Source organism: Styela clava, chromosome 7 (genome assembly GCF_964204865.1).
Source record: "Styela clava chromosome 7, kaStyClav1.hap1.2, whole genome shotgun sequence".
Classification (NCBI taxonomy): Eukaryota; Metazoa; Chordata; class Ascidiacea; order Stolidobranchia; family Styelidae; genus Styela; species Styela clava.
Genome location: NC_135256.1, coordinates 6984475 through 7102887, shown reverse-complemented (window position 1 = coordinate 7102887; position 118413 = coordinate 6984475). Strand labels below are relative to the sequence as shown.

Genomic DNA, 118413 nt, shown 5'->3' with positions numbered 1-118413 from the left:
GAAAAGTTTTGCGACGCCCAGTTTGAGAACCATTGTGTTACGTAATCAGGCGCGCAGCCAGGACTTTCAAAAGGGAGGGTTTTCAAAATCGGAAATTCCAATTACCGTGTGTAGCAGTCACGGCGATTACGTGCTCTTTAAAAGAGCCGCCTTTTCAGCGTATAAGGATTTTTCTGTTGCTTAAATTATTCAATCCATGACAACTACGAAATTCTAAAATGTCCTTGTATATTAATTTAATTGTGTCCAACGTAACTAGCGGTTGCGACTTCTTACGTCAAAATAAAAACATCTAAAATGCCACGGCGATCTGTCGACATAAAAATATGAGATAAGCTGCCTGATGTATTTAATTTTGATACGTATTTTTGCAATCTTGCGAACTCGTTATAGCCGATAGAAAAATCTCAATATCTGTTATAAAATCCGTATAGTACAATTTTACTTTATACAGTGAAAATACATATAAAGAAGTTTATTTCAGTAAATCAAAAATACATATTCACCCGCCTTCACCGCCTCGAAATCCACGTCAAACAGTCGCCGCGGTTGAAAGAGCCGACTTTTTTAACGAAAAATGAATTTTCTGTTGTGCAAAGTAATCAATCCATGACCGGTACGGGCATATTTAAAATGTCTTGCTTTATTAATTTAATTGTCATCAATTTAAACTGTGGTTGCGTCGACAAAACAAGAGCCACTCTAAAACACCGCGGCATTCCGCGGACATAAAAATGTGGGGTAAACTGCCCGATTATATATTGTTTTGATCCTATTTTTGCTTTTTTTTGCAAATTCCACAAATTTGAGATGTACTTGTAACACTGACTCCTTTCAATTGCAATGCTGCAACTACGATTATTTTTAAGGATAAAACGTTCCGAAAAATCCGTAATTCTGCTTTAAAATCTCACGGATAAATTTTATTTTAGTACAATAAATTTTGTTCGAATGTACTTTATAGATTAATTATCTTATACATCATCACAAACCGGGAAAAGTCGCGTTCTCAACCTTGTTTAATGTTAACACGAACATTTTCGACGGCAATTTTAGTAAAAGTAATGGATAACAAGGTAAATCCCGCTCACAATTCACCGTCTTTCGATTCTAGTGACGATAAGTTCTAAACGCGGAGCGAACATAATGTGTGCCGTAGGCAGACGAAATTTTGCGATTTTCAATGCCTAGAAAAGCGTTTTTAGACTGTCGCGGGCCTCGGTTTTATGTTCAGTATTTTATATTGCCGCTTTTCAATCAAACAATTTAGGTCGTGGATTTATTCAATAATTTGTCTTTAGAATCTCGCCGCCGATGAACGTATAATAAGTCTCACCGGATGCACAATTCCGTGCGAGTAACAAAATAAAATAATTGTCATCGTTACCGGGTACAAATTTGTGATTTAGAGACAATAAACGTCAACGTAAAGGCATTTACGGCCTAAATCAGTGATTTCCAAAGTGGGCGATATCGCCCCCCGGTGGGCGAAAACGATACAGAGGTAGGCGGAAAAGTCGAAGGGGGCGATTTCGCAAAACCTGTTTTTGTTGCACTTGATTACTGTACTCTGCGTGCTTTCGTAGGTTTGAAACAGGTGGGCGATTATCACACGCTAAAGGATTGCTGGACTCGTCTTCGCAGTAAGGTACGGCAGTTTGCGTATCCCAGTGGTCGGCAAAATACGGCCGGAGTAAAATAACCTGACCCGGGACGCTTCACTGAATGGATCTTTCCCCGACCTTTGACCCCGGAACATTCTTCCTATACTTCACCATTTTAAAATTTTCGGGGCTTATTCTAAGAGTGGTTTCGCGACTTGTTGGCTGTAAAATGGGGTATTTGTTTCAAACTATCATTCCAATTCATACCATTCAACAATGTGTTTTTCAAAAGTACCGGTAAAGAATTTTAGCATAGTCTATCACAGCTATTTCTATACTCATTTTTGATTACTGTAATTAAACTGAAGATCCTAGAAATACAAAGTGATCATTGACTTATTTGATTTATATTTAAATTCCCGAAAAAACAACTAAAACTAACGAATATAATTCAAAAACGCAAAAAATGAGGTAAGGTTCACGACCGCGCCTGAAAATCTGTCTGAGTGAGAAATGTATCTGAGCGGATGCGAAAGGGGGGCATTGTTACGTTTATTTTTGCATCTTGCTGATTGGCCAATGTCACGAAGTAAACAAATATTCGAATATATTGCAATGCAATAAGGAAATTAAATTCATGTTATATTCGAGAGATTCGTTCACTGCTTAATTTTTGTAAGAATGTATCTTCTTAAAAAAAATCTTTATCAAAATTTCAAAAAATATATGCGACCCGCAAAAGACTAGCAACCCTAAATTTTATCCCACGAGCGACATAAAATTTGCCGACCCCTGGGCCGTAGCCGATAGTTGGTCACGACTTCTTCCACATCCGAGTGCACGAATCCAAAACAAATGGCTGATTAATTTTATGGACTGGTAATCGGACTGGGGGACGTGGTAGGGTGAGGAATCGGGGATGAATTTTACCGAAGACTGTTATATGTTATATATCATGTATTTTGGTGCAGGTCATCCGGCTGTAGGGACGAACGAGATGTACGAAAATAATTAATATGAGTTTAGAAAAATTAACTTTGTTTTCATTATTTTGATGTGAAATGGGGTGTATTTAAGGAGTTAAATGCTATGAGGCAAGAGTACACGGCAGTTTTTGAAAAGGTAAAACCCTGGATTGTTTCATTTCCGACCTCTTATATCGTGAAAAGGGATTTTCTATTATTGCTATCAAAACAACGAAATCGCCTTTCCATCAGTAAACGGGGTAATTTTGGATATATTAATAAACTCGCTGACGAACACAAAGCTCATCCATCTAATTAAAAAACACTATAAACTATGAGTTGTCTTCTTATTTGCTCTGTAATATATTCGTTTCTGGCTTTACATTTCTTTTGTAGTGCTGGGGGGGGGGGGGGGGGGGGGGGCGATGAAGTTGTATAAACTACTTTAGGGGGGCGATGGTACAAAAAAGTTTGGGAACCACTGGCCTAAATAACACGTCACAACGATTAAAAACATTCGGCGATTTTAGCAAAAGGCAATCGTACGTGTTATCGGCGACTTTTTCAATTTTCAAAAAAAAATTAAAAATTCAACAGCGTCGTGACAAAAGCGCTTCTTATTTCCTATTGTTTTCTACCACTGAAAAATCAGCTTTTACATCGGGCGGGTATTCAAGCTTTTCGTTATTTTTATATTCTGATCACACGGGGGGCTATTCAAACGGGCTCTTAATCAAGATCGGGCGGTAAAACGAGCATTTACGGTATCTCTTATTTGTTTGATGAAGATGTTTTTTTTTTATGGCTGAAACACAATCATTAAAAAGGGAATGAATAATTATAGAGCGCAGAAAATTATTAAATATTGTTGTATTTAATTGAACTAAACAAATTGATTTATTCAGACAAATCTTTCACAGCACACAGCTGCAAAACCTAGACTGAGAACCAATGGCATGTGTCATTTCAAGGCACCAGATTGAATTTTCTTAAAAAAAAGCCTCCGAGATTAAGTGTTGGTTGGATTTTGATAAAATGATCACTTTGCAGGCCCTTGCTCTGATATTCCACCTTTCATACCAATTCTACAACACATGCATCACTGGATAAAGTCACAATGTTTACGCTGGCAGAGACCAAAGAATTCACAACTAAACCTTAAGTTATAGGTTCAAACAGTCTGAAAATACTCCAGGAAAATAATGTTCAATAGGCTACCAGCATTTTTAGTCATAAATCAATACTGCATCAGATAAAACAAGTAAATGTACTATAGCTTTATTTCTCCCAAGAATATGTTTTTCAGTTTCTTTGAATAATTTCACTTTCTTACATTTGCATAGTACAAACAAGGAGTCGAAACTTTCAGAGGTCCACAACCAAAAAAGTGATAATTGGTTATGTGTGGTTAATATTGGCACCAAGAATTTTTCAAGCACTCAAATTACTAGGACACCCCCCCTATGGCATAGGTTCTCAAAGTGCTCCGTACGGAGCCCCAGGGCTCCGCGAGAGAAACCCAGGGGCTCCGCGAGCTATTCGATTACTCTTCAAAATACTGACTCAAAATTTTGTAACTGTTCAAAGAAGCAATAACAGCTTTGATAACATCTGACAACAATATAGCCTCGAAATATGGTAAAGGGCCGGAATTAAAAAATGACATTATTTATGAGCAGTAGCGCAGCCAGGATTCTTAAGAGGGAGGTGGTTCAAAATTGGAATCGGAAATTTCCGCGCAACATTTTTCGCGATTAAAATAACGGATAACGAGATTTCTGTTGCGTAAAATATTCAATCCAAGACCGATGGAGCATTTGACGTGTCTCGTCGGTATAATGTAGTTGTGCTCATCGTTACTCACGTTTGATTCGAGATTACTATTAGGATTACTAAAATGAAAGAATACTATTCTAAAATAACATAAAATATGTGATAAACTGCCAACTATAAATAAATTGGTGTCGTATTTTTGCGATCTTGGGATTTGTCAAACTTGATTTGTTCTTTCGCACTTGAGATTATTTTTAAGCAAGATATCGCTGTTTAAAAAATCACAATGTCTGGGGAAAATACGAACAATTGAAAATTATTTTATTGCATTCAGCTCCGTCGGTAGTTTCAGAATGAAAAAAGGTACATCGCGGATCGCGCGCACCATTGATTTCGTGCGGCTGCGTCGGTAGTTTCGAAATGAAAAAAAAGGTAAATCGCGCGCACAATTGACTGTGTTTCGATTTCGCAGCTACTACGATGAAAACTTAACATAACACCAAATTTTGCGATTTACAATGTCTATAGAAGCGTTTTCAATCTGAGGTGAGTCTGCTGAAACCAAAGTGTGATCTTCCATTTCAAGTTTCAGTTTAAATATTTTAGAATGCCGCTTTTCAATCAAGAAATTTGAGTTGTGGATTTACCTTTTCATTGATTATTATTTTTAGCATTTCGTCGCCGATGACTATAATATGGTAACATGTTTTTCACATTGAACTCATAATTCCCCACGAGAACAAAAAAGCAATTAACGTCGTCATTGTGTAACAATACATGTATGCCGAGGGAAATTTTTGATTTAGGGAGAATAAACAGCGACGTAAAGATGTTTAAAACACGCCATGCTGACGGAAAAAATCGGCGATTGTAACAAAATGAAATAGCGCACGTTACTAACGGCCCTTTAATTAAGTCTTCCAAAAATGTCAAAAAAGAAAAGATTCGATCCCTAATTTATTAAAATGTTCGTCAAGTGTCAAATTTACAGCTTTAGTATAAAATTTAGATTTATTTATGACTTGTGTTAACCCTATTAAAAAAGGTTCAGCATTTAGAATAAATAAAGTACTTTTAACTTGCTCGGGAATAATAATCTGAAAGTAACAATTTTAAAATTTATTTTGGGGGTCCGCGACACCAAAGGTTTGAGAACCCCTGCCCTATGGTACCAAGTACTCTGATGAAGTTTGACGCAAAATATATCGTAAACAGGGAATATTCTTTTTGTTGACTATCACAGTTGGATGGACTTGATCAAGTACTTCATAATTTCAAGCAGAACAGTCACGCTAAAATTGCCATTCACACTACCAGTCTACCAATATGAAAAAAGACATAGAAAAACCAGCTGAGACATCTTAGGCAATGACACTAAGCAGCAGATAGATATATTAGTACCAATGGACACATTTCAAAGAGATAAATAAAGTCATCTTGAACTTTTGTAACTGACTTCGTTTTCCTATCAGAAAATAATTAACTAATATCTACATACCGGTATCATTTGTAAGAATGTAAAAATTCAAGATCTATCTTGATACGAAAGTATATATATCCGAGGGATTACTGCCTGATAATTTGTTTCAAAGTAAAGAACAGTAAAACTAACCAGTAACTAATTGCTAAACAGTATGGAGGATCAAGGGGCTATCTTGACTTTAAATTGTAAAAAACAGTTAAAGGATTGAAGCAGAAAACCAATTATTTATCAGCTAAAATTGTGTTAAAGGAGGCAAATAAACTACCCATACATATCACGTCTACTAATTTCATTACAGCATGATCCTATATTCATTTAATTCACACTTTTTTCCAATGGGAAGGATTTGGCACTGAACAGACGATGCACAAAACTGCTGCAAACGAACCGCAAAGTAGCTTATTTCATATTACTGAGAAATGAACTCCTTTTGATCTTCTGTCATTATGGGTTTCGATTTCAGATTGTGCCGTAAGAACCAAACTAACTTCTGTCACATTTTTCAATAATAGACGTTTTTCTAGATTTGATAGTTTGGCATGTAATGGGTGGGAAATTGTGATACTATCGGACATTCTGAGGTGGATATCTAAGTATTATGTCCCGTATTGTTTCAGTATTGTAACCTATGAATATTTTGAAACTGAAGTAGTTATGTCCAAAATGAGGGTTGCTTTAGCCATCTCAGGTTTCATACTTGTAAAATGTTTTGTGAGGAATATCAGATATTACTCTGAAGGGTTTAGAGCACTCACTAATTACGCATCAGGAATGTGATATAGGCTAAATTGGTTCTACTGGGGCGAAATATAAAAATCTATCAAAGATAGAAATATAAATTTTCCCTGTTTCCAACAACAATGGAATGTAATGAAAACTAATTTCATTAGTTTTCGAATTTGACAAAGAGCATCAACATCTTTTAATGAAACATTATATCAGGCTAAAATATAAAAATTCTGGGTGGAACATGATCAGTAAAATATTTTTGAGAGAGTGTGATGGAGTTATTGCACTCTGAATAAGTAGAAGTTCGAAGGGATCCACTGTTCAATTTAGTTGAATTTCCTAATGCAAACATTTTCTAGTTGATACCAAGTTCTCATCATAATTCACCATGAACTTCTGTAAAAAGAATTTGAATGGTTATAAGAGACAACTATGCTACTACATCTATACTTGTAAAATATAAATTAAAATTTCATGTAGTGTTTTGATGCATTATAATTTATACTTCAAATATTTCTTTTTATCATGAAGTCAAATATTTTTTAACTGTGAGCCAAACAAAAAGGAGGTATATTTTCGCAGCAACACAGTATTAAATGGCATTAACCATAATTAACTGCACATGTATATGATTTATATGCTTCGAATTGAAGAATGTTTGTAATGTCGGGGTTAGTTTGGTAGTGTAAATATAAATGACAAAAATATTGTTCAGATAATAAGGAAATTTTTTTCCCCAAGTTTTGGGGTCAAGATCACTCACCTTTAGATGGCTGCTTTTTATCATTTTTATCAATATGTTTATTTCCTGCGCTGCTATGAGTTTCCGATGTTTGATTACTTGTATCTTCAAGTTCTTTTTGTAAAGTTTTTATCTCATTATCATATTCTGTCCACTCGGGAACTATTCGAACAGCTGCAGTCAGTTTCGACTCCTTTGTTTTGGGATTATTACACTTGAAAAGAAATAACGAAAAAATTTGTTTTCACTAAAATGTGACAGTATTGTGGCAGTACAAGATCTCAGTCGAAGTACTAACTGGTTGAATGACTATAAAAGTCCACATCCACACTATAAAACATAGTTCAGGTGACATGATTATATTCAAATAGGTTTCTTTTTAATTATTTAAAATGCTTCAAACTGAAGCCTGACCTTAATGGTGGTATATCACAATCACAAAACATAATGATAACATTAGATTAGAAGACAAATATCACATAAAATATAGGAAATTAGGTTCACCAAAAATTACAAAAAGCATTTCACACAAATTCACTTAATAATAATATTTTTAGGTTTTTCTTTCTTGATTACATTCAATTTAAAACCTTTTGACTGGTATATTTGTCTCTGAATTTGCAAACTTTGTTAATAGAGACAAGTGAAATGAAGTCAATGCAACTTGTGGGAGTCACAGAAATAAACTTACCAAATCAATAGTTTTTGCAGCTGGTTTTGAAGCATCACTACACCATGTTTCACACCAGAGCCATTCTTGTGGTAGAGATTTTATTCCAACCTTAATGAAAGGAAGTTGAAATTAAATAAAGTCAGTAAGATGGTTTTAGATCCAAAGAGATACTTGTATGTTTAAAGGGAGATTAGAAAATACCTGATGAATCATATTATTAGGAAGATCTTGATCTAAATTGGAAAGACTGTTTGGATCTTGACTTAGACCTTGGTATTGTCCTCTCAACCTATCACCTGCTGCTATTCTACGGAACTTCTTCAAGTCGACAACATAAATTGCACTAAAAAAAATAAACAAAGTTAGATTTCAAGCTGTATACATACCGTATATTCCAACTAATAAGCCAAGGTACTCCTGTAGTATGTGTACCAGGTAAGGATCGGGCCATAATTTTATTCCGATTTTTCTTATTTTAGTTCTATTACGAGTTTGATGAATGTCTGTCTTACCCAAGTGAATTCAACCCCCTGTCCATAGGTTTCAGTCCCTTTACACACTTACGTATGAAGTAGGCGAACAAAATTAGTTACCTCCATATTGCTACACATACTTCAGGAGCGCCCAATTTTTAGCTCTATAAATGAGTTTTTTATATTACCACTCAATAAGCAGAGGTAAAACAAATTGCTAACTTTTTTCACTGTTCGTCAGCTAAGCACCAATGCAGTTAAGCCACAATGGGGGGCTCTATTTTTATTGATTCTCATTCACTATTATTATTTATTATAATAAATATTTATCCCAACCTAATATGATATTTTCTACCAGCAAGATGTTGCCGCCAATATCCCTGTTTCCAAAACCTGAAACCATCCATTTCCTTACGGTCATCACAAAATGGTGTATATCCATATGGATTTCCTTCTAAATCAAGGTCACGGAGTTCTCTGAGATCAGCTCTAACAATTTGGTCGGCATCAACGAATATTATTTTGTCAACATCAAGAGGGAACAACACATCAAGAAAGAGGATCTTGTATCTAAAAGCAAAAATCCAGTAAAACTATTAAGCAATCATAGCTTTAAGCACAGCTAGACTTATGGCTAACCACAAATATTGCCTGGAGTTTAACAATTCATTATCTGCAAAAATGGCATTTCTGGGAACTGCACTATACAACCAAATAATAAAGAATAGATTTTATGTAATTGTATTTTGATCGAAACATCAAAAGCTTCTCTATCTTTACAAACATTTTATCATCAGCACTCATAGTTATAAGCAGAAGTGTAAAACGATTCAAACAGTGCATTATTGACCATTATTATTCATAATAACAAACAAACTTACCCCCACATCGTTCTTTGTTTTTCTTTTTGTTGATTCAACCAGTTTGGCCATTTATATTGAACAAGCTCATACTCGAACCCATATTTTTCTGCCATTTTGGGAATGAAGTTCTAGAAATATAATCATCCATAATTACTTTAATTTAAGCAGGGAAAAATGAAGACTTAAGTTTATAAATATACTGCAATTTACATACCACAGATGGGTGATTAGGAGGTGATGGCAACGGTACAGAACTGCAGATGGAGATTTTAGAAAAAACTATTAATATCAACAGGAAAGCGAACTATGTCAAATTCTATTCATTCCGGCTTATTAATTACTTCATTTCTGACTTGAACGTAACTAAAGCCCAGATATATTCTATGTATCAACATTCTTACCTTGAAATGGGGTGATAGATAATTCTTCAACATCCAGAATTTGACTTTTGCTTTCGTGGTTCTTAACACACTGACAATCATAATCCTCATCAACCTTTCATATAAATGTCCTGATGCAAGTGAAAATATATTCAAAACATCTTCTGATCCTTGGGAAGCAGTTCCGCCTCCTGTTGTGCCACCTGTTAGCGTGCTGTTGCAAAAATACAATATATTTCATAAATTAAAGATAATGAAATAATTGTAATTGCAACATAGTCCAAATCAGTGGTTTTCAACCTTCTTGATCGAGCAGAACCCCAATGAAACATGCCTGAGGCTCAAAGAACCCCTGTGCAATAGTTTAATTGTGTTTTATTTTCTGAATTGTACAAACTATAAATATGTAAAGACTAATAATACTTAAAAATCCTAACAATTATAATTCTAAAAATCCTGAATATTGTATTATATACTGCCAAAACAGGAATAGGTAACAATAGTAATAGGATAGGATTTCCATATTTATCCCTGGGTGAGAAATAGTCGAAAAAATGGATAACATAATCATTTGGTCTAGCAATCCTCAAGTACATAATTATCCCCCATAGGATAGTAATCATTCCGAAACAACTAAGAAAGCTCTTAATTAAACAAACTTTGCTATTGAATCCCATATTCCAGGTGATCCTTCTTTTTTACTATCTTTGTCGTCATCAAGCAGGTCTTCATCAAGTTTTTCAGGTTTCTTTGATACCTGCAGGTAAAAATCAGGGAGGGAACGTTACTCTATATTTGGCTAGTTTTATTAATATTGTTTAATATTTAGCATTATGTTATACATATTTATGGGCAAATATAAACTATTCAAACTACACAATAGCTAGAGTGCTACCAGCGCGAAACAAAGGATAAGGACCCATGAAGATTGAACAAACAACGGAAACAAAGTTTGGACCTCCTGAAGTATGCGCACGAAGATGGCGCACTAACTGAACTCAGGTTGTGTATCAGGTTAGGTTTCAGGTTGTGCGACATCTGGGTGCGCATACTTCAGGAGATTCCAAAAGTTTTTTTAAATTAAGAGGGAGAAATAAAACGATCCAAAAGGGAGGAATTTATTGGGAAAAGGTTGAAATCCACTGGCCTAGCGGTCGAATTAGGCTTAACTTTGTTGCCATCGTAGATTATACAACCCGGGTCCAAGCCATATGTGGCCTTTCTTACCCAGGGTGTAATAAATTGAGCAGGCAATGTCGAACCAGAAAGATTCCGGTCCTTACAAATGATACTTCTTATATATTTTGAGATATCAGTGGGTGATTGTGAAGGCCCTTGTTCAAAGCGAAAGGTGCATGTAAGCGACCTTCAAAAAATATCAGATGAACATCATAATCACTTTCCATAATTGAGTTTCTTAAGTGCAACTCAGTATTATAGTTGAATAATTGGGTATGGAAGCTATACACATGTACATTATAAATGCGTTTGCAAGTTCGTATAGCGAAAAAAAACTTCAGACTGGAGGATTTTTTTAAGAACATTTGCTCAATCCAAGGTCAAAAGAACTCGCTCAGAAATTAATAAGAACGATCCCTGTGTAAAGCTAAGAGCAACTACTGAAATAACAAAAAGCAACTGACACTATGGGGATGCGCGTTAACATGAGATTTGAAGCAATTCATTTGCTGCCTTGAAAATATCAGGAAGATTTGATGGCAACTCTGAAATGTCTATTGGTGAATACTAACCTTAACCATAATAACTCTACTTTTGAAACTGTCCATTAGAACTGTTATGTTATTATTTCCTGGTGGTGAATCTGTTCTTGAATGCCTGAAAAAAATTATCGATCACATATTATTGGCTCTTCAATGAATCAATGATTTGAAAAACAGGGTTTAGAGATCTAATTTTACCTTGTAATTATATGAAACAAGGCTTTGGGCTACACAAAGCAAGTACATTTGAGGTTCAAATTTTTCTGGTTGAAAATATTATACCCTGTATTAAGTGGCATGCAGTAGTATTAGGATTTGAACAGAAAGTTTTGAATTATGCTCCGTGGAACGATATAGTGAATTGAAGAAATGAACTTACCCAGTAATATCATAAATATCTTGTGATTTTCCTTCTCTCAATCTCAAGAACCAGGCACCAGGATTTGCTTTAAGTTGAAAGTATCCGAGATTAGCCATCACAATTGTATCAACCAGTAGTGGATTTGATTTTGTACCAAGTGTGAACTGGAGACCACCTGGTCGACTTCCTATTAAACAAAACATCCGGATAAGAACTCTGCCTACTTGTAATTAAAATTCGGATGTGATTACCAGTAAAAAAATTCTGTGTATTCGTGCATTTCTGCCATGAAGTTACAATATAATAAATACATTTTCAGAAGACTGAACTGGACAAATTGGAACTCCCGTAGTATGTGTACCAGCTACCAGGTTAGGGTTAGGCCATAATTTTATTCCGATTTTCCTTATTTTAGTTCTATTACGAGTTCAGGGATTGTCTGTGTTACCAAAGTGAATATCCCCCTGCCCATAGGCTTCAGTCTCTTCACACAACTTGATGTAAAATAGGTGAACAAAATCAGTTACCTCCATATTGGTATACATACTTCTGGAGGGAATGTAATTTCAGCCATAAAATAACACAAAGCCTCCTACCTGTCATAACATCTGAGCAATGTCCTTCCAGTAACAAATGTTCCAATTCATATTCAGCAGTAACTGACGCTGAAGACACTTCTTCTAGTTTGATATTATCTAAATCATATACAGCTTTTACTGCAGCTACCATCCATCCTTCTGGTGGAAAGATCGTCATTGTCAATAATGTTTTTCGAGGCATATCTGAGAATTTCGCAAGAGGTCCATCGTACAGATAGTTGGACATCTGAAAATATTAGAAGGATTTTGGATAAATGATTACTATAAGTCAAGGAATAAATTTGAAGTGAAAATTTTGTAATCCAAATAAAACAGTTGGAGCTGATTTCACATGGTCGAGTGTAAATAACTAATTATTGCATGGGTCAGAATTGGATGTAATTTTTACACATTAGACTTCAAACTTTCACAGCTTTGTTGCAAATACCGGTAGTTAAATTGCAAAGTAGAACAGCTATGCGAGTTGGATCATTTAACTACCCTAAATATTTCAATAGAAAGAAAGCAGAACAAACCTTAAATTTAGGTTCTGTATCCAGAACATATCTATAAAATCTCTTAACTGGCATATCTGATAATTTTTCCTGGCAATTCATGTAGATTTTCACTTGAGTGTTTATAACATCGTATAAGACCTGAAAAAAAAAAAGAGAAAATATTGTTAAAATATTAGAGTAGTGAGTATGTGATTTTCACGTTCCGCGGCACCCTAGCGCTCTGCCATTACAGTTCAGAGGTTCCGCAGGTTTCTGTTAAAATCTGAGAGACTATATTAATACATGCATATTGGTTAAAACGATTATTAAACTCAAAGATCATTTTGTTTTGTCATTACTAGGTTTTCTTTTATATATACTTATAGTTTATACAATTCAGACAATAAAAAACAATTAAACTATTGTGCGGGAGTTCCTCGAGCCTCTGGAATGTCTCATTGGTGGTGTTCTGCTTCACCAAAAGGGTTGAAAACCACAGTATCAAAGTGATGTGAAAATTAGAGAATAGAAGAAAAATCAATTAACCAGTCAATATAGACAGCAACCAACCGTATATCATCGCTATTAGTCATTCAATACAAACTGAAAAATGCTGATGACCCATTTAACATTGTTCATGAAAAATTAATCCTCACCGATATGAGAGCTGAGATTTGTTGAGCAGACTCAGAAGCTGGGTCCAACACAGCTACAATTGAGAACGCTGGAATAGATTCATCTCTCGATTCCATTTGTATAACACTATGCTGAGATCCTGCAACTTGCAATGATCGACGTTCTGATTCAAGAGGAGGTTGTGTTGACAATAACGATGTCAGCTTCATTATGAGATCACTATCTGTATAAATAAAACGAATGCAATGTAAATTTTCAGAACATAATACAATAATAGGCGCTTCAGAAGTATGTGTACCTATATGGAGGTAACTAATTTTTTCCACCTACTTTACATCGAGTTGTGTAAAGGGACTGAAACCTATGGGCAGGTGGTATATTCACTTGATAAACACAGACAGTCCCCGACTCGTAATAGTACTAACCTAAAGAAAATCGGAATAAAATAATGGCCTAACCCTAACCTGGTACACATACTACACTACGGGAATACCCAGCAATATAATGTGATCTTGGTTATATTCACAGTCTACAGTGGGATTAAAACATTGAATTTACCAATTTCAACAAACATACTTTGATTCAAATGCAAACAAATATTTTCAGTATTCTAACGATGAATATGCTTGCTATTGGCAATTAATTCTTGGTAGTATCCAAGTATAGTTTGTTCAGGGTAATTCCAGATCAATTAGGCAAGTTAAATGAAAAGGAAGGAAAAGGGAAAATCAGAATAAAATTATGGCCTAACCCTAACCTGGTACACATATTACGAAAGAACCCCTAAGGGTGTGGAAGACTCGCTTTAAACAAAAACACATGATAAATAAAACAACTTCATTCGAACCAACCTTCAGCAGTGTCACTCGTAGTCAAACCCTCCTTTTCTAAATTCTCTTTAATCATTTGAGTTGCTGATGATAATAATACTGTTTCTAAAAGCTTGAAATCTGCTGTCACAAATTCCACCTCGGGATCAGGGAGACTAATAATCTGAAAGAATATAATAAACAATCTGAATGAACGATCAAAAAATTCCCGAATTTTAAAATGAAGCTCCTCCAGGCACATTGATCCTTCAGAAGAAAACTCAATAACATTGTGTGCAAAATAGAAAATAGTTTGTTGTAAGTAAAAAATTTGACGGTCCAGAAGTATGTGTACCAATATGAGGAAACTAATTTTGTTATTTGTTCGCCTACTTTACATCAAGTTGTGTAAAGAGACTGAAACCTATGGGCAGGGGGTATATTCACTTGGCTAACACAGACAGTCCTTGAACTCATAATAGAACTAAAATAGGAAAAATCGCAATGAAATTATGGCCTAACCCTAACCTGGTACACACACTACTGGAGTACCAAAAATCCATCACGTGCTTCTGTCATTTAAAAAAAATCAGGCGTATCTGGAAGTGTTTCACATGTAGCCAAATTTCAAAACCACTTTTTTGTTGCTAATTGAAATGAAAAGTCTCAACTTAAGTTTGGAAACCTCTGGTGTATGTTTTTTTACTTACTCTTCCATTTGCAACAACAGCCGATTCACCTTTCTTCAAATTCAACACATTTTTACAGAATATGGATTGTGAAGCAATATGTGGCAGAAGTACTTTAGGTGATTGTTGGAACAATTTATCAAATCTATCTTCATCCATGCCACCAACATAAAAATCAGGCAACTTCTTGGTTCCCGATGCCAAAGCCTCTGCATTCTCTTCTTTTGTCTGCATAAGGAAATAGTACAGTTAAATTGGTGTTACTTGCAAGTCAGAACTGAAATCAAAGAAATGGAAAAAAACAGGATTCAACTGACTGGCTTTGCATGTAGCTTTAAAACTAATGTATATAAGTGCTTTGGTATTCATTCGATATCGTTGATATGTCAAAAAGTTGATAACATTCATATATGGTGGTCAATCATGACTCCACAATAGCTAAATCTTATCTGAAGTTTACGCCCCTCATGCATACATATTGTTATAAGTAACTTATATTTAATGATCAATAAAATCATCTTAATAATCGAACCAATAGCATTAATATTGTTAAATACTTACAATTTTTAGAATAAAATTTCTCGCATTATTATTCTGTTGAGTGGCAAGTGTTGCTTCTATTGCTCTTACAAAAAATCCATCTCCATTTTCTTTGTTTGATGGATTATAAATGATTCCAACACGAGACAAGCCACTAGATTTCTGAAGATGAATTAAAAAAAAAACTCAAATTTATTAACATGTTCCACTAGCAAATTACATGGCTGCTAACCCAGAAAATTCGCCAAAACAACCCAACTATAATCAAGTTAAATTTACTGTCATGAAAGGCACCACACATGCTGTGATACGGACTCCATTTCTATACAAGTAAATGATAAAGACTGAATAAAAGCAATAAAATTGCAATTTTGAGATTTCGAATATCAGAAACAGAAGATGAGGTGCATTCCCACTTGCATAATATGTTTTTAAAAGTATTACATGAAGTTCATCTTTACAAAACATCTTGAAAAAAGTATATTATTCCTGCTATTTTTCTGTGTTTGTCTTAATACTTGGAATCACAAGGTTAACTTACAATATGTTTCAAAGCATTCTGCACAAGCAGTCTTCCATGTTTAGTCTCCACATCAGTTACAATCCACATCGTCACAGGTCGAATAATCGAAGTGCTATCTGATTTAGCTAAATATCTGAAAATTAAATTAATGGAGTGGCTGAAAAAAGCACTATTGTGAAGATGGAAATCACGAAAAAAATTAAAAAATTTACAAAAAGATTGATATGTAAACTTTATTTGGATTTTTTGATTTAACACAGACACTGCACTCACAAAATAGTAGTTAGGCGCAAGGTTTACAGACTTCTGAATAAATATTGCATCTGAATTATATTTCGTGGATTCCAAGACAAGGGTGATATCTAAATTTTAAAAAAATTAAAATTGAATAAATTCTTCCAAGCTGGTTTTCTGATTGAAGTTTGAAGCGATACTCATCCAAAGTAAAAAGCTGCAATTTGAAAATCAAAAATATATGCTTTCCTCATATCTCAAAACAGTTTTTCAAGGTTCACCCTTTTGGGCTGAAGCCCTTGTTTTAATGAATTAAAGTATCAAGTAATTACGAACAAATTAACTTAATTCTGATATTGTCATAGTTAATCGATCCATAATACTTACGATTTCTTTAAATATTTTGTAACTGTTGCTGTTTGCTCTGTATTAGATAGATCTCGGAATTTCTTCTTATCCCAGTATTCTGGTTCTGTAAAGAAAAGTTATTCAGATGAGTTAATGACAATAATCTCTAATATTTTTATTTTTCTGGCACTTATCAATAATATATACATAAAATACATGCATCGTAGGACAGCTATGTTAGTATATAGAATACAATTAAATGAAATTGAAATGATTCAAATCAACAATGTAAATGAATCATCTACATTAACAGGATTCCGAAAAGCTAGAGTACTCTACATAAATTTGAGAAATACTGTTGATATGTGGCGGCCACTATAATATGTGGATGAGGCAATGATACTTAGCCATCTTGAAGCTTGATTAGAAAATTTCTTTGAAATGATAAGAAGAGAAGGCTCAATGAGACAGTATATACGGTATTTAGAGACAGTATTTCTATTTTCTACTTACCTGCAACTGCTTTTCCTTGAAAATTAATAAACTTAGGCTCATCTTTAAGAATAATATCATTGAATCTGGGAACAACTTCTGGGCGTTGCATGAAAAAATCCAACAAATTTGCTGTACCGCTGACTTCACCCATGTATATTGCACGTTGTAAGTAACGAGTTGCTTCAAAAACTTTCTCTATAACGATCTATCAATAAATATGAAAGTGCAATCAATTTGGAGAGTGAAAAGAAATTGAGGTTTCGCAATATGTTCTTTTTTGCAAAATATGGTGAGAACACAAACCAACGTCAATGAAAAAGATTTGTGAAATTTATAGAAAAATTAATTCTCTCTTACTAATGCTGCGAGATTTGATTCAATGTCAATTAACGAAAATTTTAACGACAACTTACATCTTCAAAATTTTCTTCATTTAATTCAGAACTTAAAAGTAATTCACCATTCATTAACACATTAACATCCCCAGTTAATCCAGAACTTTTATAAAACGACTTTCCTGATCTTCTATCTTCATCATAATCAGATCTATACATACAGAGATAATAAGTAACCTCCTCAAGTCAAGTTATTATGGTGAGCATCCCTATCTTTGACTAAGGTCTTCGATTAAAATATTTGATTGGCCCATTGATAATAAAGTCACACACAAAAGTGAATTAGTACTGACAATTCTTAGCTCATTCAGAATTGATAATAATTATCACCAAATTGGACATTCTGATGTCACGGCTACTGTTGTGAATAAAATTTAGCACACTCCTAATAGACAAAATAATGCGCTTCACCAGGCATGCAATAATGTGCTTCACCAGTCCGTCCAGTCCTGACCCCAGATATAGCGTCTTCTGGGCATGTAAAATATTGTATTCATCCCTTATAGAACACGAAAGAAAAAACTAGTTGGGGAAATTTTTTTTAGCTTGTTGTTCGCTATAAATCAAGCGCGACCACTCCAGACTTGGCGTTTGGCGCGTTGGCCACGCTTGATGTATAACAAGGCTGTGAGAAAAATAATCAATACCGTAAATAGAAAGGCTTACTTCACTCCAAGTATTAATTCTAAATCTTCTCCTGGAAATTTCTTCTTCATTTTCTCAACAATATGATCTGATGTCAATTTTTTATCATCTTTCAATGATTTGTAGATCTGATAAGAGTAAAAAAACATAAAAAAGCAAAAACTTAATATTTACTGTTTATATCCATTTGATTTTTCACATCAAACATATTTATAAGAGTATAAAATGCATGGTAAATTAAAAAAATGGAAATGTAGCTTGCTTAGGCTACAATGAGAGCATGCTATCCACACAATTTCATCTGTATTGTCTGATCTGTTTAATACAAATAGGAAGTGCAGTGAACGACAATTTGATTAACATATGCAAAGTGATGACCATAGCCAAAGCACATCGTGTACTAAATGTGTGAGTGAAAAATATTCCATACTCTTGGAAAAATTTATAAATTTTCAAAGTTTCGAAGTTAATTTTAGTTTTGCATCTTTAAACAGCTGAGAATGTCTACATTTCGTATCAACAATCTGAATATGGGCTTCATTGCAGTTAAAGTGAGTCACGGAAATAATCAGTCACAAATGAGTACTATGCAATTCCTGCAGCACACTAACACAAATGTATTACTGTAATGTTTTGTCTGACCAAAATCAGACTTCCTCAGACAAGCAGTTTACAGAAATGACAAGTAAAGAACAATCATGCGGTTTAAATACTGTTTACTCCTGCTACAGCATCCTTGCATTATACACATACGGAACCACCAGCGCTAAGGCATTGAGGAAGGATTGAGAGTTAGTCTCGCGTAACCTCTACTGACAAATGAGTACATTGTCATTATTTTCAAAAAGTGATTGTCGCTTTAACTACATTCTGCAGCCAGTTCATAAGGTTGAATTTTCACTTTTAACATTTTTTATGTATCCTGATAAAAACTCACTCCGGCTAAGAATGTGAAAGCTTCATCTCCAGAAAGTTCACTCTTAGCAAAATTATAAGCTCTTATGAGACCAACTCCAGCATCTGTTAGGCCATCCACTTCTTTTTCATCATTCACAATGAAAACAAAACCTTAATTCAAAAATAAAAATACCTAATTATATACTTATTTCATATTGCTGAACAAAGTTCTGTATTGTTAATCTTTTAATGATGTTTTCTGCCCTCAATATGAGATGCCAATGGCAGATATATGTATATGAAGTCCATGAAAAATGAATGCTACAAATTTTGTTATGACAAGTGTTCAAGCTATTGCAATAACTGACATTTGGTTAATTCATGTTTTTAAACGGGAATAAATGTAGCAAATTGCCTCTTGTAAGAGAACAGTTTTAGTAAGTACTTCATCTTCTGAAGGATGGGACAAAATATTGAGTAATAGATATCATTCAATAATAGTATGCGAGTTGGGATAATTGTGAAACTTAAAACAAATAATTGCGATGAGGATTTGAAGTGCAAAATGAATGGTTCAGGCAAGGATTTTCCAGTAGAAGACACAAACTAGTGAAGGAATAAAGATCAAAAATGAAATCAAACCATATCTATAGATTACTATCTATCTACACTATCTATCTTGATGCCTGTCAATGTTAAAGTCAAAAAATGAATTACTGATTACAGGATATAAAATAAAAACTCTTACCAAATTTTATGGGAATATCATTTGCCCACAAAGCTTCGGCTGTTGTTATAAGATGCTCCATTTGTGGATTCAATGGGTCAACAACAAACACTAGATGGCACCAATTCTTCTTCAATCGGCGTAGAGTACCAGGGAACGCTGGACGTAATAATTCATGAAGATTCGTTGGCCAATGTTTGTATTTCTTATCTTTTTCAATGTCGTTCAGCCACTGTAAATGTTATTATACCGTATTAATGACTGACATTCTCTCTAACTTTTAATATAATATGGCCACATATACCTCATGAAATATCTTATAGAATTCAACAACAATATTATTGGACTTGCAAAATCATGACGTTGACAAAAAAATTGTATAAGTCTCCTCATCATAAAAATAGACAAATAATTTAAATTATCAGGATTTCGGAGCTGAATTTCAGTCTCAGATTAAAATCTGATAGCTTTGCAACAAATAATGAATAGTCCAGAATTCAGATAATAATATTTATGATAGCAGCGAAAAACTATGGTAAGTTATTTTGGTCTCAAAAAAACGATAACGCTCATATGCACTGTTACAAATCTTACCCTTTTAGGATGGAAATTCAACCACAATGAGCCTTAGAAATATTTTGTACTTAAATTTATAAATAAAAAAAAACTATAGCACAGAATCAATAATATACGGTACATAGTGACATTCAAGAACAATATATGTTGCATTTACTCACAATAACAGCTGGATCTCTGATGTCTAAATAATGCGAATCTGTCTTTGATTTTATGTCAAGATAAAGGAACGATTTCATGTGTTGTTCTTTGATATTAAAATATGTCAATCCATCCATGATTTTGCTTTCTGATCGAAGAATGTCAAAAAGTCTAGAAAAAATAGTTAGAAACCAAAGTCAATATTTAAAACAAAAATTACAAATGACTTAATTTATGCAAGTAGATCCAAGTTATAAGATGAGGCATAAAATTTACCTCAAAAATATGAGAAATTATGTACAAAATTGGATTTAGATATAACATCAGCAATGGATTGTTTGGCATAGACAAGCTAGAATTATCACCAAAGCAAAAAAACATGCAAATCTAGCAGCAGGCCATGCAAGAAATATGAAGTAAAAATAGGACTACAAACTACTTTATAAGGAAAAATAAAACAAACTAATATTCTAACAACGACATTAGTATTGTAAAACCACAACTTATGGTTTCTAAACACAGTAATAATCCACAATCTATGCGACATCGTCATTTCTAAATACATTCTGCACTTGCACTAGATCTAAACAACGACCTACATTCTTACGAAAATACGTCAAGATTATCAGTTGATACAACTCTCTCATTAATGGAAAGATAAGCTCTACCAGGTCGTAAACCATAGTGCATCCACCATTTCTGAAATATCAATCCACGAGGATGTTTTAGATATGATTTACATATTCATCCCAAGGGAGAGGAAAGCCGATAAGGCAGCATAATCATAAGGCGAACCATGGCATGGCCTCTTGTCCGGTTACCAGATCATGTCGGGTATGGTATTAGTTAGCCAGTTATTTGTTTTCGGAAGCATGGACTTAATGGTGGAGGAAGCCGTAACTGACCAGCGGTTACGTGAACCACCCTATGGCGGAGAGGCGTCCAGCAATCCTCTCGCACATAACCATCCCACATGGGATTCGAACCTGCAAACTGACGCAGGGTAATCAGAGGTGCGGTGGCGAGCGTATTCCTAACGCTTATAGTTTATAAACTCATGAACATTGGAAAAGTTCAATTCATAAAAGAAATCGTGAGAGAAGTTGAGGATTAAAGCAAATCAACAGATTCAGAAAAAATTGTTATCGTCATGCATGAAATGAAATTTACTGGCAAAATCAAAAACAGTAATTAATGATAGAAAAGAGTGTATGAAGGTTTTTTCAGAATCTAAATAGGCACATGAAAAACATTTAAGTATATTTCAAATCATTCGAGAAGATCTCAATAACAGGACAAAATTTTCTTTTTATAAGGCAACTTAATGAATTGACGAATAAGTTTAGTAATGATTGGTTTTGTTGTGGTTTTGTCACTGATTTTAGAGTAATACTTGATTATTTACGCACTCACATACTCGAAGCAAAAAATTACACAAATCGATAACATTGTTTCATTGCCTGAAGCAGGGAATGGAATCCGATAGATTTAGCTTGTTTACCAAAATACAATGTAGTGAGACAATAAATAAAGCAAGTGAATAAATAAATTTAAAATTAATGCAAGCGAATTAGTGAAAATGACCAAAGCAAAATCAAAAGTGCTCAAGGGTATGACTGTATTGAGCAAACACTCTTACGTGTATATATCTGTAGTTTCCAAATCAAAAGGAATTCCATTAATGAGTAAAATATGACCACTTTCCATTAACTCTCCATTTGAAAAACTATGCTGCAAAAATATTTGATATTAGCAACCCAATACAAATTTCAAAGGCAGTATTATCAAATCAATTTCCGTGACAAAATAAATGATTAATTCTATGACATAGCATGTTTCTTATATGACTTTGATAAAAAATCAAAAACGAATATGAAGTTTTGTTTAAGCTTGCATATTTGAAAAGTCAGTAAACTATAAATTACCTTCTGGTTCTTCTGTATTTCCTGTCGGAGTTCATCTGGCACTTTCTGCTTAGTAAGGGATCTGAAAAAAGAAACAGAACAACAGTGGCTGTTAGTTAAAAATCCTATTCTGAATGATATACTGCAAAACTACAGAAGATATAGATATATAGGCGCTCCAGAAGTATGTGTACCAATATGGAGGTAACTAATTTTGTTCGCTTACTTCACATAAAGTTGTGTAAAGGGACGGAAGCCTATGGGCAGGGAGTATATTCACTTGGCTAACACAAACAGTCCCAAACTCGTAAATTCGTAATAGAACTAAAATAAGGAAAATCAGAATAAAACTAGAGCTGCGTGCAGCTTTAACAGGCTTCCCGCGTAAAAAAAACTGAAGACGCGTTTTGTTCACTGGAGCGTGAAAGCGTGGTCAGTCATGCATAAAATTTGCAATTTATGATGAGGGACTTATAATTATCTGCATGTGATGTAAATTTCAAGTCTCTAAGTAGTGTCGTTCTCGAGAAGAAGATGAAAATGTAAAATCCTATATTGCTCACTGGAGCGTATCGCCGAGGTCACTCATGCGTATCTTTGACATATCGTATCCGGAACATGTCCATTAATCATTGTTATGAATTTCAACCCAATAGCATGTATCAATTTTGAGAAAAAAAGAAAAAAAACCGAAGACGCGTTTTGCTCAATGGAGCGTGAAAGCGTAGTCAGTCATGCATAAAATTTGCAATATATGATTGGGGACTTATTATCTGCATGTGATGTAAATTTCAAGTCTCTAAGTAGTGTCGTTCTCGAGAAGAAGATGAAAATGTAAAATCCTATATTGCTCACTGGAGCGTATCGCCGAGGTCACTCATGCGTATCCTTGACATATCGCATCCGGAACATGTCCATTAATCATTGTTATAAATTTCAACCCAATACCATGTATCAATTTTGAGAAATCGCAAAAAAACTGAAAACGCGTTTTGCTCACTGGAGCGTGAAATCGTGGTCACTCATGCATAAAATTTGCATTTTATTGCTAGCTGAAAACTTCTGCACATTTGAGGTGAATTTCAAGTTTGTAGGACCAATTTGAAAAAAAAATAATAAAAATAAATAAATAAATAATAATAATAATAATAAAACACAGGAATACAATAGGTTCCCTGCTGACAAGCAGCGGGAAGCCTAATTATGGCCTAACCCTAACTTGGTACACATACTACTGGAGTACCGATATATGCACAAATTTCAAATACAGTTGGTTTCAAGCATGATACCGAAGTATCTATAAACGGTAATTTATTGCAAATAAAACGAAACGTTTATCTCATTGATGTCATTATTGTAGCTAAAACAGGATATCAACATAGGAAAACAAATCATAATAAAAGGAAATCAATGACAAACTACTGTGCTAGCATACAGAAGCCAATATATGCTTAGAACTCTTATTCCCACCAACCGAATTATTAAATTCTCTGATAACTTTTTTCATTTTCGAACAGATTGAGATGTAAGGCCATTACTGAGTAATAAACCAACCTGGCTCTCAATGGAAAATTCTGACTGATGTCTTTCAACACATGAAGTTGTTCTTGAGGGGGTGATGACAAGACACGAGCAGCAGCCTGGGATAAAACAAAACTATAAAACATGCGAAAAAAGTATTCCAATGTCATTAAATGGTTAAAATCAATGCAGTGAAGTGGTTTTCAACTAGAGTTATATCAGCACAGCCCAGAGGTTACGCAACTATACATTCAAATCCAAGATTCTATATCATTATATGCAAATTGTTTAAAAATAATCACATACACGAATATAATATAATTATATATTAAGAGTTTTCACTAGTGCTTCGTGGCATATTTTATTATAATAAATGTAATCAAATCCAAATAAAATCAATTGCACAGAGGTTCCTTGAGCCTTTGCAATGTTTCCTTGAGTTTCCGCCACACAAAAAGGTTGAAAACCATTGGCATGGAGAATAACCAAAAAAAAAGACGTCCAAGTACCAGAAGCATTTGAAACGCCAGTACAATCTTACAATTCAATTTCCATACTTTCTGTTACATGTCTTGTAATAAGTGTTCAGCTAGCTTAAAATATCCAATTCCAGCCCAATCTGAGGTCAATAAAATAGTAACCTGAAAACTTAAATCCTGTAGTTGCCATGCTTTCATCGGCATCATTTCATTGGTCGATTCTTGGAGATGATTACGGAAGTCAGTCAGCTGAGGTGAAAGGTCAGGGTGAAGTTTTCGTAATTTCTTGAAATCGAAACCTTCAATTTCTTCATCTTGTTCCTCTTCATTAACTGGTTTGCCAGAATCATCTGTAAATATGTTAAATGTGAAAGGAGTAATGATAAAAAACAGAAAAATACTAAAATTTGTACGAATATTCCATCAAATATTGTGTAACTAAATAATTGAAAGAAGTAATTGAAGAGATCTTATTTCCTTTTATTTCACAGAATAAAATCATGAGTCTAGAGCTCGACCGATATATCGGGCCGATATTGCGTGTTCACTGATATATCATATCGGCCGTAAACCGCCGATATATATCGGCCATACTCGGCAAGCACCGGGCTGCGTGCTGCAACGGCTCTCGCCCCTGCGTATATTTCTCTCGCTTCCATTTTGCGGTATAACGGTGTCTCTCCTAATTCCCGGTGTCTTATGATTAGCCATTTCATGCATGGTCATAACTGAAAAGTTATCATCTGGAGTAACGATGACTTTTTATAAAGTGACGTTTTTGAGAGAGTACACAATGAGAAAAATGCAAATTTAGTAACAGCATTAAACGGTGGTTCTATAGATAGAATCGATTGGAAGCTGGTGAGTTAGTAATCATAGAAACATGGTGAAGGTAGCTCAAAGCAATAATGTCAGTTCTGAATTTGTGACCTCCCCAAATTCAATTTTGAATTTCTGGGGGAACGGTTTTGTCTATATTGATTGATGGTTGTTTATCATTTTGCTGAAAATTACAAAATAAAAACTTAATCCATTATTACTGACTAAATAAGGTATTGAGAGTCTCTGGAAACAAAGTTACTAAAAATTTCACATGTAACTGCACCAATGCTATCACAATATCAAAGGATCATTATCACGATTCACTTTAAAATATATTAATTTATAATTTTTTAATACCCTTAACATATGTCCTTAGTTATATTTAAAAAGGTCTGATTAACAATTCTTTTTCCTGGAAATAGCTAGACTAATATTGAAGTAGCAGGAAAAGTTGCAGAATAACATTTTTCGAGCATTAACTGAAGTTAGTTAAATAAAAGTCTTACTGCCATGATAACAAAAATCAAAATGAAACTACAGACTTACAAAGTGCATCACAAAAGCGTGGCTCAAAATATGATTCATATTAATATCGGCATTGCGATATCGGTTATCGGCCACCAGCTGGCCGATATATCGGTATCGGCGTCAAAAAGTGATATCGGTCGAGCTCTAATCATGACTACCCAAAACCATTATAATACTTCAAAGTGCATATAACCTAATTCTTGAGACATTTTTCAGCTTCTCTAGATAGGCCACCCATATATTTGATTTCATTTTTTTATCAATCATTTCTTCTAAATTCTGATAACCAACGCACTCCAATAAAATAAAACTACAGTAAAGTAAGAATCCAGTCAAGAAAGAAAATGATTCAACATGTTATAACACCCACTGTGTAAATTTTGTTGTAGGGTCACATAAAGCAAATATAAACAACAATAACTCTCTCACCCTTGACTTCACTATCATCCACAGCTTTATATTCAGTTTTTTTCAGAGCAAGTTCAACGCCATATCCTGAGAAGAAAAAAGTGAAAATGAAACAACAAAAAACTAACATATTGCAACAAATGTTATTTTACTATGGATACAAATTTTATTTCACAAATGAAAATTTAATATATACCGTATTCGAACAATTTTTAATGTTTCTTTTTTCCCTTTTCTACTGCTTACCTGAAAGTTTCACAGGGCCTTCTGGTCTTGCTCGGATCCAATGTCTAAGGACGTATTGTATCTGATGTTTTTCAGCCATTTTAGCAAGTCTATCATGGAGATCTGGCATTGTTAGCGACATGAAGTTCGCATACAAGATAACAGTATCATTGAAACTGGCTTGGGAACCTGGTATAAATACATCACTGACATAAAGAATTTCGCAGGATGGACTTTAACAACCAATCTGAATGGCATAATATCTATCATTACATGTCTACAGTCACAATAGTGGTTCACTCCATGAAGATTAGCACACTAAACAATAAATCCCAATTATGCACAAAATTAGGATCAGTGACTATTTAAAGTACATTCAGATATATATAAAGACTTTAAGATCATCAAGATTATCTACATCTAGATCAGTAATGATTTCATATTTCAATCCAATAACGTGATAAATAATTAAATCAGTAGCCTACATATCTCCATTTTAGTAGAACAACATGAGACAAACTGCTTGTCTGATTACAATAACACCTACCTGGATAAATATGATCTTGTTTATACAAAATAGGAGAATCTCCTTTTTTATTTTCTATTGCTTTTTTCATTTCTGTCCAAGAACATGTTACTTGACCTCTTACTTCAAAAAACTCATCGCAGGTAGGAGCAGGGGCATCGAGCGCAAGCTAGAAAAAGGTAGACAAAATTAATGTTTTTAGAAAAAGTAGAAAGCTGTTTTTATTTTGAAGACTTCATTCATCATGCAAATATTGTTTCATTGTTAGATAGATTTAGAAATTCGGTAATGTTAGGTAAAATTAGGCTTCTCTGGCCAATCAATTTCAATCAAAATAACAATTTTTGTCCAAACAAAAGTTTGGTGTATATGTAGATTTGAGTATCTTATGTAGGTTTAGTTTTGATACTCAACTGATGGCATTGGGTTCAAAACAGGATATTTTTTTGGTTGATATTTTTTTTTTTACATCAAAATCATCATTTTCACGGTGCCTAAACACATTATCAACTTTCAATTCATTTTTAAGCATTGCAAGGTGGCCTTGAATTCACCAATTTTCATACAAAATTGATATACCGGAAAGATTAACAAACTTGAACACAATTTATGCCGGATATTATCGATTTTTACTACGGGGATATAGGAATTGGTATAAACAAATCCAAAATATCATGTTATAAAATGATGACTTCAAATTTATACTAATTGCACTAAATTTAGAACTAGTTATACATCGCTATATGTTAATAAGTTATTAACGTTCAATAGAATGTAAACCTGATTAAACATTTCAATTTTTGGAGAATAGGTTCGCAACGAAAGTGCAAATTTCAATAATTTGATTCTTTGTGAATCTGCTGTAGTGCCAAGCACATTGTTTGCTCCTTCGATTGACCACTCATACAATTTTCTTTGAGTAAGTTCAGCTTGAATCTCTGAGTCAGTTGACACCATCTCATCAACAAACTTCCAAAAATAATGTTCTCCCTCCTCTGCCATAAACTCACTAAAATTGAAAAATCGCATATTTAGACAAGAAGATTAGGGTTTTCCTGAAGTAAGCGCCTACAAGTACTTCTAGTGGGCTTAGCGAAAAGATTTTTGCATATAATATTCCTAATAATACTCTGATGTCACAATCACGTCAGAAAGCTTGACAAAGTATAGCTACGATAGTCCGAAAAGCATCTGTGTCAACTACAATGAACTCACTAATGCCAGCGATGTCTCTCTTATCAGTAATGTTACGATGAGAAAACGAGAGAAATAGTTTGCTCGATTCCGGATGATCATCTGTGCGTTTTAGGCGATTTGATATGCTTAGCTCCATACAGCCATATGTAAAATATCGAGCTACATGCGGATATGATTAAAAAATAGACACAAATACCAATATGACTTTCAACTGGCGGTGAGATGTAGCAAAGTAGGCACAGCACAGCAATAACAAACAATCTAACAATATTGGAATACTGGAATATGTCACAAATAAACGAACCTGGCTTCCAAAGCAAGTGGTGTGAACTTCCATTTAGCATTCAAGCTGGCAATAATAGGCTTCGATTTTCCTTCAATGACTTGAAAAGTTGAAATCAAAGTAATACAGAACATAGGAATAATCTCCATTTCAGTTAAATCTCACTTTTCTTTTCCTCAACTCAGTCGTCTCATCAATACCGTATAATACGATAACAAAAAATCTAATCGAATACACCGATACAAACTGACCTAGACCAGTAGACGTTCCACCGAGCCCGAAACCACGAACATCTGAACATACAAGACAGCATCGAAAACCAAGAACTGTTTCAGCAAAAACACGAACTCATGTCGTGGAACCGCTTGAAATAACCTGGCTACGTCATCTTTTCACCTTGGTTCAGTTTTGCACAACCAGAGACAATGCATGATATTGTAAGATTTAAAATTGTGTTTTATTGTGTGCCAGATATTTTATATACAAATGTAAACTGCGTAAGGAAAGGCCTCAAGTTTGCCAATTTTTATATATGATAAAAAATAATATAAACTGTGAAAAGATTATTGCAGCTAAAAATGGTAAACTGTCAATCCATAAAAAGAAGTGGAAAACTATTATGTGCTCGTTTTTCTGAAATGCAATTGGTATTGTGTTTATATAAATGTATTATGTAATATTGTGTTTATATAATGTGATGTTCTTATTAATAATTAGAAAAAACCTCATGGAGTATGCGCACCAAGATGGCGCACAACCTGAGTTCAGGCCAGGGTTCAGGTTATGCGACATCTTAGTGCACATACTTCAGGAGCATTAAAAAACATTTATGGCCCAACGTTTCCCAACCGAGAGAGAGTTCTACCCCAGGTTAAAAATTTTCTCTTGAGATCTCCGTTCGGTTAAACTTTCTTTTCACCCAAACTTGAACGTAGAATCTATAGATTTGGAAACTATGTTGCGATTTATTTTCGAACATGTCGATGCCAGTGTCACAGACCCATAGTATTGGCACAGTCAATAATTTGACTAATATTGGACATGTCGGTGGACATAACGATCGTTTTAATATTATGTTGTTGTTCTTGTTCATCATCATTATAAAATCGCTTTTCTCTTCAAATACTGCGTTGTTGTGATTTTGGCGCAAATTCACAGCTTTGTAGGCAAACTGTCAAATGTCTAAAGACAGCTTGCTGCGAGCATTGGAGAAAGTGATTATGCTCTTAAAAACTTACCGGGGGTTCGCGTTGATTGTTTCGGGACTCAGGGGGTACTTGACAGAAAAAAGATTGAGAACACCCGCTATAGACGAATAGATCCTCGTTCAATTTTTAGTTTTCCATGAAGCCCATTGGGATATTGTTAGCGGATATTCCCGGTCAAAAAGATTAAAAGCTAGTTAACAGTTCAGGCTAGCCAGGCACACTATTCAACTTCGCTGCATGTCTCAATTCAATAGCATTTGTTATGTAACATGTCAAGAGATTTTCTATGACGAAACGACACCAAATGCCATTATTTATTACCCTCCAGTAAAGGCCACGAGGTCCCCAGATGATGATGATGAAGGCCTAGACTACCCTGTACTGTGGTTCACAGTTTGATAACCCCTCGTTTAGAGAGACTCAGGAGCACTGTTTGATGGTGACCGTGCATTTGTACCCATACATTCGCACCGGTATATCCGCGGGTTTAATCTATATGCGGGTGCTAAAATCCATGGGTTAGGGTTAGTATGGGTTCAAATATCCGTAAAAAAATCTATAGGTGGAATAGTATGCAGGTGCAATTCACCTCTCACATATTTATCATTCGCGGGATTCAAATCTGCAAACTCCACGATACGGCCAAATCAGTTTTACAATGACAAGCATTCTCAGCGCATATCATGATGCACGAAATAAACTTACTAGCCTTACGTTTAACTTTTTACTTCGAGATTTTGACTACGTTACTGAGAATTTTTAGACGCGGTAATTAACGTGCATAAATAATGAACTTAAAATTTTCCAATCTTGCGATATGTGTTTTCTTATGTCGTGTGGATTCTCTGGTTGGGCGACGACGGAAATTAACGTCAGTGACCGTCAGGTTCATACAGACAATTAGGCTATGTAATATTCTTCGTTTTACGAATTGTATGTCAATGAACGAGTGCGTTAAAATCTGTTACAATATAGATATTGAATGGGTATTGTGAGAGTTATGTTCGAACTTAAGAAATAATGATTTGACGACACCATCACTTCACTTCTAACTTTTCCCTATTACAGACCGAGCATCATGTAAAATCCTGTTTGCTTGTCTAGCCAGAATACAAATTGTCCAAACCCGTTTTCATTCGAAATACAAATTTTGTTGTCGCTGATCACGGTGCGGGTTTATTCACAACGCAATTTAATAAAGATCATTGTGGAGTCACAATCGGTTTTTGTTTGACGACACCGTGCGTGATCCCGCTTCCGTCAGAAAGGCTGCTTGAATTATTCATTAGGTTCTGTGAAACGAAAAAACTTAAGAAAGGACTCAGAGACATCGTCATCAGTGAGACGCTGTCTTGCGATTAACGAGTATCTATGAGGCGAGAGCTAGCAGAATTTACTAAAATTAGCTCCACATACGCAGTGAGACTAATACTGGGGTACTATAAGACAATATCGTATATAAAAGCTCGAGACAGATAAATCCCTCGCGACTGACAATTAACTTGGGCAGGTTTAGTTGACATGACCAATAATTTAAAGTGAAGAAACGCAGTCACTGCGGATCCAGATAAGCATTATTTTGGGTATATATCAGTGGTGGGATTAGGCTTGCACGTAATTGACAAAAATCAATTCCGTAATTACGGCAAAATCAATTACGTAATGACCCCGTAATTGCGATATTTTTCCACGCATTTAAACCTACCATAACAACCAATTGAATCCACTTCTTTTCCGAATGGGACATTGAAGTTGGGTTTTCATATTCTTGGCAGTACTACACGCCGTCGGCAGATGTTAAAGACAAATATCAAGGAGTGAATTCAAATTAATTTTATTCTGATTTTTATCTTTTGTGTTAGCTTTGGTTTTCCTTTATCACCTTATTAACCGTCCCATTTTTATGCGATCAATTTTATTTTATCATTACCGACACTGGTATACGGATATTTATGGAAACGATAGTTTTTTAAAACCACCTTAGTACTGAATAAAAATTACGGGTTTCTAATTTATTAACCAACGACGAGCGTATTCTCTCGTTTGATTATACTTGCGATTTCCTCGCGACGAAGACTTGTTTTTGCAGCGTCTCCTGCATTATCCGACATTACTGCCTTGTTAGCATTTTATAATAATAATTATTGATGTCGACTTATTGACGATATTCCGATTACCATGCTTCATTTTACATTTAATCATTTCGCGGACTGAATGCTTATAACATTATTTGCGATAAATTTAGATCAAATATTATTCATTTGCGTATAATTTAAATATCGAACTTATATGATATGCCTTCTCCGAAAATACAAAGGTATATCGCAAAACAATGCATTTTGTGACATTTATTTTACACTCACGACATTTATTTGCTAACTCAAGTCGGCGATCCTATCGGCCAAGATTGACACAAGTTTGGTCGAGTGCTGGTGGTATTCAAGTCGACGATAAATCAAAATAAGTTGCAGCATTTGGTAAGACAGTTAATCATATATGGCCGAAATATTGAGAGGAATTGTGAAAAACATCATGAGCAAGGCCAAGTCCGGACTGATATATAACGATAAAACCGTAAACAGAACATCAAGATTTTGTAATAGAAAATGGATCTCGCACAGAATAAACACACTGGCTCATATTTGATTATATATGATAGCAGTTAAATTTTCAGCGGTCCGCGAGGAATCCGTCGTTTCGCTGTTTCTCTGTCGTCTCAATCGCTTTACCGATGCCGAGAAGACGAAGTTGCTTTGGTTCATTACGCAATCTCTCTTTTTTCGCCATATTGCTATTTGATAAGCGCGACATTAATTATCACGGCGAGGTATTGGCGCGAGTGATCAATCGCTCTTTTCGCTTATTTGGTTCCAATTCGTCGCGAAAGCTCTTCGTTAAATTTCACAAGATCGTCGTGTTGAAAGGTTATGGATATTTTCCTGTTTATACCCCAAGTCTGAAATAAAACAGCCAAAAACAGTATGATATTCCATGTTCATATATCAAGTGTTGATATTAACAATAAAGAATGGTTAAGCATTGCTAATCCACACTTGGTGGGGAATTCCCACTATTTAAACGCGTGACTATAAAATAGAATAAAATAGAAACGGAACATATATACCATAAGTAACGGAAAACTGGAACAAGTAAATAATAAATAGAAGTAAAATGGATACAAATGTTTGATAGACCGTGTTTGATAGATTGATCTCCTGTGTTCATTAGTCATTTCACCCGAAGAAGTTGAGCGTCCATCGGTTTTAACACAATTCTTCCCCCTATCTACGGTTATTATGTACATTGGCCATGGCCATGCTAGATAAGATGCGAGAGAAGTTGAAACCAGGTGTGTTGGCGTCAATCGGTCTCAACACAATTCTTCCCCCTATCTACGGTTATTATGTACATTGGCCATGGCCATGCTAGATAAGATGCGAGAGAAGTTGAAACCAGGTGTGTTGGCGTCAACCGGTCTCAACGCAATTTATCCCCTATCTACGGTTAAGTTGCGGGAGAAGTTAAAACCAGGTGTGTTGGCGTCAAACGGCCCTACTCAGTTCTTACCCCTTAACTACGTTGATAATTTACATTGGCCATGCCAGAGAAGTTGATAATAGGTTACTAAATGGCAACGCGTCATGCCTTCCTTCACCTACGTAACAAGAGAGAGAAAAACGGCTGCGAATACCGGAACTCTAACTTCTTCTCCTTGTTGAGCTTTCATTTTTCGCAATAGACGAAATTGACTGCTTTGAAGAAAGCTCGTTTCAATGCAATAATTACGACTTTACGTAATTCGTAACTTCCCTTCCGTAACTCCAAATAATTACGTAATTCCGTAAATCCGTAAATTACGTGCAAGCCTAGGTGGGATTCAGCCGGTTTGCAACGGTTCTATGGAACCGTCTCACGGAATTTCATGAGATCAGCGAACCGGTTAGCATTACTAAAAAAACATGTAACAAAATCGGCCGAAAATTTGAATCCCACCACTGGTATATATATATATACTTCAGTTCCCCAACGATGAATAATTGCGTGGCAAGAATACTGATGCTTTCATTTGTTATTTTGCAGTAAATCGCGTTGAAGTATGAGTAAGACACAGTTAAGATATTAGACCAGTGGTTAGTCGAATGAGCAAAATAAATTAACACCCCCTCGAGTGTTCGGCGTAGATATCACTGTCTTTGGTCACTACTGATGTTTTGATATTAAGTAATAGAATAGAAAAATCTGTAAAAAATAGGTTTTTATCACTAATTGGAATCCTGTAGCCACAAATTAAGCAGGAAACATTCACTTTCTATAAGTTTTTTATTTGCACGTTGAACAAACACTGAAACTGAGCAACTAACTCACTTGAAATTAATAATTGAAAAAAAAAATAGAAATACGCGACACTTAAGCCGTGGGAGAAATATCTTTGTCACAACATCAATTGCAAATATTCAAATCCTCCGACACGAACCTAATCTTGACAAAATATCAAATAGACTTTGCTTGGTTACCTGTACGAAAGTAGTTTTGCTAATATTTATTTGATATATATATTTGCTGGATCCGTATCAAATCTTCTCGTATTCCTAGGGTAGCCTAATGCTAGCGAAAAGTATCGGTGGTATTTCGATTCCGCTAAACACATGTTAAAAAAATTCTGACAAACCCTCGAATAGATTCGTGGTTTTGTACTAACTTTGTCCCAATTTGTTGGGACACCACGGGGGAATTGTTCATGAGTAAGACGCGGGTTTCCTACCGTTAAAATGAACATGTATGTGTAGACTTTATACCTACCTCCCTAATCTACAAACTAGACAGCCAAAAAGATTAATTTATAGCATATTCAAAACCTGTCAGGTTTCAAAAAGTTTCCGTTCGATTGATGATATTTCGCTCAGTACGCCAAATTTGAATTAATATTGGTAAACGACTGGCATTTCGGTACTCCCGTAGTATGTGTACCAGGTTAGGGTTGGGCCATAATTTTAATCCGATTTTCCTTATTTTAGTTCTATTACGAGTTCGGGCACTGACTGTGTTAGGCAAGTGGATATACCTCCTGCCCATAGGTTTCAGTCCCTTTACATAATATGTAAAGTAGGTAGGCGAACAAAATTAGTTACCTCCATATTGGTACACACACTTCTGGAGCGCCAAAATAGGCATGCGTGAGCAGATTTTAAACCTACCTCCCTAATCCACAAACTAGTCAGTCAAAGAGATTAATTTATGGCATATTCAAAACTTGTCAGGTTTCAAAAAGCTCTGACAATATTTATCTCAGTACGCCAAAAAAATTCCCGGTACAAAAGAGGTGGTTGGCGTTCGAGAAAAGTTTTAATGAGTGAGACAAGTAGACAAAGTAAGCCAGTGGTGTTTACGTCTAGTTTTCTATCTGGAATGTCTTGTTATGAAATATTTTGTAACCTCATATTTAGCATGACCGAAAGGATCAGATCAGTCGGTATAGATTACTTTATTATTCAATCGATTTGAAGAAGACCCTGTGCAGCAAATCGCGTTTTCAAATTTTTTTTTTGGGCGCAGGCTGGAGACTCATCAATCGCCAGTTCTTATGAGGAAGATATCGAAATGGTTCGATAACGGCCATAAAACATATGAGCTTAAATTTATGAAATTGATATTTTTTATCATTCACAATTTTGTGCTTTTAAGATTAAATCATTTGAGCTTGAGGTTAAATTATTTTTCTTACATTGTTGACTGTAAGGTGAAGTTTAACATTAGTAACTATACGACCGAACTGACATTACGTAATCCAATTTTCTGCGAAACTAAACTGTTTTTGTCTTATTGGACACGTAGTGGACATAACCAGTGGTGGGATTCAGCTGGTTCGCACCTGTTCTATAAACTGTCTTAAGGAATTTTATGAGATCAGCGAACCGATTAGCATTATCGGTTACTGCCAATGTTCTGTTTGTAACAGAACCGGCTGAAAAATATGACTTTTGTGGAGGAACCGGCTGACAAAAAATTTGAATCCCACCACTGGTCATAACGATCGTTTTGTTGTTATGATGTTCTTGTTCCTTGTATCGTTTTGAAGAAATCGCTTTTCTCTTTGATTACTGAACCAACTGCTTTGAAATTTTCAGTGGTTAAAGATGGAAATTTTCTCCAGAAAGATATTACTTTTATTTTTTGCTATGACGTCATCAAAATTATTTGGCGCTACGTGTCCATATATTTGAGCATAGCTCTCTTGCTTTCGGTGTATTTTGAAAACTTACCGAAAATGCTCATGGCATGGTGTTTCCACTCTCTTTCAAATGAAGTGAAGGAAGTAGACAAAACTTTCGGAAATTTATTTCGGTTCAATTAATAAATATAGGCAAGAAGGCATAGGCTATCGATTCGTTCGCAAAGTAATAGAACTTTTCTCTTGGTAACTTATTTTCGGTGACATAAAAAACTTCTGACATTGACCTTTGTTACAATTTATTGATTATGTCATACCAATGTTGCATTAGCGATGAAACAGTATAATCGATTTTCATCGACGAATTACTCAACAATAACGAAGGGTTGTTACGACGAGTTCTTACGATTCAGGTTTCACTGGAACTAGTTTTGCGAATCAAGTAATAGCTTCAGATTGAAAAACGAACTGTTAAACAGTGTTGTTCTCTATATGTATATATAGATATGAGGCAATAATATTTCAGTTCAAGATATGAAAGTAAACTGCATTACTCGGTCGCTTCCTGCTTTTAAATTTCATCATTCCTTTGGTGACCACTAATGTGAATTATGCATAACAAATGGATTTAGTTTAAAAAGTTTTAATAGCAATTAGCGTATTAGACCAATGCTATTCCAGGAAAGCCATCCGTCTCACGTCGCGGAAGGATTAGTTCTAACAAATAATTTTCAAACAGGGCTTTGAATAAGAACACATGGGTACTCCGCGTTATGAATTAATTATGTAACGTTGTACATTATGTATGCAAGTTACTGATGGTTCAATGCTATTAAACGGAGAAGTAATATATTATTCGGGCGTCGCCGAAAGTATTTACACTACAAAGGATTCTTGAGACGACAGCATTTGAACTGTGCAGAAAAATGTGACGAAAATATTCGACAAATACCACATCGACTTACTCTTTCGACTTGCTCACTGTCGTAAGTCATACTGCAAGACCTTTAGTGGTATGACACAATAATACTGACATTTGCGCGAATTGCACAGCTGTGCAGCTGCAGCTGTGCGAGTTGCAACAAATAGATATCTTAAATGGAAAGAGGTGCTAATGACGTGTTTAGGATTGTGAGATAGGATTGCATAATCTAGCAAGTGTAACATTTTCAACTCTTTAAGTTTTTGTTAACTCGCGTCTTGTATAACTTTAATTAACTATTCAGGTATCAGAGGATTTCTGAGTTCTATCTGTCTTAGTAAAAGCTTCAGATCCCACAGGATGTCCGCGTAATATGAAAATTCTGTTCGATATTTCAGAAAATATATTACATTTTGAGTAAGTTTGTGTCATATACAGTACCTCAAAAGTGTCGAGAATAATAGTCTTGTATTGTCGAATTAACACATTTTGGGTATTAGCTTGTTTCCCTTGAAGATATTTAATTTGCTTTACTTTCAGCGTCTGCGCAATCTTGTTTCTTTTAAAGCACAATTCTAACAATTAATTTTATTGAGTCTACTTATCTCTCGTTTCCAAAGAGGACAAAACGTGCCAGCAAAAACACATTTTACCTTTATTACAAGTTTACGTTTTTTAAGACAAGATAATAGTTGAAGTGATAGACAGAAATCGATATTATCCAATCGCCTTAGTGGACCGCGACCGGCTTATGACTTGGGTGTCGATCGAACTATTATTGATTTCCCTAAACGTTGACTCGTGCTCAATGAAATGGTTGTCATGTTGATTACTGTGCACGTCTTCGGTCGAAAGTTGTATTTTTAAAGTTCCTATTTAAAGTGAATTAAGTTTATGGGGAAGAGGTTTCTATGACAAATGTTCCTTCCGATTTAGTAAATTTTTTGGGGGAAAATCGTTTGTAATATTTGTTCAGTTTTCATTGCAGTGAGCATATGTAAAGTTCGAAGAAAACAAAACGTATCAAAATGTTTTATTTCGAATTGCAAAAAAATGAACATATGAAAATTGAAACTAAACGATGATATACAATTGCTATAATAGATTAAGGCTGGATTTGGAATCTCATCATTTTATAGCAAAGCTGGAAATTGATTTTTATCATTTTTAATCTCATCAAACGCATTGAATGTAAAAAAGCTCTTGGACCTAATCTTCTTTTACATTTGGCACACGCGTAAAATTAGATAAGTGCTAACATATGTTGTTTTCGCAGCATTTCAGTTCCATTCGATCATCTATTACTGGCGTGACAAAATTTACGACTCTTTAGAATCATTTTTAATTCGCTACGGTAGTTTTACTGTTCCTATGTGGTTTCGTGTGCGTCAAATCGATTTCCGATTATGGTGGTATTCCAGAAAAGCTCATGAGAGTAACAAACTTTGGAAAAAGAAACTGAAAAAATTTGCGACGAATAATCGACTGGATCGCTACTTTGTTTTAGGTGAATTTCCTGTGTTTGACAGATTGTAATTTATGTTTAGACAGAACATTTTAGCTTTGAGTAAACAATGACGCAAGTTTAGCAAGAAACAGGCGAGGAATAAGAGAAACCATGTTTAGTTTTGTTTTGCATGAGAATGAGAAACAAGTGAGAGCAAGTGTTCTAGTGAAATTAAGACTATAAACTTAAAAAAGTTTCCTTTTAAATTATCTAGATGTCGCATATTGAATAGAATGTTTCTCAATTTTCCTTGTTTCAATGACGCGAACGAGTCTGTATATTGTATTTGACCTTAATACATTTTTTTCAAATCCACGAAAATAAATTGTGGGCCCATTTGGAATACGTTAAGTCCTACAGGGTGGTCCAAGGTTGTCGGCTCCAGGGGCCACAAAATTATTTTTGAATTGTTCGCGGGCTACAATAGCGCGATTGTAGCTAATTTTGTGACAAAATACCACGAAATGCGATTTTTTGATTCCTCTCCGAATGTCAAGCAGGCCACAGATAATGAAGCGGCGGGCCACATGGGGCCCGCGGGCCTGTGTTTGGACCACCCGGCGTTAGGACGTCAAAATCTGTTTTAATGTAACTTACCGAAGGTAGGATACAAATATTTAGTATTTCTTCCCAATTCCCCCTTTCTTTATATTAGATTTTTAGACTCAGATGTCCGTAAGTCAAGTATTGATATTTTACAGCGTAATGTATAAAAGGAAGAGCGACATATAACGTTTGTTCATTAGATTTATTTCAAACAATACGAAAAGTGCCAATTGGATTTATTTATACCAACATGAAAGGATATGGAATCGTATTCTGCCTCGGGTTGCATCTACAATTTGGATATTTTGAGCTCTCACTTGGACAAGTTACTCTCAACTTGAAAGGGTAAGTTGTAATTTACTGAAAATATAAAGATGTGTAATATAAAGATGTGATTTTTTTTCATTGAGTATTGATTTTTAGGTAGTACAGTATTCTAATATACGATGATCAAAATGTCAAACAATTCGCAATATTTCTAACGTATCGTTTTGAGATACTTTTGAACGACATGTTCGTAACATGTAACGCTCTCCATGTGCGAACTCCCATATAAATAATAATATTGTTTTGTTTTAATCCTGGTCATCGAAAAGTAATTGTGCTTTTTTATGATATACATGAATATTGCAAAGCAAACCGGCACCAATTCCAAAAGTAAGAGTGAGGCTATCTGCGTTGTGATAACGCTCTGGAAGATTGCGTTCCTGGTCAAATAGCTGTGATTATTTCACAATCCCTTTACATTATGCTTTTGAAGTTTTCTTCCAATTTTTCTGGAAAGTGATTGAAGGGAGCGAAGACCGTTCATTAATTATTCATGACTATTCAAAACAAGATTTATTCTCAATTACAATGAATTTGATCAACACACCCAAATACTCAATTGTTAGTAATGTAAGTTTTTCCCTTTGCGACTCTGTTCTGACTAGGGTCACCAATCCTCCATGGTGAGGGGAAATACTCGCTAGTATCTGAAGACCACTCATACATGATGTGTCGTAGCCGCAGAGATAATTTATATTGCATACTATGCTCTTTCAGCACTGCGTGTGATGCAGTTGGTTTCAAATTATCTGTGTATTTTGCTTAGTTTCATCAAATTTTTTTTACCTGTGCACGGATGTCAATTGTTTACAAAAATATTGAGCAAAGATGTACTTGATCATTTTTTAGAAATAATTAAAGGATTGCACTCGTCTAAATTACTATATATATGAAAGTCCGCAGTTTATGCGACCCCTAAAAATTAAAGACAGCTTCTTAAAGGGTTTAATTTGCCATATATTGATTTGTATGAGACACATTGTTCGATTTTCTATGAGATAAAAGCCGCATAATAGCAAGCAGACTGCTCTTAATATCAGCGTAACAGACAATAGATATACAAAATACATCAATGAAATACAAAACCATTATTGAAATACATTCTCTATTAGAAGAATTGGTAAATATGTTGCCTTTCTGTGTGTAATTTCGACTCAACTCATGTTATTAGACAGATGGTAATGATAACATACTGAAAATGACCTGGATGGCGCGCTTCATCTTTGTTTAGAATTTGATCTTACAGTTTTATTGTATTATATTCAATAAATGATAATCGATGAATATGCATGCCAATATGGAAAAAATCATCACAGTAAATTTTGGGTAATACTATGATAACACCACCAATCCACGCAAACTTCCCAACTCAATGCGAAGCTGGATTTCATAATATGTACTCACTGTGTTAACATTGGATAATCTTAATGATTTTAAGTGATGATTATTTGTAATATTACACTATAGCCGTCCCATTTATTTTAGGGTGACAATCTCATATTTTTGGAATGCTTTTATTGTTGAGCTATGTCGGATTGTTATCGTGCATATAAATTGACATTATCTGCTTCATTATTAATAAAATCCATATACTGTATATTATTGTCTCCATATTCTATGTCTTGTAATGCATTGTTAAATTTTGGTTCCACTTTATTTAAATACAACAATTCGGGTGCCAAAAGATCTCAAGGATATATATTCTTTAATAAGCGTACTTATTCATAAGCATGGCCGCGGTTTTTATTACTTTTCGAGAGCATGAGTTTTCGGAGATATGGGAAATATTAAAAATCAAGGATTTGAAACAATTACGTTATTAATAGGGTTTTCTGTGGGACTAGCTACTTATCCCTTCTTCTATGCATTTGTGCCCGTGAATCCATATAATCTATAGCAAGATTGATAAAGCTATTCTGAGTGATTCAAGAATCTTGCTGTACAGTGTACGTACACTAACAAATATATTTCTGTAACATTTCGCCTGACTAAGGTCAGACTTCCTCAGATATACATAATTCAACTATACCAAGAAACGCCTTCTTTTCGTGCAAAATCGAGAGTTATTTCAAATTTGTTTGCACCTGGCCTCTTGTGTTGAATATTCGACAATTGTCGTATTCTATACAAAAATCACAATATAAATTTATACGAATATTCCATTGTTAGTTGTTCATGCTTATTATTATTTGCGTTTGAGCAAATTTAAAATTACGAAGGCTTGAAGACAAAAAGGCATATGTTAAATTTTTGATCTTTTAAGCTGATTTCCTAATTTTGAAGAGATATCCACCAAAGTATTTCAATACAAAGTTAGAGAAGTTTAAAAATCAAAAAAATGTAGTCGTCATTTTCTCAAAATAGTTTTTTCTATGAAATGAAAGAGAAAAGTTTCTCTATTTTGAGCTGAAGCCCTCAATCTAGATATTCGTAAGATCTAAAGAACATTTCTATCTTTTCACAGCAATACGCAATTAGCAACAAATTTCGGAATTAAAATGGCTGGAAATGTTGAATTATTCAGTGGATATGAAGTTATGTTAGCGGTAAGTTTACTCGTTGACTTAGATTTTTTTAGTATTTCTAATTCTGGTCATTTGACAAGATAAATTAATTTTTTATTTTATTTAAGTGATTATCATCGATGGGCATCTTCTTGCTATAAAACCGTATGAGTCAACCATAAATTTTGTCACAAATCCGATTTTCCCAACTTAGTCCAACCGTTTGCAGATCGTTTCAATCCTATCCTAAACACATCAACAAACCAAAGTTGACTACAAGCTCTATGAATACGAACAGCTCTTCGCGTGAAACACTTTTTATTATTAATAGTTTCGCCATAAACAAACCCTCACTTAGACACTATATATACTATAAATATTATAGGTTATAGTCGGTGAATGAGCGGGCCTAAGTTGGCCAATGCAGTTGAAAACTAAGGTAATCGCGTATAGTCCATGTATAGGAAGGATAAAGAATTTGAAGTGAGATATTTCGAGATAGTTATATCATCCCTATGAATGACACGCAGAGAGGCGGTTCTATTGTTTTGCTATAGTCGAACAGAAAACTTTTGAAATACTCGTACTATGGAATATTCTGAAATATGTTCAATATTCTTGAATAAGCAATATAATTTAAACCTCTTTTTATTTACAATTTATTAATTTACGAAATTGTAATTTTTTATCCTTTTCATTAAGACGTACGAGGCTCGGGAACGAAGGGAGGAATTCGTTGTTACGAAAAAAAAGTCGATGGCTATGACAGAAAAAATGGCAGCTGATCTTGCAAAAATGTTGAGGAAAAAGCAGAGAGCTGTAAAAGTAATTTTTCCCCCTCAATTTGCTGTTGAGTTGGCACTCTGCCTGCGATGAGCGATTGGATAAATTGGAAAAAATCGTTTTTGTTTTCGTTTTATTGTATCAACGCTCCCTAACAGGAAACATTTCAAGTTTCACTGATTGATATATTCTTTTGAAAATAAATTTTTTAACAGACAGAATGAACTTTTCTTTGTCTTTGACATTTTTTCTCTTTTTGTTCATAGTAATTTTCATGATAGATTTCATGAGCGTTGCAATATTCATAACTCAACATATTCAAAATATGTTCGCTTATTCCGTGCCTGCGATTTGTTTTTAAAGACGTGAATGATTTTATCAAAAAATTTTCTTACTGTTTATTTATGGTACTTCAAATTATTTTACCTTACATTTCGTTGAGCCTCCCTTATTTATGTCAAAAAATTGTACTTTCTGAATACTCCGCTTAACATGACCAGTTTGGGTCTATACTCTTACTAATTTTCAAGCATATTAATTCTTATATTCATATAAAGCATATTACTTAATTTGCCTTTCAATTCAATTTATACTTCTTGTATGTTGAATGGTAGTAAGCACAAAACTTTTTTGCAGCGTCTTGTTGATGTTCTGGAGAATGAAAGTGAAACGTTCGATTGGGATTCTGACTCGGTAGAAGTTCCGTACAATAACGTTGAGTTTTTAAACAAAGATGAACAAGACTTGATTGACGATGATAAAAGTAAGTTTTGCGACGCACAAAACTATATTTAAATATTCTTTTATAGATTTTGTATTTTAAATATTATTTGTATTTTGTTTTAACGTGTTTGTTCTGTTTTCAATTTTTTTCTGAAAACAATGTAGCTCATTAAATTTATGACATATTAAATAAGAGTGTACAGCAGCAATTCTTTTGATGAAGGGGAACCCCAATGAATTATTTCCGAGGCTCGGGGAACCCCCGTGAATTACTTAACTTGTCTTTTTTGTCTGAATTGTGCAAACTTTAAATATATATAAAAGCAAAGCTAATACTGGCAAATCAGAATGAGCGAGTTTAATAATAGTGGTATTCGATTTTAATAAAAAAACATAGATGTGATAGTTATTATATTTGGATAAAAACTTGTGGAATCCCCTGAATTGTACTGTCGGAACCGCGGAACCGCGGTTACAAACCGGATTATCACATTATCTGCAGCTGCAAATGGACTCTCTCGTCTCCTATATAAGTCTTACGTTTTTCTATTGATTAGCCGAATACGAAGTTCAGAGAAGATATTTGAATCTTGTAAAAGATGCGAAATTCTCGAACCGACCAATCAATCTCAACGAGTCAGTCGTTCAAGTACCTTTTGATGTTTACAGCAAAGGTAAGTCAAATAACAGAATTTTTTGAAAGACAAACAGATCGATGACACTTGGACTGAAATCCAGCTAATACTTTTTTGAATTTGATTGATAATGCTGAGGATAGTTGAAGAAGAAGAAAATCTTACAGACTTTTGTGCAGTTGATGATAATTTTTATTTCATATTTTTCATAATGATAATCTCAGAGGTATACCTATAATTAATGAAATTGATCATTGATTACGGACTGATTTACTTAATGGATATTATTGAATATAAAACAGGATAATTTCATTTAATGAAATTAAATGTAAGTCTCCAGCCCTCAGCAGTCGCTCAAACGGAAAAAATTGTCAAGCGTCCAATTAAAAATATTCGCGATATAACCATGGCAGCGTGTTATAACATTTGAATATGTTTCTTTCCATGGTTTACATAAGGGACTTGAATACCAAACTTGAAAGCTATTTTTAGACAAGCTGACTAATTTGCCTTCCATTATTCTTATTTTATTGTGACATTATGGGATCTTGTTCGATATTTAATTAGTTGCTATCCCCTTATTAGTTGGTGCAATCCAAATAAGCTTCTGGGGAACTTTCTTGCTAATATAAAGTTCTTATTTGTTATACTTCCGAAAGCACAATTCACCGAACATTCTCTGTGGGGTAGGTAGCCATGTATAGGTAGATAGCCATGTATTTTTAATGACACGCAAGTGGGATGGCGTCATTTGATATAAAATGAATCCCGAAAACGCTCTGTAAGCATGCCAATTATTTTAAAAATTGATCTACAAATAGTAATTTCAGTAGATAGTAAATATATGCCTGTACATCGGCCGTGTCTTCATGCAAATGTAATATACAGTTAATGGATGAATATGTTGCGGGGGTGGCCAAAGTTTCAGCATGTTATGAAATTATTCGTCGATTAAACAAATTATTCCAATGCTCAATAATAATTTTGAAATGCTTCATGTGACATGTTTGTTGTGGTATGTTCTTCGAAGCAAATCTCATATATGACATGCTTAAGACATGTTTCAACGCGAATGTAATTAATTAAAATGTATTTCTGGATTTGTTGTTTTTGTTTAATACAAAGAGATTTTCTGAGAAAACGTGTAAAATCTATTAATTAATCAAACAAGATACTAACACGGAAAATAGAACATTTAAAAGTGCAACATTCGATGTAAAAAACATTTTTAATGAAAGACCGCATTTTATAAATTTATCCCAGAAAGTGTAATCATAATTAACACAACAAATTTTATACGATGACGTTTGGTGCATTTCTTTTCACAGAATTTCGAGGTTCCATCTGTTGGATTAATGTCTGCGTGTCACATCTCTTAATCCATTAAAAACCATTAGCTTAATCCATTAAAGTAATCTGTTCATTATGGGTTGATCCTTGGCTCAAGCATACAGATGAGAAATCGGTCAATACTCAAAGCTTATCGCCCTTTTTCTTTCCGCCTTTATCTATGTAAAAACACAAATTAATGTCTAAATTTCAATTTGAAATTCAGTTTCATTTGTTGAACGCAATGTACTTTATTTGCATTCTTACGTAAAGGAAAATCGATATTACGTTTTTGCGTGCCTATGTTGATCAATTGTAATTAAATTAAGTCGTCTTGTTGCTTGAAATAGTTGACTCGAATGTCAAAGGGTTAATAGTGTTCCATTGCAACTGTATGGCCATCGTACGACTATTTTACGCTAAGGGCCACATTTCAGAGGATCATAATCGGTGTGCTTCTCAATAATGATACTGAATGGTCTTCGAAATTGAAACAAATTTATTTTAATAATGACGTCACTCGTGACATGACGCAGGCAACATACACTGTGAATATTCGATTATGTATTATACGGAAAATGAGGTTCAGTTATTTTGAGGGTCTTCATGTCAATTATGTAATAATTAACAGTCCCACTGGGGAGAGTCAGTCAAGTAATTAAATGTGCGTAAACCAATTTAGCCTGAAAATGATTGAACACAGACTAGGAAATGAGATATTCCCGAGAATCGAGATTCACTGTGGTAAAAAAACCATTACTCGTGTTTCACTGCAAAAATGTTTATAAATGTAACGATTATCATTATTGTAGGAATCGACGTTGTTAGGGGAGTATCTTGGTCGAAAGCTCTCGATGAAAAGTTCCGTGCAAACGCAAAGCAAGACCCGACTTTGAAATGGCAATACTTTGGATCTACTGAAGGGTTTTTACGGGTTTATCCTGGTTATCAATGGAAGATGGAGACACAATTTGAACGACCAAATATATACGATTGCAGAAATCGAAACTGGTGCGATATATCTATTATATTTTATTTCCCTTCTATTTCTCACTTTGCAAAATAAATGATCAACGGTGATTCCCGACACCAAATGATCTTAATATCCATTGGGAGGCTACATAGATTTCTGGGCGCTCCCGTAGTATGTGAACCAAGATGGTGGACACCGGAACGTAGTATGTGTACCAGGTTAGGGTTAGGCCATAATTTTATTCCAGTTTTACTTATTTTAGTTCTATTACGAGTTCGAGGACTAGCCAAGTGACTCCTGTAGTATTTGGACCTGAAATTATGGCCTAACCCTGGTACACACACTACGTTCCGGTTTCCGCCATATTGGTTCACATACTACGGAAGTACCGATTTCTGTGTTCTATTTACTGAGATTTTAGAGCCTAATCTCATGCAATAACAGTTGATTGAAATGGCTTTGGAAACTATTGTCTTGAAACTTTATTTGTTTCATGCAAACACTATTAATTTGATATCACTCGAATTCTAATCGCAAATAATAACTTTTACTAACATGCGCAAAGAGTTCACGAAGATGGTCAAAGTTGCACGCCAGCATATCTCTATCAGAGTTTGGTGTTACGGTGTCTTTCTGAATCTTCCATAATTTTTCCAAAGAAACAAAAATTTCTTCAAATGGTTGGATGTAGGGCCCCCAATATTTGAATGGTATGTTCCGAAAAAGGATATTAGTATTTTCAGCTTGTTCTAACTGACCTACGATTGCTGAAATACTTGGTCCATGATAGGCAGCACCCGAAAACATATCAGTTAAACTTATATAGGGAGCCATGTACAATGCATCCGATTCCCAGTGTGATATACGAACATAGGCCTTAGGACTTCTCGAATTACGCTAGGTCGAAAGTACTGCTATGACTAGAGAAAGTCACACTGGCGCGTTTTAGTCCAGCATTATTTGTATGAAAATTTGATAATAATTTTGCCACCCACCCTATTGAAATAGCAACAACACGACTAGTGCACTCACTCCAGTTCACACTCAACTTGGGAAGCTAGTTTATTAGTCCATCTATTCAATCAGTGGCTGTAAATAGAATGACGTTTTTGAGCGTTTTTCATGACAGATTTCAGAATCTAACATGGGGACCGCCGTTACACCTCAAGGACCCTACACTGGCGCTGTCTAGCAACGTCTGCTCTCAAGCGATTTATTGTGCGTTCTGTTATTGACCCTTCCCAGGATAAAAACCTAAACAGTACAACCATACAAGATACAATAAAAACAACATCAGATCACCCGTCATGAATCGGTAATTTGACGCACAATCTTTCATGCAATTATTGACCATCGAACCACGGACACTGCAATGATCGTGCGTTTAAACGCTTAGCCCGCACCTGTAGTCTAGCAGATTCTTCTCAACGTGTAGCTTATTTTCTGTCTGGACAAACTGTACCCATGCAAATGTGTACGTATAATATTTACACTAACAAGGTAAAATTGGATTTTAGGTACACCGAAGCGGCAACGTATCCTAAAGACATGATAATCCTAGTCGATGGTAGTGGAAGTATGATGGGACTGAAAATGTCGATCGCCGCCCACGTCGTGAAAACACTTCTTGAAACCCTCGGTGACAATGATTTTTTCAATGTGCTAACTGTGAGTACTTTTATGATGTTAAATTGTTGGGAAAGGATTATGTGGTTGGTATTGAAGTGATGAGCTTTTCTTTTGACTAGTAGCGAGCAGAGTACTTACTCATTTCAGAACAGGCAGTGAGTTACCTTTTCAAAAACTGAAGTTGCAAAAAAAGTAATAGACTGTGTCCATACAGAAAATGGTACTTCCTTAGTGTGTGTACTAGGTTTGGGTTAGGCCAGAATTTTATTCCGATTTTCCTTATTTTAGTTCTATTACGAGTCCGGGGACTGTCTGTGGTGGCAATGTGAATATACCCCCTGCCCATAGGTTTCTGTCCCCTTACACAACTTGATGTAAAATAGGCGAACAAAATTAGTTTACCTCTATATTGGTACACACACTTCTGAAAAGCCCAGAAAACATCTTCAGAATAATATACTGCTGGTTACTGTTTATATGTTGTTTCAGTTGTATCTGTATAACAAAAGCTTATATACTTTTGTGCTTGAGATATCGCCTGTCGATAGCTATAAAGTCATATGTCAAATAGCGGCTTTCAGTTTAATATTGACAAAATAAAGATATTCAATGCACCACTTAAGCGACATTGTAGACTATATAAAAAATGCTGTAATATATATTGTCCGATTTTCACTACAGTTGTAATTCAGCAATCTTGTCATGTCACCGTTCTTTTCAAATACGGATAAATTGTGTTAATAAGATTTGATTTATTCAGAACACACTGCTGAGATAGGACTAAACTACTATTTTATTTAGATGTTTGAAGAAGCTTAAATTATGCTTTTCTAACATTAGCATTACTTCACGTTTTTAACAGTTTCTTTAAATGGGCTTTGGCTGCTTTGACAGCGAGTAATTGTTGGATAGGAATGAACAGAAAGGTGATGAATAATTTAGTAGACACGCTTTTTATCTTAAGTGTCACGTGATGTTTATGACCAGTGTTATCATTGCGTTTATCCTAAAGTATTTCCTGTTCCATTACTGCATTCAATGTAGACTTACAATTTGGCTCCTGTTAGGTTTATTATATTTCTAGTCGAAAACGAAATGAGAAATTTGCTGTTTATATGAAAACAAAGTTTATGAAACAATATCTATCGCGGTTGTTGTTTTCCGTAAACCTTTTCAAATATATAATGTGTCAATTCTTCCTGTATCAATGTTAGACTTTATCACGCGTGTCACTGCTCGATAACCAGCGATGGTTTTTCACGTCTCCCTTCGCGCTGGAATGCCATTTTATGTTTTTTTCCCTATTTAATGTTCGTCCCAAGTGTATTTTCATTTTTTTTTTTGAAAAATAAACTACTGACTGATTATCATGACAAGTTGCTTATGCCAAATTGTACTTTCGCTGGGATCTTCACATTGTCTGCATCGAAAACACAGCTCATTTTCACACGAATAAAATATTCACGATTTCTTTTTCACGACTTATCATGTTAGGCAGAGTTTAGTACAGTTTCGAGAAGAACATGTTTATTTTTGAATATGTCATATAGTTTATCAGTTGCTTCTGCTATTGTATTTGGTTTTCGTCGTTTGTATCTGATCTAAATGTTTCCTAATGTCAAGGGGTGAATTTATTTCAAAAATAAATAGCGATTGGAAACCACCATACATTTGCAACATGACTGACACTTGGTCGCTTGCGATTGGATCATTGGTTTTTGTGCAGATGCAGGTGCTCTCCATCGATGCATAATATTCTGTGGTATTTATAGCAGTGGGAACCGCAGGTAATAAATGATTCAAATTTGGAACGGTTTGTAGTCAGAGTAAAGTATGAATGGAATTGACAAGGAGAAACACTTTATAACCCATTTTATTAATTAAATTTGACACGGTATATTGCCGGCTCTCGTGCGTGCTTGAGATGTGGTGTAGTAATATTTTCACGACTAAAATGGCTTTCCAGTGTTACATTATTTTCTTTTATGTTCCGCGATTAACTCTGAAATGTATAAGTATATTATTCTTTGTCGTTTGTACCAATTAAACTTAGGAAGAAGACAGTCTGAGATGAAGCGCTATGCATCAACTTTTCTGTATCACTTTTGCAGTGTTAGGTTATATAGTTCTAAAAACACAATTGTGCATAGATATGACAAGTCCTAATTGTTGAGCTTTGATCTAACGTGTATTGACGCCGAATATTTTGTGATATTGTTAACGTTAAAAGAAGGTCGTCATATTTCATAGTACCCGAGAAAAATAGGATGCAATACTAGTTTTCAATATTTTATTGATACTAAAAGATCTAAGGAACATGAGAACAAAGTGATATGTGGAAATATACATAATTTGAAGCAGTAATGGGGACATTTGAACAGAAAATACAAAAATAAATACACAATTAATATAAAATTATAGAGCCACCGTCTGGTCACATCAAAACATCGAGCTAATTTTTATGAAGACTTTGATCAGAATTTGATCATTTCTGTAAATTTGTAATATTGAATGCTGAGCAATACAACAGTTTTGGTACGCGTTTAATCTTAAGTTATAATATTTAGGAAGAATAAATTCATAAACATTATAAGCGATTTTCAATATGACGTGAAGTTTAATGATCTAAGCGAACCATGACACTTTTATAAACGAAAACAATATTGTTAGAGAACGTCACTTTCTAGGAAGATACAATACATTTCCTGCGACATCGATGGTCGTAAGAGAACAAAAGCAATTGCCAAAACAGATAACAAACGTGATAACACGGACTTATTATTTTTCAACTCACTGATTATTCAACTGGTAAAAATATATTGAAGACAAGAGATATTCAACTAGTGTATTTTGCTCATTGATTATTCCGTGTATACCTGTTTTCGTCGTTTTCTTTCCAATTATACCTACGCCTTTTTCGACCGGCAATTTCGGTTCTTTGTTGAATCAAATACAAGCAGCATGAGACCAGGCCATTTTCAATCTCCTCAGCTATATGGCACGCCAATCGCCTCGAAGTATGCTCTCGTTTCATTTGGTTCGAGAATTGGATTTTTTGACATAAAAACAGATACAAGTTTCTTCTGTTTCGAAAACAGACGCCTTGGTACTAGTTTTATACTGTTGAAGTTAAAATTGACGAATTTCAAATCCAAGTTGTTATCAAATGCATCCCTTGGAATTGCCTTTAGTCTATTACTGGAAAAGTCAACCAATGATAATTTTGGACTCTCCTTGAAGATGAACTTTGTTATTTTTTGTATTATATTATGCTCTGCCCACAATTCCTTTAGAGTTCTTTGGTGTTTAAACAGTTTTTGCACTATAAACGAAATATTGTTATTTCCTATGTAAATTTTTTCAAGTTGAGTGCTCCGAAGGAAAAATCTGGGGGAAATGAAATTGATTTTATTGTTCTCCAAGCTGATATATTGCAGAATCTTGGCACGATGCAGAAGCACGGGGGGAAGCATTTTTATTCTGTTGTACGCGAGGTTTAAATGCCGTAGATTTTTGTTGTGCCGGAAGAGGTCGCCATGGATCTTTGAAATCTTGTTGTGCTTGAGCGATAGCATTCGCAGTTGGGTATTATTCTCAAACAATGGAGGCTTTAGAACCTTGAGTAAAGATACGTATTATTGCAGTTATTAGAACTAAAATCCAAATTTGAGAAAACAAACATTAACACATCATATGGTTTTAGATTCTGTTGAGTAATATTTGTGAAATTAAAATAAAAGTGTCGATAGATTTGACATTTGCCAGGGCTCATCTACTCGTCGCTGGTTCCGATTTTTTTGAATCAACTTAACAATCAAAATTGTCAACTTTTTAGTGAAATCGACATACCGACGAACCGAATCTCGCCTTACCTGTATATCATTATAGTCCAAGATTAAATCTTGAATTATTGTCAATCGACTCAATACGGAGTTCAGTTCAATCATATTCGAAATCTTATGTCCTCGAAGTTCTAGCTGTCTGACGTCTCCTGAAACGGGAGTTTGAACGCGTTAAAACAAAATTAATGCTAATAAAATTAATTACTAACACTCATTTTGTGGTTGATTTAAGCGTCCTCCTGTATACACTAATACAAATGTATTTCTGTAACGTTTCGTCTGACCCAGGTCAGACTTCTTCAGACAAGAGGAAGAAGACAGAAAGACCTCGGTCAGACGAAACGATACAATAATACATTTGTGTAAGTGTGCAACAAGATCTTTTGAATCAAATAGAATGTTCATCTTTATTCTTGCTACAACATCGTTACATTATACGCATACGGTTCCATTTGCGCAAAGGCATAGACAAGAAAAGGTAGTTAGTCTTGCTTCACTCCATCTGATAAATACACATTTTTTATTTATCATACTGTATAATATTGGCCGAGTTGGTTCAAATTTGTCCTACTAACCTGGAATAACAATTTCCTGGAATATTGACGATGTTTGTTGATTGTTTCTAAAGGCACTGCTGCGCATGCGCGGTGAACATTTGTATTTTAATCCATCCCAAGTGCATCCGTGTGACAGCTTAAAATCGCCTTTGACGCAGAATGATCTGTCATGTGAAAAAATGTACAAATTCACTATTACTATATAGAGCAAGCTTTCAAAGAAAATATCGATAACGATCTACCCAAAAGATACAACTTTGGCATCAACAATATAGCGTATTTGTTAATATAGATAGAATGCATAGTAAACAGAATTGATCGGTAAATATCGTTATTTTCTGCCAGCAAATAAATTAATACTCTTACCCTTCTCCGATCCATCCGAGAGAGCATAAGAACAAGTGGTCATCTGCATTCAATGGAGCACCAATACTTGGAAAGTATTCTTGTCTTGGTGGATAAATTTGTGGGGCAGATCGCACTTCGTTAGGTACAGTAACATTCACTATGGTATTGTCGCATAATTTTTGCAAGAACGATACCATTTGTGGGGTTATTCGTACTGCTCCATTCTTAGAATATTTCATCGTTAAAAAAACGTTTTCTTCGACTGTTGGAAGTTTTAAACCATCGTCTGCCAGTTTTACTGTTGATAGGTTTTCTTCTACGATGTTGTACATTCCGGTGAATATTCCAATGCAGTGGTATTCCATTCTCCCCGCTTTATCTTGCTGGGTAATAAATAATGGACTTCCAGACAGAAAATTCTGCTCTTCTCTAGAATTTGGTAATATTGGGACATTGAAGCACATTTTCTGATTAGTAGCGTAGTTTATCGTACAAAATTGCGAATCTGCAGCTTTTCTCAGTAGTTTCGGGGAAAAGTTGTCCTTGACAGATACAAACTGAGTCACTTCCTCTCCTGTCCAATCCATAGGATCTTTTTCCGGAGATAAAATGAAGGGTTCATGACCCCGTAAAATTTCTTCCGCGTGCTGGTTCTCGATTCTTATAGCTGCAAAATCGTTTCGGCAATCCTGGCATTCCATATAATCACGTGGGACTATGACGTGCTTACTAGTGAGTGGAATCGTGAAGTTGCGTCCTGTAAAAACATAGTTTAAATTGGACACTTGTATTAGGATGCAAAATACCTTTTTGGGCAATGCTATATGGCCACGAAGGCCAAAACGAATTATTATCATATCTTTTGTAGTAGCTGGTAGCCTGACCATCAGATTGCAGAGGTGCAATCGTGGAACCGCCACACGGTGCGCGACTTTGAATGTTGATGACGTCATCACACAAAACAAAATGGAAATATCGTGTCCAATAGGATGAACACACAATCGCAATAACCTTGACTCGTTGTTCGTACGACATCATACTGGCGACTGTGTTGTTTCGTTTAAGTTTCGAATTGCGGTGATACAAAGTTAGAACCAATCACCGAAGTTGCATTATTCACATACAAATAGGCTCGGATCTGGGATAGATTATGATCATTTTAGTCAGAAATACCTCAATTTTCGTTTTTAATATTTTGTGTTAAATCATCAAATACTCAGAAAAACATATTGTGGTAACTTTTACGTGGAAGCCACAATAAACAGACCTGATGGTAAATCACGACTCCCATATTTATAGATGTAAAACCACGCGCTATTGTTTGAGGATTACTAATACATAAACAATATCACAGACACATCGAAAGTCTTCTGTATGCTGAGTAATCAATCTTTTATCGAGTTGTTATCTTATATGTTTTTGACTTTGTATTGACTTCTTAAGCTCAACTGTATATACAAATACCAGCTCCATTGTTTTGAACTAGCTAGGGGAAGGGGAATTACTGTAAATAATAAAATCATGTAGGGCATGAAACGTTTGATGACAGAATTTTAGGCCAATAAAAGAGCAATGTCCTTTTGGAAAATTTTCACAAAAAATCATCCTAGATTGTAATTTATGTAATCGTTCATTATACTTAAAGATTGTTGCTTTTTCATGATCGAACTCTGCGCGTAAAATATTTATCTCTTCCTATGCAAGATCGCAAATAAAACGGCAAATAATATGACATTCTCACCCATATATGATGTTACAACGACCACGTAGGAATGAAATCCCTTTTTAACTTTTGTGACGTCAGCATCATAGTCGCCAAAACACGGCGAGCTGTGGTTGAACGGATATGTCATGTAACCATTTTCCATTTTCCCGGAAGTCATATCCGCTTTATATTTATCTCCATATTGTTCAAATCCACTGAAGCATTCAACTTCAAAATTTATCAGACATTGGGCCGCTGTCATTATCAAGTACTTTCGGCCATCCCCAGTATCGACAGATGTTACAAAGCCAGCACAGTTTTTGGCTCCCGTTCGGAGATGTACAATCATGTCGCCCATGGTTTCAATCCGAGCTGCTTCTAGCGTCGGAACTGTTTCTACGACAGCTCTTACTTTCGACACAAGTCGGTGGATTTTTGACGTCAGTGATGACATATAGCCATCTATGACGTCAGCGTAGTTATCGTGTGACATCATACTTTCGTCTAGCGATCTTTTCGATCGTTTCACTTTAACAGGCTCACTGTAATCGATGCAGGGGCCTTTTTGCTCTCCACATACGCTGCAGTGTCGCGCGATCGCACCACAACGATACTTGTAACATTCTCCCAAGTTTTTGCAGGCATATCCAGAAGTTGGTTTGATATATTGGGAAGTACGAACGCATTCATCCGCTCCTTTAACTTTCAAAGTGATTCTTTTTATTAAGGACGGATTTTGAAATTTTCCGTCACTCGGAGAAAAATAGCATGTTACAATTAATATCCAGATAATTATCGACATTATCGACATTTTGGATTATAATTTTTATAAGTCCAATTCTGCAAAACAATACGAAGACAATTTAGATTAACCATAAATCTTTTTTCCTTGAAGGCGATATTTTCATAAAACTAAATTCGCTTGCACTAAACTAGCAGCAATCTAATCGTTATCTCAGAAATTCCCGTGAAAAATAAAATTACGATTTATTGAAAAAATTTTGTATTTTAAGTCCATGTAAAACAGTATCTTCAGCTAAATATATTTAAAGAATATTTAAAATGCTTTTCTAATTATTCTAAATTCCGCACTCTATCTAGCCTACTTTTATTGGACGTCCATAGTCAACACTGCATATAAAAAGCTCGTACTCTATTCACGGTTTTATGCCAAGTTTTTTGTAAAGTTCATCTCAGTCTGGTAGATTTTTTATGGGAAATACCAAAATTCAAAAATAAACAAAATACAGATGATATACTGCCATTTTAAAATTTTAAATCTACGTTTTGCTTCATCGTGATACAATATATACAAATTTGTTTAGTCAAAAAATGAGAAGCTCTTCGAAAATGCTAAAATTGAATTGCAGTGAAATGTATCGATTTTTTGCATGTTTTTCACATCACAAAATTTTTCCACTTTCCGCACGTGAACAGTCACGACCCGAAATTTGCTAATTATTGTGCCATTAAAAATGTCTCAAAATCGCAATTTATGCAATATTTGTATCAGTCGATTGAGATAATCGATAAAACGTGTACATCATCATGGACACATGCCGCATTCTGGTACATATCGAACTGGAACTTCTAATTCTCCAATAGATTTTTACCTTTTATCTTTAATTCTTAATTTCGCTGTATGCAATGCATATTTCTATAACATTCCGAAAAATCGAAGCCGACAAACAGCAATACGATTTAATAATTTCCTGATTTTAGTAACTATCGACCCAATAATAGGTTGTTCGTATTTTCCTAAAAACTGATACGGAAAAGCACTTGGAAGTCGTTCAACTAGATTGAAAATGCCCTCGAACTTACTACAAATATGCTATGATACAGCAGGTTGAGATTTGCCATAAATTGGTCGAACGTTATTTAAAGATCAGATTCCTTATCGCATAGGCATAAGATATCTATAAATAGAAATATAGTTACGATATAGATTGTTTGTTCTTTCGAATAGATAAAACCAAATAACAATAACCTGACTTCGCATTACATAAAAGTTTTTTTGATAGAAATTTTAAATGAATCTATTGTAATATATACCATGATTAACATACCAGAAATTTGGGTAGATAATAATATTGTCCCAGAATGTTTGTTTGGTAAGTCATGATCAACGACATTACTTTGTAAAAGATAGAATTTTGACTTTTATTATGTATTTATGAGATTTGCGCAATTGTCATTCAAAATGACTTCTACTGACAGCGAATACCGATTGAAATACTCAGCTCACAAAAATTGCTTTATTGATAAAGAGTTCAAATTTTATTTTTACTGTTTTAAGACGCTGTAGCTATAAAGTTATATATAGTTGCAATAAAAACTTACATAACTTGTTTTTCTCCTATTCTTTCAAAGAAAGATATTCCGTTTGAAATTCCCAAAGGCCTGTCGGTTCGACTTAGCATACAGAATTGAATGGAACTCAAACAATAATAGAAAGTTCACACATAATGACGTAATTCTCTTCGTTGCTATAACGCATCATATGTTTTTTATCGTGGAATATAAATATTCACTGTAATGTGAAATCGATGGTCGGGCTCCACAAAAACAACATAAAAATCTAGCAATTTCTCTTCCACGGTTCTCGGAAACGTCGCAATTTGCGTCACATCTTTTTTTTTTGATGGATGAAGTGCAAATAGTATTGGCTTTAACAAATGTTTGAATTTTATGAAATGTTTGGATTAAAAAACTAAAAACTTTTTACTAAAAACCACAAATTTCAATAATACGAAACATATTTTAAACTCTGTTGTCATAAATAAAACCGGAATAAACAATGCCCACGCAGGTTCGCAAATTCACGAGTTCACAAAACTCTTATTCAAAATTTCAAACAGAGGATATTTAAACATTTCACATCTGCTTTACTGATTTCTTCTGTTCCTGGAAATCTCATTATTCAAATTTAAATCGACTCATCGTTACATAATCTTCTTATAATTGTGGTGGAAATATACAAAGTTATTGTAAAGAAAGACAAGTTACGGCAATTACAGCATTTGCTTCGCCTGACTCAATTTGGAAAAATCGCGCCACCAAACTGAATAACACGGCAGTATCCTAAGTATGCTGACACAACGACTTGCAAAGCTATCCAACTAAAAATCACAAAATATCAGCGGAAAACTATCTTAATACTCTTTGTATAGTGTGATAACAGAGTGTACAGTTTAGGGCGCTCTAGAAGTATGTGCACCAAGATGGCGCACTACCTGAGCCCTAACCTGGTACACATACTGTGTATACTACTACTACATAACTACTACTAGCACAATTCTTCTTATGTAAACTCACTTTAGCCATCTTGCAACGATTATCGCCATTTGACACGATATGTGACAAAGATATTCTCTGATTCTTTATGTAAATATTACTCCATGAGTCTTATTATCAACCAATATCTAAAGCCATTTCAAAAGATTTTCTCCGCTTTAATGCGCTTACACACAAGCGCAATATATCATGTTTCGGAGACTCGATACCTCTTCGCTATAAAAAACTTACATACAAATATTATGAACTTACCTGAAAATCTATAAAACGAAGCAATCTTATCGTCAAATATCAAAATTAGAAATATTATTGAAATCTACACCACAGGTTACAGGATTCCGATGGAAAATAGGCCAAAATTTTGCCCGAGACTTATATATTGCGAACGACGCCTTTTGCCCAATATTTTCATGTCAAATGAATTATTCATCTCCGTGCAGAAAGTGTGGAAGTAGATTAGTATTGGAATTAGTGCAAGCCATAACGTGTTGCAATATATATCTGCCAGAAATTGACGACAATGCTGCTCCATTAGTGTATATACGAAAACCATGTAAACTTTTCAAGAAACTTGAACACGTTCTATCGTTGAACTATATTTACGATTGACGGGACGATAAAATATTTCTATCGCGTTGTCGGAATAAACTTAACACGTATTAGTAGAATATTCCGAGAACAATTCGAATATCTTGCATTAACTTTGTTTATATACAAACCAGTTAAACTGTGTTGTTTTAGGTATATTAAAGGCTACACAATATTGGCTCTATGACTAAAATTAAACAGGAGAAAAGTGTTCGTGAAATGATTATATACCCGTGATAATTTCCGGGCGGGCAGATTTTGCTTAACTTGTATATTTTAAGTCGCTACTCTAAAGAATGACATAAAGGGGTTTTTCCTCCTAACCCGGGATGTAGTAAGTGGAGTGGGTCAACCCTGGAAAACTTCTGGTCTCTACAAAAGAAGTAGTAAATGTAGGTTACTTCAGCCTTTTTCGGAGTAAAATTGTTCATACGCCTCATGGAAAAGTACCATTGTTCATAAGTCTATCAAGAAGTGTCAGACAATGCTCTCTAATTTTTGGTTTCATTATCCGTTGGAATACTGGGAACCAGATGAGCAAACTTTGGAGATTAAAAGATAAGATTCCATGGTAAACAAATGACTTTACACGCACGTCAGCTAAGAAATATATGGTATAAAAATCGCATAGTGCAACAAAGGTTATGTTTATTGACGGTCTGCGGCTTTTAGGAATTTGCAAGCTGCAGGTAACTACCTACATATAAAAGATAAATTGACATGGAGGCGTGATCCATTTTGTAAACTCAATTTGATCCTTGTTTCAATTACTCCATTTTGTCGAAAGTCTCACATTTATGTTAACTGAGAAATGATGTATTCTATATTTAGATATGTAAGCCTCATTACTCAGCGATTTCAAATCTGCACAAAGAAGTAACTTTTTTTCATCAAATGCTGTTTAACAGCTTTCTCAAATTGTAAAATTTAATGATTTTATCTATAAGTCAATTTTTGAAAAGTCACAGTTGCTTCGAACATATTTATACCAAGAGATGAAAAATGGTAAAGTTTGACAAGATAGGAATCTATAAACTCTTGACTGACTCCATTGGTACAATAACCCATTCCTGAGAGATTAGTCATAAAAGATCGGATTTTTCTAATCTATTCGACTAAATATTCACGTTGTGGCAATTAAGCACGTTAACTAATAATTTTGAAAATATAAATTAATTTTACACGTTGAAGTTGTAGATGAATTAGACCAGTGGTTCTCGAACTTTTTAAGCCGCGCCCCCTTTTTCAGTCTCGCGGCCACTCCCAAAATAACTAGCTAACAATAAGCTACAACAGATAGTAAGGCGAAAGTATGTTTTATTGAGAAAAAAAAAGGTGAAATTACGAGGATGGAAGGTCCATAATAAAATAAATGAAAAGTTTTGAAATGTTAATATCCAAAGTAAGGCGGGCAAGATCAAATCTAGCAAATAACTTTATTTTTGACTTACTCCTCAAAAAATTGTTAACGCCCCCCTTGTGCGGCGCGCCCCACCGTTTAGGAACCGCTGAATTAGACAAAGTATATATAAATATAATATGTGTTAATTATGGCTTCATTGATTTTCAGCTTCTCATAAATGTACCAATTTTTGAGGTTAACTAATTTAAAAAACATTGCATTTGCAACACACTCATAAACGTAAGTTATATTTTTGTTTCATAAGAATTACAAGGGCCGGAAGCTGCAATTTTATCGCGGCTATATCGTGGAATTCGTGTTATATAAACTATCTGACTAATCGATTAGCTGTTGTGTAGTATGAAGCACGCAAGTTGGAAGAAAATGTTTTGCCTCACTGAATTTGGCAGGTGAGTTTCAAACTGTCAACAATTTCCAACAATTTATTGAATCCCTTATGGTTTAGGTTGTTTAAATTGTTTTGAAGTGCGCTTCAATTTTAAAAAGTTATTACGTTTATGATACGTATATATAAAAGTTTCCTTTTCTAAAAATATTCAAAATAGTCATCGTATATTTTATTTACCTCAACGATTTACTTCACATATGTGTTTAAGCGAGCCATATTGATTAGAGAAATAACCGTATTTCTGTTATTTTTACCAACATTAATAACAGGAAAATACAAAATTACACGAAATCCTTATCACGGTATTTATTTTTGGGTCTATATACGAACAGATAACTACCGAAAAACTAAATCGGGATAATTTATTGCTATCAAACAATACTTGTGACTCAGCCAACGGGCGCATTGCCAAAGGTAATTTGCGTTCCTTCCTGTGACGTGACGCTATTGCCGAAATAAACAAATTGCATTGTGTATGGATATTTTACAATACGTGTAACTTGGACAAATGATGCGCAAATTTCTGTCGATATTTTTTCTGACTAAAAATGAACTTATATGTATTTCGCTTAACATAACAAATTTCATTTTCCCGTTGTTCGACATTATTTCAAGAATCTATCCAGAAATACTACATATTCGAATTGAGTCTTACAACAGAACAAAACCATTTTTTTTCTCAGTGACAATATTAATATTTGCCCGTTAGTGCTGGTGAAGTGAGTTTGAGAACCAGTGGAATAATTGTATGCGATGGTGTTCAGTAGAACTTATCGCTTGCTCTGCCATATCGTAAAATACGAATCGTCATCTTATACCATTGGGCTACTTATACACAACAAAAATGTCTTACTAGACGATGCTGTCTAAACTTCCAAGTTTTCACTAACCTAATCTTTACTTACCTTTCGCATAGCAATGCATTCAATGCTACGCCGTGTTGAAGGTAAAATTCGCTCGTTGGACTTTAGGAAAAATATTGCATTTATTTCTCATTCCATGTTTATAGCAATCGGGATGCTTCTTACGTCTCACATGAATATATCATAGAAACTGCTTGCCTTTGCGGCTGTACTAATCACTGGAAACCACTGAACCAACAATACTTTTACGTCTTTGGTATCTGTCCTGCTGTAGAATGACTTAGAGAAGAGAATGCGTTAGAATCAATACCAATCAAATTAACGTCAGATTGAAGAATAAAAGTCGTAAAAGAAAACATGCATAACAATTCTTACCTATATCTGCTTAGATCAGATTTTATGTATTCAATATGACAACAGCAAAGGCACTAACAAAAAATTAGCATCTGCAGTACACGTTATTTATAAGATAAGATTATCTCTAAGAGAACTATTTATTTTTATAGCCGACATTTTTCACAATTACATATTAATATTTGTTGTTTCAACGCTTCTGAGGTTACGGGTCTATTGATGTATATTTTCTTTTAAATTTGAATGGAGATACTAAATGTATATTCAAATTTCTGCATTCTTATATGTAACTTATTTGATATAACTTGTTCAAATTTTTGAGATATGCGCGATATTTTTGCGATAGTTTTTTTTAGGAATACCAAGAAAATGCCGATTTTTTCGAATTGCCGGTGCTGGAGAAATGTTATATGTAACTGAGAGTCGACATAGTATTTTGTTTTAGAAGACGTAGTATTAATAGTTTCAAAAATCGTTTACTTATTCGTTTTTTTCTACCTTTCGACCCCAGTCTGATATCTTGGTCTCATATCTAGCAATTCTTTATTTAAGAGAAAATGATAAAGGATAACATCACAAAAGCAACATAATTTTGTTGCCAATTTTTACGATAATTGACTGAAAGTGAAAACACGAATTGATATCTTACTGACAAATTGCTGTTTCCAGGAACATCTGCTTCGCAAAATTTTTATCATTAGTGGCAAGGTTGTCGAAACTAGCTTTGCTAGTCGAGTTGATTTAAACTCCTTCAATGTTATTTTGCCAATCGATATCTAACAGCGACTATTCAACATGTACTGTGTATAATATGAAAAAGATCTGTTTTCCCGTATATTATTTGTCATTAGCGACTGTGGTATAGTGTTCTGGGGATTTATTTACAAACATATTTTAGAGTCTAGTTAGTACTACTAGTACACCAAAATCTCCAAATCGTGGTGTTTCACGACTAAATAGTATTTAAAAACACTAATCCGCGGGGATTTGCTTAATACTAGAACAAAGCGGATACTCGTCGTCTATCTAAACTTTATTGAATAAAGTTTGAATGAAGATAAAAATGAGAGCTTTGGAAAGTCAAGTACATTCAGTGATTTTACCATATTCACATTGTCAGGAACCGCGCATATCATATTAAACTAAGGTTCATGTCTGAACCGCACAAATCTCTATATAAGCAATTTTACATTATTGGCTGTTTAATACATCATGTAAGCGTAAGCTATCCACATGACACGCCGATCATTTTACTGTTGATGCGCAAATAGAACCTATTTATCTGAAACCCAGCCCGTGTGTTTTTATTTGTTATTTTCTCCTTGTATAACTAATAGGGTTTTTTTTAGTATTTTTCATTTCAGATTTCAACAACCTTCTATTACTACATGTGTAAATCACGGTCAATTTAATCCGCGTTTCCGGATAAAATTCGTCAAAAATGTGCGATGGAAAATATATTTTGAACTAATGTAATTTGAACTAAATGAAGTTAAAGCAGTTTATATAAAATTTATACTTTATAAATCCGATAGCTTTGAATAAAATGAAGTTGACTCTGACAGTATAAAATAGTCAAAACATCTGCAGTTATTTTATATAAAGGCCCATAGTCTAAAACTGAAAACTCTGCTAGGCGCGACTGTAATCGGTTGCTTATTATCTTTATAGTATCCAATACTTTTTTCTATAATTTTTAACCACGGATAGTAATATAAGCGGATAAGTAAATTTGTTTCTCATTACTGAGCTAAAGATTAAAACTATTATTTAAACCACAACAAAAGATTATGCTTAGACATTCCAATGCGATAATTATAGCCGGTTCGTGAAGTACTGGACTCTGACTATCGTTTCCTGTTGGAGTCGGCCGCTGATTGCTTCAATATGCCATATTGAAAGTTGAAACGCTTTCAAAATTGGTCTCCATGAATAGATGGTGAATTTCCACGGTCTGACAAGCTTATTTCAGTCATAATATGAATACGAAAACGTCAAATCACTTATAGTTTCGAAGAATGGCAGAAAATATAATGAATGATGGGAGTTATAAATCAATCTAAACTACATATCACATATGCCAATATGTTGTATGCAGTAAACTTTTGAAAGCGAATAAAATTCAATATTTTTCCGGAAGCCGAGGCGAATTACATAATCGACATAAATCATTCATTTGGCAGAATACAAATATACCAGTGGTTTGCCACTCAACTTTCAAACTTTTACATAAATTTTTAACCCCATTTCAATTCACCTTTCCGCTACACTCACACTCTTGTTCAACAAAACCATAATAGCTAATTTATCTATTGATTATAATTGCAAACTTTCGTAAAAACACGAGAGCTTGTGAATAACAAGGTTAAACAAAGTGCTACAATGTACATACAGTATTATTAACATATATACCCGATAAATATGTTCTAATCGAACATCTTTCTCTGTTATATATTTTAAGTATCTGGACGTACCAACTAACGATCACTTTTAATCTAATAACTACCCATAAAGCTAGGTATTAATCACGTGATTACAGCAATGCAAGATTGTTTTGATGATTCTATCTTATTTTCACAACGAATCTCATTACAGATATGCCTTATAGCTTATATAATAGGTGACGTTGACAGAAATACATGTTCCACATTCTGTCTACCATCTGATTAATTGAAAAAAAGATAAAATGACGTTTTTTATTATCGCTCGAACTACCCATATTGTTTCTGGTGGAACGTCCTAAAATAAAGTTATTTAGTTTGTTGAACATTGTCTGAACTTTGTGTGAACCAGAGCCGCTCATAAATGTTGGTAAACGTTCCTTTTTAGGCGATAGATTGCAATCTAATCGAGACATCGCGCACAATTAGTTGGCTTGTTTCCACAAGTTCATGTTTGCGCGTTCAAAAGTAATAGAATTGCATAGTAGTCGCCTGGTCGAATCTGTACCTAAACCCATGGTTCTAATACCTTGAATACTATGATATGTTTTTCACCTTAAAACTGGAGGTATCATGAACTTACCTAACAACTTTGCTGCTGCTAGTCTTCTTGAAACAAGTCTTATTGCTCGTATTCCAGAACGACTACATGATATTATTAACTTTGACTAGTACAAGTATACGGACAACCCTTTCAATCCAGTCTCGCCCATTTCAAACTTTCATTACGTCACATCGACAATTGTCACGATTTGAAAGATTTAAAATTCGATAAAATCTTGTAAATAGATTGCTCATATCCGGCAATACAATGACTTTATTCTCCACAAACAAAGTTGTTCCCAATTATCGGTTGCAATTTAAAAGACGGAAAATCCTAAAAAAACGTTGATGTTTTATTTGCCATCATTTACGTTTGCTAATTGTATCCTTTTACAATGCATACAGCATTTGAAAGCTGCGAGCCAATATATATTAACATCCAATATTACTTTTACCTTTATTATTATATTCTACATCCAAAATATTTTTGAGAATAATGTGGTTACAAATTGGTTGATAAGTAGTTTTAGAATATTTTAATAGTTTAGCACTTCGCGTTAACTCCGAAATACATTTATTTTATTTTAACTTATTCCAACGCCTTGAATGTATGTACTGTATTGAAATCGGTGGCAACGTAATATAAAATATCACCGGCTCACACTTCTTTTTTGCTAACTTCCACATTAAGTACAACATCTGAAACGTGTATCTCAATCTTCACTCGACATCAACTTTCAAAGTGCACTGCTTCAAATCATACAAGATCACGCATTGATCTATTTTCGCTTGAAAAATATCAAGCACTAGTTACGTCATTTCAAAATAATATTTCCACACAAAGTGACTTTGTAGCGGAAGAATAACAACATTTTATCTCTTTCAATATCAAAAAACATTGTCAATCGGTATCGCCGTAAATTTTCGCACCGGGCAATAGTCGCAAACTTCTATAACCAATATCTAAACGTTTACGTGTCAAAAGTCCCGAACTTCCAAATAATAGTCGATACGTTATGAAATTAAGCTATAACATAGGATTTCCTGTTTTTAAATAAATTTGATGACATTGGTTAAAACGCATCTCTGACAGACATAATTTACAATGGAAATCTACTTCCGCCATATGACAGTCAAAGTATTCATAGTAACAGTTTCAATTTTTGGTGCCTCGTTCTAATGTTCTAGTTGAAACACGAGACTAGATTATATGAAAAATATCTGAATTGAACATATTTATTTTTTGCCTATTTCTGCAAATAGCATTATGGAAATGGTGACGATCTCAAAAGTAACTTGTCATCTTGTGAGGTCTATAATTCGTTTTGTTTTTTGTTGAAGTAAATAACCATCTTACTTTAAATATTACTTTCTCATCACAATGAATCATTCTATTTTTCATTACTGTTTGTTTTTTGCCTGTGTTACTTCAATACTTATTGCGTACCGGTATTTCTCCTTCTCCTGATTAATATTTTTGGCTGGTTTATCTAGTACTTTTGACGTTCCACACTAATATTACTCAAAAATTCAAAACTACCATTATGTCGATGTTTCGGAATAAATTAGCAAAATGAGCATATTTAATGTAATAAATGATAACATAAGCTCCAGGATTTTATTCAGTGCCTGCCAGTTGTCTTTCGTTTTTTTTGGCAGTGACAATTTAAGATTGTTGAATGTGCGAAACTTTATCAGTTTATCGTTTCCGCTTACATGTGCTCCAAATATAATATAAAACGTCATAATATACTCGTATTAAAATAATTTGAAGTATATTAGCAACAATAAATGCTGCAAATGTATTTAAAGGTTTATTTATGTACACTTGAATAAACTAAAATTAGGTAGTTTTTACCATAAAGAACGTGATTCTTCCAAGTATATTAGTTTCTTACGTAATTTTTGGATCGGAAGTGCTGAAAACCGCGTGAATGTTAGAATTTTTTTTTTCTGAGTTCTTGGGCTAAAGCCTACAATCCATTACCATTCTGCATTGTAAGTACATTCTTTTCTCTGAGCCACTTGTGCTTTTTTTGTAAAGCTTCTGTTGGACCTCCTGAAGTATGCGCACCAAGATGGCGCACAACCTGAACTCTGATTGTGTACCAGATTAAGGTTCAGGTTATGCGACATCTTGGTGCGCATACTTCAGGAGTACCCTTCTGTTTTAAATAACTTCAGAGGCTTGTTTTTGTACAACTTCACCATCAACGTAATCTACGTATATATAACCACAAAACTTAATAAGCTGATATAAATTTATAATATAAAACAAACGTCACGTAATAAATTGCAGCAAACAATACACACCTCCACTCGTTTTTAACCATTGTATCTGTGTACAAGCCAACGCGAGTGTTTTATAACACCGACGCTGCCTTCCACAAAGCTCAGTTTCAATGATTGCGCGAATAATATTAACATTATGGAATATATCATGTACTTACCTAACGTGTGTAATTTATACGTAGCATTCGCCTCTGTCCCTTACTTGGCAGAGCGAAAATAAGAACCAGAAGTGGCCGTTTTGTTACATAATTTGTGTTAAATTTCATCCATCTTAGCATGGTCGCGGATTATTTGAAGAAATAAGTTTACAGTCTGTCTATTTTCGTACAGCCATAATTTTTTGTCAATATTTACTTGGCCATGTAACTCCCGATTATAAATATCGTTCCGGCTGCGAGTAAATTTATAACGGTTTCCTCGGGCGTCGATATGTATCGTATGCGGAGGGTCGTAGATTGTAATAATTTGTGTATTTTGATACTCCCTTGGAGTGCTTTATCGTCGCGTAAAATGCGGTCAATCAAGTAAAGTCTCGCGAAAGCATGGTATAGTTGTTTCCACATAGCTTTAGTGAAAAATATGTTTACTACTCAACAAAGCTTTTTGCTTAAAATTATATTTCACTCCAGTTTGTAAATACGCAGACTCATCGAACGATTTCCCAGACTTGTGGATTTGAAAGCATTTTGTGATTGATGCGTATATTGACAAACAAATTTCAATATTGACTTTTCTGAAACGTGTCATGTCATACGATTAGTTTACATTGCGGTGTAGACGATTTTCACCCACGACTGTTTTTGTTTTAAGTTAATCCGTATACGTATGTGTCAGAATTTATTGAATTGTCGCAAAAGTTTTGATAATAAACATTACACGTCTTGCTAAAACAAATCGCTCTATTTCAAGCACGTTTTGAACTATATGTTTACTGTTTGTAAAAGACAGAATGGAAGTTAGTTTTACAGTAGGATTTTACATAGACTAAATTAGGTCGGAGTTTTATTTATACATGGGCCATTCGCCAAAGATTTATTCGATAAATGTACTTCACTTGCTTGTATAAAAATGTCTATTCAGGAGTAACATGTTCATGTGGGTGTGTAAAACTTATAACTTGTTTGTGTACAAGCGAAGATATGATAAATATTCGAGAACATTCTAGCATATAATCATGACTAATTGTATAACCTCCGTATTTTAAAACACGTAAATACAAAATCTAATAACCTCATAAAAAGTATACAGAAACCATGCGGTTGATGGTGCAATGCACCTGACGGCATTATGGTTTTCGCCTGACGTGTTTACAATAACCATACAATGTAAAAATTAATTAATATTTTCGTTAATATTTCACGGTGGCTGGAAACTTGACGTCGAAATCAAAACGTTAGTATTATTAACGATTTTATTGTTTAAGCATTATGATTACGGCGCTTATAACATCAGTGGTCTTTTCCACCATTCACCAAATCAAATAAAAATTCTATAGCTATACGATAATTGCAAACAAATAGATATACGAATAAATCAATTACAAAAACTAATTAATCCTAAATATTTCTGCCTGAACAGTTCTAATCAAGTTCATGTTACCAAACACTCCCTTAGGTTCAATGGCTTTGCCAATGAATGAAATTCTCTGGTTATTGTATTGCTATTAATGTAGTAGGTAGTGTACTACGATCTGTCGTAAACTAATCGTTTCTTCGCTAGATTCGCAAATCAATAAGAATTAAGTGCCTTAGGATCTATTTTGAAAATTCATTATCTTTTATACCGTATTTTTGTGACATTTATTGAATATTTTAACTCATATATATATACAAAGCCTTTTGCCAAGTCTTGATATCGATAATTCAAACAAAAAGTGACAAAAGACATATTATTACTTTCGACACAAATCAAACATCTCCCTCGGCGTGAAATATAAATCAAATATTTGCAAAAACTGTCGATTAATATATCAATTCATTATAATTTTGGAAACATACAATTCTTCTGACAAAGTTTGGAAATGATCATAAAACCGAATGATATATTCTAAAGCTGCCTTACACAAAAATTTATGATGAATCGAAACATATCAACATCTCATGTGTTCAAACAATAATCCATAACAATAAACATTCAAACATTCAAGTATTATTTTGATATGAATTTTTATTCTGTTAGTATTAAACGTATGTTCAATCTTAAACAAACATAAACTTCAAAACTAGAGCGTTAGCACTTCTCTGATCTAACTCGTCGCATTGACGTTCTTCTGCGGACTGGTTTGCTTTGGTCTTTGATAAGCAAATGCTACGATCTGCGAAAGCTGTGATATTTACTAATTTTATTGAATCAACCCACTCCATGGTTAGAAATATACTCGTCAATATTGATTTTCTGACGGGCTAGCAGACGATCGTCCACAAAGGCGAAGACTTACGAATTGTCTGAGAATTTCACGAATCAGCCTATTTGCGTTTGAGAGGCAATTGATGCATAAATGAGAAATGTTTCCCCTTATTCTGACATTGCTGCATCGTCCTATTATGATAAAAATTTGGTCCTAGACTATACCGAAAAATACTAATATTCTGCATGCTGGAAATCGATTACATCCATATGGCTGATAATTACCTATAACCGAGATATCGCAAACATTATCTCTACCTAAACAGGACTCTCGACCGAATTTCACCGGAGTATCAGATATATTTATCTTTGTAATGGCCGCACCAATCCAATAATTGCATTTCATCTTATAGTTATGCAGCGAAGCTGAAAATTTTCGTTTCCGACGCTCTTTTGAATAGAACAAAGAGCTAGTTAGCGCGGTTTCCTTATGTTGGAATTGTATGTCTCGGAAAGCCTTAGATATACGTTAGAGTCAGCTTCTTACATGAGTTACCTTTTCTTGTTATACTCCCCTCAAAGATAAAATGCTACATAGAAATCAATCGTTGTAAGACATCATTGACTTTATTCTCTATGTGTCAGTTTCCAACTGTCATGAAAACGCCATAGACAAACATGCATATATGTTTTTCTGACACTTAATATTCTATTCTCTGACACTGTTATTATTTATTCATACATTTATTTCGCCAATATTTATCATATCTGTGTAGTAAATTTTACTAGCTGTAATCCGTGACATCTTGGGAGTATTGTCGTCATCTGCATACATTAGAACGATATAACTATTTTTTAATACCTTTTGTACGTGAGGATTGCCCAACTCAAATATCTAATGCTAAATGATATGTTTTCAAGTTAATATTGTCTTCTGCAATCATAGCCAACATCAGTCTCGATAAATGCCCTTATTTGTTCATTATAATTAATTATTGTATTATACATGTGATAATTCCGAAGTATTCTAGTCTTCAACACGCCATAAAATGATATGACATGTATCAACATTCAATTGTCAAGACTTTGCAGAAAGTCACGCGACAATTCCTATGTATTTATATGGAAAAGTTGCTTATAATAACCTTCTAGGGAACTTTATAACCACCATTTTCTACGCCTTACCATCTTTTTCAAGTTATCTATAACCATTTGGCTGAATCTTGCAATTTCAATGTTTTCCTACACGTATAGAAAAAATTATAATGTCATAGAAATAAATCAAATCGAAGCAAGTACGATATTTGTTTGTCTGTCTGATTTCCGTAGGCTGACGTAGCAACAACGCCCGATGAAACCAAGTTTTTTTTCCTAAAGTAGACAACACAATGGAATCAATTACGGTTATTATAAGCTTTGCACAATTTAGCTTTGACAATTCTTACCAAAAGTGCTCGATCAATAGGCGATGCTGATGATTTCAAGCTTGAACGAGCAGACAAAGAGGGGAAGCCACGAATCTCAGTATTTACGGGCAGTCATAAATAGGCTTTTTACGGTCTATTTTGAGAATAAACGCTTTCAATCATAGGGCAATGTGATGAAATTACAGACCTCCCATGAATAAAGATACAATACATTTTGTCTTCAAACTGCGCAAATCAGAAATAATACAATTAAACCATAGGAAACCGTTTTCTAACTAAAAAAAAATTTAAAAATTCCCAATTGCCTTTTGAATGGCTTATGATTATTTATAAATTATGTTAGTGCAATCGTAGCCGTGTCTCTACGGATAAACAGTATAAACAAATGCCGGTTAAATCATACTCAATTATATTTCCTCGTGTCGCGTTTGCGCGCATTGATGAAGCTCATTGTCCAGATATGTTTTATCTATGACGAACAAGTAACTTCACGCCCCCTTTCCCACTGGGGTTACTAAGGCATTATAAAGTATGAATATATATATATATATCGTTTGAACAAATTACATTTGTATAACGCGTGTTTGATAAAATCCCAGCGAAAGGTTTGTGCCAGCAAGCCTGCGAACCCGCGCAGAGGGTATCAGAGGTGCGGTGGCGAGCGTATTCTTAACACTTAGCACGATGCGCCACACGGCCAAGCAAAATAGTTCTGCTCAATTCGAAAAGTTCACTTTTTTCTTCTTCTAACATTTCCATCTCAAATCTAATTTAATCTGTTTCCCGCTGACATGTCTCTAATAACCAAACTGTCTACTTCTGAAAAAAAAAAATCGGAATGTTATTGTATGGTTAGGTAAACGTCATATTGCTTGACGTTATCACAGCATAATCAAATGTGAATTAGCATTTTAGAAGCGATATATCAATTTTTGCAGTACGTATATTTTGCAGATAACATCTGTGTTCAAAAGATACGGATTTCATACAAGAAAATTAATAGATAATCCATGACTCTTATCACGCTTTCTGGTAATTTGTCAAGGTTTTATAACTTACAATGATTTCAAATTAAACTAATCGAAAAAGACAAAAGAACCCCATACCCCAATCCATGATTGCCTACGGCATCACTATTTTACGTCAGGGAGTGTTTTTTGTTTCATATTCTTGTAGGAAAAGCACTGCTGTGTTACACATACACGTATCACATTTTGATTTAAAAGGTAGAAGTTTATTGCATTCAATTATCTACTTCAATTTGCTGTTTTTGCCAAATTGCTTTCAAAGCCCGATTGTAAATCGCGTTTTTCTGTGTTTGTTTCATTTTTTTGGTGGGCATTGTACGCTTTTTAACCTTTTTAAAGTAATGCCCGTCTCCCAGGCATCTCTGCATTTTATTTTATCTGTTTACTTTCTGTATTGTTTATGTCAGAGAACCGAAATAAATGATTGATTGATTGATTGAACTGGATGACATAAGTAGATTGTTACGGTGTAGTTGAAATCGCCACTGAAAATTTAAGAACTCAATCGATTTCAAACTATCAAAATAAATATCAGATCGATAACGTGTTTGCACAATTAAGCGTGAACTTTTAGGGTACAATCGAAATGTTGCTAAAATATAGTAGTTTGTGCAGAGAAGTATGTAAGGGCATTTGTTTGAATTTATTATGGTTCATAATTTTATTGTGTTGATATCATTGATTTATCTATTCGTCCAAAGCAGTGTTTCCCAACCTACAGGTCGCCTGAAAATTTTCGTGGGTCGCTTGTTTTTTTTAACAAAAACCTAACAGTTACTAATTTCATTTTCTAATAATTTTTATTGTTTATATTATATTTGATATTGAAGTGTTGCTCAATAGTAATTGTATACGTGGGAAGTATCACAGCATAAAAACTTTGCAGCATTTATTTTGTTTTGCTCAAGTAAAGCCACGCCAAGATTTTAAAACCTTGCTGAAGGCAAACTAACGCAGTTTTCTCACATTGTTTTATATTAGTCATTTAATTTTGCGACCCTAAAAGTTCTACATGCCATTTAGTATTCGAGCGCTTTTTTGGGGCGCCAGATTTTACAAAATTTATTTTCAGAAAATTTGGTTCGCTTGAAAAAAAGGTTGGAAACCATTTGTCTAAGGGACTAGATATAAATTATAAGTGCAACGTCATCGCCAGCGTTTCATGCTTTCTAGCGGTGTTAATAACAGGAACCGGCCTTAAATTATTTATATGGAATCACGAATAACATAACCCAATTCATATAATATCGTGAGCTTTAGTCTAATAAACTTCGTGATATAGAATTATGTTGTAAACAAAACCAAAGGCGATTGGTAAACCACAGACGGACTCGCAATTTTAACAATGGTATTACAATAGCGTTTTATTTTTGATCCGTTGGAGGAACAATATCTTTGCACGTAATTTCGCATAATTGTTATTGATCGTAAATTTATTTATTTAACAGTACAGTGACGAAGTCAGATATGTTGAATCCTGCTTCGAAGGGACACTGGTGAGAGCGGACTCCGGAAATAAAGCGGTAAGGTTAACCTATTTTAATCTATTTTTAGTTTGTTACATTGTGATCATATTTCCTCGTCAATAATTTACAAGTTGGTCCATTCATTAATATACAACGGTTAGATTATTCTCAATACCATTGAATATTTGCCCATTTTACCAGTAATATCGAACTCCAACCGACTTTATCATTATTCCGATTTTCAAGGCGCTTCAGCACGGGGAAGAACGTTTAATTATCATCAGACATCTTTGTCTAGCAATTCATTGGTGTTTTGAAAATACTACCTAATACCTCCTTTTCAAGTGATTCTTCATAAGTGTTGACGAAAAATTCTATGTTAATTTTATAGTTATTCTTGCAATAACCTTATTATTGGTTTTATTTTATAAAACTTCCTAAATACGGTATTTGAAAGTACAATATAGCAAATATCCTTTTTATACTTTGTCAGAGAATGTTGGAGTCGTTAAGGCACAGTAACACATCAAATGTAGCGGATCTTAGCAAAGCACTCAATGAATCATTCAATCTGTTGCTGAATGTAAGTATAACGAAATGTAGTACAAGAAAGTAAATTTTTACGAATCTATTTCTCAAGCTAATTTGCAATTTGCGGGCTCGTAGAATGAGTGGGAAATTTATATTATGCGAATGAAGAGGTGTCACTATTCAGACTAAAGATATTTAATTTGACACTAATTTAATGAGACACTGCCCCATTAATAAAGTTATTTATTTATACCCAAAACAAAAATTTCCCTTTTTGTGTGTTTGTATTTATGATTGAGATTCGTTGACGGTTTTTATATGAAGATTTTACCTGACAAGATTCAAATCTTAATTGTGACATCACAAAAGTATCACGTTAATATCGGGTGGATTAGTGGTGCTTTCAGAGTATTGAATGACAATGTTAAACCGGATCGCGAATACAATATTACAAAGATAACTATTCACGCAATACTTTTCTGTTTATATTAATACTATGAGGATAAGGAGTTGTGACCACACAGCAGCGACTCAAAATTAGGTCATGCGAATGGAATGTTGTGCAGGGCATCTTGCAAAATCCATTAGTATATTAAATGTCTGGTTTGGTATAGTATTCAGTCTAATGCTTGTCTCTTAGGGAATAACATCAATAAATACTAAAAATAACACAATAAATCAATGCTTTATAGTAATCATTTCGGAAAGCCCAACTAATTTTGTTAACTAAATATTATTATCATTTTTCGCACTTCAATATGTACAATTATCCACGGAACAACGCTATACTTCTCGGAAGCTTTTATTAGTAGAGTATGAAAATGTATTTGCATTCCATGAAACAAATTACTATAAATAAACAACCTTTGTGGATATATTAAATATTCTTTTGGTCTACAGTTTCATTCGTCGGGATCTGGTAGCGATTGTTACTCGTCGATTATGATAATCACAGACGGTGCAACGGATAGCTACCAAGAAGTTATGGATACATACATGAATATGACAAAGAGACAGGTAGGCAACCATATAAAAATGCTGTTAATAAAATTAGTTTAAAAATTTATATACCTCAGTAAAAGCAATTAGTCTGAGTTAAGATAAAACTAAACTCGTTACTCCCTTAGTGTGTGTACCAGGTTAGGGTGAGGCCATAATTTTATTCCGATTTTACCTGTTTTTAGTTCTATTGCGAGTTCGGAGACTGTGTTAATCATTGCCAATCCACCTGACCGAATGTCCCAGTCCCTTTGCACAACTTGTAGGCGTAATTAAAGGTGGCCGAACAAGATTAGTTACCTTCCATATTTGGTACACATACTTCTGGAACGACCTAAACTCAATGCAGTTATATAACAGTGCACTACGAAATCTACGCTTTTTACAGATTCGAATATTTTCTTATTTGATCGGAGCCGACAAGGCGTACCTGAAGCCAGTACGAGATATTGCGTGCAATAATCATGGATATTTTCATCAAGTGGAAAGCAGGAATGACGTATCGGAAAAAGTTCTGGTAACAGTGTTAATTTATTTTTTCATTCATGGCAGCGTTTAAACCGTTTAAATGAGAAAACAAATTTGCGAGGAATGAAAATTGATTTCTTTAATGCAGACACGTAAGTTACATATAAAAAGATCAAATTGAACATACATTTGTTTTGTTCAAGAATACTTTTTATCTTTTACGCAGATTCATTAGCAACCAATATATATATTATTCGCTATTTGATTAAGTTATGATGATATAATCTCTGATTTGATAATTTAAATGCATATTTTGTGAATAACAATATTGAATTTGCAAGTTTTAACATTCCAGAAATAAGAGCTAAACCATAATATTCAAAATTTATGAATACAATCCTAATATATATCAATTTTATTCCAGAAATATTTAACAGTAATGAATCGTCCTCAAGCTATCAAAGGAGATCATCATACGATATGGACAAAACCATACTATGATACAACATATTTAGACAGGGTAGGTACCACACCTCTGCTATAAATTCTGATATTCAAAAACTGCTTATTTATTTTTTGTTTTTACAAACTTTTTCACGCATAATAGGTTCAATTCCTGTAGCATGCAAGTTCAAGTTCATGCATATGAAAAAAATATCTGACTAAACTAATAACCGACATGAACTGGTAACCGGACCAGAGGCCGTGGTTCGCCATATCATTGAGCCGCCTTATCGGCTTACCTTCCCCGGGATAAATAGTAAATTCTATACTATCCAACTCTATCAGTACTCACCAGTTTGTCGACCAACAGACACGATCGCCAATTCTTCAAATATGTACAATTCAAATTCACATCAACTAACCGCAATCCATTATCAACATAATAAATCAACAGTATATCTTGTATATCTGTAGTCTATCAATTAATTCCAGACTTAAAACAGCTGCTTGTCTTAAATAGTATTAACTACTTTATATTTGCGTTGAGTGAACCACATACACGCTTGACATAAGGCAGTCCCCGAGCGGCGAAACGCACTTTGTGTGCCCTTTATCGGATATTCTATGCCGCATCCGCTTTACATACTGCACAATTATATTTGACAGAGCAGAGTCTTCAGATAAGATTAAAAAAGAACATTGCAAATTCCGCGTTAAGTGGCCAACTTCTTGGTAAATTGCGTGCATGTTGCAAGTTGAGTTTTGTTTTACCTAATTTCCGCACCTCTTTTTCCAAATATGTCTAAACAAAAGAAAAAGTAGCCGATGCATAATTACGACTGTGGTACATATAAAGTAAGTAGTTTTTTCATTGCTAAGGTAGAGTGATTTCAGTCGGTGCCATTTGGCCAATATATCAAACAAGCTCATAACTAACCACAGTAATTCAATATGACTGAAGCTCGTGTTTGAAGATGAATATCATACCCGTTACGTTCTGCACTATATGTTCGTAACACGGCGTGCAATAAACATTTACCGAAATGACTGGGTTGCAATCTAAATATTACTAGTTCCAATAGACTAGGATCAAGATAGAGATGCAATAAAGTAGTGTGTAAATATTATTCCTACTAGCATATACCTGTAAAATATAACTCAACGGTTGTTTATTTATACGGCTCAATGGAAAACTTTGAAGCGTGATTTCCTTTCGACATATCTTTTTGTGTATACACATTAACCCTAACCAAAATATGAAGCATTTTATAGGGAGGATTTTTACTCACTTTTGCATGACTCTTTTATTTAATTTTCAAATTTATTTTCACATGTTACAACATTGTTATCTGTCGTAAGTTTTTCTGCAAAGTTGCAAAATGCAATTCAATTCGATGTGTACCCTACTGATGTACTCACAGCAGCCGGAACTCATTTCCCAAGAGACTTTCAAACCAATTATGTAATTCATACTTCTCCCATAGGTTGTTGATAGACATAATATTGCATGAAATCGCCGGTGTTGCCTTTTCATTTCATATATGGCGCTAACTTACATGTGGTATGCAATAGTTAGATGATGAAATAACATCCCTTACGTAAATCGGAGACTAAAATAAGGGCATGTTATTAAAGATATAAGCACAAACACCGACGTTGAGACGTCAGAAGCATAAATCAACACATGCTGTGGTGAATATATATATTAAGATTCCAAAACTTGTCATGTAATTTGTGAATAGGTTAAATTTTACCAATTTATCTGTTTTGGCCTATAGCTATATCCCACGCATCAGCTTGCTAATGGGGTTCGGGTCGTAATGCGATCAGTTGACTTCGATGTATTCATGAGTTCAGAGGTCATTTGAAAGAGGATATTGATAGACCTCTGAATGACTTTAACAGTTTTGAAAGTCATTAATCTGAGAGAAAATTTAATTATAAATTTTAAAATAACTGGATTATTGGTCAATATGTTTCAATGTTCACGTTTGAACATTCGAAAGATGACATCGGCGAATTATTGATAGAAATTAGCAATAAAAAATATCATTAAGAAATAACGGTGGTCTGACAGGCTAAACCCCAACCACTCCGGAATGACCTGCAAGAGGAAATTGACAAAGCACAAGGAAAGTCGATATACATATGGATTATAAAATATTATTTCGAATTTGAATGTAACTTGTGATGAACCAGTAATGAAGGCGTCTCAAATATCCATTTTAACGACCTTCCATTTAATATAGAAAGCCTCACAAAGACGTTATTGTTGAGCGAATATTATGACCTGGTACCGTTGTTTACACTCTACAAGTCGTTTCTTATGGTAATTTAATCATTATGTATATTCAATACATCACCCTTGACAGCGACAAAAAATCTAGTATTGAAGACGAAATTTCAAAGCTTAATTCCGATCCCTCACTTTCAAATAAAAGTCCAAAACGCACCAATACATTTTGGTTGGTTTATTATCTTTCGATGATAATTTTATTTGCGTTATTATTTACTTACGACAGGGATTTGGAATGGTTTCTACGGTGGCTACGCCAGTGTATTTGCACAGCTTTTGGAAGAAACCCAAGATGCTTGGCGTTGCAGCAACAGATGTTCCCGTGTCATTGATGCTGGATTCAATCACGATCCATAGGTGATTGCAATAAAATAAGTTAATGCTAGCTGTAGAAGTAGTTTTTTTTTATAATTTTTTCTTTTTTCTATATTCTACAATGTGCTTTAAATATGTAATATACGACATTGCATATCATCATTTTTATATTAATGTCGGGAGCAATAAAATAACGGGGTTGTTTAGCATATACCCAAAATGTTGCCCAGTAATAATTTGATTTCCATCCTATATTTTAGATTTCAAATTCGAGAGGTTATGTTGTATAGTTGAAATTGGTACTCTGTGTATGAGAATTGTAGTTTGACTGTTGCAGCAATTTTGAATATTCGAAATGAATACTAACGCCTCCATTCTTATATTATTCATTTTCTTCTATTGTTGTCGCATATGACCATTTCAAAGATTCGACAGTACTAATTAATTATAATATAATTTCATTATGTTTGCAAATTGCAATGTAAAAACGTCTACATGGAATGTTGCCCTGCAGATGTCGTCCCAGACAACTAACTATGATTGGGGAAATCCTAATTTCTATCACGAATATGATCATTTTTTGTAAATATGACAGAATATTTATTTGTGCTCCTATCAGATTTTAATTGATTCTACTTTGTTTAGGGCTGGAGTAAACTCGTACGTCTTCCTAATAACAAACAATGGATACGTAGTCGCCCATCCACGATTAAAAACATTTTACACAACTAAGCATTATGAGATTAAAGTGAAACCAAACTACAACAGGTAAAGTATTACAAGCATAGTTGATATGGTATCATTCACCGCGAATTTATCATAGGTTTCCCACTCTAAATGTAAGTACAATTCATTAGTTTGGTAATCTGGCACGCACGGTAAGTCAGACTGCGTCGCATAAAACTTAAAGAATTGTGCCCGTGAGAAGGATTATCATAACATTAAATATATTGCTAGAAGTGCGTATTACAATTTTGACACTTTTCCCGAATTGGATTTTGTCGTTTTTGGGTAGAAATTTTGTTTGGCATTATCCGAAGTAGGCCTACTACTAATATTTTTTAGTTCTTTATTATTAATATATATAACTTAGTTATGCAAACATTACAAACTACCTAAACTGTGTAAAAGCATGAGCGCGATACGAGCTAAGAATTCATTAAAAAATTGAATGAATAAAGTACTTTTGGGAATAGTGAGGAATGAATGAAGATTTCTAAAATAGGCAAAGTGGGTAATTTAATAAAAAAGGGTTGGGAACCACTGACTTATTGTGTTAGAGTGTGTAATATTGCCCAGTTTATAAATTGTCATTATTTCATTGCAGCATTGACATCGATGACTTGGAGGGTTCAGCAGTGAATGAAACAATTCGTAACCACTTACTTGCCAGATTAAAAGGTAGCACAGATGAAAAACCAGTGGTGGTGCCGATGGATAATTGGGTAAACACATACTACATATTTCAATTTGATTTTATCAGTCTCTATCGTTAAATTATCGTTTGGTCACATTATGTTTTACAGGTAAAGTTTGGGTTATCAAAATTTTTGTTTTTTGTTACTTGTATGCACAGCAGTAGTCAACATTCAATCTATTATTGTTGAAACCAGCCCTCTCTTATTATGGCTTTGGGACCCTAGACGGCCTTGTTTCATTGACAATTTATTGGCATCAGAAGCATATCGTTAATAATATGTGAAAATGTACATTTATTTTTCAGACCCGTGCTTCACAAATTACCGGTACATACTACTACGCACCTGTAGCAAACACTCCTTTTTCACTTGGCATGTTCGTGCCCATTGGATATGGTGAATTGACCATTGATTATCCCAGAAGTTTGAAGGCTAAAAGAAGTGGTCCTACATATTCTGAACTGGAATGTGATCAGGTATCGTATAAAATGATCTTATATCATCCTATAGCGTTTTTTCTTCGAAACTGAGGATACAGGTTTTGACATTAGTTAATTTTCCAAGATCAAAGCAATATTACTCTGCAGTCATCCCATCAAACATAACAAGTATTCAGGATTTTCAGGATAGGACGGGATTTTCATATTTATCCCGGGGGAAGAATAGCCGATAAGAAGCTTAATCATATTGCGTACCACGAGTCCACGACCTCTCGTCCGGTTACCAGTCTATGTCGGGTATAGGGGTATCGGGTATAGCAAGTTATTATGTGTTTTAGATGCAGTAATTTATTTTTCCATCATACTAAAGTACACATTGTGAATATACAATACACAAAAAAAGTAATATGGTACTTCAGGGTGAAGGGAGGCGCGGGACACCAAGACTGGTTATCGAGCAGCGACACCAATAGCATGAACTATGAACTATTCACTATGAATTCTACTTGTTTGAGCAAATAGTTGGGCACGTAAAACCGTGTGTCGCAACAGCCATTTTTAATTAATAAAGTTAAAACTTGCAATAGATCTATTATTGCTCAAGCAAATTCCTATGCAACATTCTTATTCAGGTAAACGGACATTTGATGGATAACTATAGATCGAGAGAAATGCCGAGCAAAAATTCAGCAATATGTTCGTTAAATTCCAGCGATGTCACAGTATCTGAACAGTGGAAATATTGTATAACAAAAGATGGATCCGTTATGATATCATCAAATGGACAAGAAATGACGCAACTGGATATGATTAAATTATTTTTTTCTGAAAAAGATGAGAATATTGATTGTGAGTGCTAAGTGAAAGACCTTAGAAAATATAAATAGTATAAATTTTGTGATGAGACCGTGCACAATTCATCAAAGAATGATGGATCTTTACAGTTTATTGGTGGTATATTCAACGAAGTTGAATTTTTTTTCAGGTTAGTTATACATAATTGTTCTTATTTGTTTATATTTGTATTTTCATCGTTCACTCCAGGTGACACTGAACTACTCACCAACGTGTTATTCGACGTTCTATCCACATCAGCTATGACGCCTATATGGAAAGAACATTCAGATTACAGGAATACTACGAGGTACTTTTCAAGTTTGTGTTGTAAAACTCTTTTAAATGTCCCAAAATATACATCAGTCATAGTGGGATTAAATCCTTTAACAAGTCAAGTCAAGTTTATTTTTTCCAACTAGTAAAACTAGTAAAATCAACAACAATCGAGCACACACGAGAACATGATAATTACACATTTTTACTGGGGAAGAGAAGTCGCGGGGAACCAAAGCTGGTTATCATGCAGCGGCACCCGAGGTTCAAATATGTAATTTAAAAAAAATTGAAATTTTAGAGTTTGGAATCTGCTATCTTTTACGCTGGCTTTCAACATTATCAGTAAACGGAAACAGTTACTTATGTTATCGGCTACGTTTATACAGGTACCGGTACGGTTTACAAAGTACCTTATACATATGTATATACTCAGTCCAGATTGCTTATCAGTCATTAAAAATGAAAAAAATTATCAATTGCAATAAAAAAATAAATAAATAAAAATAAATATTATACAGTTTCACTAGAGACAGATAATTAATAGAAATTGTAATAAAAATTTACCTTTCACGAAAGCCACAAGACCAACAAATGGACGGGGAATCCCCGATTTTACCTGGATTACTTGAAGCATGACTGCTGCTTTAAAGGATACTGGTACCCAGATTGGGGAATTTTGAAGATGACCTAGCCCTAGCCACGTGGTTACACGCATTGAATACCTTAAGATGGGGTGTAGCAACTATACTATAAAGTTACATTAAAATAGAATTTGAAAAACTTTTTGTACCATCTAACATTTACTAGATTTCTCACTAGACGCCAAGTTAACACTGACTATTTAAGGCTGAAAGATCTTCGTAAATCTCCTGACATTCAGACGTCAGGTTAACTTTAAAAAAGAAGTTGGTTCAAGTGAAATACAATCCTGTCCGACAGAAGATTTAAGCGCAGAACTTCTGTTTAAAATAAGGCACTATTACAGTGACAAGATGCTAACAAGCTAACATTATTTGAAACTAGTTCAATACATGGGGTATCAGTCAGATATTGTTCAACGTGACAAATAGTTTGATACTGTATGAAGTCAGTCGTGATACAACGATTAAAATTTCTCTGGTCGATCAGACAATATTTTCACTCAAACAGCTTTTGAAGTGTACTTGTGAACATAACCTCGTTTACTATAGTTTTCATTTTCATTTTTTTTTCCATAATTTGGGTACGAATAAAATAAATCAGCTGTACAAAATTGGTGTTTCTTACTAACTTTTGCAACCAAATCACAAATCAAAATACGCTCCAAATAATAGGAGAAAGAAATATCAAAAGATATTTTATACAAGAAAAAAAACGCACTTCAGTGAATTACATTAATATAATCATATATTTATAGGGCGTTGTTCTGGGCAAAAGGCGTGAGTAAGCGTCGTATAGAAATAATACTACAATTCCTAAATTAAATTTATTGCCAAAAATTATTAGTATTATCATTTATTGATGCTTATAATTGGCGTAGTTTTGTGCAACAGGACTATAATATTTCTCGTCAGAAATTCTAAATCTTCTCTCCTTTAATTGTTAACAAATTGGTAATATCTTGGGAAGTTATCGTGGTAAAAGTTTACGACGGTTTAGTTTTTCAAGCAAGTTGCGCAAAGTTCATTGCCGTGACAGCAAATTTTGTGCAGATGATAGTTTAAAGTTTAAACGACAGTACTGTAGCCTGTAGGTTGAACATATCAGAATTCGTTTATTTCACATAGTGCTCCATTATAATCTGACGCAGGAATAGAGGTGGAAAGCCCGTGCATATTTCCATTCACAATAATTCCGATTCTAGTCTTATCTTTGTCAGATGTGGGCTCTCCTATGTACCACAGGTTTTGAGGTAGATTCGCAATGTTACCAGATGATAAATATGTACGCTGATTCTGTAAAGATCACAATAAAGAGTTACTAGGTTTGTGTGTAGAAGCACCTCCGGTGTTGACGTGCTTTTCGAAAATACCACTTGATTGTGGTGAATGACGCAGACAGAACGTAAATTGCAAATTATATATATGAGTAATTAGGATATACGCAGCTGTGGATTCAGGGAGTTCGCGCAGGTTCTCACGAACCTGTTCTTGGAATGTCGTGGTGATCAGCGAACCCGTCCTTGCTTTTTTTTTGTTTTAGGAGGTAAACGACCGCAGAAAATAGTTAACGTGCACCGCAGATGACGGCAAGTGGTATGCTTGTCATTTCAAAAGTTATGTACAGTATTAGATTTATGTAAAGCGTCATGATAACCAAGTGAATTACTCAGTAAACGTAGTCACATATGAATACGACGTCTTGTTACAATATTCAGAATCGTATGTCGTACTGTGGAATGCCAGTTTTACCTATTACCTTGTATGTCATTCCTGTCCATAACATCATTTGTGTTGTTCCTGCAAATGTTTTTCTTTGAATGACATAGACAAATAGATCAAAGTGGTCGTTACTGCGTATGTCAGCAAGCTTTCCTGCGGCCATTTCGCAAATGATTTTAGCACCCGTGTAGGTGACGTTATCAATTGAATACCAGATTGCTCGGAAGCATATTGATGTGTACATGAAGTCACACTTTTCTGTTTAACACGAAATAATGCACCATTACCACAATAAATCAGGGGTAATCAAGCTATCTAATTGATCTGAAATGCGACATCTTATGACTGAACGGATTATGAAATGATAATTTTTGTCGTTAGTTTCGTTCTAAAAACTTTTCTTTAAAATATTTTGAATTGGTGCTATGCAAGGTTCTTTTAAGCTTCCGTGCATTTACTGTGAGCGCGACTCGCACCCTGAAGTTGTTCATTAAATGACTACATGGGTTGTTAATGGACTCACTCGGGCAATTTTAACACAAAAATATTCGAAAATGGTTTGTACTTAATACAGATTGTTTATTACTTATTTCTCTACTTTCAAAATACGTACGACAGATTACCTGAAATCTGTGAAACTGCAGTCGTGAGCAACTCAGTCATCGTGGAGTTACCGTAATCTGAGGTAGTATTACTGGTGGTATCGTTGATTACAGTAGTTGGCATACTGGAAAATGCTAGTACAAAAATAAAACATGAATAGTTTGGGAGTTTGTATTTTATTAATTAAGACTAGTTTGATATATAACATTTTTAAATAATCTTGTTAAAATTTGAACGCATCTTTGCCTTTTTAAAAATGAAATATATTATTACAGATTTTTGAAATTGTTAATTGTGGACCTAAGATATCGGTTCATTCAAATTGTCGCGGGATTCATGATTCGTTACATTTATTCCATAATGAAAAAAAAGATTAACTAGTAATTTATAATTTTCGATTCCAATTCAAATTTTCTAATTTATTACTCGACATGATAGTCATGATAGATTACATAGTATTGATGGAATAATTAGTACCTGAATCCTGTATTTTCTTAGTAGTTCGCTGTTTTACTGTTTTGGTTACGCTATCTCTCGTCGTTAAATAACTGATTTCAGTGGTTGTGAGGAAATGGCTTGATATCGTTGTATCAGTAATTAACGAACTGGAAACGTCATAATTTGTTATTGTGCTATAGTCAAATTCTACTGCAAAAGAGGAAAAAACAAACTTAGCGTTAACAGAATTATTTATTAAGTCCAGTATAATTTTCAATGTACAAGTTTTCGTATTATTTTTTTTATATTATTTTTATTTCAAGTTACCAAATTAAGTGATTTGTAGATTTATTTGACTACTTAATATAATAATTATGGCGAGTTTTAGTGAGATTTTAAACTTGTGTGTTTATTTATATAGTGATAGTGTTATGTCAGTTTCTGGCGTTAAATGGATGCAAATTTAAATAATTTGTGCTGTTGGTTACTCATGGTCTTTGCAAAGAGGCAATATTTTGTACTCGAAAGTCAGTACCTGCAGGCCAAGTTTCGTCGTAATCCTCGGCAGCTTGGGTTGTAGCCACGTTTTCAATACTGGGAATGATATCATCGTCAGACGTTGGTGTCATGTGTGTTGGGTAGTAACCACCATCTTGATAAAACTCAGTAGATATAATGACATCATGTACGGGATTTTCGATAAAAATAGATGTTAGTCTTTGTCTCAGTTGTTTTACGAATTCTGTTACGTAATTGAAAAATTATTAAACTAATTTATAACTTCAACGAATTAATTCATTGCTCGTCTAATAATTGTAACCATGGGACGTATAGATAGTTATGATAGTCCATAGTTCTCAATACAAAATTAGGGAGATTAATTAATAAGAATTAAAAGATACTATAATGCCACACACTAGTTTATAACTTAATTTTCACACTAGTTTAGTTATATGTATGCCCCAACTAGCTAGGAAGATTGATGATAGAATGTTCATCTACATAAGTTATAACTGAAAATGTTCATAACATTTACCTCATTAAATAATATTTTATTGTAAGCATTTCGAATTCTTCAAAAATTCATTTTTGGATAAATAAGTTTTTCATTCCATTCATCAAGATATTGCGCAGGAAGGTGAATAGGTGGAGATGTCAAAAATATTTTAGATCTAATGTTACAGACTTATATTACTCACCATCTTTACTCGCTGCCTGCAAAAAATAAAATATCGATCAAAGCCTCTAATATGTAATTAGTAAGCAGAGTCTAACAGATTAAAGCGCAGTCGAGATTGGTCTCCAACTGGTGGCCAAAAACGTAGAATATCAATACACTCAGGCTCTTTTAGAAAATTACCACACATTTAAATTCTATGTTGTTTTCAATTCATTTTTCTGCAAAGTTTTTTTTAAATTGGAACAAACCCTCTCGTTCGGGTTCTTTAATTTTATAAAGTAGCACAACATTTGCAGTGTAAATATTCAAATGGTCAGTGTGTGGGACAGCTTTTATTCTCTCGTAGGCTTCAAATTTTAATATATTTACTTACTGTAATTATTTCTTGGTGATGACATGATGAATCCGTCGTTTCACCTCCCAATTGTATGTTTAAGGACATTTGTCCTGTAAGTATATCATACAACATAGTTAACCGATAATTGAATAAATTTTTTATTTAAGCAAGAATTTTGTTTTATCGTTTGATAATCGAAAAACCGAATTCATTTGTAACATTCCTCAACTAATGTTGGAACTCCAACCTGCATTCATGATACATTTTTCTTGGGCACAAATAATCCCAATTATTTTTTTTACACGCTATACCAGTTATTACTTATTCCTATTTAGTTTCAATACATGTCTCTACGGCTACGTGATATAAATCGTTCACGTCTGAAAAAACTTCGCAATTACACCGAGAAATCTTATAAATGTTACCTGATACACATAATATCTTCATGTACACCAACAAAGCAAGTGGCATGTACTTCATTTTGGATACTTCAACTACTTCAACGATTATTCTGCGTCTGAGGCAGTGTTCCAACTTTAATTGCGTCAATTATGATTAACATTTGATGTGTTTATTTATGTCGCGGAAGTTACCCTATTTGACTTTTCTGACACATATATTACTTTCGAAATAAACCTATTTGATTGCATGATGTATGATGCGGCAGAATGGTCATAAAATCATTTTTATTTCATAGTAATGTAAAACGAGCAACCAGTCAATTGTTGCAATATGTTTACTCATTCCATGAAACACCGTAATTGATTAGTTTATGTTTTAGCTTTATGGCAAAGTTTCGATTAAATCACAAATTTTTGTTGCAATAATTTGCAAAATTATTCGTTGACCCTCCAACAATCAGCAAGCATGTCACATCGCGAAAATAATGCACTCAAAGAATCAAACCATATTTATATATAATTGAAATCTGTCCTAAATATATCATTCATTTCATGCTAAAAACTATTCTACGTTTGATGAAAATTAAAACGATTGCGATGTGACAATCAGAACAATTGGACAAGACGTTTAATTTGTCAAATATTGAACATGTATTACGTCACCAATTCATTGTATATATTTGACTTGCAAGTGAACAACTTGGGATGTAAATCTCGACGTGTTTATACAAAATATATTAGGCATTCAAAGCCTTGCTTGCTTTGCTGATTTGAAAAAGTCGACTGGATAAACTGGCGATGATGATATGACATCGTGGCGATATTTGCTTTAAGCGTTCAGCGGATTTTATGCCAGTAAAAATAGTAAAATTATAGCATTTTAAAGTCCGGAACTGTCCTAAAAATACAACCCTAAAATGATTAAATAGCATTTGTTATCTTGTTAAAACTCATCATATCAACTGCAATACAACAGGGTAAAATCTATAAACACTACGCAGGGGACATATTCGAAATCCACGAAAATCAGTGCAATCAAGTCCATGCATCTGAAAGCAAAATAACTGGCTAACTAGTCCAATACCCGACATGGATTGGTAACCGGACGAAAGTCCGCGGTTCGCCATATGATTTAGCCATCTTATCGGCTCCCCCCCCCCCCCCCCCCCTTACCCGGGATAAATCCAATTTATCGTTTTATCACCATGTTCAGTATCTACTTTGAATTCAAACGTTTTCTTTTTAGTGAAGGGATTGTATTGGCTTTTATCATGACGAAGAGTGGAATATCCCGAAAATATTGGCATAGAGATTCTAGTCTTGGATATGATGATCTCAAAGAAACATTAAATGGGTGAGTTATTGGTTCCAGCAACATCATTTTACTTATCACGCATTTTTTGGTTACTTTTTTTCCATTAAGCATAAATGTCAATTATTTTCCAATCTCTTCTGCCACAAAACATATTTTAATAAGAAGCAATAAACTTTATTCTACTTGCTTTGTAAGGTATTGAAATATATATATTTTTATATAATTTTTGATACCTTAGTCAAACGTGTTATTATAAAAAAGATGGGTAATAAAGCAAGTTAGGTCTAATTCAGGGCTACTCAACTGGCGGACAGCGGTCCGAATCCGGACCTTTCGGGTATTCGATTCGGACCGCGCACAATTCCCTATTTTGGATCATTAGCCCCACGTTTGAAGCTTCCTTTTATAAAATCACTTTTATGGATTTAAAAATATATGTGAAAAGAACTATAGCACACAATCTTGATTAGCTAATAATCATCAGTCGGCCGAGGAATTACGTGTTTAAGGATGCAGAAATATAATTTCTGGGAAGTCCGGAACCAAATATCTTTGAAGTTTTGTATGCGGAAAATAGTTGGGTAAAAATAGTTGAGTAGCTCTGCTCTAATTGAATATTTCTATGGTTTTATTTATACCAGATTTGATCGTCAAACCTTCCCATCGTTTTACCGTCGAGCAGCTGCTTATCCGGAGAGAGATGTTTGGATATATTCATTTATCAATAGTGAGCCAAAAAAGCGACCTAGGCTTTTGCTAGTGACGCAAGCATTAAGAAGAAGTGGGTTTGTGCATGGCGGTAAGTCTGTCAATAATAAGACATTCTATTTTTTGCATCTATTCCAATGAACATGAAAGACAAGACATTGTTATCCCGTTATTTCTGAGTTCACAATTGCAAATTTTAAGTGATCAATTCGATAATCAACAGTCGAAATAAATGAATTCTTCATCATAATATCTACCTATTTAAAAAAATATAAACGGCGATAATTGTAAAAATATTGTTCATATTTTCAGTTATCGGCGTTATTCTGGAGAGTAGACGATTCACTGAGAAATTCTGGACTGAGGTACCATCATCTACTGGAAGTGATTGCTCTCAGGTATATCTTGTTTACTTTGAACCAATAAATAAAATGAATCAAACGACTACAATTAATTCTTTGCGTACAGTCTCTTTGGATAGGCGTTTTTACCATGCCTTTGGATTGTCTGGTTATAAATTGTATGGACCATATAATGAAATACCGTGTTTCAATCTTTTAATAAGGATATGAACTACCATTCAATATACCAATTGTAATTTTCAAATATTTTTTGTGAAATATTTTATAATAGAAATGCTGGTTTATCACAATACTAGAAGAGTGATTTTTGGTATAATCACTCTCAATCTTTCATCAATGGGCCAAAAATCGCATCTAGATATGGGAATATTTTTGAAAAATTATTTGCTCTCGGTTTCTGCAATTTATACTTTTTCTTTAGAATCCAGAAAGCAAATTTTCCTGTTATGTGATAGATGAAAACGGAGTCGTTGTTTTATCAAGTTTGGATCCTGTGAATGACGTAAGTGTATCTATTACTGAAGACTTTTAGCAATTTATTTCAATCTTCTTTACTGTATATTTGGTACCTTTGTTCCGATTTTCGTTGGCATCATTATTTTAGTGAAGTTGCATGGAAGCATTTAAGTTATTCTCATATGCATTTCCCATATTAGATCATTGAATGGATCGCCATATATACTACGATTCGTAGGATGCTTTTTGGTGCATAATTTTCTTTCATTAGTATCAAACTGTTTGATTAAATTAGATTTTCTATAACGTTGGTGAAAATCCCATTTCCACTTTACGTCTTGATAAACTTTTGTAAACAGATCCTGCTAAGATTGTCGGCCTCGCGGGCCACGCTATAATTTTTGTATTGTTCGCGGGCCACAATAATGCCAAGAATAGGCAAACAGTGCCTTAAGGAGAAAATGCCGTTTTTGTTTGTCACCGACACAACTTGCAGACATATTACTGTACTAAGCAAGCATTGTGGTATTTTTTCGCCCATATTCAGTCAAAAATCTGTCTGAATTGGTCAGATTTCAAACTCATGTTTACAAAATAACTGAAGATTTATTGATTACCGACTTTTACCAAATTTGAGATACACAAGGGCAATTACTAAATTTTCTGACCTATAGGCAGCATTTTTTTTGTTGTAATACTGTTTTGGCTGGTTGCAAAAAAAAAAACACCCGACCGGAAATATATTGGTCGGCCGTTACATTAACTTCGCTAGTTGTCTCAGATAGCCATAACACTAGTCAATTCAGTAACAGCGACGCGGGGCACAAAATATGAAGCGTCGGGTCACGTGTGGCCCGCGGGCCTGGGTTTGGACCACCCTGCACTATGATATCGTTTGTATCCCATTAACTTGTCTTCAAGCGTTTGACAGTATTTAGTCATTTTTGTTGGGGAATTTGGCTTCATTGTGAAGCCCTTTTTATTTCGCTAGTGTACTATATAAATAAATATTATTAAACGACGTCATAAATGACATAATGCATTAGTATTTCAATTAATTTTTAAACTTAATGAATTATGTTATCAGGTCGGAAAGCAAATTGGTCTATTAGATGGCCAAGTCACAAGGCATCTTTTAGAAAACAATGTGTTTGCGATCACGAATTTGTATGATCACGGGACAATTTGTCAAGTAACAGAACCTTCTGAAAGTTTGGGAGGAAGTGCCGTCTCTTCTTATCTAACAAATGTGAGTTTAATTTCGAAAATGTTCATTTTTGTAAAGAGAAAAACATTACTATATAGTAATTCATAATTTTTTGATATTCTTGTTTGATCTACAGCCTTTCAGATCAGTTGCTTCTTATGCTACATTTTGGACAAAAGAAGTATCACTGTAAGTAATATTTTGTTTCTAACTAACCAACCTCGTACGTGTTACCTAAATCTCTGGGTATGCAGTCATGCATGGCTGTCTTTGTGATTTTTTCATCCATTATCAAATATTCTATTCTATATATATCGATAAATCTATTGATTTAATAACCGTCATTTAATCATGCTTTTCGATTCGAGAAAGCAATGTACGTTGCGTCCTAGGTCAGGTCACTCGCATCAAACCGATCGGGTTATTACAATTGTTATGACATGGGTTTATATTAATGATATCGAAAGTCAATATCTTGTGAATAGTATTCAAATATCGTTTGAAATTCGCATTCTCAACCCGAGTGAGAAAGTGCTGGTACGTAAATCTCACACGTTGAAAACTATGACAAGCATTTTCGCAATCAGCTTAAAAAATAACTGAAATGTTTTCAAATCACAGACTCCTGGCAAAACTTGTTGTTTGGAACCTCTGGAATCTGATTTTTAACTCAGCAACAACCGAAGCAACGTTCTCCACATTTGTCGAAAATAAAGATCATTACAAGTAAAATCAATCCTCAATTGTTTTTGAAAATGTTAACTTTTGTATTATAGGCAATGATGGAATTTGAGATAAAAATAGCGAGCCGCAGTCAGTCATCTTTTTGACGTCAGATTACCCTTTTTATTTATAAACAGACTGTAATGAGAAAAAATCTATATTACTTACCTTCAATGCAATACCTAAATAGGGAATATTTATGATATTTGATATATTCACATACGTATATATAAGTCAGCCATAATAATACAATGAATCTTTATTGTAACAGAGTGTGCGATATGAAATACGAACTTCTTGCCGTGAACAACAATGCGATGCCTTACAATAATGTTACGTACTGTGCTGATGACTGTCAAAGGTTAGTATGATTGTAATATAGCACATTGTTAAAATAGTGCATCAGTTTACGTTATGGGGTTGAAGAGTGGGATGGTACAGAAGTTTTTTTTTTGGTATTAATTATTTCGATCAGTGCTTTACAATACAATCGTAGCAAATATGATGTCCTTTATCTGTCACCTTTACTTGTTTGTTGTCACGCTTCAAACAAAATTCAACAATTATTAAGACGTTCTATTGACAAAACTCCTTAGGTCTAACTCCACTTACTACTTACAAAATAATTGTATTTTCACATATGTTTCAGGCAAATCGGAATTCAGAGAATCAATCAGAGCAATTTATATCTTCTAGTTGTTGAAAAAGGTCTACGTTGCGATTGTTCAAATCAAACTTATACTTTTAAATTGAAGAAAGAAGACATATATTATATCCTTTGCTATAGCTAATGTTACTGAGCTTATTGTCACTAATGTAATAAGTCACTAATTAGTGTTCTCCACTCACTCATTGCGCTTTCAATAAGAAACGGTCAGGTTTCTTGAAGAATTCATGATCAATAACGAAAGATCCAATGAGGGTAAATGCTCTGGTAACAAAATAGAAACCAGTGAAAGAAAGTATATGCAAGTTTGAAATAACAAAGTAATCCGCGCTAGTATCGCATTTGTGTAGGTTTGCGGGTATATTCATGTTTATGTTTTTTGAAGTCTTGAGAGTTTATTTTCTTAACCTTTACCGATACATCCCGGAGGTGAAATATGTCAGAGATTACGGACACATAAATTAGGAAGAAAGGTTGACGGATGTGATGTTCATCATAAAAATAAAGTAAGCCAATAAAGTTTTGAATTTTAAACATTTATACAACCATATCATATTTTTCGTTTGACTCGTTTTCTATCCCTGACTTCGAATTGTTTTTGAAGGTAGAAGCACATGTAACCATTATTGAGCGTTGGCCATATTTGTTTTATGAATTTTTATCCTAAAATTTTTCCACATTATGCAATTTCGATGTCTGAGGAGTTTGTATATGCCCAGTCATGCATGATACAAGTTAGATGTTGCACTCACTTTGAAGCGTAGTTTTTTAGTATCCCAATTCTAGATAACATATGCTGTAAACACAAGGGGCGGGCCTGGAGGAGGGTCATAGGGACAGCCGCCTCGGGCAGCACGCTATTGGGGGCTATACATGAGAGTTTGTTACTTCATGATTTAATTGTTAATATAAACATTTCTCTCCAACTTGCTCTTTAATTTATTCCTTCTCATGTACAACAACATCTATAATTTGTGCATCCTCCGAAATATTTGAAGTTTGGGTATAAGGGGCATCAATGCATCATTATCAGGAACTCGCCCTGGGCAGCAGAAAAGTTTGGCACCCCCCCGTGTTCACTTTTAATCATTTATATTTAATTGAAACATGCATCTTATTTCTTTTTTTAGAGACTCGGTGATTTCAGTTCCTTGGAATGCGAGCGTAGTGCCGGATCCTCATTGCACCGAACAAGATGGACAAAGTTTGAAAAACGCAAAAATAAACAACCTTCTACGATATCATATTCGTACTTGACTTTGAGCATTTCATGGTTTATACCCTACATATTGTTTAGTATTTTAAATTTATCAGATTCTATTCATTTGTCGCCCTTTGTGTGACTTTGTCATATAGGCTATACCGGTTTTATGAAAGAACGTCTATGAAGCAAACCAGCCAAAAGATATTGTTGAATGGTATGGATTTTGATATGGTATGAAGCACATGGGAACAGTGCTATCGAAAGTCCACAATCCTCCAACAACAAATAATATGTTTATTTATTCGAGAAAATAATTTATCATTTTTCAGCACGAAGTGTAAACTTCCGATAACCAAACACCATGTCATTTAAAGATGAGAGTTAATCAAAAATTCATCAAAATATTTTCTATGCAATTTTATTTTTCGTGCTTAATTTATTGTATGTTAAATGTTTATTATAACATAATAAGATCGTATTTTTACGTTTGACAATGAGACGATAATTTGTTAGTTGTGCATTGATTTATTGTAAAACTCTATGGCCCAAATATGCTTTGCTTTCGGCGCGAATGCTGATTGCACAGAAAAAAGAATTAGTTTTCTGTTAACAAACACTATTAATATTAAAATGTACACATTATTCCGAGATGCTTCCAAAACTACCAGAAGCCACTCAATGATTTTACTCGGGAAAGATAGTAGCACCATCAGATTAAAACAAATTGATTCATATAGTAAGACTATTGGGGCTTTCTACATTTTCCCCGCTATTATGATCGCTCATTGTTTTAGTATTGCGTGGCTTTGACATAAGTTTAAACAAAACACTAGGGACAAAATATTAGATTTCATTTTGAAATTGTCAAAAATCGGTTTTGGAGAAGTGATTGTTGCGAAACTATCATGGAATTATCGGGTTCGTCGCAATTGGTTGCATGTTAAATGTTTCTACATTTCTGAGGACTTCACTCGATTTGTTTTTATTAAATAACAGGGACTCGGCAAAATCTTGGATCGACTTATCTTCAGATTTGGGGTTTGTTCTATATATCTGAATTGTAACAATAATCTCTGAATGTCCCTGAAATTCATGAAAGATATAAATGCGACGAAAATACGGCTCAAATACATTCCGCGACTAATCATACTCGTGAAGTTAGAAACACCCTCTTTGCTATCTTGGTGTAGAAATGTACAGACAGAATCGATAAATTAGAGAGAACGACCAACCCCAACAGCAGTCAACAAAGAATGAGATGCTGTTATCTTAAATTGGGGTCACCTAAACATAGGGTTGCCATATTTTTTTGCCTTCAAAGCGGGACGCCTCCAAAGACACGACCCGTTAGCTGTGATCCTGTAACTTTACAGTTTCCGATTTTACTATACATAGGCCTACATTTAAAGCCATATCGGCTGTCTTCATTGACCATATTGTCATCGAGAGTTCATGCGCATATTCTCTGTCGAAATATCGGGTTCAGTTCGAAAAATAAAAAGGAATAGACGCTAATTATACAAATGATCCGAGTCAACAAAATAACGCATTCACCTTCAGTAAGTAGGTTAGCGTTGCGCTACACAGCAACAACAGTAACGAGTACATGTTCATGTATTATGCTGAATGGCTGAACGCAAAAGCGGGACTTTTGGCTGACTTGTCGGGACGCCGGGACAAGACGCTAAAAAGCGGGACTGTCCCGTCTAAAGCGGGACGTATGGTAAGCCTACCTAAACAGCAAGTCAACTCAGTTCAATTTAATCTAATGAAGAGCACATCAATCAATGATACCATGCCTCCGACTCCGCATAAACCTGTACACGACTCTAATATAGTATAAACAAATAAAACAATAAAAAAGAGCAAAACCCAGGCCTGTGAAATATTCCTTATCATAAAATCAGTTTTACCCACGAGATTGAGAAGAGAAGCTCAATAGCGCAAACAATTCACGTTCTCTTCCGTTGTGCCGGGTAATCCTAAATAAATAATATATCCAAACATTTTGATGTTAGACTTTTTCAGTTGGACGGTATTAGCACAGAAATACAATGGAAAAAGTAGTTTACATATATTAACTTGACATATATTAACACTTTTCTGAGAATTCCGTGTAAACTCCGCAGATATTTGTGCTTCTATGACTGCTTCTTGGTTTTGATTTGCCTTGTGGTGATAGCGAGACAGTCATCTAAAAAAAAATTGTTTGCCACTCAAAATTCTTCGCTCCAGGAGTATGGAGGTAACTAATTTTGTTCGCCTACTTTACATCAAGTTGTGTAAAGGGACGGAAGCCTATGGGCAGGGGGTATATTCACTTGGCTAACACGGACAGTCCCCGTACTCGTAATACAACTAAGATAGGGAAAATCGGCATAAAATTATGGCCTAACCCTAACCTGGTACACATACTACGGGAGTACCCAAAATATCTACATGCTACTTAGTATCGTTTGCGTTGTTGCCGGGGTACAAGCTAGCTATGGGCAGTGGTGGGATTCAAAATCATTAGAATCGGCTCTCTTTTGTACCGAACTCACTAACAACAGGTTCCGTCATTTCAGGAAATGTATGTATGTTACTAGTAACTACGTAAGCTTCATCGGCAGAAAACGCTTCACATAAATCATATAAATAGTTATCTGCTACGATTTATGCAACTCCTTATTTGCTTCGGTCGTCTAAAATCAAAAACAAGTTTGCTGTTTACACGACATTATAAGATCGGAATAGCGCACCTCGTGCGAACCTCCTGAATCGCATCACTGGTTATGAGACCTGTAAGCATTGCAGAACACGGGGTCATAGGAATAACAACTTACATTGAAATTCAACTTTTTCATACGTGTTCTATACAGATGGATTATTAAATTTTCTTAGCTTTGAAATTAAATAGATTAGTAGATAGTAACCTGCCATTTCCCGAACAAACTGCAATGAAAAATTGAGAAATATCAGCAGAGCATATATTCCTTTATCCAAAACAGCATGCAATATTTCCATGACCACAATGCAAGTTATGCACATTGATAACTGGATCATTCGCACAAACATCACGGTTTTATATTCTTGAGAATAAGGCTACATGTTTCAGCTTTTAAAAATTTAATTTTCTCCTAAGCGCTTCAAACTTGAATAAATAAATAATGAAAATTGAAAATTATTGAATGTATCTATAATAGTGTTACGTCATAATAATGATATTCAACAGTGTTTTATAAGTTTGTGACTTCGATTTTCAATCACATCGCATTGAAGGGATTGTGTCAACTGTGAGTTGTGAGCAAATTTGTAGAACTCTTTGGCGCAATCAAAAATCTGTGTTATAGGAGTAGGAGTATCTAATGTACAATATGTCTCCGTCGTTGGCATAGCACTCAGCAACCGAGAAACATCCATTGGTGTGAAATTTGTTGATAGTATTTCTATTTATCGGAATCAATTCTGATCTGACAGTCGGTAAAAATCTTGTTTTAGTCGTCATATGCGATATATATTAGATTCGCACAATTCGAGCAACTTTTCGGATAATTTGCCACAAAAATTATATTCATTTATATATGCTTGAACACTTAACCCAAAGACAATTTGAACATATTGTGAGGTAGCAGTACACGATTGTCAGCCGGTCGCTCTCTCAACATCACAGTTTTCAGGTAGTAAACGATTACGTAATTTCTCGTCTGCAACTTTTGTTTACCACTCCAGACAAAACGTAATAATCGTGTTAGTAATTAAAACGTCGTCTCTGTTTTGTTTGGTGGACGCGACCTCGTCGATATCGCCGGCAATGTTGTTTTGGTTTTGCTGTTAAAGGGAGGTCGTCAGTGGAAGCGATGAATGAGCTTCGTTTTACAAGAGTGCGTTTAGCCAATGCAATCGGAAGATGTGAGGCGTTACAGCGAAATTTAATGTGTATGACAGAACGTTGTGGGCATTTGGAATTTCTATTAAAGGCTGCGAGAAACGAAATCTCATTCCTGAAGTGTATGAAAATGCGAACAGACGTAGAAAAGGAATCGTTGAAAAACGCGATAAATAAAAACACTGAAATGCTGGAACGGATGATAAACGAGTGCGTAAAAGCTACGGGAGATTTGGAGGTGGTTTCCTCAGGAAAAAGACGGATTGAATCGAGATTGAAAAATGCAAGGAAGAGAAATAGATTGTGTTTAGCGCGTACAACTACCAAAACGGAGATTATTGATTTGACAACAACGGAATATGATTCGACGGACACAACCGAAACCACGCCAATCGTGCAATCAGTGAACCAAGAAAGCACGACAGGATGCGAAGACCCACAACCCAACACCGCTACAAGTGATAGTTGCAAATATTTGTACCAATCTTGTGCTGGAGATTATAAGATATCTGTACAGAGCAATATTGTAAAAGTAGAGTGAGTGCCAAAAAAGTAATCAAGAATTTTTTCTGGCAGCTGCTGCATCTCGAATGAAAACATTTGTTTTGGTGTACATTTTGTAACATGGGTGATGCTTTGGAATAAATCTTCAGTTATTTGTAAGTGACTCGCTTCAAAAGGCAGCGTGTATGTTAGTTTTCTTTTGATGGTGAGATGTGATAGACCCTCAATATTAAAATGTTTGTTCCATTTTTGAGGTTTTTACGATTAAAAATACTCGCAGTCAGTGTTTTAATTCTAAACAGGTCCACATTCATATTGAAGCTCTTGTGACTACTGGGATGAGGTCGTCATCAGATCTTAATGTTCGGAGCTGTTACCGAATGAGCTGAAATCTGACATTCAACTCGTAATCTGACCATGCTCATCAGATTTATATTTAATGCTATTCTAGGAGAGAGCATCCAAAGCCATTCACATACAAGTAATATTCTTCAGATCAGTAAGAGTATACTGCCACCATAAAGCCTACACACGTGTGCGTGAATAGTGCACTGTGCTTAAATTAAAGATAGAATTACCACGCCCTCATGATGCGCATGTAAGAGTCTAACTTTCATTTGTGCTACAAAAGTCAAATAATTAGATTTGTGGCGTAGCATGTTTTAAGTAATATACAGTCTAACTAACCCATTAAACATGTGTAGAAGGTCCGGTTAGATCGATCCTTCATTATAATTGTTGTATCGTCAAGTAGATAACTAAATGCCAAAACTAACGCGGTAGGATTTTTGTAATTACAGTCTTTACTTCAGTGTATTGATGCAACGTCTCTTCGCCTTTGTCGCGCCCGAGTCCAGATTCCTTGAAGCCACCGAATGGAGCTCCCGGCCCTCCCACATCATAACAGTTGACCCTGTAGGAAATATAAGAATCCGGGCTGTTACAATGATCATATTGTTGGATAACTGATTTGTATATGAACTTGTGTATTAAGCTGCGTATGCGAACTTCTGTGCATCGCTGTACAACACGATGGTTAAACTTTGCAATTTTACGCCACACAATGGTGCCAATCATCATTTGCACGTCGCACTGGCCACAATATTTATATTTTTTCAAATGAAAACTTTGATATTAAATAACATGGTCGCCATCGTTTGTCCACAATAAAACCACTTATTGCGGAAAACAATAGACTGTTCAGCAGTTCATTTAAAAACATTGAAAGTTATGGGAAATGTGGTCCCCGTAACGCAACTTTGCATTTCCGCATTTGTATTGGGTCTATGGGTACCTTTCTTGTGCATATATCTTACAACATTTCTAAGTATATAGTCGGATATTATAAAAAATGATTCCTGGATCTTATTAGGAGCTTTCTCTGCATTTATTAACGTAAAAAAGTCACGCTTTTTTGAGTCCGAATTCCAGTGAATTAATTAACTCCTGCTTTCTGAAATAAAGTGAAATCTTCTAGATTCTAGAAGATACTTTTGCATTATCGCCCGACAACAATGACGTAAGTATACTTGTATACAAGTAGTACAAATTTCCTCGCAAAACTAAAGTCGTTGTTGAAGTGCAGGGAATTTTGGCTTCGGTCGATCTCTGATCTCAAAGTGTAATGAGAATATGCATTACTAAAAACTGGATTCTGTCATGGTTATATTTCAAAGTGTCAAAATACATATTGCTATCCGACTCTTTGATTCCATGCACACTACTAAATTCCTAAGAATTATATTATTACCTATGATGCACATTATGGAGAAATCCTATAGAAAACTATGGCCGTTGGGAATAGTCAGAATTAGAATCAAAGTTCGCATAAATTTGGCTTAAAATGGCTTTTCAGCACGTGGCGTGTACACAGAAATTTGGAGGCCACTCTTTCACTTGCCAACTTAATCTTCGTTTACCGGGCGGTGAATGCTGCCCCAGTGCTTCTGGTCATGAATAGAATCAGATGATTGTAAATTCCGCCCCACTTCCTTTAGCCCAGGCCATAACTATAATGGGACACTCATACAGTACGGTATTCAGTTACTATTTAAAACATATTGACATTCTCTCATGCTTCATTTATTTACACAGCTGAAATTTGCTACACTCTTCATTGTGGAATTTTAGTTATGACGGTCTTCACTTCAGTATATTGTTCAAGTGCGTTTTCACCCTTGTCTCGCCCATATCCAGACTCTTTATATCCGCCGAACGGAGCTCCAGGACTTGCACTCCAGTAACAGTTAACCCTGCATTATTCAGATAAAATATTCACGATTGCCTGAAGTTATGTTGTTGTGTATTTTCTGTTAGTATCCGCGCAGCAAATGTTAGTTTATATATAACTTTGTTATTCATTCATTCAGGTCAGCATACATGAATTGTAATCGTTGAGAGTGTTGTTACATCGGTTTAATCTTATAATTTTGATAAAATGCACACATGCAGATATAATTTACAATAAGCACAGACTGCGACGAGCGAATTAAAAATGAAGAATTGGGAAACTTCTGGCATGAACGATGATTTGTGTTAAACGAGTTGATATAAGTTGTTTTGATTGTTTCCACCTCAGATTCATGCAACGCTCACCAAATTCTACCCCGTATTTTAGTGGTTCCTATTTTAGTTTTAGCTTTATATATAGCTATGATTTATATGTTAGCGGTAGAGAATCAGATAAACAAGTTTATATAAATATACAGCATTAAAACACTTTAGCCGGAAAAACATGAAATGGTTCTCTTTCAACCAGAGACATTAACTTCTTAATTGTAACGTTTTGTGTATTTTGGTGATGCAAGCGTAATTTCCACTTTTGAAGTATTTATCAAAAGTAATGGATAAAATTATTTTCATTTTATGCGCAGAAGTAACTATTTTACTTGGCCATTCTTTGCCGAGGGTTACTGTCGTTTTCAGATGTGATTGTCGAAATACATGCAACATGGCACATGCTAGATTTATTTTTTGCATAAGTACTCTAATTACTCAAATATCTGCCTTAACACACCATTTGATATACATGGGTTCTTTGTTATCTGATCGATCAAAATATTCTAGTGGGGTCTTCACTCATCTACTTCAGAATAAAAAATGAAGTCCCACTAACATTATCAGCTCTTTTATCAATGTATAAACTACAATGTCTTACCATATCATTCCAGCTTTAATCTGATTGGTTATCGCCATTACTTTGTTAATATCATTCGTGATAACTGCGGCAGCAAGTCCATACTTGGTATTATTTGCTCGTTGAATGACTTCACTAACGTCTTTAAATTTGTAGATTTGCTGAATTGGACCGAAAACCTGAAACCATAAAGAATCTTGTCTCGGAGAGTAATTCGAATCATTATAGTTTGTATCAAGTTATATATTAAAATATTAGTCTTGTAAAGCGAGTGGTGCGATGCGTGTTATCTCGCATCTGAGAATATGATCCCTGAAATTAGGTCAATGACAAAAAAAAAGTGCTCGATGCAAACAGCTTTCTGCAATTAGTAAACTAATGAAGCATGTCTGCCCTAAAATATGTTTTTAAAGTTTCTAGTTCAAAAGTACGGAAAGAATGTTTAATGCGTCATGGTTATCTGTTTTCAATAATAGAATCAAAATTTTTTTTCTATATATGGTACTATCTCTAAATGTCTCCTCAATCTCGTTTATCTTTGGTAATTCTGTGTTTGCAAATTGTATAACGGTAAAAAAAAATTTTCAACTGCCGTTCGTTTGTCACCTCTTCCTGTGTAATCTGCATATCATCCTTTACATTCGTAAGAACCGTCGGTTCGATGAAATATCCATTACTACCGTCCCATTTCTTCCCGCCACATTCCAGTTTACATCCATCTTGTATACCTTTGTTCAAAAATTTGAGTACACGCTCTTCTTGTTCTTTACTCACCTATGTTAAAATGAAGTTTAATGAAATTTACATGCCTGAATACATTTTCATCACTAGTATGTATATGCTCGTTAATACCCATATGATAATTCAGTATACAAATTCATTTTCTATTATCTATTGGACAACACATGAACATGAATTTGAAAGTACTTTCGTAGAGCGCTCCAGCAGTGTGTGTACCAATATGGAGTCAACCTAATTTTGGCTACTAAGTTAACCTACTTTACATCAATTTGTGTAAAGGGACTGAAACCTATGGGCAGGGGGTATATTCACTTGGCTAACACAGACAGTCCCCGAACTCGTAATATAACTAAAATTAGAATAAAATTATGGCCTAAACCTAACCTATTACACACACTACGGGAGTACCCTTACGTAGTTGTGTATCTTACCACAGGTCCGTGTTCAGTACCATAATCGAGTGGACTTCCAATTTTCAGCTTCTTCGCTCTTTCAATACTTTTTTGCACAAATTCATCATAAATATCAGCATGAACGTATGTTCTCGATCCTGCGTTACATACTTGGCCACTATGACAGAAGATTGCTCCGTGTGAGGTTTCGACTGCATAATCCACTAAAAATATAATGTCCTTTTGGAATCGTTATAGAACCGTTATACTTCATAAATATTTTTGAATAGAACTGAGTTAAATATGGGTTGAAAATATAAGTACAATAGTAATAGAGAGAGAAACAACGCGTTCGTATATATTTTTTTACATCAGCGGGGTTCATTGCAAAGCTTTTTCTACTGGCGTAAACGTATGTAGTGTACATTGTTGAAATTAACGGGCAGACTGAATTCTCCTTCTAAGTTGTTAGCACACAAAGTACTGTTTTTCGTACCACATGTACCTCTAGTTCGCCTGAAACAACAATCTTTGCATATGTATTTCCTAACCCCCACCTGAAAATCAGCCGAACGCCAGCCGAAAATCACAATGACGTAATAGGGCCCTCCAGAGTATACGAATGGACGTCCAAAACGCGCAGACGATTACCCAAGATTAAGCAAGCCATTTTTCTCGTTTCTCGTCGCAACGATCCCGATAAGAGAGAGAGCTGGCGTTAGTGAGCTCGTTATCGTCGGGCCGAATGCCATTTCGGAGGATCGTAATACTTTGTCAAGCTCTATGACCTGACTGTGACGTCGTAGTCACGTAATTTTTGGATGGCATAGTCAGGTGGGGGTTAGGAGAAACCTACGCAAAATTTGTTGAGCCAGGTCAACTAGACGTACATGTGCTTCGAAACTACACTAGACACCAAAGTACAAAGAAAGATACATATATATATACATGTGTTATTACCATCAACATCTGCAAACACGATCGCCGGGGACTTTCCGCCTAATTCTAAGGAAACTCGTTTCAAGTTGGAATCTGCAGCAGCTTTCTGAATCAGTCTCCCAGTTGCTCCCGATCCAGTAAACGCAATTTTATCTACGTGCATGTGGTGGGCGAGCGCACTTCCCGTTGTTTTCCCAAAGCCTTGTTGAAAAATGTAAATCAATTAGTTTAATTAATGATTGTGAAAATGTGAATGCTAAATTTCATCACTCTCACGGAAGCCAATACCGTGTATCTTGGTTTTTAATAAATATTAAAAGAATATTTAGTGTACAATGTTAGTATAACATTTCTTGCCTGTGACGACGTTAAACACTCCTGGTGGAAATCCTGCTTCTTTGACTAGAGAAGCCAAATAAAGTGCTGTTAGAGAACTCTGTTCAGCTGGCTTCAACACTAGTACATTTCCCATCGCCAGACAAGGTCCCATTTTCCACGTGGCAAGAGATATCGGGAAATTCCACTGAAATCAAAACGTATAAAAGTTTAACATGATTTTGATTTGCAAAAAGCATCATTACTTTTTAATGACTGATTATCGAGAATAGTTATTTCGACGAGTCTGAATGTACTTCTATTGAATTGTCGGCACCATAGATCACTGTCAATGCTTTTTATTGTATCTTCTGGACCAAGCGGCTTCTCAGTACCCAAAAGAAAAATGTCTCTATAAGACTATCACATTTATTTCTTTATTTCCTTTCAATTTGTCTTGAATCTTATGGGGACTGATTTCTGCTGCATGGGCTGCTGTACTGAGTTGGTAATTTCACTTTTGTGTTCATATATTTAATAAATCATTTTTTTGTATATTTTATTCTTATTTAGAAGCGCCCATTCGATATTTAAAATAGTGATTAGTGAATTGTAAAAACGACTCACGGGTAATATTGCAGCGCACACTCCGACTGGTTCATGTTTTGTGTAGCAAAAATAATCTCCGTCTAAAAGGAAGAAAAATGTAGTTGAGCCGTATGTTCAATGTATCCGACTTCATTATTTAACTCCCGATTGGAAAAGTTTAGGGAAATTTTTTGGCAGTCACTCAGTATATCTAGTAATTAACTCAATACGAATACAGTGTTCCTAAGATTTATTGCAGACGGAAGATTTATATGTGCCAGTAAAGGGATTCTTGAAAATTATCAAAAGCATCCGAATGACTGAAACTATGTTTTTATAATCAAATGCCTGTCGGTAGAAAGAGCCACGGGATTTTCGTACCACTTTCTATTTCTTATTAGTATTATGACAATTTTCAACATGGTACGGGTATTTGAAACAAATTAATTACATTATTATAGAGCAGGGATGGCGAACCTTTTTCAATGAATGGGTCAAAAATTATAATTTTATTGCGGAACAGAAGAGAGTGGGTCACAGATATTTAATTCACGTTTGTATCTATAAGAAACTTCTGAAACAAATCTTATAAGCTGGTGTTGATGTAGTTTTGGGCTTTACTTATGCAGCACTTCTATCGGGGACTTTTCATGACACTCGGTTTTATGATATTAGAGTACGAAAACACGCACATGAATTACCAAAAACGTTTAGGATGATGCGTTAAATTATTTTACGGTTCTAGTGTTTGGAGGTAATTCCGCTTTGATAGTGTTATAATTTTCGATCAGCTTTCAACCACATTAAGCCACTTTTACACTGCCCCATTGTTATATCAGATTTCTAGATTTTTATTTCAAGTCTGAAAGTTTTTATTTTCACAACGGCATTGTAGACGAGAAACTAATAAAATGCAAAGTAGCTTCTAGTTCTCGTATAACCCCTAAAACAGTCTGCAGATGCACTTCCAAAAAAAACAGGCGTTGCGAGAAATGAACAGATCAATTGCATTGTTATGTCATAAACGATGTCAGGCCCAATAGCTGAATAACGGTACACAGCGGTGCATACATGCGTAGGGGAAAGTGGGGAAAAGTTTGCAAAAAAATTTGATTATTTCCTTCCTCGAATCTAAATCTGGAAATATTATTGATTCTCGAATATATTCCATATTGGGCCATGGGTCGAAAGAAACCATTATATTACACAAAATATAACGCATCTCTAAGTCTCTAAGCAATTATTGTATCAAACACTGTCGAATTGTGCCCTGTAGAGCATGTCCCACTGAACCCCGGTCCATTGTTCCCCAAAGAAAACAAATACTTTCAGACCATCCCACGGCAAAATTCGGAAGGCACAGCCAATCGCTAACGTTAGGAATATTTTACAGTGGACTGACGCTAAAGAATATCAGACGATGGTTTGTCTCGTTGGAAAGGCTAAACTAAAAAAAAGAAAAAACTGGAACGGTGAATTTTTTTTTTCAACCTCCCAAAACCAATTTCACCCCATAGCTTGCGCCGCTCTACCCGTCCGTTGTCCGTTCGCGGGGACGTTGTAACTCACCGAAGGGCGGATTGGAACATCAAGCCGCGGACAGGATTGCGGATATAGTATCAGTGTGATGGCTGATTTTCCACTGTGCCCCATGTCCCAACGTACCCCACTTTCCCCTACAAGATTAGGGGTTTTGAAAATTACCATACCGGCCCGATAATCAACATTTTGAACATGAGCGATCGCAGCCCTTCCTGACTGTCCAACTGACGGTACATTATAATAGTTTAGTTATTGATTGTTAGATTAATTTAAGGCCGGTTTTATCAATTTTTATCACTGATATGTTAGCATTTTTTTTTATTTTATCCGTGCCTTCGCTTGGCGGGTCACAAATAAAACGCAGTGAGACACTTTGTGACCCGCGGGTCAGTGATTCGCCATCCCTGTTATAGAGGAACCATTGCAGAATTTCGAACAAAACAAAGCTATATATGGCAATATACGAAGAAATAGATTTATAGTACCAAACGGAATTGTCTTTCCGTGATATTTGTCGGCAAATCCAGCAAAATATCGAAGAACTTTTATTGAACCAGGAATATCATACAAATATGTATCCGCATATATTCTGCCGTTGTCCAGTGATTCAAGAACCTGAAAATAATAATTGTCACGGTAGTCAAATTAGATAATTGTAATTTCAATATTATCCTATACTTTTTTAAATATGCAAACGCGTAACTGAAAGTGCAATAAAAGAATTCAAATTGGTGTGAGTGGCGAGTGTGTCAGTAACATGAATGAATCGTCAATTATGTAATTGCTTCCGGTGCTTTCTGTCTGAACTTTCCGTTTATTGTGTGAAAACGTTTAGTTCTACCTTACTTCTTATAAGATTTACAGAAAAGCTTACCGCCAAATACTGCAAGTCTCTTTCAATCAAATCTGCAAATTTGTTGAGTAAAATGCCTCTCATAGACGGATCTGTTCTTCTCCATTCAGAACCGTGTGCAAACGCTGCTTGGGCAGCTGCGACCGCGGCGTCAACATCAGCCTGAAACATAACGGCTTTGGAGATCACTCTGAGCGTGCAGAACACCCTCACCTCGTAAATCTACGTATTGGTATCGGCGAATAACAAAAGGATGTTTCCCCGAGTACCGACTTCTTTGTCTACTTCCGTAACATTGGCTAATAAACAATGTGTAAACAATGACATAACCATCGAAATTTAACATAACATGGTTTTCGTGGTCAGTTTTAAATGTATTCAAGAAAATTAGGAATAAATTAAAATACGCAGGTTAGTTTTCCTTTCCAATGAATTTTAGTTTAGTCGGAGTAGCTGCGATAGACGACGGCAACACGTACGTGTTTCTTATCATTATCTTAACATTCTTTAAAATATATTGTTTTTCTATATGTTTTTGTTAATTAGATCAAGTAATCGTCGCAGCGAAATATTATGAAATATTAATCTTTGTAGTACTTTTGACTATGCCTAAAGGCCTTACTCACTTCTTTCGCTTCCGCAATATCAGCAATTTTTTCTTCAGTTGCCGGATTTATTGTTGCAAATGTTGATCCATCTTTTGCATCAACCCATTCGTTGTTGATGAACAACTGATATTTGAAAGAGATCAAATATAAAACGTGGTCCCGTAAATTTGTGAAAATACTTAACCCACTTCATAAATATTGCTTGGGATTACCATTTTCACTGCAACTATAGGCGTACTATGCTTCCGTATGGTGGATCGGTATGATATTATACAAGGATCAAGGAGCAGGATCCAGATGGGTTTTATACCATTATATTGCGATTTTCTAGAACATCTCGTAAATTAAAAAATCAGCCTCTAAAAATGCGTAATAAAGAATATTCCGATACACACTAACTTTTATTTACAAGCACAAGTGCCGGGAATTATTTCAGCATGTATTCAACATCAGTTAAACATTTAAATACCTTTGTATATTTAATTTCCGGGTTAGCTGGTGCTGGAGGAACTGATGTCATTTTACTAGTTTTAGCTATTTGTTATGTTTGACGTTTGACTGCAAAATTCAGAGAACAGCAGGAATTAAACTTCAAAATAGTAGACCTGCAGCAAGCTTTTTTAAGTAATTACTTAATACAACCAATCTATTTTTTATATTAAATATTTATATGAATATTTTTCTACCATATTCATCTATGGTAGAATAAAATATAAATATTTGAGAAAACAAATCAAGGGCTTTGTGTGATGCTTTGCCCATTTTACGTCCACCAATCAATTTATGCATACATGCATTTATGCTCACTTTTTCAAAATTTCGGTGGACTTGTAACGCTCTAAATGTACTGCTGAACAAACTGCGGTCATCTTTGAAAATTGACACAAAAGCCTGCCTGCATAAAATATATATTGCAGTTACGTTTTGGTGTTATATAATGTAATTAGAACGGTATTATATTGCATGTTTTCTGAACTGAAATATCTGTCCTTCCAACAATTGTTTTTGCATCTGATTTCTTTGCTGCTGATTATTTTATGCAAGTTTTCCAATTTGACTTCAATCAAACTAACTGACTACTGAAAAAGCCAAATATCATAAATATGTTCCCAGTCTAAAATAAAACCTTCTGTACTCCTGTTGACATCAGTAATAATTTAAAGTAACATACGTGAATACAAGATATTTGAAACCTAGATTTTTTTCTACTTTTTACGCTCGTGGTTTGTGTGAACACAAATTAATCCTTCGTTGTGAAATTAATATTAAATGCTTTGTGTTGCTATCGCGCATAATTAAGCGTAATTTTCCTAAAAGTATTGCAACCAGGTATGACAGACTTTATTAATTTCAACATTAGCAAATCCGCTTCAAAGTTTACACGCTCGAGGCCTTAACGTTTAAACGAACAGAGCCTGACTATAAACAGTAAAACCACGTGTTAGACATATCGGGATCTATAATTTGCATAAGCGTGTACTGAAACTCAATTAATAATTTTCCAAAGCGTGAATATATCTATATATATATGATTCGGTAAGAATGGGAATACTGGAATAAACTGAGCTAATCAATCTAACAATTAAAAAGGTAACGCTGAGACCCCGACCAACGACAACATAAGTTAGATATAGCCATGTCAAAAGTTGGTTCACAACAGTTTCCCGTTGTTGATTTTAGGCACTCGTTGAAGCCACTCCGCAGAGGTGTAAAGTATACATTTTGGGCTTCTGTACTGATAAACATGACGAACCTAATTAATCTTACACAGTATATAAACACAGATGGATTGCAAAAAAAGAATGTATACACAATCTTTATCCAACTATGTCAGGTGATATTGTAAATAAAAGTTTCGAGGAGTCATTTGGACTACTGGACATACTGGGAAGTCAACAGCGCCCAGGCTTCAAAACTCTAGGAATACGCGTTTTGTCTAGGAAACCGGTTAGTGTAAATATATTGGGTTAGGAAGACGGAAATATTCCACCAAAATTAATATTTTTCCGGTGATATAATTTTCCCATTTTCTGCAGGGTTATTTTTTCCATGTAGGAAAAAATTTTTTTTTCATTAATTTTTGGGACTTTCTGAAGTATGCGCACCAAGATGGCGCACCTCCTGAACTCAGATTGTGTACCAGATTAGTGTTCAGGTTTTGCGAAATCTTGGTGCGCATACTTCAGAAGTACCAATTTTTGATATCGTGGAATGATTTCACCACACAAAGTTGTTACTGTAAAACTTGATCGAAGGCTGAAGAAGTTGCTGGATTTGCTATGCTATATTGTTTTAAAACATAATCCCTCAAAAAAAAAAAATTAATAAGGGCTAAAGGTTTCTCTCTGTTATGATACTGTGTTCCTATAGTGTGTCTAACTATGCTCCACAGCAGTGCTTCCAAAATTGGGTCGCTTGTTTTTCAAAATATGGTATTTATTTATCTCAATTTATATAAAACTTTTTTATTTGATTTTCATTTGATAATGAAGTGTTGCGCAATATTGAGGGAAGTATCACAGTGTAAAACTCGATTTTGCTCAAGTTTTTTTTTTTTTTTAATTTGTGTCGCTTGAAAAAAGGTTGAGAACCACTGCCTCATAGTAGTGTTACCCACCCCGACGACACGGACTCAAATAAGTCCGCAAAGAGCCCTGGGGGGTCCGCAGACGTATTGGCTACATTGAGCATTTTTTAAGAAGATAGACATAATAAACAAGAGAGCTATGCTCAAATATATGGACACGTAGCGCCACCCAATGGCAATAATTTTGATGACGTCATAGCGAAAAAAAAGTAATAGCCTTCTGGAGAAAAAAATTTTCTTCAACCACTGGAAATTTCGAAGCAATTGGTCCAGTATTCGAAGAGAAAAGCGACTTTTTAAAAACGTGTCAAAGAACAAGAACAAGAACAACAACAACATAATATTGAAACGATCGTTATGTCCACTACGTGTCCAAAAACTTGAAAAACCTTACATACTGACAATAGTATTACATGATTTATATTTGCATATTACTTTTACGCAAAACATTCGTTTGTTTTGTAACGATTGACTATTTTTGATCGCGTCGTCGCTATTGTTTCATAACACAGATTTATTCATGTGCCTTTTACTGAGTCCGTCGCCATTATTTTTCCTCCGAATATAGCACGCGGTCAAAAGCAGTCGTGACAAGTCTACACCAAACACGTTGGATCAGTTTCAATAATATATTCATTTGAAAATACATGCAATAATAATAGCAAATGCCCTAATACTGATTACGTGTCGATTGCTGCCACCGGAAAACTTTTCTTAACACCAAATGTAAATATAATATCATTATGTCTTTATAGGAAAGAATTAGGCAACCCCACCATGTGTGCGACGAAGCGAATACTCAACGATGTTGAAACACAACCCAATAGATATTTTATTTGCTACTGTACAGTGACTATTAGAGCGTTAAATTTGTTGACACGTGAATACCGAATATTTGTTTTTCCATCTCGTTCCGGAATGCGAGCTGCATTGCTTCAAAATTGAATAATATGAACTATTATTCAAGGGGCTGAAAATATGGAAATTATAAATAGCTGCAGTTTAGGTATTCGTCGTCTATTTGTATGTTATTTGGCAGTATTAGAGATCGCCATAAAAAGATATGATTATCATCATATGATGATAATTCACGATATTAAAAACCCATGTAAAAGTTGAGGATAGATTGTAAAATAGAATGTAGCTAGCATATAGCAATACACTGTTCACATAAGCCACAGTAAAACTGAAATAAGTGACGTGGAAGCAACTGCATACGTAAAAGATAAGCCATTTGCTGGACTTCGCTTTCATATTTAATGAAGTTTGATGCCGAGGAATTTTTGCCATTCGATTTTTTAAATCGGAGTTCAAACAAATTTAGAGTGTAGTCAACAAAAATTGTATATTAAGCATGGACAAGATTCCACCAGCATTGATAAAACCAGAAATCAGATACACCAAGGTAAAATACATTTTTCTCTAAAAATTATTACCCGGATAAATCAAGGCAATTTATTACAAGCAATGAGTAATCAAATAACGGTACTCCTGAAGTATGCGCACCAAGATGTCGCACAACCTGAACCCTAACATGGTACACAACGTCAGTTCAGGTTGCGCGCCATCTTGGTGCGCATACTCCAGGAGGTCCCAAATACCTACAGTACAGTGCCTTGTTGACACGCACAAAATAACACTTTTGTGTTGTTTCAAGAATTTAAACAATTTGCATTTTATTACATTACCAATTGTTCTTCAGTTATTCATCAACAATGAATGGGTTGACTCTAAGGATGGTTCGACGTTTGCTACTTACAATCCATCAACAGAAGAAAAAAATGCTGACGTTGCAGAAGGAAAAGAGGTGAGGCTGATATAGAAGTACATGTTGTTATCTTGGGTCGATCCATATATAAAACTGTACTTTACTTGGAAGTCGTCGAACCCAATATCTCCTATTCACCACAGGTTTTGTGCGAGACACGGCTAACCAAGCATTGGGTGGTTTTCAAAATCATCCGCCAAATATCTAATCTAGAAAACACTATAGCTTCTTATCCAACCATGCCTCCACGACACGTTTTGAGTTTCGCATGTGGACGAGTTTTTATATTTACGAAGCCATACCAACTGGAATATTCAGTTTTATTACAGTTTACTGATGGCTTTATTGATTTTAAGCACGCTCATAACGACTTTGTAATATTCCCATCATACAAATCTGAGCAATACCAGAATGATCAGTACGGGATTTTTATTTCCAGGTTAATTTCAAGTAATTTTATACATTTATAGGCCGACATAGATGCAGCAGTTCAAGCAGCCAAAGCCGCATTCTTGCCAGGTGCTGCATGGCGCAAGATGGATGCTTCGTACCGAGGAGTTCTGCTAAACAGATTTGCAGATTTAATCAAAAGGGATGCACAATATATTGCGGTAAACTGAATTGTTAATTAAAATTGCGATCAATGTTGCTATATATATAAACAAATTCGGGCGCTCCAGAAGTGTATGTACCAATATGGTGGTAACTAATTTGTTCACCTCCTTTACAACAAGTCGTGTAAAGGGACTGAAACCTATGGGTAGGGTGTATATTCACTTGGCTAACACAGACAGTCCCCATGGCCTAATCTTAATTAACCTGGTACACATATAGCGAGATTACCTAACCTGGTACATATGTAAAGATTAGTTATCACCACACGTAGATTGTTTGTAGATTGGTCTGGTTTGTGTATTATAACCCCAGCATTGACTGACAATAATTTTGTCTTGCGTTCGTTAACTCGAACTGATAGCCTTCGGATGTAGTAAAGAGACGTTTGAAAACACCTTATGAGTTTATTGCAATTCCGACAATATATACAGAAATATAATGCACACTTAATTAGATCAAATCTAGTCTGATTAACACAAAACACATTGCTGAATATATAGCTTTCTACAGAGCAATTAAAGTATAATAAAGAAACAGATTTTTACATTAATAATGAAAGAATAACGCGTCATTACGGTTTCTGGGTATCTTTTGGTTCACTATAATCAAATATTAATAAAGTGTTTTCTTAAAGTTCATTACTAGCAATTAACTTGTCATTGACAAGTCATCGTGTTCCTGGTCACGTACTCACTCCAATTATGATATATATATTCAAAAAGTTGTTCCCAAGTGGATAATTTGGTTTTAACAAGATATTTCGAATTTACGTTATTAGAAATTTACTGGAAATGAAATTTATTTTTACATGGGGATGGTACCGAAAGTTATTTGGAAGTACCGGGATTCATCCGATTCGGTATTGCATGCCCAATTTATTACGCCATAGTGGAGGTGGTGGCATGGAATTTGAACCCGAGATGTGTAATCTGTGATGCCAAGTATCAACAAAATTGTGCGGTAGACTTTCATCGAAGATTACACATGCTACAAGTGACTTTAAAATTTGCATACAATACTTTAGGAAAAAAAACATTTTGCTATTCAGACGTGCAGGGTTGATTAAAGGGTTTATTCATTATTGTTTTTAGTCTCTCGAATGTTTTGATAACGGAAAGTTGTACGATTCTTTGTTGAAATTCGATGTACCATACAGCATATCTATTATCAGATATTTTGCTGGATGGGCGGACAAGTATCACGGAAAAACCATTCCATTCGGTAAAATAAACTTATGTGTTGATATATCTACTAATACAATTAAATTGGTTTTGTTAGAGTTTAACCCCAGTGTCGAATATGACTTGAAGTCACTAATAACAGCCATCTTATCACTAAATGCTGGTGTCAACATTTAGAATAGCGTGGCGGTAAGTGAATGTACAAAGCACAAGTTAAAGTATAAAAATAAGTATTCATAGTATATAATCGATCATATCTTTAATCTAATTATTATCTAGCAAGGGCTGGGTTTAGGCCATTGTAACCTATGCGGCAAAAGTGGGCTTCTCACTTCCATAGACCCCCGCACTACTTCTAGTTCTATATATAATACACCGATTCACCAAAATACTTTATTGTATTCAAAATATTTTCTGTGTGGTATTTGGTGGAATAAACTTATCCCATCTCAAACTAATCACGAATTGCTTGAAGTCGACTAATCACGAAGATACATTGACTTCGAGGACCCCCAGAAGTATGTGCACCAAGATGGCGCACAGCCTGAACATAGCATCTGTACCAGGTTAGGGTTCAGGTCGTGCGCGATCTCGGTGCACAAACTTTGGGAGCGCCGACTTTGCTACAGGAAGGCTTGGAGTATGAACTGACCTTTTTCGGGAATATATTTGGAGGTCGTTGATTTTATTAATTATTCCGTCAGAGACTATTTTATAAAATTTCGTACGGAATAGAGTCAAACCATAATCAATCAATGCTATAGCTATTCTTTTCCAGATGGTGACTACTTTTGTTACACCAAGCATGAACCTGTGGGAATCTGTGGAGCAATACTTCCGGTAAGTTAAATCAGTACCTATCGAGGGTAAAATTATTCAATAGCAAATATCCTGATTTTTAAATCTTCGTCTACACTACTATTCGACTTGGCTAGAATATTCCATAAACAGTGGTGGGATTCGAAATTGAAAATAACGGATTCTTTTTTGTATCGAACTCAATAACGAAAGGAAATATATATATGTACACTAATAGTACGTTAGCTGCATTAATACGTTCAATAAATACCTCTTGAAACTCCAGATATAACGCTAGCCGTCTGCTGCTGCTGCCCGTAACCCATTTATTGAGGTAGTACAACGTCTAAAACAACAGGAACGGCGTCGCTAATTAGCACGATATTTCAAGAACGGGTACGAGCGAACCCTTGCAAACTTCCTAATTCTTACCACTGTTCATAAATAATATTGTAACATTTTAGAATGATTTTTAAAATAAAATAAACTGCAGTAATTTTGCTTTCATACAAAACAGTGGAATGTGCCAATAATAATGTTTACAATGAAATTTGCTCCCTGTGTGGCAATGGGGAACGTCTTAATTGTGAAACCATCGGAAAACACTCCTCTGAGTGCTTTATACTTGGCATCTCTTGCAAAGGAAGCAGGATTTCCACCAGGGGTTTTGAACGTTGTGCCAGGTTAGATTTTATATGTATAATTTGTGCCAAGATGAAAACAAACAATTCTGTGCGTCTGCTTCAACAAGCCCAAAATTGGGTCAGACATTTATAATCGAAATTTGATACGTGCAATATCATAGTAAATACTTCCCCCTTCTCTCTATTTATTAATCAAAATATCGTTATTTTCATTCCGGATAAAATACTGAATCACTGATGAATGTACTGAACCAGTAGGCAGGCTACAAGAAATTTTATACAATTTATCTCGAATAAAAGGAGAGCCGGTGAATCAAATCACATGTCCTCACCTCACGCTGGATGTAATAAATAAACTCGTGCTAAAAGCTTACTGGTATATAATCCGATGTTTTGTAGGATTTGGGAAAACTGCTGGACACGCTTTATCACATCACATGGAAGTCGACAAAATTTCATTCACTGGATCAGGAGTGACCGGACGCTTGATTCAGAAAGCTTCAGCTGATTCCAATTTGAAACGAGTCTCTCTGGAACTCGGAGGGAAAAGTCCCAATATTGTGTTCTCTGACGTTGATAGTGAGTTTCATTATATTTGATTCAAACATACGTGCTATTACTACTGAAACTTGGCTTTTATAAACATCAAACAATACAATCTGACTTTGAGCTAGTCAGAAAGTTAAAAACAATATTAGCAAACTCTAGTTTGGGAGCACCGGAAGTATGTGCATCAAGATGGCGCACAACATGAACCCTAATCTTTCACAGCCATTTTTTCAGGCTGTGCACCATCTTAGTGCACATAATTAGAGAGTACCCTAGTTTGTTATTGTCTATATTTTGAAATACAGGTTGAAACCATAAGCGTTGTAGTTTATGCATTGAATTTCTGATTGTCTGGTTGAACTTTTATTCTTATATCAAAAATAGATAACTATAGATGAACTAAAGCATTTTATTTTTGCAGTCGATGAAGCAGTATCTCTCGCTAGCAATGCTATGTTTGTGCATAATGGTCAAACATGTTTAGCTGGAAGTCGTACTTTTGTACATGAAGACATATACGAAGAATTTGTTAAAAAGAGCGTTCAGAAAGCAAAATCATTGAAAATTGGAGAGCCTGAGGACGTCAGCACGGAGATCGGACCATTGGTAATAAATTATATTCTTCCTGTGGGTGAATAAAATGGAATATGAGAAAGGCTTTAAGATAGGACTAATGTCATTTCAAAACAAATTGACTTAATATCTTCAAATTTCAATTCTTCGATCAGATCAGTAAAATCCAAGAGGACCGAGTGTTGGGACTTTTAAAAAGCGGTGTCGAGGAAGGTGCAAAAGTTATGTGTGGTGGAAAAAAGATGGAGGGAAAGAAGGGATTTTATATAGAACCAACTGTGCTTACTGGCCTTTGTGATGACATGAAGGTTTCAAAAGAAGAGGTCAGGGTGCATTTTATAAACATTAATCCTCGTTTTAAAATAACATACAACAGAAGCTAATGACATTTAAAATTAGGAATGCACATGGAACACCTTTTCCGCATGCCTAGGCTTTGTAAGATGTTTGTACTGCAGATTTTCGGACCTGTTCAGCAAATTTATAAGTTTAAAGATGTGAATGAAGTGATAGAGCGAGCAAATAATACTAGATATGGACTTGTTGCTGGAGTTATTACAAATGATGTAAATAAAGTTATGGCAATTTCGAACGCTCTACGGGCAGGAACTGTGTGGTAAGTAAATTCTGATAAAATCAAGCATTCAAGTTTCAAAATTTATCAGCGATTATTGTGAGACCTTGGGTTGTAACTCAGCGAGGAAGACAAAATTCGGACCGTACCTTTTCACGAAATTTTAGTATTGCAGCATGGGTATACATACAAATTTCGGTACTCTTGTAGTGTGTGTACAGGTGGGGTTAGAACATAATTTTATTCCGATTTTCCTTATTTTAGTTTTATTACGAGTTCGGGGACTGTCTATGTTAGCCAAGTGAATATACATATCCTTTGCCCATAGGCTTCCGTCCATTCACACAACTTGATGTGAAGTAGGCGAACAAACACATAGTTACCTCGATATTGGTTATCTCCATATACGTCTGGAGGGCCCAATTTCCTTGTCTAGTATTTCAAAAACACAACGCGTCTAGTTTTAGTTATTTGCTTTCGTAATATACTTGGTGATATTTTATAAGTGTAAGTAATTTAATCTTTCATCAGGGTGAATTGTTATTTCGTACTCAGTCCTGGGAATCCATTTGGAGGATTTAAAGAATCTGGAATCGGTCGCGAAAATGGTGAATACGTTTTGAGCCAATATACAGAAGTCAAGACCGTTATTATGAAAATTCCCGGATCAGGTGCTCAAGTGTGAAACAGAGTGTAGGATCCATTTCACACCATTATAAATATGTACTCTATTATATGTATTGATTCATTTTCACAATTGCATTTTTAAAAACCAAAATAATCAGTACTTTTCTCACATGCTACCTCTTCATGCTCTTTGTTATGATTTTATGTGCAGCTATCAAATAGGCAAAAAAAATAGGTTGGATGGGAGAAGGCGTAATGTGATCCGTTTTGTGAGTCACTGTTTGATAATAAAAAGTTTTTACTTTCTTAATACTAAGCGATGTGTGTGTATGACTGTACGAGAGTGTTTGTATATCCATTTTTATTGAACTGCAATTAAGTCTATAGTTTATAGGTCAACAAGGTTTATGGATTCCAATGCCAAATTAGTCTCGCTTCATAATTTCACATTATCCACATTTCCTTAAAACGAAATGAAGGCTCTCCACACTTTACTGATCAAGACGGATGCTATGCGAGTCGTTTATTGTGATTATCGGTTAGTCTTATGTCACACGTTACGTAATGATTGTAAGGTGCGAATTTTAATACCTAGGATGGTATTATTAGGTTTATCCATTCATTTATTTATCCGGTGAGTTTTGTAGATAACTGCACTTTGATGTATCGATTCTATCATACTAACGTTGTGTTATTCGAGTGCTTCAAGTTGACACTAAAAACTTTGGGTCGAAGTCGTTATTTAAATTTTCCAATATACAAGGTTGGAAATTAAATGTAGATGTTCAGGTCAACTATTATTATTTAAAATGAGTTGGATTGGCAGATCTATTTCTGATCATCATCCTTTCCTAATAATTTCATAGCCTAATAAATCCATCCCTTCCATAGTAGTTTCCCAAATAGTGCGCCAGTTATATTACTTTCATTTTTATATATTTCACAAAGTGAAGTGAAATTTGACAAACTCTACATTTTTTAAATTAACTGATCAATGGCTAAAATGGCCGCAAATTTTCACGATCAAAATCGGCAAAATCTGTTGGTTGCTGTACGCTACCATGGGACAAAATGAAAATCAGTGTCGTTTATGAAATATCATAGAATACCCACTTTTGGACGAGAACATATAACTTACTTGTAGATGTTTAGTAAAGTGTGTGTTCTTTATAGTCGATTACTTTTTTTCTTTTCGGAATTTGTATATATTTTAAAAAGTACCATCTCTTTCAATTTCATTTGTTTTTTATTCTGAAAACTTGTGAATACAAAGAAATGAGCTGTGTCATTGAAAATAACAACAACGATGCAACATTCTGATAGATTCATATTGTAAATTGAAACAACACATTTGTATGACTGATATTAGCTTATTCTTAGCACTCAGTTTCGTAGAAAAAGAGAAATAGTAATCACGACAACCCCTTAAACGTATTGAGTTCTTGAAAATAAACATGTCAAGGATGTTTCAACAAAACTCATCGCGAAATCATCTGGGCCTTCTGTATCAATTTCGAGATTTAAACTAGAAGTAAAAAAACATTGTAAATGAGCGACAATGCTCCCATTGTCAATTAAAAGAAAAGACTTTTTCTGGATACCTTACTTGACTTAACCTACGTCCAACGTACGGGAAACGCGTTGAATTAAACTCGTTGTTAATGTCCTGAAAATTATTTAGCCAGCGCAAGAAATCAAGTTGTTGCACATATAATAAATGAGAACGCAAAGCATAATTATTCAATATTTTTATATCAGCACTTTTCACATATCTGTATATTTTACGATGGTACCTTTTGTCTTCTATAATCAAACATAATATCAAGAGGCGCTCCAAGTATATGTATCATTGTAAAGGTAACTAATTTTGTTCGCCTGCTTTACATCAAGTTGTGTAAAGGGACCGAAGCATGTGGGCAGGGCGTATATTCACTTGGCTAACACAAACAGTCCCCGCACTCGTAATAGAACTAAAATAAGGAAGATCGGAATAAACTTATGACCTAACCCTTAACTGGTACACATACTACGGGAGTACTTTTCAAGAAACAGCAATATTCGACATTTCAGTAGTCTTTAAAAAACAATGAATAAAAATTTATTTTACAGAGTGAAAATTAAAGCATCAGCTGCAGTAAAGCAATATAGCAAAAGCAATTTACTTTAGAAAAGAAGACTAAATTGTTGAACGGTGAAACAGACACACCGTTCGTCATCTCGCACCCCTGTGATTGACTGAGAAGAGCGAATGGCTTTTCCTGCTCAAACTGATTAGCGATATCACCTGATTAGTTAACTGTAATCAAACAAGATAACGGTCGGTAATTAAGGTTTAATTAAAGTCTCGGTGTGTGACTCCTTCTATATCGTTGAAGTGGGGGTTTGAAAATTGATAGAAAAATAAGTGATATTTGAATAATACTTCTCAAATAATATTCTGCTACTATCCACTTAGACCTAAGCATCTTCTGAT

The 118413-nt window shown here is 34.7% G+C and overlaps 6 protein-coding genes and 1 long non-coding RNA gene across 9 annotated transcripts; 2 read left to right on the top strand and 5 right to left on the bottom strand.

Annotated features, from left to right (window-relative positions):
• Positions 1-3668: 3668 nt before the first annotated feature.
• Positions 3669-28731, bottom strand: LOC120327819 (UDP-glucose:glycoprotein glucosyltransferase 1-like). The gene is made up of 33 exons (XM_039394180.2): positions 28412-28731; positions 27691-27919; positions 26932-27079; positions 26406-26573; positions 26181-26246; positions 24564-24751; positions 23956-24041; positions 22423-22483; positions 22137-22228; positions 20518-20668; positions 19802-20012; positions 19094-19224; positions 18178-18284; positions 17530-17662; positions 17135-17321; positions 16661-16745; positions 16058-16172; positions 15538-15678; positions 14998-15204; positions 14330-14471; positions 13499-13701; positions 12882-13001; positions 12364-12592; positions 11786-11954; positions 11437-11521; positions 10345-10442; positions 9707-9899; positions 9324-9433; positions 8779-9012; positions 8171-8312; positions 7988-8077; positions 7318-7510; positions 3669-6950 (listed from the first exon to the last, which is right to left on the bottom strand). Exons 1-33 carry the CDS (start codon positions 28537-28539, stop codon positions 6931-6933), a joined length of 4662 nt encoding a protein of 1553 aa, XP_039250114.2. The 5' UTR covers positions 28540-28731; the 3' UTR covers positions 3669-6930.
• A 10145-nt stretch (positions 28732-38876) lies between these two features.
• On the top strand, positions 38877-93035 carry LOC120328037 (voltage-dependent calcium channel subunit alpha-2/delta-3-like). The gene is made up of 29 exons (XM_078114242.1): positions 38877-39087; positions 41534-41615; positions 42276-42398; positions 42993-43119; positions 43637-43753; positions 45856-46054; positions 47534-47684; positions 72536-72610; positions 73047-73136; positions 73985-74101; positions 74472-74600; positions 74976-75071; positions 77518-77648; positions 78252-78374; positions 78934-79051; positions 79330-79500; positions 80097-80313; positions 80509-80608; positions 87143-87250; positions 87853-88010; positions 88232-88317; positions 88703-88783; positions 89825-89986; positions 90081-90133; positions 90566-90670; positions 90939-91028; positions 91317-91440; positions 91757-91840; positions 92465-93035. Exons 1-29 carry the CDS (start codon positions 38993-38995, stop codon positions 92675-92677), a joined length of 3525 nt encoding a protein of 1174 aa, XP_077970368.1. The 5' UTR covers positions 38877-38992; the 3' UTR covers positions 92678-93035.
• On the bottom strand, positions 49921-55025 carry LOC120328038 (uncharacterized). The gene is made up of 5 exons (XM_039394423.2): positions 54134-55025; positions 52411-53149; positions 52063-52208; positions 51518-51636; positions 49921-51262 (listed from the first exon to the last, which is right to left on the bottom strand). Exons 1-5 carry the CDS (start codon positions 54906-54908, stop codon positions 50633-50635), a joined length of 2409 nt encoding a protein of 802 aa, XP_039250357.2. The 5' UTR covers positions 54909-55025; the 3' UTR covers positions 49921-50632.
• On the bottom strand, positions 80984-87040 carry LOC120328039 (uncharacterized). 2 transcript variants are annotated; one of them, XM_039394424.2, is made up of 8 exons: positions 85921-87040; positions 85532-85605; positions 85178-85193; positions 84514-84720; positions 84018-84188; positions 83561-83674; positions 82975-83195; positions 80984-82511 (listed from the first exon to the last, which is right to left on the bottom strand). In XM_039394424.2, the coding sequence occupies exons 1-8, from the start codon at positions 85973-85975 to the stop codon at positions 82320-82322; spliced, it is 1050 nt and encodes a 349-aa protein (XP_039250358.2). In that variant the 5' UTR covers positions 85976-87040; the 3' UTR covers positions 80984-82319. The 2 variants fall into 2 exon arrangements, with proteins under 2 accessions (XP_039250358.2, XP_039250359.2); XM_039394425.2 differs by lacking the exon at positions 84018-84188.
• Positions 93036-94544: 1509 nt separating the features above from the next.
• On the bottom strand, positions 94545-96486 carry LOC120328461 (uncharacterized). The gene is made up of 2 exons (XR_005567650.2): positions 95454-96486; positions 94545-94732 (listed from the first exon to the last, which is right to left on the bottom strand). It is a non-coding gene; the product is annotated as an uncharacterized LOC120328461 (long non-coding RNA).
• A 1063-nt stretch (positions 96487-97549) lies between these two features.
• Positions 97550-106603, bottom strand: LOC120328118 (aldehyde dehydrogenase X, mitochondrial-like). Of its 2 annotated transcripts, none has more exons than XM_039394521.2 (11): positions 106494-106603; positions 106043-106147; positions 105438-105578; positions 105049-105178; positions 103061-103122; positions 102476-102641; positions 102140-102319; positions 101219-101403; positions 100653-100820; positions 100068-100225; positions 97550-97823 (listed from the first exon to the last, which is right to left on the bottom strand). In XM_039394521.2, the coding sequence occupies exons 1-11, from the start codon at positions 106542-106544 to the stop codon at positions 97682-97684; spliced, it is 1488 nt and encodes a 495-aa protein (XP_039250455.2). In that variant the 5' UTR covers positions 106545-106603; the 3' UTR covers positions 97550-97681. The 2 variants fall into 2 exon arrangements, with proteins under 2 accessions (XP_039250455.2, XP_039250456.2); XM_039394522.2 differs by lacking the exon at positions 97550-97823 and adding an exon at positions 98955-99162.
• Positions 106604-109523: 2920 nt separating this feature from the next.
• LOC120328781 (aldehyde dehydrogenase 1A1-like) lies at positions 109524-117225 on the top strand. The gene is made up of 11 exons (XM_039395321.2): positions 109524-110016; positions 110314-110418; positions 110850-110990; positions 112086-112215; positions 112954-113015; positions 113491-113656; positions 114017-114196; positions 114588-114772; positions 114895-115062; positions 115198-115355; positions 115845-117225. The coding sequence occupies exons 1-11, from the start codon at positions 109966-109968 to the stop codon at positions 115996-115998; spliced, it is 1500 nt and encodes a 499-aa protein (XP_039251255.2). The 5' UTR covers positions 109524-109965; the 3' UTR covers positions 115999-117225.
• Positions 117226-118413: the final 1188 nt, after the last annotated feature.

What these genes read in the sequence shown, in the direction of transcription:
- LOC120327819 (XM_039394180.2), bottom strand. Translation starts at nt 28,539, where the DNA reads ATGGAGATTATTCCTATGTTCTGTATTACTTTGATTTCAACTTTTCAA. An exon ending in TTGCTCAGATGTTATGACAG is followed by an intron (nt 11,955 to 12,363) that starts GTAGGAGGCTTT and finishes TTTGTTTAATAG; the next exon opens with GAAGTCGACCAGGTGGTCTC. An exon ending in AAACAAAGAACGATGTGGGG is followed by an intron (nt 9,013 to 9,323) that starts GTAAGTTTGTTT and finishes TTTTGCTTTTAG; the next exon opens with ATACAAGATCCTCTTTCTTG.
- LOC120328037 (XM_078114242.1), top strand. Translation starts at nt 38,993, where the DNA reads ATGAAAGGATATGGAATCGTATTCTGCCTCGGGTTGCATCTACAATTT. An exon ending in GATTGCAGAAATCGAAACTG is followed by an intron (nt 46,055 to 47,533) that starts GTGCGATATATC and finishes ATTGGATTTTAG; the next exon opens with GTACACCGAAGCGGCAACGT. An exon ending in TGGACAAAAGAAGTATCACT is followed by an intron (nt 90,134 to 90,565) that starts GTAAGTAATATT and finishes TTCAAATCACAG; the next exon opens with ACTCCTGGCAAAACTTGTTG.
- LOC120328038 (XM_039394423.2), bottom strand. Translation starts at nt 54,908, where the DNA reads ATGTCGATAATGTCGATAATTATCTGGATATTAATTGTAACATGCTAT. An exon ending in CTCGGATGGATCGGAGAAGG is followed by an intron (nt 52,209 to 52,410) that starts GTAAGAGTATTA and finishes TTCACATGACAG; the next exon opens with ATCATTCTGCGTCAAAGGCG. An exon ending in TGGACTATAATGATATACAG is followed by an intron (nt 51,263 to 51,517) that starts GTAAGGCGAGAT and finishes TCTTTACTCAAG; the next exon opens with GTTCTAAAGCCTCCATTGTT.
- LOC120328039 (XM_039394424.2), bottom strand. Translation starts at nt 85,975, where the DNA reads ATGAAGTACATGCCACTTGCTTTGTTGGTGTACATGAAGATATTATGT. An exon ending in GAAGATATTATGTGTATCAG is followed by an intron (nt 85,606 to 85,920) that starts GTAACATTTATA and finishes ATATACTTACAG; the next exon opens with GACAAATGTCCTTAAACATA. An exon ending in TGCAGTTTCACAGATTTCAG is followed by an intron (nt 83,196 to 83,560) that starts GTAATCTGTCGT and finishes CGTGTTAAACAG; the next exon opens with AAAAGTGTGACTTCATGTAC.
- LOC120328118 (XM_039394521.2), bottom strand. Translation starts at nt 106,544, where the DNA reads ATGACATCAGTTCCTCCAGCACCAGCTAACCCGGAAATTAAATATACA. An exon ending in GAGACTTGCAGTATTTGGCG is followed by an intron (nt 105,179 to 105,437) that starts GTAAGCTTTTCT and finishes TATTATTTTCAG; the next exon opens with GTTCTTGAATCACTGGACAA. An exon ending in AGTGTTTAACGTCGTCACAG is followed by an intron (nt 102,320 to 102,475) that starts GCAAGAAATGTT and finishes TTTTTCAACAAG; the next exon opens with GCTTTGGGAAAACAACGGGA.
- LOC120328781 (XM_039395321.2), top strand. Translation starts at nt 109,966, where the DNA reads ATGGACAAGATTCCACCAGCATTGATAAAACCAGAAATCAGATACACC. An exon ending in CGGAAAAACCATTCCATTCG is followed by an intron (nt 112,216 to 112,953) that starts GTAAAATAAACT and finishes ATTCTTTTCCAG; the next exon opens with ATGGTGACTACTTTTGTTAC. An exon ending in GGTTTTGAACGTTGTGCCAG is followed by an intron (nt 113,657 to 114,016) that starts GTTAGATTTTAT and finishes GATGTTTTGTAG; the next exon opens with GATTTGGGAAAACTGCTGGA.